This window comes from Heterodontus francisci, chromosome 11 (assembly GCF_036365525.1).
Source record: "Heterodontus francisci isolate sHetFra1 chromosome 11, sHetFra1.hap1, whole genome shotgun sequence".
Classification (NCBI taxonomy): Eukaryota; Metazoa; Chordata; class Chondrichthyes; order Heterodontiformes; family Heterodontidae; genus Heterodontus; species Heterodontus francisci.
In genome coordinates, this window is record NC_090381.1 from 66,556,370 (window position 1) to 66,700,548 (window position 144,179).

General features: G+C 42.6%; 1 protein-coding gene across 1 annotated transcript; it reads left to right on the forward strand.

Annotated features, from left to right (window-relative positions):
* The first annotated feature begins 8,064 nt into the window (after positions 1-8,064).
* On the forward strand, positions 8,065-90,174 carry LOC137375035 (neuroligin-1-like). The gene is made up of 9 exons (XM_068041658.1): positions 8,065-8,175; positions 11,335-11,449; positions 12,087-12,158; positions 12,972-13,060; positions 13,886-14,031; positions 16,217-16,245; positions 74,931-75,143; positions 78,151-78,940; positions 88,081-90,174. The coding sequence occupies exons 1-9, from the start codon at positions 8,065-8,067 to the stop codon at positions 88,904-88,906; spliced, it is 2,391 nt and encodes a 796-aa protein (XP_067897759.1). The 3' UTR covers positions 88,907-90,174.
* Positions 90,175-144,179: the final 54,005 nt, after the last annotated feature.

Below are 144,179 nucleotides of genomic sequence, written 5' to 3' on the forward strand. Positions count from 1 at the left end.
CCTCCCTAGGTCAAAAAGCCCCCGCTGGGTACTTATCTGAAGACAGGTAACTTCCAGTAAGGGTTGCTACCAAACAAAGTCCAAAAGACCTTCTGATGACCCCTTTTTTAAAAAAAAAACAAAGTCCAGCATCTATGGAATCCTTTTAAGTTTTCAAACCCAAGTCCTCAAAAACAAATTAACAAAAAATGGAAGCACTTTTGTAACAATTTGCAGAGAAGATAACCTACAGATCACCAAGATCTGGAATAGGATAGCAATACCATCAATTTAGATGACAGTTTTAACTCTGAGCTGTCCTGTTAGATGTCTATAATTCTGTAAAAAAAATATGCAGGTATAGAAACATAGAAAATAGGAGCAGGAGTAGGCCATTTGGCCCCTCGAGCCCGCTGCACCATTCACTATGATCATGGCTGATCATCCAACTCAGTAACCTGTTCCCGCTTTCCCCCCAATAGAAACAAAGTAAATTACTTTGTTTATGGCTAATATACTTTGCTGTTCCATGAACCAAAGTAATTCATAGGAACTATGCAACTGTACAGAAGTGAAATAACCTTTTGTACATCTTCCAGCCAACATTCTGTTATTCCCTAGTGGAGTTTATATTTTCTTTGAGACCCTTTGTCATATTCAAAGATTATCCACAAATTGGAATGTCTGTATGTCGCACCTGACTGCATATTGAATATTTTATTCAGCTAGAATCCTGCCTTAAACAGTACGGTGGAAATACTGGCAGGCATGAGATAGCTACACTTCAAGGTGAGCACATTTTTAAAAACTGTTTACACATGTTTTGTCTCAAGCAAGAGGGAATTTTCAGTTGCACCACACATACAGGCGCACATTATCACACTAAGCAGATCGCTAGGATAACATCAGAATGGATGCTACGTAGCAGATAGGTTGAAGTAATGTACATTATTACCTCAAGCTGCTTTCCCCATCGTCATTTTTAATAGAATCAATTCAATTAAAAAGACAGTTTTATTTAATCACAACTACATGGTTGATGACATAATAGGCTGCAATGGATCTTTAAACTGAGTAATTGTCTGACATGACTTTCCAGCAAAGTCACAGTGTTCCTTTAACAAATCTCCAGAAGGCTAGACAGCATTTCATCTGAGAATAATGCACTTTTCTTTTCTTCCTGGCATACCCCTACTAAAAGATGAAAGGTTGGATTTTTATATCTTATCAGTGGACACCATTTAGTTTTTTCATCTGTTAAGGATTTAAAAAAAAATCATTTTAACCTTTCACCGTGTATTTTAGTGAAAACATTTAAATTATGGTCTGACCCACAAGTCACATATATTGTAGCTGAAAAACAACTCTATTCAGTTCCGTCAATGTAAACTGTTCTAAATTGACAAAATGCCCTGTAGAACTAGCAGTCAACCAGCACTGAACGAATTAAAACGGTGTCCTGTCCTTCATGCTGGTGGAGGTCTGCAAGGGAGAAAATGGAAAGGACAAATGTATCTTAAAATAATGTCAGGACATTATTTTTATACAAGCATCATATTTTAACTTTAGGGGAACATGATACTAACCGTACGTGCTGTTGGATAAAGAATATTAAAGCCGATTTTTTTGAGCAAGCATTGTCTAAATGAGACCTGTGATATAACCTATCATGGCCTGAGACATTTTAAACAAATGACAAATACTTGGCAAACTTCACTTAAAATGATTAATCTCTAACAAAATGTAGAAGCAGTTGGCAATTTTATTTTTTCCTAATATGTTGGTGGGAAAATATTTCTTATTGAGAGGATCCTCTTGTTCAGAAACATGCAGATTTAAATGCATAAAATGATGAGGAACTTGTGAAAATTCGCCTCAGTGAACAGTTTTTCTCTTGAAACAGATACAGTTTCATGGCCAATTCAACTGCCCCTCCCTAATCTGTGTTTGAAAGTTAAGAGCTAAAGCTTGCAGATCCAAGCATAGAAATTATTTGTCTTCCTTTGTTGAGATTAGTTTGGCAGCTGGTCGCAAAAGACTGTCTCAGCTGTTTAAATTTTCAGTTGGCCTAAATATTTCAAGTTTTAAAGTGATCCTTACTTCTTTGAGGCAAAAGCTGATTTTTTTTTCTGTCCTCGGTGGTTTAAAATCTTTCAAATCAATGAAATAGAAACAATGGATTCAAATGATTTTCAATCTAAATTACAGAAGTTTGCTTTACCACTGGATAAAAGGTCGTAAGCAATGATTTCTCAGAACTCCCTGTATTTTTAGAAAGTTCCCTCCACCTGGGGAATGAAAATACATCATGAAGGATGTACATCTGTCTCCTTTATGTGCACAAAACACTGTTTTGGCATGTTGGTGATGTGGTGAATTACAATTAGCTTAGAGAGCACTATTAAAATGGTTAAGTATCTTCCCCAGTTTACAATTGCATGCTTCCATATCATGAATACAAAACCAGGGAAGAGGATGCGTGGACACTGAAATCTTTTATGATTCTGGGGCCTATGATGCTCACATTCAGACCTTTAGTTGAGTTTTGGATCTGACTGTTGTAAACATTTGTTATATTTGAGTAAAATGGTTGGATGTAAATAACTTAATAGAAAATTCTGTGATTGATTATGAGTACAAATTTATTTTCGTTATACACAAATAGTATTTCTAACATGATTGTGAGGTCTTAGATGAATCAGTCAAAATTAAACAGTATTAATGTTCTCTATTCTCCTTTACAACAGTGCAATGATTTTGCACTGCACTGTCCTTAAAGGGGTGAGACAATATTAACAAATGACGCTCAAAACAAATATTGTACGGTTTCCTGGTTTCAATTCCTTGACAGGTTTAGTGCTATGCCACCATTTACGAAAATAACTTGGTTTATTTTTAATTTTTAATTTTCATTCCATTTGACTCTGTTTTCAGTTCCATGAAACAGTTTTATTCTCAACTTTTCAAATAATTTAAGTTGTGGGACAACCTTAAGAGGTGTAAGTGAAGGTCACTGAAGAAAGTGATGCCATGTCACATGTGACCAAGGAGTTGTGGGTGTATCCTGACAGAATAAGATGTGTGTAGATGTGCTCATGAAGTTCTAGTTTAAGTTATAATAAAAAAACACATATTCTTTGGATATTACTTGTAGTCCTGTGAATCTTACTATAGTTCACACACCGAAGTAACAAGTAATATTACATGATGGCAATGTTGGGGATATATTTTTCTGAAGACCACCAAATGTTACATTGTGGCAATGTTTGATTTTTTTTTCCTGAAGAACACACCAAGAGAGAACAAAGAACCGCAGGTTGCTTACCAGGGGTGCTGATGGCAGGAGACCCCACAACAGTGCAGGGAGCTAGAACTGCAGACAGGTCCCCAGGAGGTGTTGAAACTCTGAATACAGCAAAAAATTGCTAGATCAGAGCTTTCAACTGTTCTGGCAGTGGGTTGAAAATTTTGAAAAGAAGTAGCTGTAGCCATTATTGCATTCATTTCCCTGTTTTTCTTTTTGCTTTGTGGGCAGGGCCTAAGCCAAAAAGAGCAGGAAGAGCTCAACGGTGCCACTGGAGGTCCATCAAAAAGTAAAAGGCTGGCTGTGGCAGTTGCCGGTACTGCTGCAGTACCCTGCAGAGAAAAAAATTGCTCTCAGTTTAAAAAAAACAAATCAGCTGTGTAAACAGAAAGCAGCTGTTGTCTCACTGTTAAAAGGGGCAGGGCTGCAAAAATGAACCTGTCTAAAAAAGAAACAGAAAACCTGTAAAGGAGATAGCCTGTAAAAGAATTGTGCCTGTGACCTCTTGAAAACCTCTTGAAAGTCCTATATCTGTAAAAAAGCAGAATCATCCAGAAAATGGCTTTCAGTTATCCAGTTATGGACATAACATCTGAATTTACACGGTTTTGAGAACAGTTGGAACAGTGTTTCCTAGATCAAGAAGTGAGTGAACTAGAGAAATTAGCTGTAAAAATCAAGATCGCACTGGGCAATGATTATTGATTTAAGGTAAGGGGCAAGAGGTTTAGAGGGGATTTGAGGGAAACAAAATTCACCCAGTGGGTGGTTGGAATCTGGAACACACTGCCTGAAGGGGTGGTAGAGGCAGGAACCCTCACAACATTTAAATAATATCTAGATGAGCACTTGAAACACCATAGCATACAAGGCTACAGGCCAAGTGCTGGAAAATTGGATTAGAATAGATAGGTACTCGATGGCTGGCACAGACATGATGGCCAAAGGGCCTGTTTCTGTGCTGTATAATGCTATGACTCGCTATAACTCTAATGAGGTCCTGCAACAGATCAACACATCAGGATTTTCAGCTGAGGATCAGAAGGACCCTAGCAAGCTATGGACATTCCTGAAGGAGCTACTCAAGGTAAAGGTCAATTTTCGAATACATAGGCTTGAGCTTATGACCTACTGGCAAAGGCAGTCCATTGACCAGTTTGTTGCAAGGTGCTGAGACAACGCTCAAGAATGCGACTTCGCAGATATTCAATTGTCAGAACAGGTTATAGAGCTAGTAATTGTGCCTACCCCACTAGAAGCCTTTCAAAAACAGTTGCTGGTAAAGAGGAAAGCGCACCCCATATATGCACCACTCAGTGAAGGAAGGAACTTTGAAGGCATCATGGCTGGGCGCCACCAGTTACAAGCATAGGGGACAGCTATGATGATTGGTATGGTAAACAAGGCTCAGAAATCTTCTAAGCCTTGTGGCAAATGGGGCCTGACTTCACATTTGTCCAGTGTACCAGGACCAGTGCAAAGCTTGTGGAGGGTTGTTGGATTTCAGAGCCAGGCAGTGCAGAAGATCGAGCTCAGATGCTGCAGACAGGAATGATGGCAGATCACATGCAGAAAGAACATCTGCAAGATAGGATGGCACATGCGACAAAAGCCCAAGCAGGTAAATCAGGTCAGCAGAGAGACAGATTGTCAGGAGGACACGTGTGAAGAATGCACTCATATCAACAGCAAGCAAGCATTCCACATAGTTAATTTGGATCAAAATGTCAATGCTATTATGCAATCTGAGACATTTGTCATGATTAGGATTATATGTCTGCAGAAGAGTGGCAAGTGAAAATTGACACCGAAGCAAGTGCAAATATTCTGCCTATCTGTACACTGAAGGACATGTACTTAAAGAAATGGGAATCTGTGGTATGACCCACCAAGGCTAGGCTGACTGCCTACAATGGTTCTCCAATCAGGTGCATTGGAATGATAACCTTGCAGTGCAGCTATGTGAGCTCTGAATGGCTACCACAAATGTTTTATATTGTAGACACAACTGGAGCAGCTGACGCTGGACTTCCATTATGCAGAAGTCTATGAACTGCCACAACACATGAAGTCAATAATGCACCGAAGATGGTAGGAAATATCCAGGTCGAGTGTATCGGGTCAGTCCACAAAGGCTGGGAGTCTTGACACTGACGGAAATCACACCTGCCAAATGGAAACATATTAATTTTGTCATATGGGACACTGCTTGAAACTTTTTTACTGGACATTGCAAATAACTTGTTTTAAAAAGCAAAACTGACCAGCTGAAAACATGGTTGCGCATTTTCATTCTGAGAAGATTAGGACTAGCTGAGAGACAGTCAAATATAAAGACAATGGGAGAGTTTACTGATTCAATTAGCGAGATGGGTTTCGTCAATAGTGATGATCAAAAGACATCGCCATCGACTTTGTAAGAACCAAAACTCCACCCCCCACTGAGTATGTCTGGAAGGCTCTGAAATCCAACAACCCTCCAAGAAGTTGTTGTTTCAAACAAAGAGATGGTTACATGACCTACCTACTGGTAAGACTGGGGCCGTTTTGAATTGTGCCTCACAGAAAGGAAACAAACTGCAACTGAACTGGCAGAAGAAAAGTCTTTCTCTCCTGCAAAGTCCCAGGGAATCCATGGTGGCAGCTTAAACTTCGAGACGACAGCAAAGCCCCTCTTTGGCCTTCTGGTACCAGAGAAGCATGCCTGGCATTGTGCACCTAGCCCCAGCGAGGACTTCAAGACCTTCACTTCAATCAAGGACATTACTGCAAGGACACTAAGAACTACATCTGTATTCCATTTATTACAAATTCTACCTCAGCTCCCCCAATTCTTTCTTCCCCTCTGTATCTATTTCTGTGTGTGTGCCTCTTGTATGCATGCGAGCATGATTGTGTCACATATTTTAGTAATTTTAACCAGGATATAGTGATAAGGTTAATAAACTTACATCTTTCTTGTTTAAACCTAAGAAAATCTGTCTGATTGGTTCATTTGCAATTGCAATTAGAGTGCAGTGAGCAAGGGCTCATTGAGGTGGTAAGCTAAAATTACTGTTTTAAAAGTAAAACCCCATTATGGCCAAACCAGGAAAGGGGCAAGAGGGGAGCCTAAGACCCCTTCCTCACCCGGTCATAGCAATACGAAGAGACGATATGACTAGGAGCATCTCCTCAGGCTTCAGTTCATTGCAACCAGTACCTGGAGGCCAGAAGGATTGCTGGTGATTGGTGATGTTGCCAGTCATCGTTTTTCTAAGCTTTCCAAACAAGGAAAGATGAAGACATTGTATGACAGGCAAGCAGGACCAGAATTGTGTTGGTTGCGAGTAGGTCAGGGTCATGTGTCGGGAAATTGGTATCCTACAGAGGTTGTTAGAATATGTGACCAGCCCAGATCGTACATGATCCAGCCAATGGAATAGAAGTCAACTCAGAGAGCTGTACGACAACACTACATGTGACAACCCAGTGGCATCACCGACACATTCAAAGATAAAGTCAGAAGATGAATGTACAGAGGCTATGAGCACAGAGGAAGAAAATGCTAACCAGACTTCTGAGTCACCAGAATCCCAGAGGAGTCGTCAAGACGAGCTTAACTCTGGGAAGAGGTTTATGAAAGCAAGATCGGGATGAATAAGCAATCCTCCTCTATGTTTTAGAGAGTGTTAAGCTTGCTTACTTTTAAATAACGTTTTGTTTCAATCATGTATAATTAGGCTGAACTGTAACATCATTGTATATTGTACATATATTTTTTATCTTTGGAAAAAAAGGGGATGTTGTGGGACCTCCTTAAGAAGGGACTACCTTAAGAGGCGTATGTGAAGGCCATCGGAGGAAGTGATGTTGCATCACACATGACCAGGGAGTGTGAGTGTAGCCTGACAGAATAAGATGTGTGTAGATATGCTTGGGTGTATATATAAGTATATATATATATATATATATATATATATATATATATATATATATATATATATATATATATATATATATGTATGTTCTAGTTTAACTTTTAATAAAAACCCACATATTCTTTGGATCTTGTAGTCCTGTGAATCCTACAATAATTCACACACAAAAGGCACATGTAATATTATACTTCACATTGGTCTCCAGTGACATCTTGTAAATAATTTGTAGGATGTAAATATTGTGAAATATTTGGCCCTGATAGCGCTTACGTAAATGAATGGTTAACCCACTACAACACACAAGGTTTGTTCTTGCATCCCAAGCAATGATATTTTTACTTCTCAGGAGATAGGAAATTTAATGTTTGCACTATAAAATGCGTTTGGACAGTTGAACATCAGTTGTAGTGGTATTTTCCCTTCTAGAAAAAATTAAGCTTGCTGATGAGGCTAATGCTCATAAAAACAAAGTTCAAAGTATAATGCAGGTGAAATGGTGCAATTTTAAAGTGGTGCAGGAACAGAGACAGGGGATGTTGGTGCTGTACATACACAAACCTTTGAAGGTGGCAAGACAAGTTGAGAAGGTTGTTAAATTGGATAAGCATCTGAAGAGAAAAAAATTGCAGGGCTATGAGGAAAAGGGCAGGGGAGTGGGGCTAGCTAAATTGCTCTTGTAGAGATCTGGAACAGGCTCAATGGACTGAATGGCCTCCTTCTATGCTGTAACCATTCTATGTTTAAATAAGGAGAAACTGTTTTCAGTGGTAAAAGAGTCCATAATCAAAAGACATCGACTTAATGTAATTGACAAAGGAACCAAAGACAAGATGAAAAGAGGTGTTTTTTATCAAGTGAGTAATGATGATCTGGAATGCACTGCCTGAAAGGGTGGTGACAACAGATTCAATAAAAATTTTAAAAAGAGAATTGGATAAATCATTGAAAGTGAAAAATTTGCAGGGCTATGGGGTAAGTGCAGGGGAGTGGCTCTTTCAAAGAGCTGGCTCAGGCATGATGTGCTGAATGTCTTCCTTATGCGCTGTACCATTCTGTGATTCAATGAATCGGATATGTACCGGGGACACAAAACAGACGCTATCATTTTGGCTGCCCATTATATGCCCTGTCCATTATTCAGTCCCATTAACTTCAATAAAACTGAATATTGGGCATGTCATAAAATGGGTGGCAAAAGCAATTCCACGTGTTTTGCATCCCTGGCAAAATTCAATTTCACCTACATTAATGTTTTAAAAAGGCAGATTAGTGTCCCAGTCAATTATAATAGGAGTTGGAGCATTGGAATCAGATGGACACCTGAAAGCCGAAGCAGCTTGGGCTGTTTTTCTATGATAAAAGTTATTGCTATCCCAAACCACATTCAAAATATTTACTGAACCATATTGTTCAGTCATCCACCAAAACTGTATTAAAAGGCAATCAAAAATTTTGATACCACTAATTTAAATGTTGACCTAAACGATTGTTGAATATTGTTTAATGAATCACATAAGAGAAAGTGACTGCTCAATTTGTCATAGGGCATTGGTCTCTGGACTACAAAATTTGAATTTAAACTCTGTTCATGCTTGGACTTTCTTGCATCTTAGTTGGGCTTGTGCTGGGGCCGTTCCGAAAGGGAAATCTCATATTGTACTTCTCAAAAATGCCCTCCACCAAGAAATGGGATTATGCTGTCCTTGGTAGCGTTCAGGAAGAAATGTGAGTGCTGCGGCTAACCTGGGAGGGAATTGTGAAATGTTTTGAAAATATAGTGTAAACAACAAGTTGCTAAAGAACCCACAAATTATACTTAATTATATTTTTGAATAATTAAGTTTTTTAATAGTTGTAGCAAATATGTGATAAATACAAAAGTAAAATACCGTGGATGCTGGAAATCTGAAATAAAAACAGAACATGCTGGAAATACTCAGTATTTCTGCCATTCTTTCATCCTTCTGCCATTCACACACCCTCTGGACACATCTTTTGTTCCTTTACTTGACCCATTACCACTCCCTTTGGCCTTGCACCACTTTTTGTCTTTTGTCATTTAATCTTTCCTGTCCTCTGCCCTATCAGAGACCTTCCAATTTTGCTCTTTTTCCAACCCTTTCCCCTTCACTTGTTTAAAACCTGTTACTTTTCTAACTTTCCCAGTTCTGATGAAAGGTCATCAACTGGAAACTAACTCTGTTTCTCTCTTCACAGATGCTGCATGACCTGCTGAGTATTTCTAGCATTTTCTGTTTTTATCATGTATGATAAGTAAACGCTTTAGATGCAGTAACTTTAAACATGTAAAACGATTGATGCTCAAAGGCCATAATAATTCCCTTGGTAATACATCAATTGCATTGTGAAGAAAGTACGCTTAGAAACTGATCACAACTGATTTCACAAAGTAGCACCTTCATTAGCACGCACTTAGTAAACAATATATGAACCAGGAAAAATAATTTCTTAATCCTTCCAACTCTACTCACTGCATTTGTTACGTCAACTGCATGGACATGGAATTTAAGGTATAAGAAAAGGTTAAAAAGTTGGAACCATTTTTCGTTGGAAAATGAGAAATACTTTAAGGTGGTCTAATTGACATTTTAAAGACTATGAAGGGAATTGACAATAATGGCTCAGTTGAATTGGTTACTGTGGCCAAGGGCACATATATTTCACCACAGTTACCTTGAGATACAAGTTACAAGCGGGCAGTAAGAAGTGAAGTCAAGTATAGCTTTACCAAAGGGTAAAAGAGTTTTGTAATAAGTTACCAAGGAAGATTATTAAAAGAGACCGTATATATTGCTTTAAAAGATTCCTTTTAAACAGTGGTTGTGCTTACCACCTCTGAGTGTGTTACCTTTTTCCTTTACTGAGATCGCGAAAGAACCGATCAGGCAGGTTTTCTTGAGTTTCAACAAGAAAGAGGTAAGTTTGTTATACTTAACACTCTAACCCAATTTAAAAATACTTAAAAAAATATGCTACACATTCATGCACACGTTCACATGAGAATCACACACACAAACAAGTAGATTACAGCAGGGAAAATAGATTTGGTGGTTGGATTAAAATGCAGAATAAATAGAACTTAAATACAGTATGTGAAGCGGGTTATCAGTAGTCCTCTGCTAAAGCTGTATTCTTGAAGTTCTTGGTTGGTCAAAGTATATATTGCCTGGCTTGCTTTGCTCAGGGTTTTCCTGAAGGCAGAATCTGTAGTTGGCTCTCTTCGCCTGGTTGCTGGCTGTAGTGCTGTGTAGGCTTGGAGGATCCCGCAGTCACAGAAGGTTTTCACTTTATGTTCACTGGGGGGAGAGAGAGAGAGGCAGGGAGCTAGTCTGCTAGTCTTCTGGTCCCTGTGACAAAACCCAGTTTCTTCAGAGATGAACAGACAGCCACACGGTTCTCTCACTCCCCTTTGTTTTTAATGAAGTCCAAAGTCTAAAACCCAAAACTTCTCTTAGGTGGGGGTGGCAGTGTTAACCCGCAGGAGGGATGCCTCCATTTACGAATGCCTCGAGGTGGTTTGGAATGTCCCACTAACGAGGGTAATTTGGCTAATCTACTCAGTTAGCCAAAGCATTGTTCTGGCTGGGCTTCTTGTTAGGCATTTTGTCTCCAGTTCAATCTCCTGGTATTTCACATGTTAATGGCAGTGACCATCTTGGCTGCTAGTTTTTTTAAAAGTTACTGGAGGGTTTTTATTCCATTAAAAGTCTGATGTAAGTTTCCAACCATTGAAATTAATACTTCCCATTTGGCATATAGTGTTTTCCTGACATGTATTTAACATAGAGTAGCTGTTAAATGTTATTTTCATGTATGAAAAGTACATTGTGAAGGTGTGTATGAATTCAGTTATACAGATTGTTCTGATGAATGAAAGGTTCAAAAGAAAGCTACAGCAAATTAATTTCCAGCAATAATCTAGTTTCAGGTTATACTCCCATCTCAGTTTTTTCCCTGGCTTTTCTATTTGCAGTTTTGGTGCATCATATTTTGTATTCTTGCCTAGAAAATGTTCTTAAATAAATCACTGAATTTATTAAGTTAAGGCAGAAATCTGTTTAAGGTTTGAAGCAATAGATCATTTTGATTGCTGTTTCCCTATTACTGCAGATAGCACTGCAGCTACAGCAGAATCATGCGCAGTCCCTATCATTCAACATGGTATTATACATCTTGCGAATGCATCTCCATACCCTGTGCTTTCAAATTACCTCGCCAACAGTAGGTAATAACAGCCTGACCAAAACTTCTGCCCAAAGCATGTCTTGAAAGTGTTATGGTTTTACAACAATCCTAGCACGTTGAAATCTACAAAATCTGTTTACTAGTTATTGTCAATGGAAAGCAAATGAATTTAAAATTCCATTCAGGGACTAAATACTCCTCTCTGAAGTCTGTGCAGAATTAGTAGAGCAACAACATAGTGAATGAATCAAAACTGCTCCAGCTTAGATTTCCATGAAGTGAATGGGAAGTGCAGACTTGAGTATTTAGCATGCTGGTTGTGTAATGATGTCACTATCATACTGGAGTTCTGTTCAGACAGTGAAAGTACTGCCTAATTATGTGGAATATGGAGATTTTTTAGCTAAGAATGTCTCCTACCAAACTGTTTCGCACTAATAATGATTTGAGTTCACATTACAGGACAGAAAATATGTACAATAGTCTGATTCAGTGCACAACTTATTAGTGTGAAATCATTGGAGATTGTTTTGTTACTGAATTAGAGTGGTAGATTTTCCTGAGGGTGCTTCCATTGGGCCGCAGGCAAGCAGATGAGTCCTCTGCCCACCTGATAGAAGCAGTTCGAGGCCTGACCCATTTGTGTGGTTGTGCCTTATTAGTTTTCCATTGGCCAGCTTCTTGGGCTTTTGTAGAAGCTCGCCGATTGGAGGAGGCTGTAAATCTAGTGGCTGCATCCTGGAGCCCAGGTAAGGAAAAAAAGGGGATGATGACAGGTAGGGCATCGTGGCGGGAGTTGATTTTGTGGGGCCAATAGCAGCATTAAAATCAAATACAGTTCTCTTTTTAAAAAAAAAGCCTTCAGCAGTTCCTTTGAGGCTGCTCTTTAGGCCGTTCAAAGCTACGTACCAATGGATAGAACAGCTATGATCATGCTTCATCTCAAAATTGCAGAGACTTATTGAACTCATAGGATCTGATATTGTTTGGGAATATATGAAAGTGACTAGGAAGATTCATTTAAAATCTAGAGAGTTGCAAAATGAGTACAAATTTAATCAAAAAGTGCAACAATAAATAAGGCCTAATGTATGCTCCTAATGCAGAACCTCACCCACTGTGAGCACATTTTAGCAGCAACTTTCCAACTTCATGCTCCCAATAGGGAGTCTTGCCCCCAAGAACACATATTAGAAATTCTAGCGTTTGTTGTTGACCATTTGATAAGAAAATAGTATGCAGAGCATTGACATTTTCAATTCGACATTTTCGATGTGCAATCTCACCAGGTGACGTTGCCCACCAGGACTGAGAAGTGAAAGATATGATTTCCCCAATTAAGGGCTGAATTTTACGAACCACTCGACACTGCGGGTCGCGGCGGGTTGGCCCGTAAAATTCTGCAGGGAGAGGCCCGCCTCGACCTGCGACATCGAGAAGGACCTGCCGTATATTACCAGTGGCGGGGGAGACTTGATGCAGCCTCCCCGCCGCCTGGCGGCGGGCCCTTCATCTGCATATTAAAATGAACCTAAATTATATTTAATGTAACTTACCTGCAGGCGGTGGCTGTCCCATGCTGATTTTACGGCCGCCGTTCGTCCTTTGCGTGCCTTCGGAACTCCGTATGGAGTTTAAAGGCGTGAACCTGGTGGGGGGGTGAAGGGATAACAATTTCAGGGTGGGAGGGGTGGGGGAGTGGGGAAGTCACATTTTATTGGATGTGGAGATGGTGGGAATGGGTCGAAGGACAAAAGTTAGAAGGTTGCGGGGGTAAGTTCGGATAGGGAAAAAGGCAAGCGTTGGTCATTTTGGGCATTGTAATGACCATTGCGGGGAGGGGGTTGGGGAAGGGACTCCACATCTTTACTATTTCTTAATAAAAAAATTCAAAATAATGTACCTTTAAAAATTCAAAGTAATTCTAAGGGCTTAAAGCCCTTTAAAAATGGCGCTGGACGCCGTTGCCGGGGGCGCGGCGGCCACCCCCTGTACAACATCAGGAGCAACCGCTCCGCCTCCTCTATTTAAATCAGTCCCCCCAAACTGCAGCCCACTCATAAAATTCAGCCCCAAGTGTTCCCAGTAAGTGAGGGACCATGTTAGGAATGCATATTTGAAAAATCAGAACTATCTAGAGTTGAAATATTGTTCAAAGTAACATTTTGTTGAATAATTTTAAATCAAAGGTCCATGTCACTGAGTCTCCAATCAAAAGAAAGAATCTTTCCATATTCACTCTATCAAAACTCCTAATAATTTTCAAAACCTCTCTTAAATCTTTTTAGCTATCTCTGCTTCATTGTAAATCACACAGAATTTACAGCACAGAAATAGACCATGTGATCCAACAGATCTATGCTGGTATTTACGCTCCACATCTTACTTCATCTTAATCTATCAGCATAACCTTTTATTCCTTTCTCCTTCATGCACATATGTAGCTTCCCCTTTAATGCATCTATGTTATTTCTAGTCCCAGTATCTCAAGTCTCTCCTCATAACTGTAGTTCCAAATCCTTGTCATCATTTGGTGAATCTACGTTGTACTTTTGCTATGGTTTTAACTGTAGCCTACAAATGTTTTGTATATATTCATCATTACTTCTGTATTCATATTATGTATGCTGCTGCTTGTAAAACACAAAATTTTGTTGGCCTTTTTTATGGATTTATCTATCTGCACTTTCATTTTCAGCAAATAATGCAAAAAACCCCTTGGTCTTTCTTATCATTCATACCTTCAGAGTCTTTCCATTAAATATATACTCCCATTCCTTATTTTTCTTCTTAAGATGTATTACCTCATAATTATCCACATTAAGTTGCATTTGCCACCTGTTTGCGCATTCCACTAACCTATGTCTTCAAGTCTTTTATAGTTCCCCTCACTGCTTGTCAAGTATCCTACTGTTTTTGTCATCAGTAAATGTTGAGATTGTACCCAAGTCCAAATCTAAATACACTAAGAACAAATGTGAATGGATAAGTGGAATGAACCACATCTAACCCTTCTCTAATTTGAGACAGGACAGTTCATAGTGTACTGCCCTACAAAACTAAGTTTTATGTGTACAGTTGTTTATTAAATAAATTATTTTAATTTTAATATTTGTAATGATGATGACTATGAAGTGAATCCCCAGGTATAAGTAGCTCCCATTGAAAATAACCTTACTTAGGAAAGGTAAGGAAAAATATATTCGAAGCCGAAAGCAGCAAGAACAACTTATATTTATATAGTGCCTTTAACATAATAGGACATCCCAAGGCGATTGACAGAAGCAATGTAGAATCATAGAAGATTACGCAATACTCCAGCTGTTGCCTAACCAGCGTTTTATACAGTTCAACATTACATCCCTGCTTTTGTATTCTATACCTCGGCCAATAAAGGAAAGCATTTCATAAGCCTTCTTCACTTTATCTACCTGTCCTGCCACCTTCAGGGACCTGTGGACATGCACTCCACGGTCTCTCACTTCTTCTTCTATCCCTCTTAATATCCTCCCATTTATTGTGTATTCCCTTGTTTTGTTTGCCCTCCCCAAATGCATTACCTCACACTTCTCCGAATTGAATTCCATTTACCATTTTTTGGCCCACTCAACCAAACCATTGATATCATTTTGGAGTCTATGGCTATCCACTTCATTATCAACGACACAGCCAATTTTTGTGTCATCAGCAAATTTCCCAATCATACCTCCCACATTTCAGTCTAAATCATTAATATATACCACAAACAGCAAGGGACCCAACACTGAGCCCTGTGGAATGCCACTGGAAACCACCTTCCATTTGCCGAAAACATCCGCCGGCCATTACCCTTTATTTCCTTTCACTGAGCCAATTTTGGACCCAACCTGCCACATTTCCCTGTATTCCATGGGCTTTTATTTTTCTGACCAGTCTACCATGTGAGACCTTGTCAAATGCCTTACTAAAATCCATGTAGACCACATCCACTGCACTACCCTCATCAATCCTCCTTGTTACTTCCTCAAAAAATGCAATTAAGTTAGTAAGACACCACTTTCCCTTAACAAATCCATGCTGACTATCCCCTGATTAATCCGTGCTTTTCTAAGTGGCAATTTATTTTATCTCTCAAAATTGCGTCTAATAATTTGCTCACTACCGAGGTTAGACTGACTGGCCTATAATTATTTGACCTATCCCTCACACCCTTTTTAAACAATGGTACAACATTCATAGACCTCCAATCCTCTGGTACCTCACCTGTATCTACTGAGGATTTGAAGGTGAACCTCAGAGCATCCGCTATTTCCTCCCTGGCTTCCTTTAACGGCCTGGAATACAATCCATCTGGTCCTGATGATTTATCCACTTTCAAGGATGTCAAACCCTATAGTACTACCTCTCTGATTGTGCTTATCGAACCTAATATTTCATAGTCCTCTTTTACTACAATGTCTGCATCATCCCGTTCCTTTGTGAAAACAGAGACAAAAATCCCATTAAGAACCATTCTGCATCCATGCATAAGTTCCCTTGTACATCTTTGATGGGCCCTACCATTTCCTTAGTTATCCTCTTGCTCTTAATGTACTAATAAAACATCTTTGGGTTTTCCTTGATTTTACCTGCCGATAATTTTTCATGTCCTCTCTCTGCATTCCTAATTTCCTTTTTTACTTCACCCCTGCACTTGCTATACTCCTCAAGGCTTTCTAAAGTATTAAGTTTTTTTGTGACCATCATAAGCTTTCTTTTTCTGCTTAATCTTGCCCTGTATGCTTCCAGATAACAAAGTATGACACCAAGACACAAAAGGAGATATTAGGCCAGATGACCAAAAGCTCGGTCAAAGAGGTAGGTTTTAAGCAGTGTCTTAAAGGAGGAAAATGAGTTGAAGAGGTGGTGAGGTGTAGGGAGGGTAAACCAGAGCTTGAGGTCAAGGCAACTGAAGGTGTGGCCACCAATGGCGGAGCGATTAAAATCAGGGATGCACAAGAGGCCAGAATTAGAGGACCGCAGATATCTTGGAGGGTTGTGGGGCTCATGGAGGAGATTACAGATATAGGGAGGGTCAAGGCCATGGAGAAACTTCATGCAAGGATGAGAATTTTAAAATCAAGATATTGCTTGATGGAGAGCCAGTGTAGGTCAGCGAGCACTGGGAGTGATAGGGGAACAGGACTCGGTGCGAGTTAAGACACAGGCAGCAGAGTTTTGGATGACCTCAAGTTTACAGAGAGTAGAATGTGGGACACCAGCTAGGATTGTGTTGGAATAGTCAAGTTTAAAGGTAACGAAAGCATGAATGAGGGTTTCAGCAGCAGATGAGCTGAGACAGGGGCGAAGTCAGGTGATGTCACGGAGGTGGAAATAGGTGGTCTTAGCAATAGCATGAATATGAAGTCAGAAGCTCATCTCAGAGTCAAATGTGACACTGAGGTTGCAAACAGATTTTGCTTGATCTCAGACTGTTGCCAGGGAGAGGAATGGAGTCGATAGCTATGGAATGGATTTTGGAGCGGGGGCTGCAAACAGTAGCTTCAGGCTTCCCAATATTTAATTGGAGAACATTTCTGCTCATCCAGTACTGGATGTCGGATAAGCAGACTGATAATTTGGCAACAGTGGAGGAGTTGGGAGAAGTGGTTGTGAGGTATACTGACAACACTCAGTTCTACATGTAAAAACTAATGCTGTGCTTTTAGATGATGTCAGCAAGAGGCAGCATGTAGATGAGAAATAGGAGGGGGTCATGGATAGATCCTTCGGGGACACCAGACGTAACAGTGCAGAAGCAGGAAGAGAAGCCATTGCAAGTGATACTCTGGCTACAATTAGATAGATAAGAATGGAACCAAGTGATAGCAGTTCCACCAAGCTGGATGACAGTGGAGAGGTGTTGGAGGAGGATGGTGTGGTTAATCGTATCAAAGGCTGCAGACAGGTCGAGAAGGACAAGGAGGCAAAGTTTACCTTTGTCACAGTTACACAGGATATCATTAGTGACTTTGATAAGAGCTGTTTCGGTACTTTGGCAGGGGCAGAAACCTGAATGGAGGGATTTAAACGGAGTTCTGAGAAAAATGGAAACGGATTTGGAAGGCGACAACGCGTTCAAGGACTTTGGAGAGAAAAAGGAGGTTAAAGGTGGGAGAGTAGTTTGCAAGGACGGTAGGTTGAAGGGTTGGTTTTTTGAGCAGAGGGGTGATGGCAGATTTAAGGGAGAGAGGGACAACACCAGAAGAGAGAGAACCTTTAACAATATTGGCTAACATGGGGCCCAGGAGGAGAAGTTGGGTGATCAGCAGTTTAATGGGAATAGGATTGAGGGACCAGGAGGTGGGTCTCATGGACAAGATAAGCTCAGTGGGCATGAGGGGAGATAGGAGAGAAACTAGAGAAAGATGTGAATTCAGGGCTAAGGCAGGAGGGAAGAATTATAGGAAGTTTGACCAGGTGGGCTAGTGGAAAGGAGGGCCGCGGCAGAGATAGGTGATTGATGGTCTCAGTCCTGGTGACAAAGAGGTCCATGAGCTCCTTGCACTTATTGTTGGAGGTGAGGTGGAGGGGAGAGGGATTTAAGAAGATGGTTTGCAGTAGAGAAAGGAAGCTGTGGGTTATCTTTGCATTTCAAGATGATCCTGGAATAGTGAGCAGATTTAGCAGACGAGAGCAGGACCCAATATTGTTTTAAGTGGCCCAGCCAGATCTGGTGGTGGATGGCTAAACCAATTGTCTGCCATATCCTTTCAAGTCTGTGTTCCTGGTCTTAAGAGAGCAGAGATGAGGGCAGTACCACGGAATGTCCAGGGTGAGAGAGGCTGATCTTTTTACTGGGGACTAGGGCATCAAAGGTGGAGGTGAGGGTGCAGTTGAGCAAATCAGTAGCTGCAGAATGGAGGGCCAAAGGCAGGATAGTTGAGAAGAGGTTTAGTTTTTCCAGGGATGATACAGAATGAGGTAGGATTGGGATGTGGAAGGGGGATGTGGGTAGAGAGTGATACAAGGATGTGATCAGAGATGGCCTCATCTGTAATTGATACAATGGAACAAGACCTCGTGAGATGGAAAAATCATGGGGGTGGCTGTGAATATAGCTTGGGGAGTTTAAATGAAGGGAGAAATTTAGGGAGGATAAGAGGGCAGTAAACTCAGAGGAGAGAGAACATGATGAGTGGGGATGGAGATTGAAATCACTGAGGAGGAGAGGTCATTTGTGGCAGAGCCTGAGGGAGGAAAGCAGTGAAGATATCTCAGTGATAACATTTTTATTGCACTTGGGAGGGCAATAGAGAATAATAATTTTGAAAGCAAGGTGAGATGTTCGAAGGAGGAGGAAGTGCCAGAGGAGTAGGGAGTCAGGGCAAGGTGTGATCTGGTGGTAAATGCCACAACGCTACCGCAACGGTCTTGGTGGGGCAAATGGTGGAAAATATAGCCAGGCAGGGAGCCAGGCAGGGTGTCATCACCTCTCAGCCAGGTTTCTATTAAGACTATGATGTCGATGTAATCATCCACAATTTGTTCATGGATGGCAAGAGCCTTGTTCACAAGTGAACAGACATTCTGGAGAAAGATGCATGGAAGTGTGGTGAGAGCTAATCGCTGACAGAGTCCATAGGGTCAGCAGTAGGAGGGGTGAGTTGGACAGAGAGAAGATTGGCAACATTAGCCCCCAGCGGGCACGCTGGACTGAAAGATCAATGAGAGAGTGGGATGGGGCAATTGAGGTTGCTGCTCATAATGAGCCAGTGCCGAGTGCCTTGATGAGCCCATTGGAGGATGCCAAGAGAAATAAGTTCAATGACATTGCAGTTCATCAAAGAGCTACAGAAGTGGTTAAATTTCTAGTTGTTAGTATTTTTTGACAATGTAAAGTTCATGGATCATCATCTGACTGGTGCTGACACTCCCAAATGATTACGCTGAATAGTCAGCACTCACATCTTGAGATATAGAGCAACAACTAGAGTGACAGCAATGATGCAGGTAAGATTGTCATTCCACAGTCCTTAGCTTTGATTTACAATTTTTCAATATTTGTAAAACAGAGAGTGCTGGGGTATCACAAAGCTAAAATTTAATTAGTTTGATGACTATAAGTAAGCTGCTGTGCAGGAACTGTGCCAACAAGAAAATCACAAACCTATGATTCTGTTTAGTTTACTGAAGCCTATATGCTGATTCTTTACCTGTAGCTCGTAGCACTGCCTACCATTCAGTCCATTTTGAATTGTACCAATCTATCAAGCAGCAAGTATATGACAAGTATATAAGAGTCTGGTTCTCTGGGTAGCTAATCAGAATTCAAATTTGCATCGTTCACTTCGGGGCACAAATCGGGCATATGGCGCGTAGAGGCAAAGCAGGCAGCAAGCCTACATTTGTTGTACCTGCATGATGTGGGAGCTGGTGGACCCCATTGTGGTTCCCAGTGACCACATCTGTAGCAAGTGTTGGCTGCTCGAGGAACTCCGGCTCAGAGTTGATGAGCTGGAGTCTGAGCTTCGGACACTGCGACACATCAGGGAGGGGGAGAGTTACCTGGACATTGTTTCAGGAGACAGTCACACCCCTTAGATTAACTACCTTGAATTCGGCCAGTGGTCAGGGACAGGAGGGTGTGACTATAAGTGAGGCAGGTAGAGGGATCCAGGAAGTAGTGTTGCAGGAGCCTCAGCCCTTGTCCTTGTCCAACAGGTTTGAGATTCTTGCTCCCTGTGTGGACAAGAGCAAGGACTGTAGGGAGGATGAGCAAACTGACCGTAGCACCGTGGTACAGGGAGCCATTCAAGTGGGGGGAGAAGAGAGAAATGCAGTCGTAATCGGGGATAGTATAGTTAGGGGCATAGACACTGTACTCTGTGGCCAGGATTGAGAGTAACGAAGACTGTGTTGCCTACCTGGTGCCAGGGTTCAGGATATCTCATCTGGGCTGCAGAGAAACCTGGAGTGGGAGGGGAAAAATCCAGTTGTCGTGGTCCACGTAAGTACCAACGATATAGGTAGAACGAGGATAGAGGTTCTGCTGAGGGAATATGAGCAGCTAGGGGCTAAATTAAAAAGCAGAACCAAAAAGGTAATATCTCTGGATTACTGCCTGAGCCACGAGCTAATTGGCACAGGGTCAATAAGATTAAAGAAGTTAATGTGTGGCTCAAAGATTGGTGTGGGAGAAATGGGTTTGAATTCATGGGACATTGGCACCAGTACTGGGGAAGGAGAGAGCTGTTCCGATGGGACGGGCTCCACCTGAATCATGCTGGGACCAGAGTCCTGGTGAATCGCATAACAAGGGCTGTGGATAAGGCTTTAAACTAAATAGTGGGGGGGAGGGTTCAGTTGCATGGAAAATTAGGAAGTCAAAGCTAAAGGAGAAGGTAGGAGTGCAGATTAGTGATGAGGCTGATTGTTACCAGAAAATAAAAGGAAGGGACAGAATGTGTGAATGTCATATTGCACCAAGGAATCATACAAGAGTAGGGAAATTTGATAATAGAACAAACTTAAAGGCTTTGTATCTGAATGCACGAAGCATTCAGACTAAAATTAACGAGTTAACAACGCAAATAGAGACGAATGGGTATGATTTAGTGGCGATTACTGAGACATGGTTGCAGGGAAAGCAGGTTTGGGAATTGAATATCCAAGGGTACTTAGTATTTCGGAAGAATAGGCAGGAAGGAAAAGGAGGAAGTGTAGCTTTGTTAGTAAAGGAAGAGATCAGTGCTGTAGTGAGAAATGATATAGGGACTGGCGATCAAGGCGTAGAATCAGTCTGGGTAGAAATAAGAAATAGCAAGGGAAAGAAGTCCCTGGTGGGAGTAAACTATAGGTTCCCAAACAGTAGTTCTACAGTGGGGCACAGTATAAACCAGGAAATACTGGGGCTTGTAAGGAAGGTACTGCAATAATCATGGGTGATTTTAATATGCATATAGACTGGATTAATCAAATTGGCAAGGGTAGCCTCGAGAGAGAGTTCATCGAAGGTATTAGAGATTTTTTTGGAGCAATACATTGTGGAACCAACCAGGGAGCAGGCTATTCTAGATTTGGTATTGTGTAATGAGGTGGGATTAATTAATGATCTCATAGTTAAGGATCCTCTAGGGAAGAGTGATCATAGCATGCTAGAATTTGAAATTCAGTTTGAGGGCGAGAAACTGGAGTCCCACACTAGCGTTCTGGAGTTAAACAAAGGTAATTACATAGGCATGAGGACAGATTTGTCCATAGTGGACTGGGCAGGAAGACTAAAAGGTAGGACAGTTGATGAGCAGTGGCAGATTTTAAGGAGATATTCAATTCTTCCCAACAAAAATATATTCCAGTGAGGAAGAAAGATTGTAAGAGCGGGAAAAAACATCCATGGCTAAGCAAGGAAGTTAAGGATAACATAAAGACAAAAACTGAGGCATACCATATTGCAAAGGCCAGTGGCAGGCTGGAAGATTGGGAAACTTTTAAAGATCGGCAAAGGGTTACTAAAAAAGTAATAAAAAGAGCATGAAAGAAAACTAGCACAAAATATAAAAACAGATAGCAAAAGCTTCTGTAAGTATATAAAAGGTAAGAGAGTAGCTAAAGTGAATGTTGGTCCTTTGGAGTATAAGACTGGGGAGTTAATAAAGGGGAATACAGAAAGCAGTATTTTGCCTCAGTTTTCACGGTGGAGGATACTAGTACCATCCCAATAGTAACAGGAAATGCAGAGGTTATAGAAAGAGCGGAACTTAGAAAAATCATCATCGCCAGGAAAAAAGTACTGAGCAAACTATTGGAATTGAAGGCAGGCAAGTCCCCAGGGCCTGATGGCCTACATCCTCGGGTCTTAAAGGAAGTGGCAACAGAGATAGTGGATCCATTGGTTATAATATTCCAAAATTCCCTGGATGCGGGGAAGATTCCAGTGGATTGGAAAAAAGCTAATATAACGCCCTTATTCAAAAGGTGAGGGAGGCAGAAAGTAGGAAACTACAGACCAGTTAGTTTAACATCTGTCATTGGGAAATTGTTAGAATCCATTATTAAGGAAGTAATAACAGGACATTTAGAAAGTCAAAACGCAATCCATCAGAGTCAACATGGTTTTATGTAGGGTAAATCATGTTTGACTAATTTGCTGGAGTTCTTCAAAGATGTAACAAGCAAAGTGGATAATGGGGATCCTGTAGATGTAGTATATCTGGACTTCCTGAAGGCATTTGATAAGGTGCTGCACAAAAGGTTAATACACAAGGTAAGATCACATGGGGTTAGGGGCAATTTATTAGCTTGGATAGAGGATTGGCTAACCAACAGAAAACAGAGAGTTGGGATAAATGGGTCTTTTTCTGGTTGGCAAGATGTAACTAGTGGGGTGCCACAGGGTTCGGTACTTGGGCCCCAACTATTTACAATATATATTAATGACTTGAATCCAGGGATAGAAGGTACTATAGTCAAATTTGCAGATGACACTAAAATAGGTGGGATAGTAAGTTGCAATAAAGAAATAAGAAATTTGCAAATGGATATGGATAGGTTAGGTGAAAGGGCCAAAATTTGGCAGATGGAGTTTAACGTGGATAAGTGTGAGGTTATCCATTTTGGTCGGAAGCATAGAAAGGCAAATTATTATCTAAATGGAGAGAAACTTCAGAATGCTTTGGTGCAGAGGGATCTGGGTGTCCTCGTGAATGGATCGCAGAAAGCCAGTATGCAGGTGCAGCAGGTAATAAGAAAGGCAAATGGAATTTTGGCATTTTTTGCTAAAGGAATAGAGTATAAAAGTAGGGAAGTGTTGCTGCAACTGTACAAGGCATTAGTGAGACTGCACATGGAGTATTGTGTACAGTTTTGGTCCCCTTACTTGAGGAGGGATGTAGTTGCATTGGAGGCAGTTCAGAGGAAGTTCACTAGATTGATTCCACAGATGAGGGGTTTGTCTTATGAAGAGAGATTGAGCAGTTTAGGCCTTTACACTCAGGATTTTAGAAGAATGAGAGGAGATCTAATTGAGGTAGATAAGATGATTAAGGGGATTGGCAAAGTAGATGTAGAGAGGATATTTCTTCTTGTGGGGCAATCTAGAATGAGAGGACATAGTTTTAGGATAAGGGGTAGCAGATTTAAAACAGAGATGAGGAGAAATTACTTCTCTCAAGGGGTCGTAAGTCTGTGGAATTCACTACCCCAGAGTGTGGTGGATGCCGGGGCATTGAGTAAATTTAAGAAGGAGATAGACAGATTTTTAATTAGTAAAGGGTTGAAGGGTTATGGAGAATGGGAAGGAAAGTGGAGTTGAGGCCGAGATGAGATCAGCCATGATCATATTGAATAGCGGAGCAGGCTCGAGGGGCTGAATTGCCTACTCCTGCTCCTAGTTCTTATGACCTTATTTTGTTTTTGTGTTTAACAGCCTGCCCTCATTTTAATATGATTGAAAGGCTGCCCTCCCAATCATGTCCCGAATTGGGCAGCCCACCCATGGGATGTGAGCAATTTGTGCGCAACTCCTACTTAAAGTGAGGATGTACCTCTTGAAGTGTGTCTGCATCTCCTGCTTACATTTTTGCATGCACAACTCTAGAAGACCTTTTGACAAGATCGATTAGTTAAAGGGCTACCCACACTTTTCAGATGTCTCAGTGGAGATCCTAGTGGAAGAAGTGAGTGCAAGGAGAAGCCACAAATGCATATCCAAGGCCACAATAAATTTGGTCTGGACAGAGGTGGCTGAAAGGGCCAGTACCACCAGTAGCACCTCAGCACCTGGGTTCAATGCAGAAAGAAATTTAATGATCTCACAAGAGCAGCAGATGTGAGTACAGCTTTTCATCTCTTCATCTCTGTCAACAGCATCATTCAACACTCTTTACGCTCCCTTGTGTACTACTCTCAACAATTTCTTCCTATCACACATTTCAGTATACAATCATAATTTCACACTAAATCTTGCTTTTTTCCATCTCCATCTTCTCCATGTTACCATATGCACAAAATGAACAAAAGACACACATCTCCACTTACCTTTTGAACAGCCACTCACTAACTCTTTTTCTGCAAGACAAGGCAGCATGTAATCTGAAGGAATGGAACAAGACTCAAGGAGGAGTCACCAACATCACATTTATCCAAGTAGGACACCCTCAAATCAGTGGCCCAGTCAGACCTCAATGGGGTGTATGTAAATTACTTGCAACTCTTTATCCACCTCAGCAAATATGCAGCAAACTTCACAACTTCAAGCTCTAATCTCAAGACTTTCACCTGCAAATGTCCCACTTCTATCTGTCATCCTAATCCTTGTCTCTTTTGCCTTTCTTCTTGGTTCTTCTGAGCAGCAGGACACTCCAGTACAGCAAGGCATTCAGAGGAGGACTTTCCTCCTGTGAAAGCATTGTCACTCACTTCATCCTTCCTCGGCAAGGGCATTGGCACTCCATGTGGGTTAGATAGTGATCCAGAGTGCTCTCCAAGTACTGAAACTACCAGTACAAGGAGCAGCATCATATACAGGTGGCAGAGACAGTCTAGGAAACTACTCACCAGAGGACAAGGTCCTCTTCCAGCTCTCCTGAGGAGGACTGAGATGAGGACATTGTGGGCCCAGGCATGAAAAGAAAGATGCTGGGCTCACACAAGCAGTTATATGAGGTATTTGAAGGCCTACAAAAAGTTTCAACACTATGGCTCTTTGGCAGATAATATGAAGTCCCCTTCCAGCCTATGAGACATCACCTCACATGGCACCAGTGCTCTGCAGTCTACTTTAGAGATTCTGGTCACCTCCATGGATGCCCTCTCAATAGGAGTCAATGTTGGCACATTTGTCAGTTTTGATGAAAGCTCACATAGCTGCTATGCAAACTCTGGACTCAAATCTCTGCTATATCTCCACATTGGAGAAACTGATTCCGACCTTGGACAAATTTGTGGACTGAATTGATAGGTGCTTCAAAAGTGTCACTCATCTTCTGCAGTTTGCTCCTGCACAAGAGTGGAAGTGGTGAGCCTCAACTCCAAGTGAGTACCAGTGGTGTGATGGTAGCAGTAGACATTGGCCTCTCTCTCTCAGCACCTCCTCAACCAATAGCCACTATGATGCCAGCAAGTCACCTGAGCTAGGTTGGCGCAGAAGTAGCCATGGTGCAGCAGTCTGTGTAAGCTTTGAGGGAAGGGGAATGTGGAAGATAATGGAATCGCTGAACAATTACCTTATCCCTCACATCTCTTGTTGCAAGATGTTGAGGTGGCCTTCTTCCTTCCACTGCTTACTCATTGCCCAGCACTCCTCATCCTTTGAGGACAGCTGCTTTCCCTCTTCCAAATGCAGTCCTCTTTGTAAATCAAAGTTATACAGCACACCACAATGATGCAGGAGGCTCTATCTGGGGCATAATGTAGGGAGTCCCTTGACTGGTCCAGACACCTGACCATCTGCTTCAGCATCCCTCTGGTGTGCTCAGTGATGATTCTGGTGTCTCCTGTGGCTAAGATTAATCAACAAGAAGAACAACTTATATTTATATAGCGCCTTTAATATAATAAAACGTCCCAAAGCACTTCACAGGAGTGTTGTGAACCAAAATATGGCACTGAGCCACATGAGGAGTTATTAGGTCTGATGACCAAAAGCTTAAATCAAAGAGGTAGGTTTTAAGGAGTGTCTTAAAGGAGCAGAGGGAGGTAGAGAGGCAGAGAGGTGTAGGGAGGGAATTCCAGAATTGAAGACACAGCCACCAATGCAGTGATTAAAATCGGGGATGCTCAAGAGTCTGGAATTAGATGCACTCAAATATCTCGGAAGGTTGTGGGGCTGGAAGAAATTGCTCAGATGGGAGGGGTGAGGCTCTGGAGGGATTTGAAAACAAGGATGAGAATTTTAAAAACAAAGCATTGCTTGACTGGGAGCTATTGTAGATCAGTGAGCACAGGGGTGATAAGAGAACGGGACTTGGTGCAAGTAAGGTCATGGAAGCAGAATTTTGGATGACCTCATATTTGCGAAGGATAGAATGTGGGAGACCAGCCAGAAGTGCATTGGAATAGTCACGTCTAGATGTAACATAGGCATAAATGAGGGTTTCGGCAATAGATGAACTGGCGAAGTCAGGCGATGTTATGGAGGTGGAAATAGGTGGCCTTAGTGATGGCATAAATATATGATTGGAAGCCGATCTTGAGGTCAAATATGACAGAAGTTTGCGAACAGTCATGATCTAATTGAACGTCGGAGCAGGTTTGAAGAGCTGAATTTCTGCTCCTATTTCTAATGTTATTATGTTCTATTATTATCTGTGTCTTTGGATGTAATGGGATTGGGCAGCAGTATCATTAACCACTCTGTAACTCATGGCCTCCAACACCCATTCTGATACATATGAATGTCTCAGGATAAAGAACCACGGCAGCTCCTTGGGTACTTTGCACAAACCTATATGATGGTGTTCTGCTAATTAGCCACTGGCTGCACATTGATGGAGTGGTAGCCTTTACTATGGATGAATACTACTATTTACATTTCTAAACCATTATGTGCTAGATCCTTGCAAATATTTCTCAGTATTAGCTACTTTTTTCCTCTCTATCTTCAACAAGTACTACTTCCCTTCACACCCATATATGTTCTGCACTGCTACTTAAAATCACTATTCTTACTTTATCTTTGTACTCCTCTTCATGCCATTCAACTTCCTTTGGATCTCCAGCCCAGTCTTCTTAAAAGTTGAAGCTGCACTAACTTTTTCAGCATGCCAGTGTCTTAGAATATTTGGGGTTTATTACCCCATCAAAAATCTGCTGGTGTTTCACACAACCATATTCACCACCTGGTCAACAACTGGACTTTCCTCAATTGTTATTGAGTGGTTTTGCACAAATTGTGATTTTTGCAGCTGGATTAATGAATGTTTAAATTGGTTTAGTGGTTTGTTAGCTGCTTGTGAAGCACAAGAGAGTTATTATTGCAGATGCCTTGTAGTATTGAAAAACTAGCAGCAAATGAAATCTGTTGTCAGAAATGGCTCATGAATGCCTTTGCGAAATGCATAGACAATAAGGTGCCACATGAAAGGTAATATGCAAGATAAGGGCTCATTGAGTTAGGGGTAATATATTAGCATGGATGGAGGATTGGTTAACAGACAGGAAGCAGGGAATAGGGATAAAGCAGTGTTTTCAAGTTGGCAGGCTGTAACTATTGGAGTGCTGTAAGGATCAGTGCTGGGGCCTCAGCTACTTACAAACTATATTAAGAACTCAGACAAAGAGACCAAGCGTAACGAATCCAAGTTTGCTGATGATACAAAGCTAGGTGGGAATGTAAGCTGTGAGGAGGACATTAAGAGGCTGCAAAGGGATATAAACAGGTTAAGTGAGTGGCAGATAGAGTATCGTGTGGGGGAGTGTGTGGTTATTCATTTTGGTAGTAAGAATAGAATAGCAGATTTTTTTTTTCTAAACATTGTTGTTCAAAGACTTGGGTGTACTCATACAAGGAACACAGAAATTTAACATGCAGCTACAGCAAGCAATTAGGAAGGCAAAATAGCATGTTGGCCTTTATTGTAAGGGGATGGGGAGTACAAGAACAAGGAAGTCTTGCTACAATTACATAAGGCTTTATTGAGACCACAACTGGAGTACACTGTGCAGTTTTGGTCTCCATATCTAAGAAAGGATATACTTGCCTTGAAAGCAGTTCAGTGAAGGTTCATTTGATTAGTTCCAAGGATGAGAAAGTTGTCCTATGATGAGAGGCTGGGTAAATTGGGCCTGTACTCTCAGGAGTTTAGAAGAATGAGAGCTGATCTCATTGAAATATACAAATTCTGAAGCAGCTTGACAGGGTAGACACTGAGAGGTTGTTTCCCCTGGCTGGGGAATATAGAACACAGGATAAAGGGTGGATCATTTAGGATTGAGATGACGAGAGATCGCTTCACTCAGAGGATGGTGGATCTTTGGAATTGTCTACCCCAGAGGGTTGTGGATGCACCATCGTTGAGTATATGTAAGCCTGATATAGACAGATTTTTGGTGTCTCAGAATCATGGTATATGTGGAGCAGGCAGGAAAGTGGAATTGAGGCAGAAGATCAGCTATGCTTGTACTGAATGACATATGTTCTTCTTTTATTTTATTTTTTTATTTAGAGATACAGCACTGAAACAGGCCCTTCGGCCCACCGAGTCTGTGCCGACCAACAACCACCCATTTATACTAACCCTACAGTAATCCCATATTCCCTATCACCTCCCTACACTAGGGGCAATTTACAACGGCCAATTTACCTGTCAACCTGCAAGTCTTCTGGATGTGGGAGGAAACCGGAGCACCCGGCAAAAACCCACGCAGACACAGGGAGAACTTGCAAACTCCGCACAGGCAGTACCCAGATCCGAACCCAGGTCCCTGGAGCTGTGAGGCTGCGGTGCTAACCACTGTGCCACTGTGCCGCCCTTATGTTCAGCTCATTTCTCTGATTATAGCACTTTTTTAATCAGCATGGATATTGAGTATTTCTCCTAATTTCAAAACAAAATAATGTCTAGCCCAAGGTGATAAAAATGAAACTTGAAACCACCTTTTTTTAAAAAACCATTTTTTTTGTTTTTCTTGCTTCTTTGAGACCTTACTTTTATTTTCAATTCCTCTCGTAATAAAGGATAGCATTCCATTAGCCTTCTTTATTACTTGCTGTACCTGCATACTAACTTTTTGTGACTCCTGCACTAGAACACCTAGATCCCTCTGCACTTTGGAATTCTGCAGTCATTCTCTGTTTAAGTAATACTCTGCTTTTTTATTCTTCCTGCCAAAGTGAAGTCCTGCCATCATTCTCTGCAAAATTATTCATCAACCTTTTTATTACCGGAATTTTTTTCTTTTGTGAAAATCACTGATTCCCCCACTTGTACTCTCCAAAGTGACTAGAAAGCATGCTTGAAAAATGCAGAAAGCCCACTAAAATCAACAAAGTCATAATTCATTTAGATTTATCATAGTTATGGAAAAGGATAAAGTTAGAGCAAGAGTAAATGTTCTAAATTGGGGAAAAGGCCAATTTTATTAAGCTGAGATGTGATTTGGCAAAAGTGGACCAGAAATAGCTACTTGAAGGTAAATCAGTGTCAGAGCAGTGGGAGGCATTCAAGGAGGATCTAAAGAGGGTTCAGAACAAGTATGTTCCCATGAAGAAAAAGGGTGGGTCTCACAAATGTAGACCCCCCTAGATATCAAAGAGCATACAGAATAGGATGTCAAAAAAGAAAGTGTATGCCATATTCCAAGAGCTCAATACTGCAAAAAGCCCAAATACAAGATGCACTGCAGCAACTCACCGAGGCTCCTTCGACAGCACCTTCCAAACCCACTACCTCTATCACCTAAAAGGACAAGGGCAGCAGATGCGTGGGAACAGTACCACCTTCACGTTGCACTCCAAGCCAAACACCATCCTGACTTGGAACTATATTGCCATTCCTTCACTGTCGCTGGGTCAAAATCCTGGAATGTTCTTCCTAACAGCACTGTTGGTGCACCTACATCCCAAGGACTGCAACGGTTCAAGAAGGCAGCTCACCACCACCTTCTCAAGGGCAATTCGGGATGGGCAATAAATGCTGGCCTAGCCAGCGACGCCCACATCTCACAAATGGAAAAAAAAGGAATATACATAGTACAGGGGTGAAATTAAAAAGGAAATTAGGAAAGCAAAGAGAGGACATTATAAAATATTGGCAAGTAAAATCAAGGAAAACTCAAAGATGTTTTATAAATACTTAAAAGCAAGAGAATAACTAAGGAAAGAGTAGGGCCAATTAGAGACCAAAAAGTTAACTTGTGTGTGGAGGTGGAAGACATGGGAATGGTTCTTAATCAATAGTTTGTGTCTGTTTTCACAAAAGAGAGGGATGAAGCAGACATTGTAGTTGAAGAGGAGTGTGAAATATTGGGTGGGATAAACATAGTGAAGGAGGAAATGTTAAAGTGTTTAGCAACCTCGAAAGTGAATACATCACCAGGCCTGGATTAAATGTATCCCAGACTGCTAAAGGAAAGGAAGGGAAGAAATAGCAGACTCTGACCATCATTGTCCAATCCTCTCTGGCTACAGGCATGGTGCCAGAGGACTGCTAACATTGTGCCATTGTTTTTAAAAGGGAGGAATGGATGGACCAAATAGTTACAGGCCAGTCAGCCTAAACTCAGTGGTGGGTAAATTATTGGAAAAAATTCTGAGAGACACTATAAATTGTCATTTAGAAAGGATTAATTAAGGACAGTCAGCATGGATTTGGGGGAGGCAGAAAACAGGTAACCATAGGCCAGTTAGCTTGACGTCTGTCATGGGGAAGGTGTTAGAATTGATCATTAAGGAGGTGGTAGCTAGTCACTTAGAAAAACTCAAGGTAATCGGGAATAGTCAGCATGGTTTTGTGAAAGGGAAATCATGTTTAACCAATTTGTTGGAGTTCTTTGAAGGGGTGACATGTGCTGTGGGTAAATGGGAGCCCGTTGATGTACTGTACTTGGATTTCCAAAAGGCATTTGACAAGGTGCCACATAAAAGGTTATTGCGCAAAGGAGGAGCTCTTGGTGTAGGGGGTATCTTATTATCATGGATAAAAGATTAGATGGCTGGCAGAAAACAGAAAGTATGCATAAGTGGGTCCTTTTCTGATTGGCAGGATGTGATGAGTGGAGTCCCGCAGGGGTCTATGCTGGGACCTCAACATTTTACAATTTATATCAATGACTTAGATGAGGGAGGTGATGGCATGGTAGGTAACTTTGCAGATGACACTAAGATAGGTAGGAAAGTATGTTGTGAAGAGGACATATGGAGATTGCAGACTGATATAGATAGATTGAGTGAGTGGGCAAAAATCTGGCAGATGGAGTATAATGTGGGAAAATGTGAAGTTGTTAACTTTGGCAGGAAGAATGAAAAAGCAGAGTATTACTTAAACAGAGAATGACTGCAGAATTCCAAAGTGCAGAGGGATCTAGGTGTTCTAGTGCAGGAGTCACAAAAAGTTAGTATGCAGGTCCAGCAGGTAATAAAGAAGGTTAATGGAACGCTATCCTTTATTATGAGAGGAATTGAAAATAAAATGTTATGCTTCAGTTATAGAGGGCATTGGTGAGACCACATCTCAAATACTCTGTGCAGTTTTGGTCTCCTTTTTTAAGGAAGGATGTAAATGCATTAGAGGCGGTTCAGAGGAGGTTTACTAGATTAATACCTGGAATGAACAGGTTGTCTTATGAGGAAAGGTTGGACAGACTGGGCTTGTTTTCACTGGCATTTAGAAGAGTGAGGGGAGACTTGATTGAAGTTTATAAGATCCTGAACGGTCTAGACAAGGTGGATATGGAGAGGATGTTTCCTCTTGTGAGTGAGTTCAGAACTAGGGGGCACTGTTTTAAAATTAGGGGTCGCCCTTTTAGGATAGAGATGAGGAGAATTTTTTTCCCTGAGGGTTTTGCGACTTTGGTACTCTCTGCGTCAGAAGGTGGTGGAGGCGGGGTCATTGAATATTTTTAAGGCGGAGGTAAATAGATTCTTGTTAGGCAAGGGAATCAAAGGTTATCGGGGGTAGATGGGAGTGTGGAATTCGAAACACAAACATGATATTATTGAATGGCGGAGCCAGGCTCGAGGGGCCCAATGGCCTACTTCTGCTCCTAATTCGTATGTTCGTATGTTCGTATGTTGTGGGAAGGTCATGGGGTAACAAGGAGGGTCGATGAGGGCAGCACATTTAATGTAGTCTACATGGATTTTAGCAAGGTTTTTGACAAGGCCTCACATGGCAGTCTGGCCAGAAAATTAAAAGCTCATGGGATCCAAGGAAAAGTGGCAAGTTGGATCCAAAATTGGCTCAGTAGCAGGAAGCAAAGGGTTATGGTTGACCCATGTTTTTATGACTGAAGGGCTGTTTCCAGTGGGGTTCCGTAGGACTCAGTACTGGGTTCCTGCTGTTTGTGGTATATATCAATGATTTAAACTCACATGTAGGGGCATGATTAAGAAGTTTGCAGATGAAAGGAAAATTGGTTGCCTGGTTGATGGTCAGAAAGAAAACTGTAGACTGCAGGTTGAGATCAGTGGACTGGTAAGGTGGGCATAAAAGTGGCAAATGGAGTTTTGTCTAGAGAAGTGTGAGGTAATTTGGGGAGGGCAAACAAGGCAAGGGGATATGCAATAAATGGTAGGATTCTGAGAAGTGTGCAGAGTAGTGACAGATCCAAGGAAAATAACAAAAACACAACTTTTCTTAATTTTCAATGTTTTTTTTATTCCACACACCAAGATTTGTTTCTTCTTGTTTGACGTCCTTGTGTTTCCAAAAAACCTCTACTTATCCAAACTTAATACTGTTCTTAAATGAGCCTGCACAGGCAGCTCTCACATTTTGCTCAAGCACAAATGCCTGATTACTTGCCAACCTGGCAGCAACTCGAAGGTAAGTCTCTGGAGAAAGAGGTTGGAACAGGCAACTGGTAAAGGGGCAATCACAAAGACTGTGGAGTCAAGGGAGCAGTCCTGCTCCCCGCAGCTCTACAGCAGCTTTAAAACAAACTAAAATCTTTACTTTTAGTTGGTGGTTGCTGCAACCACTTAAGAATCCCAAGCGAGGAAGGCATTGCAATTGAATTTTTGGGCACCTATCCAGAACTGTTGCTAGGCCACTTATTTAGATATTTAAGGGATTTTCCACCCGTTTTAGACTGCCACCAGGTACACCTGAAAAATGACCTGACACAAAGGCCGGAACTTTATGCCCCCTGCCCCCAAAGAGTGCGAAGGTGGCCAGGGGGGTTCGTAAAATGGAGCGGGAGGCTCGGAGAGCCCTTTCCGACCCGCTCCCACCTCTGCCGCCACTTTATGCAGGATGGTGGCGGTGAAAAACGGCCCTCCCCAGGCCAATCATGGCTACTTAATGGCCACTTGAGTGCCTCCGCCCACTGCCACAGGGATTTTTCCTGTGGCCGGTCGGGCTGCCCAGGCCCGAGAGAAGCCGCCTGACAAAAGCAGGCAGCTTTCTGATGGCTTGGGGGGGTGCCCTCATGATCAGGCACCCTGTGCCCAACGGAGGGCCATCCCTGATGCCCCCTACCACCCCCAAAACCCAACACGGCCCCGTCCCCTCAATCGACCACCTTTGCCTCGCTGCGGCCTGACTGATCACCCCCAGTGAGGCACCAAAAACTTACCTTCCTTCCAGGCTCCCCGACATCTTCTTTGCGATGGTTGGGTTACAGTGCCAACAGTGGCTGCCACTCCCGGTGGCGCTGCTGGAACAGAGCGCTGCCGTCCTTCTGATTAGCTGGCAGCTCCATTAGGTGGGACTTCCTGCCTCAAGCGATTGGAAGTCCCATCTCAGAACAATTAAAGGCGGGGAACTGAAAAATGCGGATCAGATCCCCAGGCCAAGCGAAGGTAGGTTCACCACGTGCTATTTCAAGTTCTGTTTCCATTTTTTCCACAAAGTCGAGCCAACACAGATTAGACCGTATAGACAGTGGGTGGGAAAAATTGACATTCCTGTACAATGTTATTGCATTATTTGTAAATGGTGTCTGAATGGTGTCATGTAGGCCCCCACCTGCCAAGAATGAGACACATTAATTTTGCCACTTGAATATTTATTTTTAAACTGTTACTGGAGTAAAGAAAGAACTTGTTTAAAAAAAAAATCATACCCTTGACTGGAAAGACATTTGCATTGTAACAGACAATACCAGGAAAGGACAAAGGGGCCACTCCCTGCTCCAATTTAATCCACAATGGACTTTTGATGAGCAGACGTTGAAGGTGGAGAGGCTAGCATTTCAGGTGAACTGCTAAGATGGCTGAATACACAAACCGACGTGGTCAGGCGGTTTAGTCACATGACTAACTGGCTGTTGGTGTTTTTTGAATTTGAACTTGCCACAGAGTTTTAAAACTCAGAAAGCTGTTTACTCCAGGACTGAAAAGACGTCTCTCCTGTCTGCTCTCCTCTCGCTCTCACCAGCTTTGGAAACTATTGAAGACACATGAACCCCAAGAGAGAAAAGTCTCCTACAGTGAACAAGGTTTAAGAAGAATACTGGCCCCAACGAAAAGCAAGTCGACCTACAATCAAGGACTCTACAGCGAGCTCAAAGCACAGTAAAAAAAAATCTTCAAGGATTGCCTCAAACCTCTCCACTATTTTTCTTCTCTTTTCTGTCTCTATTTGCATGTGCAAATCCTGTTTGCATGCTAGCGTGGGGCGCAGCGTGTATCCATAGGTGTTAACCGAATTACAGTTTAAGTTTAAATGTTAATAAATTTCACTTTTCTTCTTTAAACCTAAGAAGGCCTGTTTGTGCTATTTTCCTTGCTTTATAATTGGAAAGTGGTGATCAAGGGTTCACCAAGGGAGAGCTAAAACCACGGTGTGTTTAAAATTAAAACCCTGTTACTGTAAGACCAGGTGAAGGCCCCTACACACCTTTCTTACCTGGTTGTAACAATGGGCTTCAGTATTGTGACATCACATCCACAGTAATTACATGCACACTTGGGGCTGGATTATAATGGCCCCCCAGAGATGGGCTAGGAGGCAGGGGTGGCCCCATAAATTTGCGACTGGAGGTGGGGGCACAAAGAGCCCATCACTTTTCCATCGCACAGCAATAAAGTCATGAATGGGATAGGCCAACAATGGCCTCCCCACCCAGAGCCAGTTGACGCCCTTAAGAGACCTATCATCAGCCACTTAAGGGCCACTTCCCACTGTCGCTGGAATTAAGCCAGCGGTGATGGTGAGGAGGGGCCTCCGCCATACGGCGATGTCACCCAGTAAAATGAGGCGACCTCCCTGCGGGCTTGCGGGGGGATGGGGGGAGGCTTCCTCCGTGGGCAATCTGTGGCCCACGGAGGGCCCCTGGTGGAAAACAACCCACCTCCCTGAACCCCCTCCCCCTGGCACTCAACGCCCACCCTCCTTTCCCCCATGGCCAGTGCCTGCCCGACTGGCCCCAGGAACCCTGCCTCAATTACCTTGGGTGCAGGTCTCCAATGCTGGGCCTGGTTCCAAGATATCCTGTAGTACCAGCAGTGGCCATCGCTCCTGGTGGCACTGCTAATACTACTGAGCTGCCAGCCCTATGATTGGTCGAAAGCTCTTGGAGGCGGGATCCCATCTTTAATGCGACAGAGATCCTGGTGCCGGGCTATTAATTGGCCTGGCACCATACAATCGCGCCGGGGTGGCTTTGCATGGCCAATGTCGGAAGCCATGCCGGCTCCTCTAAATCTAGCCCTAGTTTTGAATTTGTAGCATACCTGTTCAATTGTTAAAATATGGACTGCGAACAATTTTTGCCTCACTACGCTGCACAACCTACATTTTCTGTCCTGGCTACATTGCTGTGCTCCCAGCCTGTGTATACCCAGATTCAACTTAGAAAATATCATCACCCTACCATTTTATGTGCTTAAAATGACTGCAATAAGGTTCAATACCAACCCCCACCCCCAATTATATCCATTATTCTGAGTGGAAGGGTAGGTGTCCTTTCTTTCTGTTGGATAAAATGACAATTTTTTTCACTCTAATCTGGATTAAATGGCTCAACCGAAGGCGATACCAACTACCATGTCTAGTGTGTTGCTCAGCATCAAGACATAGCTATAAGACGTTAAGATTTTCCAGTGTTTAAAAAAAACATAGTAATTAGTTAAAACTTAGTTTACGGACCTTCCTCCTTCCCCATCGCATATGGTGACACAGCCTTTTAGACTTCTTTGTTCAATAGAGGACATTTTTCTGCAAAATATGTAATTAGATCACAGTCTCATTACTATAATTAACTATAAAAAGGCATAGTCCTCATCAGAAAAAGGATTTCATATTTAATTGGGCTTTTTATAGTAATTGATAGAATCTAAATTCCATTTAATTGATTTAATGCATATTTTGAAACAAACATCTGAGAGAAGACTGTGTTTTATATTATTGTTTTATATGATATAGCTCATGAATTTAGTCTGGTGCTCCTGATGTATCTGGTGGATCCTGAATTTCAAATTCTGACTTCACATGTATCTAATGTATTCTACAGCCCTAAGGCAACATATTGGAAAAAGCTCATTTCTCAAAACGAAGAATTCATTAAAATGCAGTGGCCATTCGAACAGAACAAAAAGGTGACAATAAAAAAAATTGATGTTCCAAAACGTAACAAATGAGGGAATAAGAAAGCCATAACTCGGGAAATTGCAGGCCTGTTCTCTGGGGTCATTTTGGTCAGCTCTCTTATGCTTAATGTAACAGTAGTTCTATTCCAGCCTCCTTAATTTATTAGCTTGTGGGATAGACCAATTTGCAAACTAGTGCGTTAAGCGCCACTGGGATTTTGCAAATGAAGAATGAATCGAATGTGAGACAGAACTGGGTGATCGCCATATTGTAGTTAGTTCAATTTTTAATGTCTTTTTTGCAGTGTTATTACCCAATAACTTCATTATTATTCAGTTCTTACAAATTGACAATGATAAAATGACATGCAAAGAGATCCTTATGTTGCAGGCATTCTCTGTTAATGAAATAAGTAATCATTATGAAATGAATACTTACAGAACTTAAGCACCAAATATGAATCCTCTCTGATCCACCAAAAATATTTATTATGCCAGTATTCAATGCAAGAGATTTGGTGATAAAACAATCTTCAAGGGCAAATCAACATGGATCAAAAGGCAAAAGAGTCAAAAGAATATGTTTTCCTTTTGAATCACCATGTGTTCTGGTGCTAATTTTTCTGTCTGTTTTTGAAGCACTTCCTATTTTCATTTCAAATTTAGTAGTTTTTTTCAGAATTAGATTTTGTTTAATCTTTTTGCAGTTTTAGATCATCTGCAATGCAAATGTTATTGCATGTTAACCTAATATTTTAAGATGTACTTAATAGCCCTAAAGAGACAGGAGTCAAATGTGTTCCAGGATTTTCAGTCCAATTTCTAGTAAACGTGAATCCACTGAAGCAATTACTTGGGTATTGCCATTTCTTTACTGTTCCTTACTTCCAGATCAGGTCACTAACTAAATTAGTAATTACCTCTCTTTGTAATACTTGTGTGGGATTAGAAATCTGGGGGGGAGAAAAGACTTCCACATTTGTGACACCAGATTACAAACCAGAGTTAAAATGATGTCCCTTATATTTTCCTTCCCGAAGCTTCTTTAATTCCCTGTATCTTCAATCCCCTCTAGTTTTTATGAATTTACACTCCTAGTTCAGAGTTTTGAGTGACAGCCGTAAATATTAGGAATCTAAATATGGAGGTCAGTGTGCCCAGCACAATTTTCCATCCGCTAAGATTAAAATTAATGGATGGAAAATCATAGGTAACATGCCGACCTCTGTGCCCAAATTCCCAATATGCATACGTATTGTATGTAACTCTGTGGCAAGAATGCTAATTTGTAAAATTTAGCCCTCACCACTTACTTCCACAACTCCATCTTAATTGTTCTCAACAAGTCTTTCCAACAGCCTGAGGTGATTTAATCAAGCAGTAGATTAAGTAGCTACAATGCTAATGTTTTCAATGGTTCGAAGCATTGTCACACTTTCAATGAGCTGAGACAGATGGATGAATATTTAAATCCAAAATGTGAATTTTCCAGGTTAAAGTGCCACCTAAACTTTGATCTGAACTTGGAACTTAAACAGTGAGGCAAAATATCTTAACTTTATCAGAGTGTTGCACAGTGTTAACATTAAGCATACTCTGAAAATAGCTGCTGTTCTTGAATATTTTCATGGTCAACGTGGTTGTAATGCTTCCTTGTTTGCTGAACTATTAGTTTAAAAATACACAACAAAATGTTGCTTAAAATTAACAAATATGGGAAGGAATGTGAACAATCTTTTCTATATTCAACTCATTACCTTCTCAGTTTTATTTCATATAATCTGTAATTTATTTAAAATTGGCTAACTACTAATGTTTTCTTATGATGTGAAATACTGTCAAATGATGCAATTTCACTAAAATAATTTCCATGCTTATCATATAAGACCAATGGAGGGTGAATATACTTGTACAGCAGAAATGTTACTTTACAATGTATCAACACTGAATGGTAGGTTATCAATGTAAAAAAAAAATCAATTTACTCAAGCAATTGACTTTGAGGTGTGAAGTAAGAATTTATTAATGCAAAAACATTGGGCCAGATTTGCTGCAGCAGGGCACCTAGCACTGTCTGCTGTTAGTCAGAGTTGCCTTTGCAGATTTCAGCTCAAAAAATGTTTGCCCACGAAGTTACTGAAAATGTAAGCTGGTAATAGAGCAGCAAGCAAAATGGCATCTGACACCTGAGTTAACAGGGCAAACAACTACGTATCTCCCTAAACAATGAGATTGATGGGTTGAGAAATCTTTTTTGGCCTCCTTGTCTCAAGAGACAATGGTAAAGCGCCTAGAGGTGGTCAGTGATTTGCGAAGCAGCGTCTGGAATGGCTATAAAGGCCAATTCTAGAGTGACAGACTCTTCCACAGGCGCTGCAGATAAAATTGGTTGTCGGGGCTGTTACACAGTTGGCTCTCTCCTTGCGCTTCTGTCCTTTTTCCTGCCAACAACTAAGTCTCTTCGACTCGCCACTCTTTAGCCCTGCCTTTATGGCTGTCTGCCAGCTCTGGCAATCACTGGCAACTGACTCCCACAACTTGTGATCAATGTCACAGGATTTCATGTCACATTTGCAGACGTCTTTAAAGCGGAGACATGGACGGCCGGTGGGTCTGATACCAGTGACGAGTTCGCTGTACAATCCGTCCTTGGGGATCCTGCCATCTTCCATGCGGCTCACATGGCCAAGCCATCTCAAGCGCCGCTGGCTCAGTAGGGTGTATATGCTGGGGATATTGGCTGCCTTGAGGATTTCTGCGTTGGAGATACGGTCCTGCCACCTGATGCCAAGGATTCTCCGGAGGCAGCGAAGATGGAATGAATTGAGACATCGCTCTTGGCTGACGTACGTTGTCCAGGCCTCGCTGCCGTCGCGCAAGGTACTGAGGACACAGGCTTGATACACTCGGACTTTTGTGTTCCATGTCAGTGCACCATTTTCCCACACTCTCTTGGCCAGTCTGGACATAGCAGCGGATGCCGTTCCCATACACTTGTTGATTTCTGCATCGAGAGACAGGTTACTGGTGATAGTTGAGCCTCGGTAGGTGAACTCTTGAACCACTTCCAGAGCGTGGTCGCCGATATTGATGGATGGATCATGATGTCCCATGATGTTCGTTTTCTTGAGGCTGATGATTAGGCCAAGTTCATTGCAGGCAGCCGCAATCCTGTCGATGAGTCTCTGCAGACACTCTTCTGTGTTGGATGTTAATGCAGCATCGTCAGCAAAGAGGAGTTCCCTGATGAGGACTTTCCGTACTTTGGTCTTTGCTCTAAGGCGGGCAAGATTAAACAACGTGCCATCTGATCTTGTGCGGAGGAAAATTCCTTCTTCTGAAGACTTGAACGCATGTGAGAGCAGCAGGGAGAAGAAGATCCCAAACAGTGTATGTACGAAAACACAGCCCTGTTTCACGCCACTCAGGATAGGAAATGGGTCTGATGAGGCACCGCTATGCTGAATTGTGCCTTTCATATTGTCATGGAATGAGGTGATGATACTTAGTAACTTTGGTGGACATCCAATCTTTGCTAGTAGTCTGAAAAAACCACGTCTGCTGACAAGGTCAAAGGCTTTGGTGAGATCTATGAAAGCAATGTAGAGGGGCATCTGTTGTTTGCAGCATTTCCCCTGTAGCTGGCGAAGGGAGAACAGCATGTCAATGGTGGATCTCTCTGCTCGGAAGCCACACTGTGCCTCAGGATAGACACGCTCAGCCAGCTTCTGGAGTCTGTTTAAAACGACTCGAGCGAAGACTTTCTCCACTATGCTGAGCAGGGAGATTCCACGGTAGTTGTTGCAGTCACCCCAGTCACCCTTGTTCTTTTAGAGGGTGATGATTTGGGATTGCGCATGTCCCATGGAACTGCTCCCTCATCCCAGCACAGACAAAGCAGTTCATGGAGTGCTGAGAGTATAACAGGCTTGGCACTCTTGATTATTTCAGGGGTAATGCCGTCCTTCCCAGCGGCTTTTCCACTGGCTAGAAAATCAATGGCATCACTGAGTTCCGATTTTGTTGGTTGTTCGCCGGCTCATCCATGACTGGCAGAGACTGGGCTGCATTGAGGGCGGCCTTAGTGGCAACATTTTCCCTGGAAATGAACAATGGAAAGACTGAGACAGGATGAATTAGAGGGGAAGAATTCAATTTCAAATCAGATACCGAAAGAAAAATGAAGAGAGGGAACGATTAGATTAAGAGGGAGCGAGAAAAGTGACAAAAAAGTGAAGAAAACTGTTTTAATTCAAAGACTTAACATTTTTAAAATCTCCTCAAGAAATACCAACCCTGAAGGCATGAGACTGCACGTGCATAAGAGTTAATAGTCAGTGCCAGAGGGGTTGATTGGCAGTAATTAACAATTATCACATTGTTAAAAAGGTACTTCAGCTACTGATTACTAGCCCTAAATAACTGCAATGGGTTTAGTTCATATCTACCACAAATAGAGCAACTTCTTGACATTCAAGGCATGTCAGTGGTGAGGTTACAATGAGATGCTGTTTTCGCAGAGCTAATGGTGGAGCAATGCAATTCAGAGAGCAACTTTTGGATATTCGTGTTTAACTGCAAATCTACCCCTTGCTTGAAGTTGCTGTACCATTTGCACCAAAATAAGGTGGGTGACGTTAGCCTCACCATTATTTTGGCAGCAAATTATGTTTTACAGTAAGTGTGCAATTTTTTATTTTATGTACAGCTAGTTATGTTTTTGCCGGTTTGCTTGATATGTTATATATCTGATTTATCTCAGAGCAATGCAGCTATCACACTTGTCTTAAATCACCAACAGGTTTATTTACAGTTTTCTAAAATAACTTGGCACTTACAAGATTTCAGGACAATGTTTTTCTCAGAACAGTCTCTGTTTCTGGAACAATTCAGCCTGTCTCTTTTAGTTTCAGTTTCAAACTAGGCTTAAACAATCAAACACAGTGAACACTGATCAGTGGACGGACTAATACGATCAAACCCAGATCGATCAAACACTATGCTGGTGTTGGATTTTTAGATGACAAGCCAGTGAGGCTCTGAAGTAGTGTTGCATAATTTTCAATATTTCACTCTTGGATCTTCTGTGGTGATCACCACATTTTAATGCTATGCAGGAGAGATGCAGTTTGAGTAAAATCGGCACTGTTTTAGTCTTTCATATAATCTCTCAAATTTTTGGAAACAATGTTTCCAAATTCAGAATGTTATTACGTAGAATCATATCCTAAAACTGTTTCCAATAGCTGAAAGGTTGGTAATGAGAGGGCACAGATTTAAGGTAATTGGCAAAAGGACTGGGGTGACATATGAATAAACATTTTTTACACAGTGAGTGGTTAGGATTTGGATTGCGCTGGTGGAGTGATGGATGCAGATTCAATAGTAACCTTCAAAAGGGAATTGGATAAATTCTTGAAGGAGAAAAAAATTGCAAGGATATTGTTATGACCAGGTGAGAAAGGGGTCTAGAGTTCCCTCTCAGACCTCACCTGGTCATACCGTAATAGGGTTTAATTTTAAATGCATAGTTTTCTGAGCTCCCCCTTAGTAAATTCCTTGTTCACTAACTTGCAATTATAAGACAAAGAAACTAGCCAAACAGGTTTTCTTAGGTTTAAAGAAAAAAGGTTGAACTTTATTAAACTTAAACTCTAATTCAGTTAATGCCTACGGATCACACATGCAGATAGAGACAGAAAAGAGCAGAAGAAATAAGTGGAAAAGTTTGAGGCAATATCAGTTTTGGTTACTATTCTTTGAGCTCACTGTAAAGTCCTTGTTTGTAGGTAGGTCTTGCTTTTCGTTAGGGACCAGTATTCTTCTTAAACCTTGTTCGTTGTAGGAGACTTTTCTCTGTTGAAATTCATGTGTCCTCAGTGGGTCTAGAGGCTTGTGAGAAAGAGATGGGAGCAGGCAGGAGAGGTCTTCTCACTCCAAGAGTAAACAATCTATTTTCTGAGTTCAAAAACCCTCTGGCCAGTTCAAAAAACCATAGACCAGCCAGTTAATCATGTGACCAACTGGTTTAACCAGTCCTGGCTTTTGTGGATTGTATCACCTTAGCAGTCTCTGGAATGCTCTTTCTTACACCTTCAATGTCTGGTGATCACAATCTATTATGGGTTGAATGTGTCAGGGAATGGTCATTTTGTCTCCACAAGCACTGTCTGTTAGAATGCAAATGTTTTTCAGCTTAGTGTCTGGCAGCCCTTGTAACAGGCCTTCACTTCTTCCCAGCAAGTTTAAAATCAATGTTCACATGACAAAATTAATATGCCTCATTCTTGGCAGGTGGGGGCCTGCATGACACTATGTAGAAAGAGCAGAGTTGGCTTGGTAGTGCAGAACTTGAGTATTGCTGAATAAAAGAGACATGCTGTCAAAACTTTTCGACTTGCAGTCATCAGGACCGATGCAAGAATGCCAAATTTCCAAGGGAGCAACAGTTTATACTGCATGAGAAAAGGGTGCTGATTGGTTGCAAGTTGACTCTGGTTGAGGCATTACCATGCACCAGGGAACTATTGCCCCCACATTTTTGTTGAATTCAAAAAAAGGCCCATCGCCTGGACATGTTCCTTTTGCCTGCAGAGGATAAGTCCCTGCATATGAATATATATAGCTTCTAGCAAGCCTAAGTGAGCCACATTGCAAACCCGACTGATAATCTTAAACTGGTTGTGAGTATAATTCTTAGCACACTTGGGATTGTTCAGTAAGTGCTGTCCAATCATGGAATCACATCTAATGGTAGACATTGCGTTCTGAGTTTTGCAAGTATGGGCTGGTTGAGTGTGTTCAGTACTCTGCGTATTGGGCACAGAAGGGTTGTGCTGTTTGATACGAGTCACCAGTCATTAGGTATATGGCCTACGTACCTGACATCACACTGGCACTGAAATTCAAACACCACATTGATCATTTGTGTGGTAGGCAGAGCGTCTTTTTGGCTTGACGGCAGCATCCTGTTAGTGGAAAATACCACTCGTGTTGCTACTGCATAGTAGTAATGTGAAATGGCTAGCTTCACCTGTTGCTCAAATTTTTGAGATACCTTACCCTTCCAGTGTAATGTAAGGTAGACTGGGCACTTTTTAGGTTCGAAAGTGGTGGCTTTAGGGCCATTCGTGAGTATGCACTATACACATCCAGCAATGATCTGATCGGGATAGCCATTATCCCGCAGGATAATTTGTGCAACAGGTGAAGCTAACCATGGAAAAGGCCGCCCCTGCACCAACGTCCACCCCACCCGCCCTCAACAACCACTGCCACCCCCCCCAACCTCCTGCCTGCCTGGCCCTGGCAAACCTGCCTCACTTAACTGCATTCCAGGGCTCCAGCGCTACTCCTGATCCTGGGCCTACTGCGGTCCCAGAAGTGGCCACCAGGGCTGATGACACTGTTGGGACTGCTGAGCTGCAGGCCCTCTGATTGGCTGGCAGCTCTTGGAGATGGACTCCCTGTCCTTAATAGGGTGGAACCATGTGCCAGGCAGTTAACTGCCTGAGCACTGTAAAATGCACCTAGGGGTCCCCCAGAACTGCCAAGGCAGGGTTCCTCTTGCCTTTCTGGCCCAACGTCAGGTCCCCCGCCCCCTGTATAAAATTCAGCCTATTATTGCCATTATAGTATTTTGGAGCAGTTTATTTTCAATTACAGAAATGAACTTGTGGGGATTTCAATAAAAGCAATGACCTTGAGCAATGAGCAGTATGTGACTTTCATCCTCCAAAACACAATTACTAATTATTATGTATTAGTGCAGCTTAGCATAAATGTGACATTTTTCATGGTTTTTCTTCAATTTGTGGCTTAGATGAATCTTCAGGGTTTCTGTCTGAAGACATGAGTAATGGAATCTGATGGTTGTTTCAGCTATCAGTAGACCACTCCTCAATCCCTAGTAATTGAGTACCATTGATACAATCTTGTCCAAGAAAAATGGCTTTGCCTGAACCGTAACTTGTTTTTTCTTGACCTTTCATACCATGTCTTGGTTGTGATTTGCTTTCTTCACAACAGTGGAAATAAAATTTTATTTCAGGTGTTACTTATCAGAATTCATCAGCACAGCCCCATGACTGGAATGTAGTTTTGCTAACATGTTGCAAAGAGTTTGATGCCAGTGATGTAAACTGGCTGGGATTTTGAACAGATTAGATTAATATGAACACAAAATGGGAACAGCAACATTAATCAGTTACTGTCTGATGCAGCTGTTGTGCATTTCTGTCCTAATTCTGTACAGAATTAGGTTGGATTTCTGCCACTGTTTGCTTATATTAGGCACAAACCTGCCTATTCACATTGAAATTGCTAAATATTGTTGTATACTTATTGGCATTATTACCTTGATTATTATATCAGTGATATAATTATGATATTATGAGATCTAGTGCAATATGCAATATGTTAAAACAACTCTCATACCTTAACTCAAACTGTCCTTGACCTTAGGTTACAGCATTTACCATTAAAAAATTAATATGCAGATCAAATCCACTATAATTTGGCACCTGTTCATGCATCTGGATTAGTTTTTTCAATATGTAAATTCCTGGATTGGAACATTGATTATGATCGAACTGAAATATTGCTGGCGAGAGTGAAAACATTGTCTGATATAGTTTATACACAATTTCTAGTGTGGGAAAAATATAAGCCACACATATTCATGGAGTGATATTTTGCAAATGGTACAAATCCAAGAAATTAATTTTGAACCTGTCTAATACAGATATGTAATATGCTCATTCATGTGAAAGTTGTTTTGCTCCAAGTATGAAATGATTGAGATTGCCCTGAAAAGATTTTCAATAATTGTGCTTTATTGTTGAAAAGATTATAATGTCTGGAACTCCTGATATTTTATGAAAATTTACTAACAGTTGAGAAGTTTCATGTCTGATCTGCTATTTATCTGAGCCCATTGGTTTCATTTTAACTGTCGGTGTTAAATTCAAGCTAAATTAAGAGAGCAGATTAGAAATTAAATATGCTCCAGTCACTCAATGTAATCTGTATAGCACCACACCAGCATATAGCTAAAGGAAGAATTAGAAATGAGACTAATTTAACAGGATCACTCAGACAGGAGAGCTCTACAGGATTTACACTCAAGCCAATAACGTTGGTTCTAAAATCCTACGGAGTAATACAGGCTATTTGTATGAGATTCTCGTGTAGGAATTTGTCACGGGAGGTGGTGCAAAATTGGTGGTAATTGGATCGTCCGCCCGTTATACGCAGCACCTGATATTCAGTTCTGTTGACTGCATTACTCCCCCGAACCCCCCCGCCCCCACCATTTTGCGCCACCACCTGAGATAAACTTTTACCCCACTATATCCAGATAAGGGCCAAGCATTCATTCATAAAATGAACACATACTACATCCTGTTGTGTATGAAGATTTAGAACAAAATCATTTGAAAAGACCATGTATTTGGTAAAATCTGAAAGCAAGAAACTGCACTGGGAATGAGAAATAGATCAAGATGACTGTTAGATGGTGTAACCAAGGTCCAGAAAGTGCTTGTGTTATATTGAAATGTCTAATTGTTTCTATTAAGTTTCCTTTCCATCCTTGCTACAGGAAATGAATAATTCCTATAGCTAGAGGCAGTATTTACAAATAAGTTCTGCGGTATTAATTACTTGTTTTTAAAAAAAAACTGCTCTGGTCCCCAAAGTGTTGTATAATCTTGCTCCTGGAGCACTACAATGCTTAAGTATTAGGATCTTTCTTTTTAACAGATAATTCTATAATATAGTTGCCCACGTGGAATGAATGTGTATAGGGAACGAGAATTATCAGTCAAGGATCCCTCTGGGTCAAACACAGCTAAGGGAAATCCAATTACACCAGCAGGAAGTCTGCTCAATCACTTAATCGGCACTGCAGTATCACAGACAAGTTTTTAAAATTGTTTAATTGCTAAAAATCAGCCATAGGAAAATTACTGTAATAATACCTCATTATTGCTATTTGTGACAATTTTCACATGTAAAGAATTGAAAAGTAGATGCAGATGTCAGATGTTTGTCAGTGTAAATGTTAGACAGCATTCTGGTAAATCAGTTGAAGTGAATGTTTCTAGCAATTTTAAAATGTGCTGTGTTATCAAACTGTGAGATGAATACAAAGTACCTCAGAAGACAGAAACGTGAGTTTGGATTATAAACCCTACTTTTAACTTGGGGCAGGGACAACCTTTCCTGATCTCGGTAGCATGAAGCCCAGATATTTTTGAGCTCCTGGGATTCAGCTGTATGCTCCCCTTATTGGTTGACTGTCTGAAACTGACAGGAAGCAGCAGTTGGCCTATTGGGCTCGAGTGGGGAGCAGCCCTCCACCAGGGTCCGAAGAAACGAACCATGCAGTCAGGTTGTGGAGAGGTTGTTTTGGCAGTGGCTTGCAATCAGGAAGGGGAAGTGGCAGACCCCAGCCAAGGGAGGCCTATACTTTCCTCGTTGTGCTCAAAGGAGCACTCCTGCTCTTCCTCACTCCACAAAGAAAGCAAAAAATAAGTTTAAAAGACTTACCACTTTGGGCTGCTGTGATACCATCTCCTCTTCTTGCTAGGTTAGCTTGGTGGGAATGACACAACCTCTTCCCTGCTCAGGCCATTGGTTAAGATTGCAGTTGAACCCCGATGATAACATTGGGGCCCACTTTAAATATTTAAGAAATGACCCCACCCAATGAGTGTCCTTCCTGCCTGCTCAGAAGAACAAGTTACATTGTAAAACTGTGAGAAGGGAGCAGGATATCAGTGTGTAGGGTTAAAATTACCCCTGTTGTTTCAATGGTTTGTTTTTAATCAGGTAAACACATAGCTGACTACAATTTTACGCAACTGGTTGTTCTTGTGGATTATTTATCATGAAATACATATTGAATTCCATATGCCTAAATACGATGTTGAAATAATTTTAGATAGGAACCAAATTAGCTCTAGCATGCACTAATTAATGGTCCTAAATATGCAATCTATTCCACCTACATCTGTTTAGTGCATATGCAACCTCAACATAAAAAGCATGCTGACTACTGTTTCTTACTAATTAACTGTAGATTTATGCATGACTAAAGCCAACAATATAAAATAATAATTGAAGTGAGGATATTATGCTTGTATTTGAGTCATTACCTTCTCCCCTCTCCACCCACACCCCAACAGCCTTACCTTCATGGATTAGACTGCGTCTGATCAGGCTCTGGAGTTTTATTAATAGCTGTTAAAGCTTTTTTAAATTGGTTCACTGGTTTAAGTTTAATACAGAGACTTTTCATGAGTAGATTTGCAGTGGGGAACAATACTTGGACGAAAGTAAAATGACTCATAATGTTTGTCATTTTAAATTCATGACTGCTGTTTTAAATCACAAACATATCTTTTGTTGTATTAACATATGTTAGAAATATGCTTTTGTTTTTGTTAAATATATTTTTTGAGGAATTCATAGTCAAACTGAAGAAATGTCGGACCAGTTTTTTCCAAGAGGGTCGTTAAGAGGTCACTGAAAGAACTTGTTTGACAACAACATTTATTGGTTGTCACATGACTCGAGTTAAAAATAGAACAGAAACCCCAGTAACTGGGGAAGACGTGTGCAGAGAAGTGACAGATCAGTAAGTGGACTTTTTGTTTCTGGTTGCACTTTAGAATTGTTTGGAGTTGGGAATGAACTGTTTAAAAGGGGTTGGAGTTTAAAAAAATAAAACTGAAGGACAGAACCCCAGCTCAGTCTAGCCTGTTCCATCTCTTTAAAAAGCCTGCAGAAGAAGGAGAGAACTTCCAAGGAGAGAAGAGAATTCCCAAGGAAGGAGAGAAGACCACAACCCAGCTCAGCTTTCCAACACCTCTCTAAAAGACCTTGAGAAGTCCACTGTGTCAATCCATCTCATCCCCTGTCTTTGAAGAAAAGTCTGCTAAATTAAATTCTCAACACTTCCTGAAAAGAACTGTTCTAAAAGATCCCAATGATCCATCTACATGTACTCGGAGGCCAGATTGTATGCCAGTTTTGGAACACAACATATCTCATCTGCCTTTTCTTCAAGAATGAGCAAGAATTCAGCCCAAGTGGTTTTTTTTGTCTGTAACAGAGCTCGAAACAAAAATCCCTTTTATTTTTCCGGTTAGTGTGTGTGTAAGGTAAAAAGGGAACTTTAATATTTCAATCTGCGTGTTTATGCTTTACTTCATTACTGGTTTTATAATAAACTGATGTTTATTAAAGAAACCTGGTTAGTGTGTTGTATTCTGGGAAAAATAGAGCATATGATTGTATCGGTAAGTGGGAAAATTTAAATATATGTTGTGACCTGTGGAGAAGTGGGATTAGAATGAACAGTGCACTCCTCCTGCCTTGGTCAGAACACATGATACAAGTTTATTCAATATCTCCATTTAGAAAAGAGTTATTAATTGTGCCAAACATGTTTCACAGTGAGAAGGAAAGGAATTAAAATGCAAGCAGGATCCTCCTCCCTCTGATAAACCTACCATAATTAACCTTGCCCTGATCAGTCAGCTGTGTTATCGACTCAGCCCTCATGATCATACACCCTCATGGCTGATTCAGTACTTTGAAAAAATGTCTAATTCATATATATAATATGCTTATATATACACCTTTAGTTTTTTATTCAATATATGTTTAGGAATTTGTTCTGTGAAGGAAACATTCTTTGAGCTTTGAGTTTGCCTGCTTCAATTCTGAAGTTTCAGCTATTGTAATCTGTTACCATGGTAAATGAATACTTAGCAATCTGCCAGGGAATACTGCAATTGAGATTGGCCACAAAATTCAGCTTCATAGTGCTGCTGGAGGTGGCACAACGGAAGCCAGAGAAGTTGAAAATGGTGGCTGAAAGACTTCCAGCCATCTCTGGCATGGCGTGCTCTGGCTGGCTCAGAGGGCACGAGGATGGGTGTGCTGTATGTGCACTGGAGGCAGGCAGAGTGGGCAGATCGTGATGTCAGCCAGCCTCTTCGGCTGATTTGATTCATGTTCTGCCAATTTGGTCTGCGCGTATCCAGATAACACCCTCTCCTATTCACTCACAGCTGAACGAGAGACCTCCCCCCTCTAAACTGTTGTTAAAGGGCTTGCCATGCAACTTGTAGGTGAGGTACTTTTGACTTATTTTTGCTGTTGCAAAGTTGGTGTAAGTACTGTGGTGTGTTCTTGGAGGAGGTTTGGTGACTTGTTAAATTTTGAAGGCAGTGTTGCTGCATCCTGGTTTCCAGCACTTTTGTTTTTGTTTCAGATTTCCAGCATCTTCAGTATTTTGCTTTTATTTGGGAATTTTCTACCCTATCAAAAGAAAACCTGCTGGAGTTATGGGGGCTATAGTTGCAGTCCCACTTGGGCTGCAATATGACAGGGACATGGAGCACAGGTAGCAGAGAGGGGAAGATGTGTTTTTTAAAATTTGTTTATGGGGATGAGGGCATCGCTGGCCAGGCCAGTATTTATTGCCCATCCCTATTTTCCCATGAGAAGGTGGTAGTAAGATGCCTTTTTGAACCACTGCAGTCCATGTGGTGTAGGTACACCCACAGTGCTGTTAGGAAGGAAGTTCCAGGATTCTAACCCAGCAACAGTGAAGGAACAGAGGGAGAAGGAAGACAGCTCTCAAAAGAAGGCCCTACCCACCAAGGGTATTCAGGGAGCGCTTCACCTCAGCCAGGAGCAATGTGTGAGGCTTGATAGGGTGGATGTAGATAGGATATTTCCTCTAGCTGGTGAGTCTAGAACGAGGGGGCATAGTCTCAAATAAGGGTAAGCCATTTAATGTTTACCCAGTTACCAATGCGGTCAATGTAATGCTCTACTCTTTATCTCAGAATAAACAACAAAATCAGTTTATTATAAAACAAGACTTATCCAGTAATGAAACAAAACATTAACACACAGATTGAAATATGAAAGTTCCCTTTTAAAATCCCCACACACTAAACTCACACATGCGTTGAAAAATATAAAGAAATTCTCTTTGCAGAGCTCTGTTATAAAAGAAGACAAGCAAAAGAATATTTTGTCCAAATACTTGCTAATTTTTGAAGAAAAAAAGATGGTATGGAAGGATGAGATGAGGAGTTTCTTCACTCAGCGGGCGATGAATCTTTGGAATTCTCTACCCCAGAGGGCTGTGGGAGCTCAATTATTGAGTATGTTCAAGACAGAAATCAATAGATATCTGGGGACTAATAACATCAAGGGATATGGGGTAGTGCGGGGAAGTGGTATTGAGGTAGATAATCAGCCATGATCTAATTGAATGGCAGAGTAGGCTCGACAGGCTGAATGGCCTATTCGTGTTCCTATGTTCCGAGGTGATGACAGCTGAATAGTGGCATCCCCAGAGATATGTACTGGGGCCTCAGCTTTTCACTATATTTATAAATAAATTGGATGAAGGAATAGAGAGCATATATCCATGTTTGCTGATGACAACACTTCAGGTGGCACAGTAAATAGTGTGGATGGGAGCAGAAAGTTACAAAGGGACATTGATAGATTAAATGAGTGGGTGAAACTGTAGCAGATTGAGTTCAATATGGGGCAATGCGAGGTCATCCACTTTGGACCTAAGAAAGATAAATCTGAGTATTTTCTAAATGGCGAGATGCTAGGAATGGTATCAGAACAGTGAGATTTAAGGGTCGAAGTACAGAAATCACTAAAAGCTAGTGGACAGGTACAAAAATTAATTTAAAGGCTAATGGAATGCTGGCCTTTATCTCCTGTTATGACTGCGGTGGGAGGAGTGCACTGTATTTTCAAGTTCCACTTTTCCACAGGTCACAACATGTATTTAAATGTTTACCCAGTTACTGATGCAGTCAATCATATGTTTTACTCTTCATCCCAGAATAAAATATACCAACCAGGTTTCTTAATTTTGTTGTTTATTAATCAGTTTTTTATAAAAACAAGACTTATCCAGTAACGAAGCAAAGCATTAACACAGATGAAATATGAAAGTTCCCTTTTAAAATCCCCACACACAAACCCACACGCACACTGAAAAATATAAAAAAATTCTCTCTGCAGAGCTCTGTTACAAAAAAAGAACACTTTGCCCAAATACTTGTTAATTCTTGAAGAAAAAAGAGAAGATATGGAAGGATGTCAGTTGTCCCTTTTGGTCTGGCATCCGGGTCACTGGGATCTTTTCAGAAGCAGGTCATTCTGGAGCTGTCAAGAAATAGTCTAGTCGGCTTTCCAGGAGAAATGTGGCATCAGGGGCTTCTCCTATCACACTCTGGTTTCGCATGTTTTTTTTCAAAGACAAGAGGAAAGAGCAGCTGACACACAGGACCTCCCAGGGTCTCTTAGAGAGGTGCAGGAAAGATGAGCTTGGGGGTTAGTCCTTGGCAGGTTGATCTTCAACTGCTTTTCAAACACAGTCCACACCCCAACTGAACCAAAACAATATCTCAAGCGAAACCAAACAGCCAGTCAGAACCTCCTGACCCTCATAAATCTTGACATGTCACTTCTGTGTAAACATCTTCCCCAGGTCACCAAGGTTTCTGTTGTTTATTGAGCCTAAGGCAGGTGATTTCCAGTAAAGGTTGTTTTGAAACAGGACCTCAAATGTCCTTCTGGCGACCACTTTTTAAAAAAACAAAGGCTAACATCTATGGAATTACTTCAGTTCTTCAATGAATCTATCTCCACATTTAAATATGAGTTCTCAAAAAATATTTAACAAAAATATAGAAGCACCTTCAGAACACTCAAGGGAGCTGGAGTACAAAAGGTGAACATTTTTGTACAGCTATATAAAATTCTGTCTAGAACTGTTTTAAAGTATTGTGTCCAGTTCTGGACACCACACCTCAGGAAGGATATCTTGGCCTTGGAGGGAGTGCAGCATAGATTCACTGGAATAATACCAGAGTTAAAAGGATTCAATTATGAGGGAGGTTTGCATAGACCAAGCTGTACTCCATTGAATAGAGAAGATTAAGTGGTGATCTAATGGAGACATTTAAGATGATTAAAGAGCTTAGTCGTTTGGTAGTACAGAACTTGAGTATTGCTGAAAATAGAGAAATGTTGTCAAAGCTTTTCGTCTTGCACTCATCAGGACGATCTGTAAGAATACCAACGTAAGGGAACACACCAACTTTATACTGTATGAGAAGAGAGTACTGATTGGTTGGCAAGTGAACTCTGGTAGAGGTGTTGCCATGGAGAATGCACCAGTTTACAGTGACTGACCATTAACTGCTAAGCTTTGTTTGAAATTTAAACCAGACAACTTGACTCTGATTGGTCAAGGCATTGCCCTGAGGAATGAACCAGCAAATGGCTGCCACTTATTTTGTTTAGCTGAAACAGGTACAATGTTTGTACATGTTCTTTCTGTCTGCAAAGAAAAGGGCCCTGTGTATTGATATATGTAGCTTGCAGTATGCACAAATGCACCACACTGCGAGCCCTACTGACAATCTAAATTGGTTGTCAGCGTAATTCTTAGCATGCTGAGGATTTTTTAGCAAATGTTGTTCAATTGCTATATCCATCTCCACATTTAAATGAGTCTTCAAAAAATACTTAACAAATATATAAATACTTAAAATATAAAAATATTTTTAAAATACTTAACAAAAAACATAAAATATTGCCAATCCAATATTAAAGGATTTGATAGGGTAGATAGAGAGAAACTATTTCCTCTGGTGGGGGAGTCCAGAATAAGTGAGAGTAACCTTAAAATTAGAGCTAGGCCTTTCAGGAATGATTTCAGGAAGCAGTTCTGCGCACAAAATTTATTGGAGTTCTTTGAAGAAGTAACATGTGCTGTGGATAAAGGGGAACCGGTGGATGTAATGTACTTAGATTTCCCGAAGGCATTTGATAAGGTGCCACATCAAAAGTTATTGTGGAAAATAAATGCTCATGGTGTAGGGGGTAACATATTGGCATGGATAGAAGATTGACTACCTAACAGGAAACAGAGAGTAGATATAAATAGGTCATTTTCTGGTTGGCAAAATGTAACAAGTGGTGTGCCACAGGATTCAGTGCTGAGACCTCAACCTTTCACAAGTTATATAAATGACTTGGATGAAGGAACTGAAGGTATGGTTGCTAAATTTGCTGATGACACACAGATAGGTAGGAAAGTAACTTGTGAAGAGGACATAAGGAGGCTACAAAGGGATATAGATAGGTTAAGAGAGTGGAAAAAGGTCTATTAAATGGAGTATAATGTGAGAAAATGTGAAATTGTCCATTTTGGCAGGAAGAATAAAAAAAGTATTTTATCTAAATGGTGAGAGATTGCAGAGCTCTGAGATGCAGAGGGATATAGGTTTTCGAGTGCATGAATTGCAAAAGGTTAGTATGCAGGTTCAGCAAGTAATTTGGAAAGCTAATAGAATGCTCTAAGCTTCGTGTTTTGTAATACTTGTCCCACAAGTAGCAAATAGCAAAGCATTAAGAATCCTTCTACTAATACAATGGTCGAAGTTAGTATCATTAACATGGGCTGGGATTTTATGCCCCTCCAAAGAATGGGATGGTGGTTGGGGGGGGGGGGGGGGCATAAAATGGAGCGGGAGACTCCGTGGGGGTGGGGGGGCCCTTCCTGACCGGGTCCTGCCTCCGCTGTCACTTTGCGCAGGGTGGCGGCGGCAAAAACGCCTGCCTGTCCCAGGCCAATCAAGGCCCTTAAGTGACCAGTTAACAGCCACTTAAGGGCCTCCATCCACCGCCATGGGGATTTTACCCTTGGCTGGCAGATGACCCAGGCCAGAGAAAAGCCCCCTGTTAAATGTAGGCGGCTTTCCAATGGCCTGGAGGGGGAGGGTGCCTAACGGAGGGCTGCCCCTGATGCCCCATCCATCCCCAACGCCCAATACACACTCGCCCCCATCCCCAAAATCAACCATCCTTGCCCTGCCGGGGCTTGACTAATTGCCCCCAGCGAGGCCCCAAAAACTTACCCATTCTCTGGGGCTGCCCGACATCTTCCAACTTCAGCTGGGTCCCAGTGGCGCTGCTGGGACATAGCTCCATTAGGCGAGACTTCCTGCCTCAATGAGGTAGAAGTCCCGCCTCAGAACAATCAAAGGCCTGGGGACCGCAAAATGCGGTCTGGATCCCCAGGCCATGCGGAGGAGAGTTCGCCACCAACTTTTCAGTCAGTGGATGGCTCCCGTCCGCCGAGGGTATAATTCTGTCCATGGACAGAGTCCGAAGCCATGGTTGTTGGATTACATTATATACAGTTTCCCATCATTGGTGGTCGCCTAGCCATTGCATTTCTTGCATTCTATGGTCATTGTTTTTTTTTAGATTAGAGATACAGCACTGAAACAGGCCCTTCGGCCCACCGAGTCTGTGCCGAACATCAACCACCCATTTATACTAATCCTACACTAATCCCACATTCCTACCAAACATCCCCACCTGTCCCTATATTTCCCTACCACCTACCTATACTAGTGACAATTTATAATGGCCAATTTACCTATCAACCTGCAAGTCTTTTGGCTGTGGGAGGAAACCGGAGCACCCGGAGAAAACCCACGCAGACACAGGGAGAACTTGCAAACTCCACACAGGCAGTACCCGGAATCGAACCCGGGTCCCTGGAGCTGTGAGGCTGCGGTGCTAACCACTGCGCCACTGTGCCGCCCCACTGTTCTGCACCATTCTTACTTAGTGTTTCTGTGAGGTGGTGGTCCTTTCTTTCCAAGCTGCAGTTCTGGCTCCTGTACCGATACCCAACAATTCCCCTTCCTTGATTCTAACCCTCATATGCCTAGGCATAATTAAGGACAAAGATTAGGGGAAATTCCTGTACACAGAAGGTATTTGGAGCATGGAATATTTTGTCACAGGTTAAGGCAGAGACCAATGCATCTGTTAAGGTAAAATTAGATTAATACTTGAAACGGTAGATGATAAAGGGCCAGCACAGATATGATGGGTCAAATGGCCTTCTCTGTCCTAAAACTTCTATAGTTCTATAAGTAGAAGTATGCCGTCTTTTTGGATGGAATTTTCCCAGGCTGGTTGGGGAGTGAGGGGTGTAGGGTGTGGAGGTGGGGGGGTAGAAGAATTGCAGAAAATTATGTCAGGTCATGATCCCAACATGCTCCTGCCCCTTTCTGGCTTTCCTAGGGACGGTTTGGGAGTGCTATCACTGTTTGACAAGTGAATGCCAACTACTTGGAAGGCACTTACCCTGTCTAGCACTTCACCCACCTTCAGATGCACAGCCCTGCTGCCAGCCTTCAGAACAGCAAGGGAGCAGCTTATGCAGGTCTACCGTCCATCTCTGCTGAAGGTCAATGTCACCACCCCCAACTGCTCCAAAAGCAGCCGGGGCTAATACCACCAGCAGCACCAGCTGCCTTTTCCTCAGCCACATGCCCCTCCACATGTCAGAGGGGATGGACACCGAGCTCCAACTGGAAGGAAGTGAGACCCCCAACTCGGGGTCTAGGGCAGAGGACCAGCTCTTGTGTCATATCTGAGCACTAGTGCCTCAGGAAGCTCAGAGTCTCATGGCAGGTTGCTGCTGATGTCTGCATCTTCATGGAACAAGACCACCTTCCCAGTGGACCAGGTAGCCATGTATTGCCAGTGGCCAACAAGGTACCTGCCACTGGCAATACGATCCAGTTAGGCAGATATTTCTGTGAAATGAAGATGAAAGTGAGCAGCTGCCATGAACTGCTGTAGTCTGCATGATGTTGGTACACCCACAGTGCTGTTACGTAGTGAATTCCAGGGTTTTGCCCTAGCGACAGCGTAGGAACGGCAATATATTTCCAAGTCAGGATGGCGTGTGACTTGGAGGGAAACTTGCAGCTGGTGGTGTTCCAAGGAACTTGTTGTTCCTGTTCTTCTAGGCAGTAGAGTTTGCGGGTTTGTAAGGTGTTGTGAATGAAGCCTTAATGAATTACTGCAGTGTATCTTGTAGATGGTACACGCTGCAACCACACTGTGCCGGTGGTAGAGGGAGTGAATGTTTAAGGTGGTGGATGGGGTGCCAATCAAGTGGGCTTCTTTGTTCCTGGATGGTGTCAAGTTTCTTGAGTGTTTATTTATTTATTTTATTTATTTTATTTATTTATTTAGAGATACAGCACTGAAACAGGCCCTTTGGCCCACTGAGTCTGTGCCGACCATCAACCACCCATTTATACTAATCCTACATTAATCCCATATTCCTACCACATCCCCAATTCCCCTACCACCAACCTATACTAGGGGCAATTTATAATGGCCAATTTACTTATCAACCTGCAAGTCTTTGGCTGTGGGAGGAAACTGGAGCACCCGGCGAAAACCCACGCGGTCAGAGGGAGAACTTGCAAACTCCGCACAGGCAGTACCCAGAATCGAACCCGGGTCCCTGGAGCTGTGAGGCTGCGGTGCTAACCACTGCGCCACTGTGCCACCCTGTTGTTAGAGCTGCGCTCATCCAGTCAAATGGGGAGTAGTCACATTATTTTTCATCTGGTCCATTTCATATGAAGTTACAAACATATGAATTAGAAGCAGGAGTAGGTCATTCGGCCCCCACGGCTGATTTGATTGTTGCCTAAACTCTACTTTCCTGTCTACCCCTTATAACCTTTGACTCCCTCGTCAATCAAGAATTTATCTAGCTCAGCCCTAAAAATATTCAATGATCCTACTTCCACTGCTCTCAGGGGAAGAGAATTCAATAGACTAACAATCCTCTGAGAGAAAAAATGTCTCATCACTGTCTTAAATGGGAGCCCCCTTATTTTGAAACTGTACCTCCTAATTCTAGATCCCCCACAAGGGGAAACATCCTCTCAGTACGTAACCTGTCAAGCCCCCTCAGAATCTTTAAATGTTTCAATAAGATCACCTCTCATTCTTCTAAACTCCAATGGATACAGGCCTACCCTGTCCAACCTTTCCTCATAAGATAAGCCTCTCATCAGGAATCAGTTGAGTAAACCTTCTCTGAACTGCTTCTAATGCAGTTATATCCTTCCATAAGTAAGGAGACCAAAACTGTACACCGTACTCCAGATGTGGTCTAAAATACACCCTGTACAACTGTAGCAAAACGTCTCTACTTTTGTATTCCATTCTCCTTGCAATAAACGACTATATTCTATTTGCCTTTCTAATCACTTGCTGTACATGCATACTAACTTTTTTGTGATTCATGCACCAGGACCCCAGATCCCTCTGTACTGCAGAGTTCTGCAATCTCTCTCCATTTAAATAATATACAGCTTTTCTATTCTTCCTATCAAAGTGGACAAGTTCACATTTTTCCCACATTATACTCCATTTGCTATATTTTTTCCCAATCACTTAACCTATCTATATATCCCTTTGCAGATACGTAATGTCCTCTTCACAACTTATTCACCTATCTTTGTGTCATCAGCAAATTTAGCAACCATTCCCTTCATCCCATGCATTGATATACATTGTAAATAGTTGAGACCCCATCACTGATCCCTGTGGCACGCCACTAGCTATATCTTGCCAACCCGAAAATAACCCATTTGTCTTTACTCTGTCTTTCCTGTTAGCTAACCAATCATCCATCCATGCTAATATGTTACCCCCAAACCATGAGCTCTTATTTTGTGTTGTTACTGTTGATGTGGCACCTTATTAAATGCCTTTTGGAAATCCAAGTATACCACAACTACAGGTTCCCCTTTGTCCACATTGCTTGTTACTTCCTCAAAGAACACTAATAGTTTCAGTTTCTGGTCAATTGTGACCCCGCCCCCACCCCCCACCACAGGATGTCGATGGTGGAGGATTCAGCGATGGTAATGCAATTGAATGTCGAGGGAGAGGGTTAGACTCTCTTTTTTGTTGGAAATGGTCATTGTCTAGCACAAATGTTACTTGCCACTTATTAGCCCAAGCTTGAATGTTGTCCAGATCTTGATGCATGTGGGCATGAATTGCTTCAGGAATTGCGAATGGAACTGCACACTGTGCAGTCATCAACGAACATCCACAATTTTGATCTTATGATGGAGGGAAGGTGATGAAGCAGCTGAAGATAGTTGGACCTAGGACATTGCCCTGAGGAACTCATGCAGCAATGTCCTGGGGCTGAGATGATTGGCCTCCAACAACCACAACCATCTTCCTTTGAGTTCAGTATGACACCAGCCAGTGGTTAATTTTCCCTCTGAAACCATTGACTTCAATTTTACTAGGAGTCCTTAATACCACATTCAGTCAAATACTGCCTTAGACAGTGGTCACACTCATGTACCTCTGGAATTCAACTCTTTTGCCCATGTTTGGACCAAGGCTGTGATCTGGAGCCAAGTGGTCCTGGCAGATCCCAAACTGAGCACCAGTGAACAGTTATATAAAAGCAAAATACTGCGGATGCTGGAAATCTGAAATAAAAACAAGAAATGCTGGAATCACTCAGCAGGTCTGGCAGCATCTGTGGAAAGAGAAGCAGAGTTAACGTTTTGGGTCAGTGACCCTTCTTCGGATTCCGAAGAAGGGTCACTGACCCGAAACGTTAACTCTGCTTCTCTTTCCACAGATGCTGCCGCACCAGTGAACAGTTATTGTGCTGCCTGCTATGACTCTATGACTCTATGATTGAGAATAGACTGATGGAGCGGTAATTGGCCGGATTGGATTTGTCCTGTTTTTTGTGCACATGACATGCCTAGGCAATTTTCACATTGTCAGGTAGATGTTATTGTTGTAGCAGTACTGGAACAGCTTGGCTATGGGCACAGCTACTGGAGCACAAGTCTTCAGCACTACAGCTGGTGTGTTTTTGGGGACCTTCACCTTTGTTGTATACAGTACGCCTGGCTATTTCTTGATATCATGTGGAGTGAATTAAATTGGCTAAAAACTGGCATCTGTGCAGGTGGGGACCTCAGGACGAGACAAGTTGGATCATCCACTTGGCACTTCTGGTTGAAGATGGTTGCAAACTCTTTCATCTTGTCTTTCGCACTCATGCTGGGCTTCACCATCGTTGAGAATGGGGATGTTCAGGGAGCTTCCTCCTCCTGTTAGTTGTTCAATTGTCAGTCACTATTCACAACTGAATGTGGAAAAAACAGCAGAGCTTTGATCTGATCAGTTGATTGTCAGCTTGCTTAGCTCTGTCTATTGTATACTGTATACTGTTTAGCATGCATGCAGTTCTGTGGTTCTACCTTCACCAGGTTGGCACCTCATTTTTAGGTATGTCTGGTGCTGTTCCTGGCAGAATCTCCTACACTTCTCATTGAACCAGGGTTGGTCCCCAGCTTGGTGGCAATGGTAGAGTGAGGGATGTGCTGGGCCATGGGAATACAGTTTGTGGTAAAATACAATTCGGTGATGGCCCACAGCACCTCATGGATGCTCAATTTTAAGCTGCTAGATCTGATCTGAATCTATCCCATCTAGAACAGCAATAGTGCCACACAACACGATGGAGGTTGTCCTCAGTGTGAAAACAAAACTTTGTCTCCAGGGTTTTATGTATCTGTGACAGACGGATTGGTGAGGATGAAGTCAAATCAGTTTTTCCTTCATGGTGGTTCTCTCATCACCAGCCAGAGGCAGGATATGGTGATTGAACACCTTGAAAGCTTTCAGTTGATCAGGGAGCCAGGAAGGATTTGTAAATGATAGGGCAGGCCTGACAAACCATATTATATTTTTTGATTAAAGTAGTGGACAGGGGAATGTCTATGAATGTTATTTATATGGACTTCCAGAAGATATTTGATAAAGTCCCTCAGAAGAGACTGTTAGCTAAAGTTGAAGCTTATGGAATTGTAGGTAAGTTATTAGCCTGCTTGGGAAATTGGGTGAGGCAGAGTGTACGGATAATGGGTAGGTACTCTAATTGGCAATGTGTGACTAGTGGGGCTGAATTTTACTAGCACCTCGACGTGGCGGGGGTGGGGGTGCGGTAAGATTCAGTGGGGAGAGGCCCACCTTGACCCACGACATCGTGAAAGACCCACCACATTATTACAAGCATTGGGGCCCCACCCCAACGCCTGGCGGCAGGCCCTTCATCTTAATATTCAAATTAACAATAAAGAGATGCAAATGAACTTACTTGCAGGCTGCAGCCGTCTCTCGCTGATTTTACGGCTGCTATTCATACTCCGCGCACCCTCGGAACTCCATATGGAGGTCCGAGGCGAGAACCGGGTGGGGATGGGGGAGGAAAAAAATTTTCAGGGTGGGAAGGATGAAGGAGCGGGGAAAACATTTTTTATTGGCTGTGGGGATGGTGGGAAGGGGATGAAGAGCAAAGAATGCAGAGTTTGGGGCTTAAAGGTTGGGACTGTCAAGAATGGTTTTTCAGGGGGAAGAGGGAAATACATTTATTGTGTATTACATTGGGGGGGGCGGTGGAAGTAGCACTTTTATGTTAAATGTAATGTTTTTATTGAAAGTTAAAGTGCTGGTCCCTTTAAAATTTAAACCTCTGCTAAGGGCTTAAAGCCCTTTAAAAATGGCACCGGCACCTGCGCAGTTGCGCCGGACACCGTTGCCGGAGTGTGCCTGCCGCCCCCTCCACGTCATCGGGGGCGGGCGCTCCGCACCCTCTATTTAAATGAGCCCCAGCGTGTCGGAAGGCCACCGAGTTCAAAGTGGCTGCCGGGTAGCGTGGGGCACGATTAAAATTCAGTCCATGGTGTTCTGCAAGGAACTGTACTGGGGCCTCAACTATTCACCATTTTTATTAATGACTAAGATGATGTGATAGAAACTCAACATATCCAGATTTACCAATGACTCAAAGAAAGGCAACATTGAAAGCAGTGTAGATGGAGGCATAAAATTACAAATAGATATTGACCGATTAGCTGAATGGGAAAAACCTTGGTAAATGGATTTCAATGTAGGCAAATTTGAGGTCATCCACTTTAGATCTAAAAAGGATAGAATAAGGTACCTTCTAAATAGTGAAAAGTTTGAAACAGTGAAAGTACTGAGAGACTTGCGGGTCCAAGTATATGGATCATTAAAATGTCATGAATAGGTACAGAAAATAATCAAAAAGGCTAATGACATGCTGGCCTTTATATCTAGAGGAATAGATTACAAGGGGGTAGAATTCATGCTTCTGCTTTACAAAGCCCTGCTTAGACCACATCTGGAGTACTATGAGCAATTCTGGGCACCACATCTTAGGAAGGATATATTGACCTTGGAGAGAGTGCAACATAGATTTACCAGATACTTGGAATCCAAGGGTTAAATTACAGGAAGAGATTACACAAACTAGGGTTGTATTTCCTGGAAATTAGAAGATTAATGGGTGATTGCGTTTTCAAGGTATTAAGGGGAACAGATAGGGTAAACTATTTCCACCAGTTGTGAAGTCCAGGGGTCGGACTTTAAAGGCCCTTTGGTGCAGGACCGGGTGTGTGCGCGATTTGAAGATTGCGTTCTCGGAGGTCGGCAGTGGGTCCCACCACCTCTCGAACATGAAGTCACTTTTAAAGGGATGCTGGGAGGGAGGGAACGGCAACCCCACACACCTCCATTTAAGTGCTTGTTGAGTTCATTAAGCAGGCTTGTCAGCAGCAGTTTTGAATATTCAATGGGAGAGCACGTGGAAAATGCCATGTCTGGAACATGGCAGGGTTTAGAAGACGTGAACAATGTGGGAGGCTATGGACGAGCTGATAAACAAAAGAGACTTAAAATAAAGCTCCGCAGCTTTAAAAGTGCCAGAGAGTAGCCATTGCTGGAGCTGTCAGACTTGCTTTTCTCAGCACAATGGAGGACAGCAAAGGGAGGAAGGTGCTACCCAAGATATCGGGTGCACAGCCCAAGAGTCAACTACCTGCAAATGACAGCGCTAGTGCCGTAAGAGGCTGTGCCTATCCAGGCAGATGGTCTCGGACCTATGTGCTCTGATCCACAATGACCTGAGGCCTCATGGGCCCCAAAGCAGTCGTCCAGGTTACCGTCGCCCTGAATTTCAATGCAACCCGGTCGTTCCATGGATCAGCTGTGGACCTAGGTGGCATCTTATCATGCCATCAGGCAGCTCATGGATGCCATATTCTGGAGAGTAGGGGACCACATCTACTTTGACACAGATGGCGCTGTACAGGCACAGAGAGCTTTGGGATCCAAGACGCCCCCCTCTCCCCAAACGACCACCCTAGCCTCACCAGGGCACGACCGATTCCCCTGGTGAGGCAACCCAAACTTACCTTCACTCCTGGCTCCTTGGTATCCTCCTCGGTTGGCTGGGCTCCAGTCCCAGCAGTGGCCACCACTCCCAGTGGCGCTGCTGAGACTAAGAGCTGCTGGCCCGCTGATTGGCTGGCAGCTCACGGAGGCGGGACCTCCTCCTTTAAGTGGGTTGAAGTCCCGCCTTGGGCCAATTAAAGCCTGGGGACCCGTAAAATACAGGATGGATTGCCAGGCTGGGCGGAAGCGGGTTCGCCACCAGCATTTACGTCGGAGTCCGGCTCCATTCGGCCCACTGTAAAATTCCGGCCAATACTCCAGTTGAAGCCACACCAGTGCTTTATAAAGGTTCACCACAACTTCCTTGCTTTTATACGCTATGCCTCTATTTATAACGCTCAGAATCCCATATGCTTTATTATATGATTTCTCAACCTGCCCTGCCACCTCCAAAGATTTGTGCACATACACTCCAAAATCCCTCTGCTCCAGCATCCCCTTTAGAATTATATCTTTTATTTTATATTGCCTTGTTCTTGCTACCAAAATATATCACTTCTCTGCATTAAATTTCATCTACTGTGTGTCTGCCCATTCCACTAGTTTGTTATGCCCTCTTGAAGTCTATCACTATCCTCCTCATAGTTCACAATCCTTTTCAAGTTTTCCAAGTTTTATATCACCTGCAAATACCTCCAAGTTTTAAGATTAAAAAATAGCCATGGAAGGACTGGAACTCTGCGCATGCATCTGAACATGGATGGAAATAGGTAGCAGGAAGATTGTAATTCACAGCCAGTCTCAATTTTCAAAAGATTGTACGTCTTGCTAGCTGCATTTCTGACCCTGTCCTTCCAGGTCTCAGACTGTTTGTGTGATATAACTGCAATTGTAGAGCCCTGCCATGTACATTGGTTTAAGCAAGATAAAGTTAACATACAACCAGAAATTGCATTTAAGATCCTGATGTTGTGGCCATTTCAGAGACATGGGTAGAGCAGGGGCAGGAATGGATGTTGCAGGTTCCGGGATTTAGATGTTTCAGTAAGAACAGAGAAGAGGGTAAAAGAGGGGGGGGGGGGTGTGGCATTGTTAATCAAGGAAAGTATTACAGCGGCAGAAAGGACGTTTGAGGACTCGTCTACTGAGGTAGTATGGGCCGAGGTTAGAAACAGGAGAGGAGAGGTCACCCTGTTGGGAGTTTTCTATAGACCTCCGAATAGTTCCAGAGATGTAGAGGAAAGGATAGCAAAGATGATTCTCGACAGGAGCGAGAGTAACAGGGTAGTGGTTATGGGGGACTTTAACTTTCCAAATATTGACTGGAAATACTATAGTTCGAGTACTTTAGATGGGTCTGTTTTTGTCCAGTGTGTGCAGGAGGGTTTTCTGACACAGTATGTGGACAGGCCAACCAGGGGCGATGCCACATTGGATTTGGTACTGGGTAATGAACCCGGCCAGGTGTTAGATTTAGATGTAGGTGAGCACTTTGGCGATAGTGATCACAATTCGGTTAGGTTTACCTTAGCGATGGGCAGGGACAGGTATATACCGCAGGGCAAGAATTATAGCTGGGGGAAAGGAAATTATGACGCGATTAGGCAAGATTTAGGATGTGTAGGATGGGGAAGGAAACTGCAGGGGATGGGCACAAACGAAATGTGGAGCTTATTCAAGGAGCAGCTAATGCGTGTCCTTGATAAGTATGTACCTGTCAGGCAGGGAGGAAGTTGTCGAGCGAGGGAGCCGTGGTTTACTCAAGAAGTTGAAGCGCTTGTCAAGAGGAAGAGGGCGGCTTATGTTAGGATGAGACGTGAAGGCTCAGTTAGGGCGCTTGAGAGTTACAAGCTAGCCAGGAAGGATCTAAAGGGAGGGCTAAGAAGAGCAAGGAGAGGACATGAGAAGTCATTGGCGGATAGGATCAAAGAAAACCCTAAGGCTTTCTATAGGTATATCAGGAATAAACAAATGATAAGAGTTAGAACAGGGCCAATCAAGGATAGTAGTGGGAAGTTGTGTGCGGAATCAGAGGAGATAGGGGAAGCGTTAAATGAATATTTTTCGTCAGTATTTACAGTAGAAAAAGAAAATGTTGCCGAGGAGATTACTGAGATACAGCCTACTAGGCTAGATGGGATTGAGATTCACAAGGAGGAGGTGTTAGCAATTTTGGAAAGAGTGAAAATAGATAAGTCCCCTGGGCCAGATGGGATTTATCCTAGGATTCTCTGGGAAGCCAGGGAGGAGATTGCAGAGCCGTTGTTGTTGATCTTTATGTCGTCATTGTCGACAGGAGTAGTGCCGGAGGACTGGAGGATAGCAGATGTTGTCCCCTTGTTCAAGAAGGGGAGTAGAGACAGCCCTGGTAATTATAGACCTGTGAGCCTTACTTCGGTTGTGGGTAAAATGTTGGAAAAGGTTATAAGAGACAGGATTTATAATCATCTTGAAAAGAATAAGTTCATTTGCGATAGTCAGCACGGTTTTGTGAAAGGTAGGTCGTGCCTCACAAACCTTATTGAGTTTTTCGAGAAGGTGACCAAACAGGTGGATGAGGGTAAAGCCGTGGATGTGGTGTATATGGATTTCAGTAAGGCGTTTGATAAGGTTCCCCACGGTAGGCTATTGCAGAAAATACGGAAGTATGGGGTTGAAGGTAATTTAGAGCTTTGGATCAGAAATTGGCTAGCTGAAAGAAGACAGAGGGTGGTGGTTGATGGCAAATGTTCATCCTGGAGTTTAGTTACTAGTGGTGTACCGCAAGGTTCTGTTTTGAGGCCACTGCTGTTTGTCATTTTTATAAACGACCTGGATGAGGGTGTAGAAGGGTGGGTTAGTAAATTTGCGGATGACACGAAGGTCGGTGGAGTTGTGGATAGTGTCGAAGGGTGTTGTAGGGTACAGAGGGACATAGATAGGCTGCAGAGCTGGGCTGAGAGATGGCAAATGGAGTTTAATGCGGAGAAGTGTGAGGTGATTCACTTTGGAAGGAGTAACAGCAATGCAGAGTACTGGGCTAATGGGAAGATTCTTGGTAGTGTAGATGAGCAGAGAGATCTTGGTATCCAGGTACATAAATCCCTGAAAGTTGCTACCCAGGTTAATAGGGCTGTTAAGAAGGCATATGGTGTGTTAGCTTTTATTAGTAGGGGGATCGAGTTTCGGAGCCACGAGGTCATGATGCAGCTGTACAAAACTCTGGTGAGGCCGCACCTTGAGTATTGCGTGCAGTTCTGGTCACCGCATTATAGGAAGGATGTGGAAGCTTTGGAAAGGGTGCAGAGGAGATTTACTAGGATGTTGCCTGGTATGGAAGGAAGGTCTTACGAGGAAAGGCTGAGGGACTTGGGGTTGTTTTCGTTAGAGAGAAGGAGGAGGAGAGGTGACTTAATAGAGACATACAAGATAATCAGAGGGTTAGATAGGGTGGATAGTGAGAGTCTTTTTCCTCGGATGAGGATGGCAAACACAAGGGGACATAGCTTTAAGTTGAGGGGTGAAAGATATAGGACAGATGTCAGAGGTAGTTTCTTTACGCAGAGAGTAGTAGGGGCGTGGAACGCCCTGCCTGCAACAGTAGTAGACTCACCAACTTTAAGGGCATTTAAGTGGTCATTGGATAGACATATGGATGAAAATGGAATAGTGTAGGTCAGATGATCGGCGCAACATCGAGGGCCGAAGGGCCTGTACTGCGCTGTAATATTCTAATTCTAATTCTAAAAAAAAAATATTAAATTACGGCAAATAAATTAGGACATGGGAAAACTTGCATCTGATTATATCAGAGCTGAACATAAGGGAAGGTAAAATGGCCAACTACCTGTATTGCAAAGCAATATTTTGTATATAAAAGCAATATTGTGCTTGTAGTCAAAGGAGTATTTGATGTTTGAATCTGTAAAAATAGTAATAAAATCCACTATTATTTCAGTGGCACAAAAACACCAATGCGTCACTATTTAGAAACAAATGTAATTTAAAACAGCTGAGCAGACTGCCTCATTCCGCATGCCCTTCCCTATCTCCAACCTCCTTCAGCTCTACTACCCTCTGAAACCTCTGTGTTCCTGCACCTCCTGGCCTCTAATGCATCCCCACTTCCTTCGCCCCACCATTGGTGGCTGTATCTTCAGCCACCTAGGCCCCCAGCTCCAGAATTCCTTCCCTAAATCTCTCCACCTCTCCATTTCTCCTTTAAGATGGTCCTTAAAACCTTTGATGAAGCTTTTGGCCACCTGTCCTAGTGCCATCTTCTTTGACTTGATATCAGTTTTTTGTTTGATTATGCACCTGTGAAGCTTGTTGGGACATTTTACAACATTAAAGGCACGATATAAATGCAATTTGTTGTTGTTGTTTAAAGCATTGCAGGTTGTATTAGCATCCCTGAGCAGTGTTTGCTGCACACGAAATCAGGCAAGAAAAGGAGACCACCATTAAAGAAATCAGCCTTTTGCTCCAGAAGCCCATTATAATTTAAACAGTAATTCTTCACAGTTGGCACCTAATCTATAAATATAAATTACTTCACAGGCCATTTATTCCTTAATTGAAGTACACCAATATGGAATTACAGAAGATGTAGACAAACACTTCTATCGTCAGTTAATTTGAGGAATATATAATATTGCTTGACTTTCTTTAGGAATAAGATATTATGAGTTTACATTTTATATAGGTTTCTAATACATATTTTTTAATGTTTCTAGCATGCAGATAAGTGTACTCCAGAGAATTATTGGTATGTTTTAGAGCACCTGTTTGAATCAGGATCCTTATTTTCAGGCAGATGACAAATGCCTGAAATAGATGTTCAGACTAACGCATTGGGCTGAATTTGCCTAGCCCTGTGGAGGTGGCTTTGGAGGCAGGGGGTGGTGGGGAAAATTGGAGTGCCACGCATCAGGTCGGCTCCATGACCTCTTCCTGCTTCCGAGCACTATTCCTGGAGATAGGCTCCTCGCGGCAGCAGTTACCTGCACAGCAGTGGCGGGTAGCCAAGTAAGGCTTAAAAGGGCAATTAAGCCTTTGGCCGGAGTTTTACGCCCCCAAAGAGCGGGATGGTGGTGGGGGTGGGGGGTGTACATAAAATGGAGTGGGAGGCTTGGGGGACCCATCCCGACCACGCAGGGCGGCGGCAGTGAAAAACGGCCTGCCCACCCCAGGCCAATCAAGGCCCTTAGGTGGCCAGTTAGTGGCCACGTAAGGGCCTCCGTCCGCTGCCACGGGGATTTCACCCTTGGCTGGCAGGCGGCCCTGGCCCGAGAAAAGCTGCCTGTTAAAAGTAGGCGGCTTTCTAACGGCCTGTGGGGGTCTCTCCTGATCAGGCACCTTGTGCCTGACAGAGGGCTACCCCCGATGCCCCAACGGGAGCCATCCACTGAGGGTAAGATTCTAGCCTTGTTTTTCAAAAGCCTGCAGATTTTGCAAGTGGCACATGGGCTCCCCGCTGTGCCTGCTCCCTGGTAGTTGAGAGGAGGCGGTTTCACAGCTGGAGGTCAGAGCCTTGGAAATTCTAAAGCTGATGATGAGGTCAGTAGCTGCAAATGACAAGGCTGTTCTCTGCCCATATCACAGCCTTGTCATTGAGTTCTTAAATAGTGGAGACAGATGTCTCTGTTGACCAGATACATGTTACTTTCCAGTCACTCCGCGGACGCTAATGGCATGTGCAGTGTCTCCTGGCTGCTCCATCAGTCTGTGTCAGCAGTGCTCCCACTGGTCTCATGGTGGGGGCTGCTGGCCTGCATTGTAAAGGGCCATGATGTCTTTGCACTCCACTTCGGGAACCTGCCCGCCATCACTAATTGGACGACGAACGCAAAAGTGGCCTATATTAATTGGCCATCTTCTATCGTCATAAAATGAGGCCATCGGATGCACATTCAAAACGCGTGGTGTTGGTACCCAGAAATGATTCAACGCTGGGTTCCTGACGCCAACAGGAAAATTCAGCCCATTGAGTCTCAACTTTCCTGACTCATTACACTGATTTTATTTTTACTTTTTCATCTGTTCATGGTACAGACACTCATTTTATATTAAATTAACGTTAAACATAATTGGAATATGATAAACTATTTTGTTGGCAGGCAGCACATTTATGAATGCACACAATTAAAATGTTTCAATTAAATGGATTTGTGGCAGTACGTTTTTTTTTATATTGAGTCATGGCAATTTAAAACACTTTAGAGCAAATAGCGTTAATCCTTGTTCGTATAGTTATATATGGGCTGAGGAAGTGGCATTTTCAAAGATTATTCTTTCTTTTGAATGTTGAGATTCTCTGCCCTTTATAAAAGAGAATGGATACAAAATTTGTTTGCAGAAATCCAAAGAAATTATTCTAGAAAAATATGTGTCTCTCACATCTATCACAAGGAATATCTGACTTGATTGTTTCTAGGTCTGCAATACTATCTGTCTCACCATCAGAATATCCATGTCTGTAGGCCTTTTATGCTGAGATCATTATTTTAGATAAAATGTAGGTTTCTCACATTGGTACATTTTTGTTCCTGACTGTGACATAAACTAGATTTGTTCAAGTGATTTATTTCAAAGATGCAGTTGCAGGCCTTTTGAGTATTGTTGTATTCGAGTACCATTGCTGCTTTTTTGGCATAAATACAAGCTTGAAAGAAGGAATGATGCGCTGAATAACCTGCAGAAGAGAAGAGAAATGGATTCTGCTATAAATGTTATAGTGCAACAACCTTAAATGTGCTGTTGCATATTTCTGTATGAATTAAATCAAGTAGATTTATATATTCCATTTCAGTTCAGTCCCAATGTGGTATTTCCCCATTACATGTATTGTATTCAGTTATTTTTCACAAATAAAGCCAATATTCTGGACTATGGGAGTATTCTGTGAAAATGTCCCAGGACTGTTAGTATTGATTTTGATTTTAGATACTTAACTTTTGGAATGCCATCAGATTCCAATTTGCGATCCTGAACTGACTTAAATGTATCTCCTGTATACAATTTTTAAGAAACCAATTGTTTCTCCTCCTGCTTATTGTTGGATTTCCTGCAATTTTTATGTGATTATTATTTCTCTACACAGTATATTCAAAAAACCACAATTCCTGGTTATTGATTTGGAAGATATTTTATAGATCAAAACCGCATTATCTTTAACCACTTCATTGGTGGTAATAGTTTGGTGTTTGTACCTTTTATATTTTTAAGAGATTATTACTCTTCTTGGAGAATGATTTTTTTTTTTGTTTCATGGAATGTGGGTGTCACATTTGTTGCCCATCCCTAATTGCCCTTGGTGGTGAACTGCAGGCCATGTAATGCAGGTACACCCACAGTGCCGTTAAGGAGGTAGTTCCAGAATTTTGATCCAGCGACAGTGAAGGAATGGCAATATATCTCCAAGTCAGGATGGTGTGGGCTTGGATTGGAATTTGCAGGTGGTGGTGTCCCCATGCATCTGCTGCCCTTGTCCTTCTAGGTGGTAGAGGTCACAGGTTTGGATGGTGCTGTGGAAGGAGAAATAGTAAGTTGCTGCAGTCCATCTTATATATGGTACATACTGCTGCCACTATGCGTCGGTGGTGGAGAGTGTGAATGTTTAAGGTGGTGGATAAGGTGCTGATCAAGCGGGCTGCTTTGTCCTGGATGGTGTCATACTTCCTAAGTGTTGTTGAAGCTGCACTCATCCAAGCAAGTGGAGAGTATTCCATCACACTCCTGACATGTGCCTTGTGGATGGTGGACAGGCTTTGGGGGGTCAGGAGGTGAGTTACTCTCCACAGGATTCCTAGCCTCTGACCTGCTCTTGTAGTCACAGAATTATCTGGCTGCACCAGTTCAATTTCTGGTCAATGGTAACTCCCCCAAGGATGTTGATAGTGGGGGATTCTGCAATGGTATTGCTGTTGAATGTCAAGGGGAGATGGTTAGATTCTTTCTTATTTGAGATTATCATTGGATGGCACTTGTGTGATGTGAATGTTACTTGCTACTTATCAGCCCAAGCCTGAATGTTGTCCAGGTCTTGCTGCATATGGACACGGACTGCTTCAGTATCTGAGGAGTTGCGAATGGTGCTGAACATCGTACAATCATCAGCAAACATCCCCACTTCTAACCTTATGATTGTATTCAGCATTAGTAGATAAATTGCTCTTACATGTGTTATGATCAGATGAATGGGACTAATGGTTCCCCTCTTTTCCCTTTCCTTGTATGATCACAACAGGTTTACTTTTTTGAAAAGGATATACTTGCCAATTCAGTGAGTGTTTAACTGTTTACCTGCTGTGATCATAAAAGATCCAATCAGACAGGTTTCCTTGAGTTTAACAAAGAAAGAGGTTAACTTTATTATACTTAAACCAATCTAAGAAAAACATTAAAATTTGACTTTCTCACACACACACTCGAAGTTCGCACACACACTCGAAGTTCACACACACACAGAGTGGGGAAGGATAGATTGATTAAATTAGAGTCCAGAAAAATAAAAGGGGTATACAGTCTGTGGAGGTTATGACTCGGCTGGCTTCAGGCTGAATTCAGTGGTCGTGCAACTTTCCCTCGGTCCTGAATCTTCCAATTTGAAGATGTGGATGGCTGATTTGGCTGTTCTGCTGGAGACAGTAGTGCGGGCTGATTTCCTTTAAGAAGTCTCTGTTTGGAGCAGCGGCATCCCTGGGTGATCACGGTCAGTAAACAGGGTTCAAAGCTTGCAAGGTGGGTTGGAGACAGAGGGAGGAAGGAAGGACCCCACTTTGGTCTTTCCTTGTCAGCATCTAGCTGCTTGTCTCTTTACTGCAGAGAAAACAGATGCTTTAACACACAAAGTTTGCGCCTATCACATGACCATTGCCCAATAATTCAAGCATGGTCGTTACTAGTGTATTCCCCCTTGCAACTTAATTAGCCGAGGTCTAGGAATCCCCTTCTCACAGTTAGGGTTCCATTGTTCAAGTAATTAGGTTGAGTAGTTTGTCTCCACCAGTTGAGTACTTCAGGTGATTGCCTTAATGCCTTGCTAATGGGGACAGGATATGTGATTCACTCAAATTCCCCAGGACATTGTCCTTGATGGGTCTTTGAAGATATGGGGCTGGATTTAATGTTCCCGCCACTGGGAGTGGCGATGGATGAAAAAAATGGCATGCTGCTATGCCACCGCGATCTAGCGCACGGCAGTTCAAGATAATACGCCGGTCAGGCTGCCCCCTCAAATCAGGTGGTGGGGGCAGGCTCTGTGTCACTGGCAGCAGTGTCAGCTGCCTGTGTGCAGGTGCTGGTACCATTTTTAAAGGGCAGCCAGACCTGCCACTAAATTTAAATATTTAAACCTGTACCCCTTCAGTACACCACAAAACAATTTGCCCTTATCCTCCCCCGCCAATAAGACTTACAGATAATAGTTGCCCTCTTCCACCCCCCCACCCCCCGCCCTGCCCACAAAATACCTACATGGAAGATTTGACCTTCCCCCACTCCCCAACTGTCCAAAGTGCAGAGGTCACCCCTTCCCCCACCCCCCTCCCCTACACTATACATGCTGATTTTACCCCGTTATCCCCCACCCCCACCCCACACTGCACTAAAAATCCTAAGTTCCCCCCTTCCCTACCTCAGTGGTGCCAGCTTTCCCTGGACGAGAAAGTGAAGGCGCATGACTGCTGGCCGCCGCACGGGAGATCCCGGGCAGCCGGTAAGATTGCTGTCACGTTTATTTAAATGTATTCATTTACTTTATTTAAAAATTCAAATTCGGATCCCGTTGCCCAGCAGTGGAGGGCCGCCATGGAGCCTCGCCATCGCTGGGAAGATTGGGCCCCAAAAAGGATCCCGATAGAGGGACCTCAACAAAATTCAGCCCATGGCGTTTCCATTTCAATGTAGTGGAATGCGGAAGGTACAGTGATTAAAATTGGGGTCGCCATCTTGAGCAGCAAACATCAAGTGCTGTCCAGTCACTGTTTTTTAAAAATTCAATTCGGGTTTCCAGCTGGTGGATTAAAAATCGTCTTTCAACATAAAGCACGTTTTTGTGACACATAATATATACATATTCTTTGAAAACATGATATTGCCTCTTGCCTTTGCCCGTAACATTTGTTGTACTTAACATTACCTTTCTTTTTATGATTTATATTGAACTAGATTCATTGTAAACAGGCTGGTTCTGAGGACATTTTAAAACATTTTTACTTGATTTCATAATTTCGATTGAGAATGTGGAGCCAAAAGTAACTTTCGTCCTTATCAAATTTATACTTTTAATCTGGTGTGAATATAGGGAAGTTTCTCCCCAAATAAATTCACTGATGAAAATAGTAAAATACAAATGCTTTCTGGCCCTATTCCACCTGTTTTCCGGTGGACTGAACTAGAAATATGCTCAGCTATATCATTTTTCCAACTCCTTTTCTGGAGCACTGCCCCAATATCTCAAAATTCGTTCTCCCATCCTCGCATGCATATAACATGAAAATGAGGGAACCATGGCCTTTGCTGCCATTTGCCCAGTTTGGACACTGGACGCAGGAGTCATCTGTTAGGCTCCAGTTCCCAGCATTCAGTGGTCGATGGAGGGGGCCTCAGAGGTTTAGCTGAAGAGGAGCTCATTCAAATGCTCTTAGATCATGGCCACATACAGGCTCAACCACCAGGAGGAAAAACCTTGCACAAAAGAAGTATTTTCTTCAGCCAGAAAGAAACAAAGACATGCATTTATAGAACACCTTTCATGACCTAAGCCAGCTCAGTGGGCTGCCTTTGTCCTCCTGCTGCAGGATCCCAAGACCTGCCACGGCAACTCTAGCTTCATTCTGCTACAGCTGCTGTGACAGAAGCTGCGATGCCCGCTTGCTTCATATTCAAATACCTCCAAGAGCAAAGGTTGTGGAGGCATCTTTCTGGTGGATGGAAGACCTGCCCTGCCATGTAGTCTTGCAGTAATGCACAGCGTACAAGTAGTCCTGATATCTTTGCTTTGGGAGAACCCATAGGGTTTTGCATAAATAATAGAGGAATACCAGGATTGTAAGGGATGAAACTGGTTTACGCCAGTTGCACTAAGTGGGCTCATAACGAACTGACAGCTTGTTTTACATTGTGCCGATTTTCTTTGTGCATTGAAGCTAATATAAAAGAACTGTTGGTGTGGTATAAGATGGGCTGATGATTCACTACGAGACCATTCCGCGCTACTGTTGTAAATCAATTTCAACCTCAAAATATTGATCCAATAAAATAATAGTTTTTGTTGGCCTGATAGTTTGTTTCTGAAACTTTCAAAACATGAAATTCAAAAACCTGCTATATTTAATCATAATTAAAGCACACACATTTTGTTTTAGATTGAAAGTAGAGATGACAGTGCTATATAGGGCTTCAGGCATTGCCTTTTTGACAGTAGCTACAGATTTTGTTCCAGTGAAAATGGGTGAAGTGTCTCATGATGTATGATAAAAATCCAAAATGGAATTGCATATATAGCTAACAATAATCATTTTGTGCAAATAACAGCAAAAATAGGAAATAAAGGGTACCAGATGATCATTTGGATCAATTAAGAATGAGCACAAACATCAGACTGTGGGTCCTTGCCCATAATTTCCCATCTATGTATCTTGGTATGAGCTGAGCTATTTGGTGATTGGTGAGAGTCCTTAATAGAGGGTAAGGTTCATCACTTCAGGGAGAAAGATTATCTATGCTGTGGAAACAAATAATTAAAGCCATTTTTAAAATGGCTCCGGTTTAAAACTCTGGGAGAAATTCATTCATGTAGCAGTGCTTATGTCGATTCCTAGGAGCAGGCAGCGCTGGGGGGGGGCCCTACCTGGCAACCTGTGCAGCTTCCTTCAATGATATCAATATGGAATGCTGTGTAGGTGTCAGCCCGCGGCAGTGTCTGCACCCGCCCGGGGTCGGTGTAGTCTGTGTAGGAACAAATTTCTCCACCTCTGACTTTAATTGGAATTATTATTGTAATTTACTGATTTATGGCATTTTTGAAAAAAATCAAAGTTTCACGTGACACCATGAAAACCGGTTTCATCATGTTGCTAGTATGATAGAAACAATTAAAGTACAGCTGAGAATATTCAGTGTGTTTACTTCTTTTAACCTATTTGTTTAATTAACCTAATTTTTTTTTTTCCCTTATTCTTCATTGTCACAGGATTTTTAAGCACCGGTGACCAAGCTGCTAAAGGAAATTATGGACTTCTTGATCAAATACAAGCATTACGTTGGATTAGTGAGAATATAGCTTTCTTCAGTGGCGATCCATTACGAATAACTGTTTTTGGATCAGGCGCTGGTGCCTCTTGCGTCAATTTATTGACTTTATCCCATTATTCTGAAGGTAACCGTTGGAGCAATTCAACCAAAGGTATTAAGCAGGTTGAAAATTTTGACAATTTTGGTGTCTGCATGTCACCGCCATTAGTATCATGTGATGCTCCGTATATATTTCTATATAATTGTCGACTGAACCTCAGAAAAGAGCAACCTCTTTGGCTGTATTAGTTTTTTTTTATTCTGAGTCCACTCTTATGTGCATGCTCACATTTTGAGTGACACACTTTATCCTGTTGATCTTTATAAACAACAGCAAAACAAAATTCTAGTGGACTTCTGAACAGCACATCAACACGTCAAAGTAACTGACGTTTTTGGTTCTTTCCCTTTCTTATAAAAGTGGTTGTCTGTCAAAATGAACCCACTTCTTGAAATATATGCTGCCAAATTATATTACTAATGACGGGCAGACATATTAAAGTTCTTTTGTCATGCCACTGCACTTTCTACTTTCATTCTGGCATCAGTGATGTTGTTGGATTTGTAGAATTTCAAATAAAGTGAGGAAAAAATTTTGTGCCTTGTTCAGAAATCTTTTGTTTGAGAATGCATGAGCCGCTTGCTGTCATCTGAAAAACGTTTGAATGTTTTGCATGCATGATCCAAAATTGTCAAAGCATCGAGGTCACAAGCAGATGTTTATGTGCGTGAGTATCTGTTTATCCCACATGCCTATCACTAGTTGGGTAGATTAGATCTTATGTAAAAGGCAAACTTTGTTGTCCATTAGGCCATTAAATTTATTTTCTGCATCTTGCACCAGCCATACATCATTCACCCTTCTGCATGACCATTGCCTGCCTATCAGTTATGTTCTGTTTGTCCATTGTCATTACTGTTGTGTGATTTCTTTACTTTTTTCTTTTTGAAAAACAACCTGAATCAGGAGAACATCTCCTGAAAGAGTACTGCAAGTGAAAATTTGTGCCTTTTGCCAATGACTGGCAAAATTGCACCAATATTTTCTTCCTATTTTCTGATTTATGGAAGGTGCTATCTCAAAAGAAGAAAGACATAAGCCTATTATTCTGGGTTTACAAAGAATATGTTACTTGTCTAAACATACTTAAGAGAAAACTTGAAATACTAGCAGATAATTTTGTCTGTTTCAATAATCCTAAATATATTTTACGCCTGCACAGTGCTGAAAATGCTGCAAAAATAACAAGATATGGCATGATCACTTTTTTCTGTATTGATGATTTATTTGAAGCTGATTAATGAATTGAACTCCAACTTGGAGCATTTTAAAGGGATTCCATTGATACACGAATCAATTTGTGCACTTTAAGTTTTGAATATTTCATCTTCCTTCAATTATCATCTCATGCTGATGCATAGAACCATTCTCACATGGTGCAATAATGTGATTAAAGATTTGAAGTTGCCTTGTCACTTTTTTCCCTGAAATGTAGATTGCTGTTTAGTATTTTAATATTTTTCTGAAATGAAACTATTTTTGATATTCTATATTTGAACTTGAATTCAAAGTATTATGCAAATAAACTAGCAAATGTAAATAAATTATTTTGAGATTTAAAGTCAAACATATAAAGCAGGAAATTTCTGAAATGTTCTCTTCTTTCATGTGTTTAAACTTGGTGGTGGCTCCCAGGGCACAAAATGATTCTCTCAGTTTTCTATGTTTTCTAACATATCCTTTATGGAAGGAAATGTAATGTTCTTTAAAGTGTAAGGGGTTTTCCTCATTTTTTTTTAACTTTTAACTCAATACGTAAATATTATGTTCTGACACTTGAAATACATTTTGTGTTAAATAGAATTTCAATGAGTTTATTGGAAATCGATTAAGTTACTGTTTAGGTATCCCTGTAGATTTGGGTTGCCCAGTTGTCCTCCTATGAAGACTTGTTTTAGCCAAAATGTAAACTTTAAAGAGCTGTTCTCTTGCAAAATATACACCACCAAACCAACTTTAAGACCAGTTGCCTTAGCCCAGAGTTTTAATAAGATACTGTTGTCGCCAACACAGAGACTAACATAAAATATTATTTATTTTTACCATTGCATCAAAGTATAATACAATATATTTCATAGTAGATTTCTCCTAAATGTTATTCACATGACATGCCAATTTTGTAGCTCTAGCTCCTTTAGTAGTGTTGGAACTGTTGAATGAACAGGTATATTGAGTCATACCTTCTCTTTTCAGTATTCTATTACTGTTCATAACTTAAATTTGTACATAAACTTATATCAGGTACTAAACAAAATAGTTAATATACTCAAGTAACCATACAGAACATTCCCTGTGACTGTTTGCTACAACACACTAGGTTTTGAGCTTGATACCTAATGTAGTAAGTGATGATCCTTACCAGTTCTTAATAAAGTGATACCTAAGAATCCTACTTAAACCTGAAATAGAAACAAAATGCTGAAAATATATCAGCAACTGTGAAGAGAAAAGACAGGTTTATGTTTTGTGTGCAGACACTTCATCAGAACTGTTAGAACAGAAATGTTATATATCTTGAAATAAATTATGTTATAACTGGAAGCTGTGTTCACTCTTGGAACAAAATGTTTAACAAACCATAAGTAATGATGTTAAAATTCTATTCTTAAAAATTTAATTAGTGCATATATTTAAATAGTGTAGAATCTAGGAGTTTCTGCTGGCCAGTTCCTGGAGTGAGCAGCATTGCCATTGCAACTGTTGTGAATGTTGGCTGCAAAGTTGATAGTAATCATCAAATATAAAATGAATGCATTAAATAATCCAAAAAGTGGATTAGAAATGAAGGGTAGAGCATTGCAAAATATATGGACGATGAAAAGGAATTTTTTTTTGATGTGCCTGAGTTTTAGTTACTTCTAGAACTATTTCCAGTTAATTTGGACAGTGTAGAATTCTGAACCCCTTTTTTAAGAATTTTACTGAGAATTATTTATACATAATTTTGAACCACTTTGATGACCAAGTGCCACCACTAGTTTTCATTAATTTCTAATAATTACATGTTTTAATAAGCTTTGATGACTGTCTTAGTACCCTTTATGATATCTGTCCACAGGACTTTTTCAGAGAGCAATAGCACAAAGTGGTACTGCTTTGTCCAGCTGGGCAGTCAGCTATCAACCAGCAAAGTTCGCAAGGCAGTTGGCCACTAAAGTTGGCTGCAACGTGATAGATACTATTGACTTGATAGAATGCTTACGTTCCAAACAGTACAAGGAACTTATTGAACAAGACATCCAGCCTGCAAGATACCATATTGCCTTTGGACCAGTCATTGATGGAGACGTTATACCTGATGATCCTCAAATTCTGATGGAACAGGGTGAATTCCTTAACTATGATATCATGCTGGGAGTGAATCAAGGTGAGGGATATAAATTTGTTGAAAGCATAGTGGACAATGAGGATGGAGTTTCAGCCAGTGATTTCGACTTTGCTGTGTCTAATTTTGTGGATAACTTGTATGGTTATCCTGAAGGCAAGGATGTCCTGAGGGAGACCATCAAATTCATGTACACAGATTGGGCGGATCGACATAATCCAGAAACACGGAGGAAAACGTTGTTGGCTTTGTTTACTGACCATCAGTGGGTGGCACCAGCAGTAGCTACAGCTGACCTTCACTCAGGCTTTGGTTCACCCACTTTCTTCTATGCCTTTTATCATCACTGCCAGAGTGACATGATGCCAGCTTGGGCTGACGCTTCTCATGGAGATGAAATCCCTTATGTGTTTGGGGTCCCAATGATTGGTGCTACTGAACTGTTCCCTTGTAATTTCTCCAAAAATGATGTCATGCTAAGCGCCGTTGTGATGACATACTGGACTAACTTTGCAAAGACAGGGTAAGTAAAGCGTAGGAGCTGTGATGGTAGTTGAGATTCTACAAAAAAGATTGCTCATTCACAAACGTTGATACTAGACTGGAATTATTTCTAATCTAGACTGTTGTCTGCTTACAACCTCTCTGCCTAATTAGCACATTTTTAAGCTAGAGAACAATGCAATCACAATTTGATTTCATTTATATGACATTAAATATTTCTGATCTAATTTACTGGCTATTACTGAAATTACCTATTCCACTAAAAGTAACTTGCTAACAGTAAGTTAAAGCTGCATTCCCTGTAAGTACTTCTTAAATACTGCCCGTAAATATTTTTTTTAACTTTTCAGCAAATCCTTGTTCATTTTCTCTCCAACTGAAGTTCCCAATGCAGCCGTTGAATACGTCAATCAGTAATTCCAGAAGAAATCTGTAATATAATATGAGAAACAATAAAGATATTGGGCTGAAATTTACGCCGCCCCAGTGGGTCGGATAGTGGCGTGGGGGCGATGTAAAATTGAGCGGGAAGCTCTGGGAGGCCTATCTAACCCGCTCCCACCTCCAATCAACTTTGGCCTCGGGCGGGTGGGCCGTTTTCCTCCCCCTCCGCCCGACCACCGTAATCAAGGCCCTTAAGTGGCCACTTAACGGCCACTTAAGGGCCCTTGCCCACCTCCACGGGTATTTTACCCATGGAAAGTGGGCATTCTGGGGACGTGAAAGATAGAGGGCCGCCCCCGCCTCCCAACCCACTCCCGGGACCCAAGATGCCCCCTCCCCGCAAACAACCACTCCAGCCTCACCAGGGAAGGACCGATCATTACTCATGGCTCCATCTGGTCAACTGGGCTGCAGTCCCAGCAGTGGCCACCGCTCCCGGTGGCACTGCTGGGACTAAGAGCTGCTGACCTACTGATTGGCCGGCAGCTCAATGAGGCGGGACTTCCTCCCTCAAGCGGGTGGAAGTCCCACCATGGGACAATTAAAGCCTGGGGACCCGTAAATTACAGAACGAATCCCCGGGCTAGGCAGAAGCGGGTTCGCCACTGACTTTTACGTCGGTGGTGAATTCCCGTCCGCCTCAGGTAAAATCCAGCCCATTAGCTCTGATTGAGATGTACAGCATATTGAAATTGTGACTGGCAAATTGTAGTATACGTGGAACAGAAATAATTTAAAATATGCAAATATTTTATGTGAATGTATCAAAACAGATTGAAGTTGAATGGGAATTTTTACCAGACCTTATTAGATTAGATTAGAGATACAGCACTGAAACAGGCCCTTCGGCCCACCGAGTCTGTGCCGAACATCAACCACCCATTTATACTAATCCTACACTAATCCCATATTCCTACCAAACATCCCCACCTGTCCCTATATTTCCCTACCACCTACCTATACTAGTGACAATTTATAATGGCCAATTTACCTATCAACCTGCAAGTCTTTTGGCTTGTGGGAGGAAACCGGAGCACCCGGAGAAAACCCACGCAGACACAGGGAGAACTTGCAAACTCCACACAGGCAGTACCCGGAATCGAACCCGGGTCCCTGGAGCTGTGAGGCTGCGGTGCTAACCACTAAATCATAGAATCATAGAATGATACAACACAGAAGGAGGATATTTGGCATCTTGTGCCTGTGCCTGTTCTTTGGTAATGCTATCCAATTAGTCCCACTCCCCTGCTCTTCCTCCATAGCCCTGTATTTTTTTCCCTTCAAGTTCTTTTTTGAATGTTATTATTGAATCTGCTTCCACACCCTTTCAGGCAGTGCATTCCAAACCACAACTCACTGTGTGAGAAAAAGTTTCTTCATGTTTCTTCATGTTGCCTCTGAATTCTTTTCCCAATCAACTTAAGTCTTTGTCCTCTGGTTATCGACCCTTCTGCCAGTGGAAATAGTTTCTACTTATTTACTCTTAAAACATTCATGATCTCCATCAAATCACCTTCTAACCTTCTGTGCTCCAAGGAGAACAATGCCAGCGTCTCCAGTCTCTCTACATAACTGAAGTTCTTCATCCTTGATACCATTCCAGTAAATCCTTGACATCCTTCTTAAGTATGGTGCCAGAATTGAGCACAGTACTCCATCTAAGGCCTAACCAGTGATTTCTAAAGAACGTAAGAACATAAGAACATTAGAACTAGGAGCAGGAGTAGGCAATTCAGCCCCTTGAGCCTGCTTCGCCATTCAATACCATCATGGCTGATCTCATCTCGGCCTCAACTCCACTTTCCTGCCCATTCTGCATAACCCTTCAACACTTTTACTAATTAGAAATCTGTCTATCTCCTCCTTAAATTTACTCAATGTCCTGGCATCCACCGCACTCTGGGGTAGTGAATTCCACAGACTCACAACCCTTTGAGAGAAGTAATTTCTCCTCATCTCTGTTTTAAATCTGCTACCCCTTATCCTAAAACTATGACCTCTCATTCTAGATTGTCCCACAGGAGGAAACATTCTCTCTACATCTACTTTGTCAATCCCTTAATCATCTTATATACCTCAACTAGATCTCCTCTCATTCTTCTAAACTCTAGAGAGTAAAGACCTAAACTGCTCAATCCCTCTTCATAAGACAAACCCCTCATCTCTGGAATCAATCTAGTGAACCTCCTCTGAACTGCCTCCAATGTAACTACATCCCCCCTCAAATAGGGGGACCAAAACTGTATACAATACTCCAGGTGCGGTCTCACTAATGCCTTGTACAGTTGCAGCAACACTTCCCTACTTTTATACTCTATTTCTTTAGTAATAAATGCTAAAATTCCATTTGCCTTCCTTATTACCTGCTGCACCTGCATACTAGTTTTCTACGATTCATGCACAAGGACACCCAGATCCCTCTGCACCGAAGCATTCTGGGGTTTCTCTCCATTTAGATAGCAATTTGCCTTTCTATTCTTTTGACCACGTTAAACTCCATCTACCAAATTTTGGCCCATTCACCTAACCTATCCATATCCATTTGTAAATTTCTTATTTCTCTAATGCAACTTACTATCCCACCTATTTTAGTGTCATCTGCAAATTTGGCTATAGTACTTTCTATCCCTGCATCCAAGTCATTAATATATATTGTAAATAGTTGGGGCCTGAGGACCGAACCCTGTGGCACCCCACTAATTACATCTTGCCAGCCAGAAAACGACCCATTTATCCCGATTTTCTGTTGGTTAGCCAATCCCCTATCCAAGCTAATAAATTGCCCCTAACCCATGTGATCTTACCTTGTGTATTAATCTTTTGTGCGGCACCTTATCAAATGCCTTCAGCAAGTCCAGATATACTACCTCTACAGGATCCCCATTATCCACTTTACTTGATACATCTTCGAAGAACTCTAGCAAATTAGTCAAACACGATTTACCTTCATAATACCATGCTGACTCTGATGGATTGCGTTTTGACTTTCTAAACGTCCTGTTATTACTTCCGTAATAATGGATTCTAACAATTTCCCAACAACAGATGTTAAACTAACTGATCTATAGTTTCCTACTTTCTGCCTCCCTCCTTTTTTGACTAAGGGCGTTATATTAGCATTTTTCAAATCCACTGGAACCTTCCCCGCATCCAGGGAATTTTGGAATATTATAACCAATGGATCCACTATCTCCACTGCTACTTCCTTTAAGACCCGAGGATGTAGGCCATCAGGCCCTGGGGACTTGTCTGCCTTCAATCCCAATAATTTGCTCAGACTTTTTCCCTAGTGATGTTGTTTGTTCTAAGTTCCTCCCTTTCTATAACCTCTGCATTACTTGTTACTATTGGGATAGTACTAGTGTCCTCCATCGTGAAAACTGAGGCAAAATACTGATTTAGTGTCTCTGCTATTTCTGTGTTCCCCACCATTAACTCCCCAGTCTCATCCTCCAAGGGACCAACATTTACTTTAGCTACTCTCTTCCCTTTTATATACTTACAGAAGCTTTTGCTATCTGTTTTTATATTTTGTGCTAGTTTTCTTTCATAATTTACCTTTGCTCTTTTTATTACTTGCTTGGTAACTCTTTGTTGATTTTTAAAAGTTTCCCAATCTTCCAGCCTGTCACTGGCCTTTGCAATATGGTATGCCTTAGTTTTTGTCTTTAATTTATTAAGAGATGTTGCTTAGCCATGGATGTTTTTTTCCCGAAGTTCCGAAGAAGGGTCACTGACCCGAAACGTTAACTCTGCTTCTCTTTCCACAGATGCTGCCAGACCTGCTGAGTGATTCCAGCATTTCTTGTTTTTGTTTGTGATGTTTTTTTTCCCCTCTTACAATCTTTCTTCCTCTCTGGAATATATTTTAGTTGGGAGAATTTGACTATCTCCTTAAACATCTGCCACTGCTCATCAACTGTTCTACCTTTTAGTCTTCCTGTCCACTAGGGCAAAATCTGTCCTCATGCCTATGTAATTACCTTTGTTTAACTCCAGAATGCTAGTGTGGGACTCCAGTTTCTCGCCCTCAAACTGAATTTCAAATTCTAGCATGCTATGATCACTCTTTCCTAGAGGATCCTTAACTATGAGATCATTAATTAATCCCACCTCATTACACAATACCAAATCTAGAATAGCCCGCTCCCTGGTTGGTTCCGCAACATATTGCTCCAAAAAACAATCTCTAATACATTCAATGAGCTCTCCCTCAAGGCTCCCATTGCCAATATGATTAATCCAATCCAAATGCATATTAAAATCACCCATGATTATTGCCGTACCTTTCTTACAAGCACCCAGTATTTCCTGGTTTGTACTGTGCCCCACTGTGGAACTACTGTTTGGGTTCCTATAGATTACTCCCACCATGGTCTTCTTTCCCTTGCTATTTCTTATTTCTACCCAGACTGATTCTATGTCTTGATCTCCAGTGCCTATATCATTTCTCACTGCAGCACTGATCTCTTCCTTTACTAACAAAGCTACACCTCCTGCTTTTCCTTCCTGCCTATCCTTCCGAAATACTGAGTACCCTTGGATATTCAATTCCTAAACCTGGTTTCCCTGCAACCATGTCTCAGTAATCGCCACTAAATCAGACCCATTCGTCTCTATTTGCACTGTTAACTCGTTAATTTTATTCCGAATGCTTCATGCATTCAGATACAAAGCCTTTAAGTTTGTTCTATTATCAAATTTCCCTACTCTTGTACGATTTCTTGGTGCAATATGATGTTCACACGTTCTGTCCCTACCGTTTATATTCTGGTAACAATCAGCCTTATCACTAACCTGCACTCCTACCTTCTCCTTTAGCTTTGACTTCCTAATTTTCCATGCAACTGAACATTTCCCCCCCCACTCCCACTATTTAGTTTGAAGCCCTATCTACAGCCCTTGTTATGCGATTTGCCAGGACTCTGGTCCCAGCGTGATTCAGGTGAAGCCTGCCCCATCGGAACAGCTCCCTCCTTCCCCAGTACTGGTGCCAATGTCCCACGGATTTGAACCCATTCCTCCCACACCAATCTTTGAGCTACGCATTTACCTCTTTAATCTTATTGACCCTGTGCCAATTAGCTTGTGGTTTAAAGGTTTAGCATAACTTTCTTTCTTTTGTAATAAAAACAGAAAATGCTGGAAACACTCAGCAGGTCTGACAGCATCCTTGCTTTTATACTGCCTCTATTAATAAAGCCAAGTATCCCATATGCTTTTTTAACAACATTCTCAAATTGTCCAGCCATCTTCAAAGATTTGTGTACAGATGCCCTGGTATCACTGTTTCTGCACCCCCTTTTAAAATTATACCATTTAGTTCATATTACTCAACCTATTCTTCCTATTTGAACGCATCACTTCACTTTTCTTTGCATTAAATTTCATCCATCACATGTCTACCCATTTTCCCAGTCTATCTATGTCCTCCTGAAGTCTATAACTATCCTCCTCATTGTTTACTATAGTTCTGAGCTTCATGTCATCTGCAACTTTTGAAATTATGCCCTATACAGCCAAGTCCAGGCCGTTGACATCAAAGAGAACAGTGATCCTAACACTAACCCCTGGAGAGCACCACTGTATACTTCCTTTCAGTCTGAAAAACAGCCATTTTGTTCACCTTTAATCTCTGCTTTCTGTCCTTTTTAACCATTTTTACATCCAGCAGCCACTGTCCCTTTAATTCCATGGGTTTTAATTTTCAGATGCCTTTTGAAAACCCATATACACCACATCAACCACATTATCCTCATCATCAACCCTTTCTATTATTTCATCAAAGACTTACCTTTAACAAATCTCTGCTGACTTTAATTTGTTAGCCCATACTTTTCCAAATACCAATTAACCTTGTCCCGGATTATTGTCTCAAAGTTTCCCCGGCACTGACATTAAACTAACTGGCCTGCAATTGCAGGGTATATTGTTTTCCACCTTTTTGAACAGGGTTGTAACATTTACAATCCTCCAGTCCTCTGACATCACCCCATTCCTAAAATTATGGTGAGAACCTCTGCAATTTCCACCCTTACTTTGCTGAGTAACCTAGGATGCATCACATCTGGACTGGGTGACTTTTCTTCTTTGAGGACTACCAACCTTTTTAAGTACATCTATTTTTATCCTATCCAATATCATTGCCATCTCCTCCTTTACCACTACATTGGCAGCATCCTTTTCTGTAGTGAAGACAGATGCAAAGTACTCATTTAGTACCTCATGCCCTCTGCCTTCAAAAGAAGATCTACTTTTTTGTCCCTAATTGGCCCCACCCTTCCTTTGACTACCCATTTATTATTTATTTGATTATACAAGACTATTTATTTCCCCTTAATGTTAACTGGTAATCTAATTTCATACTCTCTCCCTACCTCTTTATTCACTCTTTTAGATCTTTGTACTTCCTATATTCAGTTTGCTTGTCTATTGTGTTATGAACCTTACAATTGTCATTAGCCTTCTTCATTTGTTTCATTTTAAACTTTAGTCATTCAGGGAGCTCCAACTGTGGATGCTGTTCCTTCTCCATTCATAGGAATGTGTTTAGTCCGTACATGAACCACTTTCTCTTTGAAGCCCTCCCATTGTTCAATTACTGTTTTGCCTACCAATTTTTGATTCCAATCCACCTGCACTAGATCCCTTTTTAATTCACAGAAGTTAGCCCTCTTCCAGTTATGTATTTTTATGTTTGATTGTACTTGTTCTTATTCATAAATATTCTAAACATGATGATATGATTACGGTTCCCAAAATGCTCTCACATGAAACATGTTCCATTTCCCCCACTTCATTCCCCAAAATGCGATCTAGCACCGCTTCCACCCTCATTGGGCTGGAAACACACATTTCAGTAATTCTTCCCCCTCTTTGCCCATTACATTATTACTATCCCAATCTATATTAGGATAATTGGAATCCCCATTATCACTACTCTGTGGTTTTTGCATCTTTCTGTAATTTGCCAGTAAATTTTCTCCTCTATCTCCTAACTATTTGGTGGCCAAAAGTATACAACCAATAGTATAATAGCTCCTCTATTGTTTCTTAGTCCTAACCAAATAGACTCTGTTCTTGGCTGCTTAACTACATCATCCCTCTCCAGTGCTATAATAGTATCTTTGATCAATATCGCCACCACCCCCTTTCACCCACTCCACTGCTTTATTCCTTCTGTATCTCCGTATGTTTCCTGAATAGCTTGTGGCCAGGAATATTAAGTTCCTATTCATATTCACATGTGGCAAACTATGCCTACAGCTCACCAATCTTATTTGCCACACTTTGTGTGGCATACATGCACTCCAAACCCACCTTAGACTGTTTTGCATTTGCCCCCCTGTCTGATCCCTTCTAAAAATAAAAAATTGGGAATTCTAACTTTGAGTATTGAACAAAGTTTTACCATCTAGAAGGACAAGGGCAACAGATGCATGGGAACACCACCACCTGCAAGGTCCCCTTTAAGCTGCACACCATCCTGCTTTGGAACTAGATCACCGTTCCTTCACTGTCAAAATCCTGGAACTCCCTTCCTAACAGCACTTTAAGTGTACCTACACCCCAAGGACTGCAGCAGTTCAAGAAGACAGCTCACCACCACCTTCTCAAGGGCAATTGGGAATGGGCAATAAATGCTGGCCTAGGCAGCAACGCCCAAATACCATGAACGAATAAAAAAAATGTGAATTGAATAAAAGTAAGCCAAAAAATTTCCAAGCAAAGGTGACATTTGTGACATATTTAAGATACACCTTAAAAGTAATTAAGGTTTGTACTGCATAGTTAAATTCATATTGGCTGGAATTTTACACCGCCACAGAGGGTCGGATGGTGGCGCAGGGGCGGCGTAAAATTGAGCGGCAGGCTCCGGCAGGCCTACCCACCCCGATTCTGCCTCCGGATAAGTTTACGGAGGTCAGGTGGGGTGGGGGGGGGTGCGGGGAGGTGGGAAACGGCCCACCCGTCCGAGGCCAATCAAGACCCTTATGTGGCCATTAAGTGGCCACTTAAGGGCCCTCACCTGCCTCCACGGATATTTTACCCATGCCAAGCGGGTATGCTGGGGAGGTGAAAGGGCGCCCAGCGATAGCTGCCGGCCTTTCCGCGCCCCGGGGGGGGCATGGCAGTCGGGCACAGGGTGCCCGATTGAGGGCCCCCTGCCTCCCAACCCACCCCCGGGATCCAAGACGCCCCCCCTCCCCCCAAATGACCAACCTAGTCTCACCAGGGCACAACCGATTCCCCCTGATGAGGCAACTCAAACTTACCCACTCTCTCGGGTCCATGGCATCGGCTGGGCTGCAGTCCCAGCAGTGACCACGGCTCCCGGTGGCGCTGCTGAGACTAAGAGCTGCCGGCCCGTTGATTGACCGGCAGCTCACTGAGGCGGGACCTCCTCCCTCAAGTGGGTGGAAGTCCCGCCTCGGGCCAATTAAAGCCTGTGGATCCGTAAAATACGGGACGGATCCCCAGGCTGGGCGGGAGTGGGTTCATCACCGACATTTACGTCGGAGTCCGGCTCCCGTCCGCCCACTGTAAAATTCCAGCCATATTAGTTTTACTGTATATGGAATAAGAAATAATTGCTTTAAAGCATAGACAACAGTATTTATTGGCATATAATGGAATGGCTGGGGAAAAGTTGTTATTTTTTAAAATTTATGCAATTCCTTCATGATTCATTAAATCTGAATTTATTCCTTACAGTGACCCAAATCAACCTGTTCCTCAGGATACTAAATTTATCCACACCAAGCCAAACCGTTTTGAAGAGGTTGCTTGGTCAAGATATTCTCAGAAAGACCAGCTCTATCTTCATATTGGACTGAAACCACGTGTTAAAGAGCATTATAGAGCTAATAAAGTCAATTTATGGTTGGAGTTGGTTCCTCACTTACATAGTCTGAATGACATTTCACAGTATACTTCTACAACAACAAAAGTCCCTTCTGAAATTACACACAGACCATCAAAGAAGTGGTCTGTTACCACCAAACGTCCTGTGACATCAGTCTTTCCTACAGTCAAACAGGATGACCAGAAACATTCAGCAGGTCCTTTCTTGGTTGATCAAAGAGACTACTCAACAGAGTTAAGTGTTACTATTGCTGTTGGAGCCTCCTTATTGTTTTTGAACATCCTCGCCTTTGCAGCATTGTATTATAAGAAGGATAAGAGGAGGCATGATGTGCATAGAAGATGTAGCCCTCAACGTAATACCACCAATGACCTGACTCATGCACAGGAAGAAGAGATTATGTCCCTACAGATGAAGCACACTGATCTCGATCATGAATGTGATTCCATCCATCCACATGAGGTTGTTCTGCGGACAGCCTGTCCTCCGGATTATACATTAGCAATGAGGCGATCTCCAGATGACATACCTTTAATGACCCCCAATACCATTACAATGATTCCAAATACCATACCTGGAATGCAGCCTCTCCACACATTCAACACATTTACTGGAGGACAAAACAACACTCTTCCACATCCTCATCCCCATTCACATTCAACAACCAGGGTATAGCCAGGCAAGGATTTTAAGAAAACAAGTGTCTAAAGAAGTGTGAGATTGCTAGTGAAGATCATATTTAAATTGGTGTTCATGGTGCATGACCATTACTAAATAATAAGAGAAAATAATCTGTTGGTAATTGTATCTAATACTGTTGGGTATATTCCTGAGAGGCAAGTAAGTTTGGACCCATCTGATCAATTTTAAAAATTCTCATAGATGGCAATCTTTCGCAATTCAGCTGGAAATGGAAAAGTATTTTTCTTTGAAGACTTGGAACTGTGTTCTGACTTGGTGCCAAAAGCAATGTTGTACCATTAGGCATGTGTGACACAAATGAAGAAGGATTTAACAAACAAACATTGAAGACAACACAGAGGCTCAAGGAGCAGATTCATAAGATGACACAAATTCTGTTTATTTTATTTTTGGAACAATGCCATTGTACAAATTTACATAAGAAATGTACATGAAGTACATGCTATTAAGTTCTGGGTAGAGTATTCATGCACAAGGATATGACTGCTCTCTTTCAGTAAGACAGAAGAATAAACCAGTTACTGCCATGAACAGCTTTTTGCAAAGTGCTATCAACACAATTTTGGCAAACACGGGAACAGGACATTTTTAGCACGATACGCATGATTATTTATCTGCTTGGTGACTGTGCTGCTCAATAAGCTGTAATAAAAACATACTTTGCATCCCCATTCAAATTCTTATTTTAAAAAATACTTCATCGAATGGCACAAACTAAGGAAGAGTTTGATGCAAATCCAATACAATAAGTTCTTGGTAGTTTCAATGAAAAAGGTCAAAGAAAGTAGTTTTGTATAAATGTGTGCTAGAATAATTGTTAAAGTGAACACTCACAGTCATAAATTCTAGAAAAGGGAATTTTCAGTGTTGTAATTTTCTTCATCAAATTCCTTCCCTTTTCTAGCTTTATTTAGTGCCAATTAATCAAACAGACCATGAAGTAAGGGAAGTCTTGTTTGCTGTAATTTATCTATAGATATTCTTGAAGTGGTTGACAGGAGTATGTTTGCCCTATAAGTTTGTGCAGAGGCTGATGAGGAACCAGACCCTATGCCAAAATAAGTGAAAATTCCAGTAAATGGTGATTCAGAATTAGTTTTATTATGGACAATTTCATAGGATTTTATAAAACTGTATGCAGTGAGAAGGATATTACTCTTTCTAATAATTCTGAGCTATGAAGGTGAGGTCAGTCATGATGTACTAATATTGGCACATGATTTATGGCAAAAAGGCAGAAAATTATTACTGTTAATCATTCTTGTTTCTATTAGTTATGTGAATTGAAAGTTTACAACTTGCTCAATATAATGTTACCATGTAGCATTGATTAGATGTAACACCACTGCCATTTTTTAAAAGGATATTAATGTTGCCAGAAGTACTTTTGCCAAATTATTTTTTTGTTTTCTGTGGTCAGAATGGTTTACAACATTTGTTTGATTTGTTGTGCATGCCTAAAAGCTCTTTAATTTAACTGAAAGCATGTTACAGCAAAATTCATATTTTGCCCCTTTTCAAATATTAATTGCTGGTATCTTTGTCTTACAGTCATTTAAGTACTTCTTCTGAACATCTGCTTCACACTTACAATCAGTATGTAATAGGTTTCTATGTGGTTCACTATAAATCACATAAACGTAAGAGATCAATTAAAATAAATAATTTAGTGCTGCATACATATTTGCTGTTCGTTTAAAGTATTTTCTAGTAACTGCAAGAATCTGGATGAAATGTTTTTCTGACAAAAAATTCTCATGAATAGTCTGAAAAAAGAAGTCATTGGAAGAAAATCCACCAAACAGGCTTGGAATTTATGAGAGAATTTGTAACGGGAAGGGATAACACTCACTAATTACTTGATTCAATGTTAAAAAAAAAAACAGTTTTTGAGTTTTATGGTTTCTCTGGACTCTTAACACGGTTAATTAACTCTCATATAGTAGGTTGTGATATGAAAAAAAATTGTTTAATTGTTATCACCCATTGTAAAAAAAAAAGGTGACTTTGGACATTTTTTTGCAGAAGTTTCCTTTTGATAACAACATGCAAGGTGATTGGAAATTCATTTAAAATTAGGAGACAGAAATGTCTCTCTTCTGTAATATTGCGTTTCTGTAAATTGGATACCTTGGAACTGCTGTAATTTTATAGCATATGGCTTTTATTGTGTTAAACATCAAAATGGTGGAATACAAAAACTATTTGATAGCTAGCATCATAGAAACTGTAATCACCCAGTAGCAAACAACAGGTTTTTTAAATATTTTGATCACAAAAAAGCTTGCCCTGAGGTTCCTTGAGAGGAAATAGAACTGTGTGAAAAAACTAAATATTTTGTAAATATTAGAAGATGAACCCTCTGCTCTGACAGCTATCAGTGATGGCATCTATAAAATGTATGTAGAAGGTTTAAAGATAGCACCAGTTAAAATTCCCTTCACATTTGGTGTGAACATGCTATTTATGAAATCATACAATGATAGAAGAGTTCTTGGGAGAAAGTTAGGCGTTTGAATGAATATTTACACCTTAATGAAACCCTTTTCCTGCAATATTATTCACCGTTCATGTTGATTTGGCAATTTTTGCATTTGAATTATGAAATGTTATCATAAACTCAGACTGAACTTATGACATATTGCAGCTTTAATTGCTGTAAGAAGACAGTTACTGAAATTTGTTGCGTGTATTTCACATGAATATTGTGACACAACTAGGGAAATTAAAATAATAAGGCTGTCAAATGTGCCCTGACACTTTTGTCGCTTGTAAATTGTTTCTCCTGTGCTGTTTGTTTGAGGCAATTTGGCCTTTTCATTTTCCAGTGATAAATTGTATTTGAATATTGCTACTTAATGTAAGCGTCATTAGATAATTTGACTGGTTCTTCTTGTCGAACATTCGCCAAAAATATTTGATTGTTAAAGTGCATAAAAATAATTTGTTAAGGCTCTTTTCACAGCCACAGTTCACTGTATAATGCACAGCCTGTACCTTTTTGGCATAACACATTCAATGATTTGTCATTTGTATTTATCAAACATTTCCCTGCCATTTGGCACGAGCAGGTGCAACCATTTCATTTTATTTGTAAAGGATTGATAGCCTCAAGTGACTATACAATTTATGTTTGAACATTCATGACTTTCAAGATTTTTTTAATATCATTAATAAATATTATCATATTTTTTAACTTGTCCTGTTCCTCATTGTTCAATTAATCACCTGCCACTTTGTGACTGGAGCCTATGTTTTACCATGGGCACTTAATATACACTAAAATCTTTTCCAGACGTTGAAGGAAGGAATGTTTTGACATTAAATTGTCTTTATTTTCTACTTGGGGTGTAATATATTTGTCCAATATTTTCCCTGCCTCTCACAAAGATGGTGACTTATGCTGGAGTATTGTTCAACAGATGCCCACAGCCTTCGGGTGTTTTGGCCAGTGGCAGTTTTCATGTGCAAGTCCAGGCAGCAAATCTCAGCAGGGTATTTAACTATGGGCTACATCACACCTCAGCCTAATTCTGTTCTCATCCCCATGTACACACTCACATTTGCCAGCAGCAGTCACTGGATAGCTATCAAGAACAGGACCCTGGTTAATTTTGCAACACTCTCACTGGCAGCCCAGCATAGACCATGGATCAAATCTACACCCTTCTTGGACTGAATGGTTCACCACCATACAATGTACCAGTTATCCATTATAGGAGCCTGAGATATAACAGATGGCTGTCACCTTAGAGTTGTTATTTTACAGGAACTGTGTACATTGGGCAGTTAGAACACTGCTCAAATCCCTCCACAGCCTAGATTTGAATACTTCCCAGACTGGCATGCTCAAAATCTCTCTCTCTCTCTCTCCTGCTTATTAAAGTGAAATTAGTTTAGGCATTCTCAACTTATTTGCTTTTGAGCACTGGCCTATAAAACTGACTGCCAATATTACTCAGAGAGTCCATTAAGAATCAATATTGGAGAAAAGGAAAAAATTACACAGGTGCAGTAGGAGAATGGTCTTCTGAAGTGGGGTTAAAATACATTGTTGGAACAATGTAGCAGAAATATCTAACTTCCAATTTCGGCAGGGGCGTAAAACACACAGTATCAGATTGGTCACCCATTCTACACCTGGTCCAAATTTCCTTTGCATTGAAGTCGATTGAAGTTCTGCCATTGTATTTCTGACCTGGAGTGTTTACTGACACTGGATCCAAACAGTGGATAAGAAATGAAAAAATTCCCAATCCCAGAAGCAACATCTCTCTTAAAGAGCACATTATAAACCTAAACATTTTTTACAATAAAATGTTATTGTGTAGCCAGTGGTCCTACATGTTGATGTCTTTGCTGATGCTGCCAAGCCTGATGACCAGTGCAGTTTAAAACTCTGTACCGTGTTATACTGTCAGTTTACAGTGTTTATATCTGTATATAGTTTTATTATTGTACAAATAAAATTTCTAAAAACAATAATTTGAAGCTTCTCTCTTTGGTTGATAGTTATGCTCCAATAAAGGAATCTTGTTAGATGTTAACCATAGTACTTCATGGCAAACCTTTGCATTACTGGTTACTTTATTTAAACTGGATGCCAACTTGTGCTACAGTTGGGATAAAGGATATGATGCCAGATTCAGTTTTCATTTGGTCTTAATTCCTCAGCACAGTGGAGATGAGTTCTGTAGTTGCTATTCAATATCAATTCTTTGGGCTGAATTTTACCAGCCCCTCGATGTCAGGGGTCATGGCAGGGGAGCCCATAAAATATTTGCAGTAGCGGCCTGACATGACCCCCAATGCCGAGAGGCCACACCGCATTTTGCCAGCGGCAGTGAGGCCTCGGTGTGGCCCCCCCCACCACCCCCACCACCACTCGGTGACAGGGCCTTCATTTAAATTGTAAAATCAATACAAATAAGTTTACATATACTTATCCTGTCCTGGCAGCCATCCCACACTGATATTATGACCGCCGGCCGCAACTTGCGTGCCTTCGAAACTCCGTGCGGAGTTCCAAGGTGAGACACTGGTGGGGAGGGGGAGGAGTGAAATTACCAGGGCGGGGGGGGGGTTGCGGGGAAGCCGGAAATGGCCTGTTCCTGTGCTGTACTGTTCTTTGTTCTTTGTATTGGTTATGGGGATGATGGGAAGGGGTTGAGGGGCAAAGTTGATGATTAGGAAGGAGAGGTTTTCTGGTGTGTAAATAACATGAAATGGCCATTGTGGGGGTGGGAGAGGTGCCTCGATCTGTTAATAATGTTTTCTGTTTTACTTTGCCAACAGTGCAACTTTAAGGATTTAATTTGTTAAAAATGGCACCGGCGCCTGCATGGTGGTGCTGGACGCCGTTGCCGGGGATGGAGCTGCCGCCCCCTCTACATTATCAGGGGCAGCCGCTCCATCCCCTACATTTAAATGAGATCCCGCGCGAAATATCTAGAGGACTCAGTGGTGGCGTTTCCACGTCGGAAGGCCACCGAGTTCAAAATGCGCCGCTGCGATGTGCGGTGCACAAATAAAATTCAGCCATTTATTTATGGAATGTTTAACATATTAAAAAATTTCAATATGCTTCACAGAGTTGTAAAGAAACATAGAATGCTGAGCCAATGAAGAAAAGATTTGGATAGTTAACCAAAATCTGATCAGAAAGGTGGGTTTTGAGGAGGATTTTAAGGTAGGAGAGAGAGGTGGAAAGATTGAGAGGTTTAGAGATGTAACCCCAGAGCATGGAGTCTGAGCAGCTGAAAACATAGCTGCCAGTACTGAGGCGAAGAGAAGTGGGGCAACAGGGTGGAATGCAGAGGAAGCTGAAGTCCGAAGAATAGAGAGTTCAGAGGGGTGGGGGGCGCTGCAGAGCTGGAGTAGATTACAGAGATGGGACGTTATGCAGACATGGACAGATTTAAATGTAACACAAGAATGTTGAGATCTTGAGCTGACCTAAGTCTAGAAGGACAGGAGTGATGGGGGATTGAATTTGGTATGGAATAGGATAAGGACAGGGTTGGCAGAAGTTTACAAAGGTTGAAGGGTGGGATTTTAACCGGAAGAACATTGAAGCAATTGTGTCTGGAGGTGACAACGATATGGCTGAGGATTTCAGTGCTGGATAGGCTGAAGTTGAAATGCAGGTAATAATACTAAGGGAACAACACATGGGGGGACTTTTATGCTGGTGGCAAGAGTCTCGATGCCAGGAGAAACTGAGGCCGAGGTCCCTGCATCGCCTGTTCTACAGAAGGCCCACTGAATTTAGTGCCAGACACCGAAGAGCGGTGCTGGAACCAGGCTTAAGATAGGTCAGGCTGGGAGGGGGTCTCACAGGGGTGGGTCCTAGGGGAAGGGGTGGTTGGCAGCAAGGGCAGGGGGGTGGTGTTCAGCAGTCACCCCTTCTTTCCCAATGCCATGTCCCTCGTTCAGGCACTACGTGCCTTTTAATGAGGGCCCCCCACCTGCCCTCCCACCCCGAGAACCAGGAAGCAGCCCACACGGTTTTTCATGCCGTGCTTCCCATGCGGCAAAGGGGCCACCCGCCGCACAGTTAATTGCGGCTGTGGCAGGAAGAGGCCCTTAATAGGGCGCTAATTACCCACTTAAGGGCCTCAATTGTAGGCGGGGCGGAAAGGCCGTTCACAGGCCTTCCCACCCCGAACTAAATTTCAGCGGAGGCAGGATGGTGGCGGGGTCCCACCTGTTTTTATGCTCTCCCTGCCTCCAAACCCGCAGCTGGGAAGAACATAAAATTCTACCCAAGAGGAAGATGATATTCCCCAATATCAGGTCCAGTACGGCCCCATCCCTAATTGGCCTATCTACGTATTGTTTCAAGAAGCCCTCCTGGATGCTCCTTACAAATTCTGCCCCATCCAAGCCCCTAGCATTAAGTGAGTCCCAGTCAATATAGGGGAAGTTAAAATCACCCACCATTACAACCCTGTTACCTTTACATCTTTCCAAAATCTGTCTACATATCTGCTCCTCTACCTCCCGCTGGCTGTTGGGAGGTCTGTAGTAAACCCCCAACATCGTGACTGCACCCTTCCTATTCCTGTGCTCCACCCATATTGCCTCGCTGCATGACCCCTCCGAGGTGTCCTCCCGCAGTACAGCTGTGATATTCTCCTTAACCAGTAATGCAACTCCCCCACCCCTTTTACATCCCCCTCTATCCCGCCTGAAGCTTCTAAATCCTGGAACATTTAGGTGCAATCCTGTCCTTCCCTCAACCAAGTCTCTGGAATAGCAACAACATCATAGTTCCAAGTACTAATCCAAGTGCTAAGTTCATCTTCCTTACCTGTTATACTTCTTGCACTGAAACAAATGCACTTCAGACCACCAGTCCCGCTGTTCTCCGCAATATCTCCCTGCCTGCTCTTCCTCTTAGTCTTACTGGCCTTATTTACTAGTTCCCCCTCAGTTATTTCACCTGCTGTCCTACTGCTCTGGTTCCCACCCCCCTGCCATACTAGTTTAAACCCTTCGAGTGACGCTAGCAAACCTCGCAGCCAGGATATTTGTGCCCCTCCAGTTTTGATGCAACCCGTCCTTCTTGTACAGGTCCCATCTGTCCCTGAAGAGATCCCAATGGTCCAGATATCTGAAACCCTCCCTTCTACACCAGCTGTTCAGCCACGTGTTTAGCTGCACTATCTTCCTATTTCTAGCCTCACTGGCATGTGGCACAGGGAGTAATCCGGAGATTACAACCCTAGAGGTCCTGTTTTTTAACTTTCTACCTAACTCCCTAAACTCCCCCTGCAGGACCTCATCACTCTTCCTGCCTATGTCGTTGGTACCGATGTGTACCACAACCTCTGGCTGTTCACCCTCCCCCTTCAGAATGCTCCCTGTCCGTTCAGAGACATCCTTGACCCTGGCAGCTCTTTCTGTCTTTTTTTTTCTATAACTGATCTGAGGGTTTCCTCAAATACAGGAAAAAGATGACCACTCCACCTACTGAGGGTGAAGGCACATGCGATACTGAGGATTCTGAGAATACCCCTGTGAACAACAATTGCCAGGAGCCAGACTTCATGTCATGGTCTGATTAACAGGTCTTTCAGATAACAGCACTTTAGTTGAAACCTCTTCACCATTCCCTTGAAGTATGCTCACTTGACACAATAATTAACAAGTATTCTACAGTTGACAATAGACCATTCATCTCAGAACAGATTACATTCTCCAGTGCCATTACAAGAATTTCTTCTGTACACAATACAAGTGAAGGGCCACCAAATTTTATTGCCCTACCTGTTCTGCTATTAATATTTGCCACTCAGATAGGTGTCCTTGGTGCCTAGCGGCAGTTCTTTGCTCCCTACTCTCTGTCAAAGACAAGCACTATTGCTGCAGATGATCTACAAGTGTTCACACACTCTTTGGTGGACTGCTTCTCCAGTGTTCTTTTCCAGTGGCTGGAGTATGGTAGATCGCTTACTGCTATGCCTAAGACAATGATGGTGATTGTCACCCTCTATATGTACACGCTAGTTCAGCTCAACTCCAGGCTGCACCACTTTGGTCTGCATATTTTCTGGCCTCTGCAAAGGAATTGGCTAACAGGGATGCAAGGAAACAGGAATGTTTAAATCACACCTTTCACATCCTCAGGATATCGCAATCACTCCACAAAAAATTACCCTTGAAGTGTAATATAGGCACACACAACAGCCAATTCGTGCACAACATGGTCCAATGAACAGCAATGGGATAAATGACCCAATAAGTGAGCTTTACGAACAGAGTTGGATGAATCTCTTAAATAGAATAGCTTGGTGAACAAAGTGACAATGGAAGATTGGTGAGAATCGAAATTCACTGGTAAATAATTGTGCATAAATAGTGCAGATAGTGTACTTAGCAACGGTCTCAACTTCATCCCCTTATGCTCCCACCTCAATAAATTTCAAGCTTGGCACGACACTGAACTCTTTTTCCATCACCTTTGCCTCCATTCCCACTTCTTTGATGAGGGTCTTCTCCCTGCTCAGCAGACCTTTTTAACTGTTTCCAGTATTCTTTCTCCACCTGGAACTCTTCCTCTGGCCCCTTCCCTCGCTGGATCTTTTCATCGAGAACTACCGATGTGACATTGGCCCTCTCAATTTCTCTGCTCCCCTCACTCAGTCTAACCTATCTCCGTTTGAACTTGCATCACTCTGTTCTCTCAGGTCTAACCCGAATATCATCATCAAACCTGCTGAAAAGGATGGTGCTGTTGTTTCTGTCATACAAACCTGTACCTAGCAGAAGCTGAACGTCAACTCTCTGACAACTCCTCCTACCTCCCACAGACCATGACCCCACCACTGAACATTAAGCCATTGTTTCCAAAACTGTCACTGACTTCATCTCCTCTGGAGATCTTCCCTCCACAGCCTCCAACCTCATAGACCCCAACCCCAAATAGCCTGCTTCTACCTCCTATCCAAAAAGCACAAACAGAACTGTTTTGACAAACCCATTGTTACAGGCTACTCCAGCCCCACTGAGCTGATTTCTTTTTTCCTTCTTTGCCCAGTCTACTTCCACCTATATCCATGACGCTTCCGATGCCCTCTGTCTCTTTAACAGTTTCCAGTTTCCTGACCCTAACCGTCACATGGTCCATCTCTGATTCTTCTCTTCCCTTCCTTGGTTTCTCTGTCTCCATCTCTGGGAACAGACTATCAACCAGACACAACATTGCTGCAGGGGGGGCAATTGCTGCTGGGGGTCCCCCTCCCTCAGTCATGGAGTGCTCATCAAGGAGGGCCCCCCAGGAACCCACTAGGAGACCGCCAGTGTTTCCCTGGGAGTGGCCCCATGTGGCAGCAGGCCCTCCCAGCATGGGCATAATGTTTGCAGGGAGAAGAAGTGGCCCTTAAGTGGCTGGCCGAGTTTCCTGTAAGGACTCCATTCGTTTCTCCCAGTTTCTCCATCTCCTTTGCATCTGTTTGGACAATGGAACCTTCCATTCTATCACTTCCGATATGACTTCCTTTTTCCTCAGCTGAGGATTCTGCACCACATCCCCAGTATGGTTGACAAGGCCCTTGACTATGTCCATTCTATTTCAAACACTTCTGCTCTAACCCTTCCCCTCCCTCCCAGAACTACAATAGGATTCCCCTTGTCCTCACCTTCCGCCCCACCAGCCTCCGTATTCAAAGGATCATCCTCCACCATTTCCACCATCTCCAGCATGATGCCACCACCAAACACATCTTCCCCTCCCTTTCCCTTTCAGCATTTCAAAGGGATTGTGCCCTCTGTGACACCTTGGTCCACTCCTTAATCACCCCCAACATCCCCTCCCCATCCCACAGCACCTTTCCATGCAAGCATAGAAAATACAACACCTGCCCTTTTAACTCCTCCCTTCTCACAGTCCAAGAGCCCAAGTGAAATAATGATTTACTAGTACTTCTTTCAATTTAGTATACTGTATTCACTGCTCACAATACAGTCTCCTCTACATTGGGGAGACTAAACACAGACTGGGTGACCATTTTGTGGAACACCTCCATTCAGTGTGCAAGCATGACCCTAATTTGCCAGTCGCCTGTCATGTTAATTCTTGACCTTGCTCCCTCTCTGGCCTTTCTGAACTTGGTCTGCTGCTGTGTTCCAATGAAGCTCAACACAAGCTTGAGGAACAACTACGCATCTTTCGACTGGACATTTTAAAGCCTTCTGAGTTCAACATTGAGTTCAATAATTTTAGATCATAACCTCTGCCCCATTTTGTTTTGTGTTTCTTTGCTGGTTTGCTGTTTTCTCTCGTTTCTCTCTTATTTCCTTTACTTTGCATTTGGATGGCAGCTATCCTGTCATTCACACCTCCTCTTGAAACATCTTTTATTTCTTTATTTGACTCATTACCACTTCCTTTGGCCTTGCACCATGAAATCTTCCGTCATTTAATCTCTCCTTCCCTCTACCCTATCACAGACCTTCCCTCTTATTCTTCTTCACACCCCCCGCCCCCGCCTTTCACTTGCTCAAAACCGATAACATTTCTAACTTTTCACCGTTGTGATGTAAGGACTTGAAATATTGGGCTGAATTTCTTGGGAGAGGCTGAAGTCCCGCTGCCAGGGCCAGAACCAGGAACCAACCTCACTCTGGCAGGCAACGGGATGCTGGGGAAGCATTTTGCCAGTTGCAGCCAATTAACAGGCCGCCACCAGGGCTGTCATCCAATTGAAGGTGGTGGCCTGCCCCCTAAAGCTATCGACCCAATCAGAGGGGCCGCAGCTCAACAGCCCTGGCAGCACCACCGCTAGTGATGGGCAATGCTGAAGCTGCAGCTCCAGAATGACGGCACTTCAATGGTGAGGCACCCTCAAAGAGCAGGTAGATTTTTGTGGCTAAGCCAGGCAATCGGAGTGTAGGAGGGTCGTGGTGCACTGGCGGCACCGTTGCTGCAGGGGTGGCAATTGCTACCAGGGGCCCCCTCCCTGGATGACAAAGAATATTGAGATTAAATTGAGACAAAATAAGGAGGGTGTTGCAATCAGGTGAGGAGGGGTCGAAAGGCTCCCCTCTTGTCCCTTTCCTTGTTTGACCACAATAGGGTTTATTTCTTTTAAAACAGAGCATCTGCTTACCAATCCAGTGAGTGTTTTACCCTTTTATGTGTTATGATTATAAGAGAACCAATCGGACAGGTATTCTTGAGTTTAAGCAGGAAAGAGGTTAATTTATTGTACTTAGAATCAAAACCCAATCTAAGTAAAATAATAAACTATGTTCCAACCTTTACACACACATACGAATAAGTTACAGTGTGAAGAAGAATAGATTGGTTGGCTTACAGACAAGAACAAGTAAAATATTATACAGTCTGTGGAGTCTGGTAATTCAGTTGTCTTCTGGCTGAACTTGTGGTCCTGAAGTTTCTGGCTGGTAGAGGTGGTCATCTGGTTCAGAGTATTCTTGGAGACAGTGATGTAGATGGTTTTCTCCCTGGGGTCTCTGTCTGCAGCAATGATAGACTTGGATGTTTTGGAGCAATCAGGCAGGGTTCAAACATATAGCCTTGTGTGGAGAGAGTAAGAGACTAAAAGACCTCCACTTGGGTCCTACACCGGGTCAGACTCAGGTGCTTGTCTGCTGTAGCAAAAAGAAACTGCAAGTTTTCACACACACGATTGTCCAGTGTATTCTCTCTTTTGTATTTAATTAGTTCAAGTCTAAGAATTCCAACTCTTCTTCTGGGTCCCATTGTTTCAGTGTTTACCCGTTGAGGTTCATCTCCACCAGTGTTCATGTTCCAAGATGGCTTTGAATGTCTTGTTAATTGAGGTGAGGCAGGTAGCTCATTCAAAATTCGCAAGTCATTGTTCTGGTGGAAGATTTACCAGATATTCGTCTTCACCTCGATACCTTGGTATGCAAGATATTTCAATGCAAATTGTGGTGGCCATTTTAGCTGCTTTCTTTTTTTAAGTTTAATTCAAGTTCTTTATCACCTTCTTTCTTTTTAAAGTTTAATTCAGGTTTCCAACAGATGGATTAAAATAAATCATGCGGCATAGCGTGTGTTCATGACAAGAGTTATGACAAATGTAAGGTTCCTAATGCGGTAGAGAACTAAGCTGAATATGGAAAGTACAGAGGAAATCTAAAAAATGTAATAAGAGGAACAAGAGGGAGTGTATGAGTAGATTAGTGGCTAATATTAAAAGGAAACCCATAGTCCTTTATAAACATATAAATCGTAAGTGAGTAGTTGAAGGAAGGCTAGGGCTGATTAGGAACCAAAAAGGAGAGCTTCTTGTAGAGGCAAAGGCTATGGCTGAGGCATTAACTGAGTATTTTGCATCTGTCTTCACTAGAGAAGAGGGTGCTGCCAATATAGCAGTAAAGGAAGAGGTAGTGGCAACATTAGATAGGATAAAAATAGATGCAGAAAATGTAATTAAATGTTTAGCAGTCCTCAAAATAGAAAAGTCATCTACTTCAGTTGGGATGCATCCCAGGTCATTGAGGGAAGCATGGTTAGCAATTGGGGAGCCTCTGGCCACAATTTTCCAATCTTCCTTAGATATGGGTTTGTGCCAGAGGACTGGACAATTGCAAATGTTTCATCCTTGTTTTAAAAGAGGAAAGGGATAAACCACAACATGGTGAGAAAGAGGTCTAGGGGCCCCTTTCAGCCTTCACCTGGTCTTACTGTAGCAGGGTTTTATTTTTAACACACTGTTTTTAGCTCCCCTCGGTGAATCTTTGTTCACTGCTTTCAAATTATAAGGTAAAGAAACAAGCACAAACAGGCTTTCTTAGGTTTAAAGGTGAAATTTTATTAAACTTAAACTCTAATTTGGTTGATGTCTATGGATACACGATGCGCCCAAGCTAGCATGCATACGCGATAAACACATGCAAATAGAGACAAAAAAGAGCAGAAAAAAGATAAAGTGGAAAGGTTTGAGGCAATATTCGAAGTGTTTGTTACGGTTCTTCGGGCTCACTGTAGAGTCCTTTTGTAGGTTGATCTTGATTTTCGTTGGGGCCCAGTATTCTTCTTAAACCTTGTTCACTGTTGGAGACTTTTCTCTCTTGGGGTTTAGGTGTCTTCAGTGGGTTTCAGTTTCATGAGAAAGAGATGGGAGCAGACAGGCAGGCAGGAGGTTTTCTTAAGTCTGGGAGCATTCTGCTTTCTGCCAGTTGAAACACTGTCTCTACAATTTAAAACTCCCCAAGTTGGCCAGCAGGGTAGTCACATGACTGGTATAACCACTTCTGACTTTGTGTATTGGGTGGATCAGGGAATGGTCCTTTGTCTACAAATACTGTCTGTTACTATGCAAAAATGTCTTTCCAGCCAGGGGCTTGGCAACCCCTTGTATCAGGCCTTCTTCCTGGCAACAATTTGTAATTTAATGTCCATGTGACGAAATTAATATGCCTCATTTTTGGCATGTGGGGGCCTGCAAGACACCATCAATTATAGGTCAGTCAGCCGAACATCGGCAGTGGGGAAATTTAGTTAGGGAGAAATTCAATTGCGTAGCTCCGCCTCCTGCAGTGCTATGCAGACTTATGTTGATTCCCTGGGGCAGGCAGCACCACGGGCTGTTACTTGCACAATCCGCACAACATTCCTCAATGATATCAATTATAGAAGCATCGTTAGGAAAACAAATTTCTCTCCCTTTGAGACAATGATCAGGTACAAAATTAATTAGCACATGGAAAAGTATAGAATAATAAATTAAAGTCAGCACAGATTTGTTAAAGGCAAATCAAGGTTGACTAACCTGATTGAGAGAGGGTTGATGAGGATAGTTTGGTTGATGTTGTGTATATGGACTTTCAAAAGGTGTTTGACCAAGTACTACAAAATAAACTTAAGCATAATTATAGCGCATGGGATTAAATTAAATGTGGCAGCACAGATATGAAATTGACTAAGGCACAGAAAGCAGAGAGTAGGGGTGAACGGTTCTTTTTCAGACTGGAAGGAAATATAAAGTGATCTTCCCCAGGGGTCAGTGTTAGGACAACTGCTCTTTAATATATATTAATGTCCTGGACTTGGCTACACAAGACATAATTTCAAAGTTTGCAGATGATACAAAATTCAGATATGTAGTAAACAAAGAGGAAAATAGTAACTGGCTTCAGGAGGACATAGACAGATGAAATGAGCAGACACATGGAAGATAAAAACAAATGCAGAGAAGTGTGAAGTGATATATTTTGGTTTGGTAAGAAGAAAGGCAATATAAACTAAATGATACAACTTTAAAGGGGGTGCAGGATCAAAGAAACCTGGTGTGTATGTACACAATTCTTTGAGGTGGCAGGACAGGTTGAGAAGGCTGTTATGGATCTTTATTAATAGAGGCATACAGTACAAAAGCAAGGAAGTTATGCTAAACATGTACAAAATGCTGTTTAGGCCTCAAGTGGAGTATTATACTCAATTTTGGGCACCACCCATTAGCACGATGCCAAGACCTTAGAGAGAGTACAGAGAGATTTATTAGAATAATACCAGGGATGAGGAACTTCAGTTATGTGAAGAGACCAGAGAAGCTGGGGTTGTTCTTCTTGGAGCAGAGAGGGTTAAGAGGAGATTTAATAGATGTGTTCAAAATCATAAAGGCGACATGAGGAAACTTATGTATATGCAGCAAATATTTGTGACCTGGAATGCACTGTCTGAAAGGGTGGTGGAAGCAGATTCAATAGAAACTTTTAAAAGGGAATTGAATAAATACTTGGAGGAGGAAAATAAATTCAGGACTATGTAGAAAGAGCAGGGCAATGGGATGAATTGATAGCTCTACCAAGGAGCTGGCACAGGCATAATGGATCGAATGTCTTCCTTCAGTTCAATGTCATTCTATGATTCTATGGTGTTGGTTGAGGGATAATCATTGCCCAGAATAGTAGGAAGAACCACCTGCTCTTCTTTGAGAAAAATTCATTGGGATCTTTTTTTTTAGATTAGAGATACAGCACTGAAACAGGCCCTTCGGCCCACCGAGTCTGTGCCGATCATCAACCACCCATTTATACTAATCCTACACTAATCCCATATTCCTACCAAACATCCCCACCTGTCCCTATATTTCCCTACCACCTACCTATACTAGTGACAATTTATAATGGCCAATTTACCTATCAACCTGCAAGTCTTTTGGCTTGTGGGAGGAAACCGGAGCACCCGGAGAAAACCCACGCAGACACAGGGAGAACTTGCAAACTCCACACAGACAGTACCCGGAATCGAACCCGGGTCTCTGGAGCTGTGAAGCTGCGGTGCTAACCACTGCGCCACTGTGCCGCCCTTTTACATCCACATGAACAGGCAGTTGGGCCTTGGTTTATGGTTTCATTTGAAAGTTGGGGCTGAATTTTCAAAACAGGATCAGGAACCCAATGCCTGGATAATTTCCGGGTTCCAGCTCCATGTCCTGCCTGCGTTGCTCATGCAGTGCTACTTTTATACGTTAATACCCAAATAATGGTGCCGTGCATCTCCAGGAGACGGGAGCTGCCTGCAAAGTGTGAGCGGCAAATGAAGATGGCAGCCATGATGGGGCCCATCGCTGCCTTGCCACAAGAGCAGGCAAATCCTTAGAGGGCTAGCATCATAAAAGAGAAAGACACTGTTGAAAGTTCCAAATCTAAGGTAAAGGCCATAATCCGTCACAAGATCGCCGATGAGCCCATAATTATTTTAAATTATAAAAAAAGTTTCCCTTTGCCCTGGTGTGAACCCAACAGCAGTGCACTTATTTGTACCGGTCGAAATGAAAGGTGATATGAAGCAGAACAGGCAGTTTTTCCACTCGCAATGGCAAAATTATGAAATTGCGACAGATTTAAATAACAAACCAGAGCAGCTGCGAGTAGCTACACTTTTATCACTGTTGGGGAGAGACTGTTACAAAATGTATTCCACCCTAAATCTCTCTGAAGAACAAGAAAATGGACAGCAGAAATTTTGAAAGCCTTGAAGGCACGCTTTGAACCCCAAGTGAAGGCAACTTGTGAACAGTATGTGTTCAGTATTCGGGCCGAAGGTAAAATAGAGGCCATTGATCAATATATGGCTGCATTAATACAGCTTGCAGAATCTTGTGAATTTGTACAACTAAAACATGATCTAATGAAAAACAGGATTATATTAGGCATAAGAGATCCCATAGTGAGAGCATGTCTACTGAGAGAGGAGAAACTTACTCTCAGGAAAGCGATCGACAAGTGTAGAAGTGCTGAGGTTTCAAATCAGCAGCTGGAGCATATTCATGGCAGAACAGACCAGGCCTTGCATTATGCTCATAAACATTCCAGGCCAAAAGGGCAGAAAGATCACGGACAAAGGGCAGGACCCAAATACTGAGGAGGACATCACACAAAGTAAAAGAAGGCATGTCCAGCATGCGGAAAGCAGTGTTCTCACTGCAAGAAGCTGAATCATTTTGCACACAAGTGTTTGGCTAGAAGGAAGCACAACAAGCAGGTACAGATGGCCACTGGAGAGATATCAGTCAAAGATTCTGACGAATCATTATACAACATACAACAGATTGGTTCAGTCAGGTCGATCGGTGATAAATGATTTGTGACTGTTGGAATGATGACTGCAGAAGGAGAACATCAAGCCAACATAAAGTGTCAGATAGACACCAGTGCGTCATGCAACATCATGACCTCCACAGACCTATGCGGAGTGGCTCAACATGGTGATCCAAAAATGAAGCCCTCAAAAGTAAGACCGAGGCTATATGATGGCATCACACTAGTGCCAAGAGGACAAATTACTTTGACAATGGCAAGAATGAAGATCTGGAGTTCCAGATCATAGATGGCAAGCAAATGCCACTCATCTTAGCCGGAGCAAGTCTAAAGCTTGGACTGGTAATCTTCAACGTGCAAAAAGAGATTTGCAATGTGTTGCAGCACACTAAACCATTGACCGCAGAACTGATCCTAGAGGAGTACAACCTTGTATTTATAGGTTTAGGATGTATTCCTGGAGAACATCATCTCGAAGTAGATGAGAGGGTAATTCAGCATCTGCTGAGGAAAGTTCCAGCTGCCCTCAAGGCCAGCTGAAATACAAGCTAGAAGAGCTGGAGAAGACGGGAGTAATCAAGAAAGTGACAACCCCTAGAGAATGGATTAGCACCTAGATAGCAGTGAAACAACCTGGAAAGCTAAGCGTATGCATCAACCCAAAGGATCTAAATAAAGCTCTGAAGAGATCTCACTACCCCATGCCAACCGTCAAAGGAATTTTGCCACAACTTGCAAAGGCAAACATCTTCACTACTCTAAATGTGAAGGATAGTCACTGGCAAATGAAGCTGGATGGAACCAGCAGCTTTCTAATTACATTCTGGATGCCGTTCGGGAGATACAGATGGTTGTGCATGCCGTTTGGCATTTGTACGGCTCCAGGGGAGTATCAACACAGACAGCATGAGATAGTTAGTGATCTTCCCAGAGTGGAAGCTATAGTGGATGATCTGCTAGTTTATGGATGCAGAGACACAATGGAAGAAGCCATTGCTGACACGATCAAAATCTAGTGCGACTGCTAGACATAGCTTACCAGATGAACCTGAAAGTGAACAAGAAAAAATTGCAATTAAAGATGCCAAAGTCAAGTACATAGTTTATATACTGACAGCAAAAGTTCTTCACCTGGATTCCGAAAAGGTGAGAGCAGTAGCAGTGATGCGGCGACCATCAGAAGTAAAAGCAGTGCAATAATTTGTTGGATTTGTCAACTATTTAGAAGGATTCTTGCCCATTTTGTCATTGGAGTGTGAACCATTATGCCAACTCATTGCGAAGGACGTGCAGTGGCATTGGGGCACAGAAAAAGAAGCAGCGTTTACTAAAATCAGGAAACTAGTGACGGCAACACCAGTGCTGAAATACGATGACGTGAATGATAAAGTCACCCTGCAGTGTGACGCCAGCAAGACAGGACTTGGAACAACCCTAATGCAATAAGAACAACCAGTTGCATTTGCATCCAGGGTGCTAAGGCAAACGGAATGACGCTATGCTCAGATCAAGAAAGAATGTCTGGCCATTGTCTTTCCTTGTGAACATTTTCATCAATACCTACTTGGAAGAGACAAAGTGACAGTCAAGTCTAACCACAAGCCATTTCAAAGCATTTTTCTCAAGCTGCTACTATCTGCTCCAAAGCGTCTGCAAAGAATGTTACTCCAGTTACAGAGATATCATCTGAACGCAACATACAAGAAAGGGAAACAGATGTACATCACTGACATGCTGTCGACAGCAGCACTCCCTATGAAGAAAATAGAGGATGCTATGACAGAGTGTGAAATCTTCCAGATCCACCATGAAGCTACAGCTCAACATGCTCTGGAAGTCATCAACCCAGCAAAGACATTGAATCTGACTGACAAGCACCTTGCTCAAATCAAGCGAACTACCCAATAAGATACAACTCTCCAGGTGTTGCAAGAAGTAGTGATGAAAAGATGGCCTGAAAGCATCAAGGACACTCTTGTGGTCACAAAAGCGTATTGGGCTTACAAAGATGAATTGACAGCCCAAGATGGGATGTGTACAAAGGCAAAAGTCATTATCCCCAAAGAGTTGAGAGGAGAGATGCTAAATGCATCCATGCAAGCCACCAAGGAATTAAGTTGAGTCTGAGGAAGGCAAGAGCAGTGCTCTACAGGCCAAACATGAGCAATGAAATCAAGGACCACATCAACCAGTGCAGTGCATGTGATGAGTACTAAGCTAAGCAAGCTAAAGAGCCACTGATGACACATGGCATCCCAGACAGACCATAGATGAAGCTGGGAGTAGACCTCTTCACTCTCACAGGAACTGATTATCTTGTCACTATAGACTACTATTCTGACTACTGGGAGATACGGGCGGCACAGTGGCGCAGTGGTTAGCACCGCAGTCTCACAGCTCCAGCGACCCGGGTTCAATTCTGGGTACTGCCTGTGTGGAGTTTGCAAGTTCTCCCTGTGTCTGCATGGTTTTTCGCCGGGTACTCCGGTTTCCTCCCACCACCAAAAGACTTGCAGGTTGATAGGGAAATTGGCCATTATAAATTGCCCCTAATATAGGTAGGTGGCAGGGGAATATAGGGACAGGTGGGGATGTGGTAGGAATATGGGATTAGTGTAGGATTAGTATAAATGGGAGGTTGATGGTCAGCACAGACTCGGTGGGCCGAAGGGCCTGTTTCAGTGCTGTATCTCTAAATAAATAAATAAAATAAATAGACCAGCTGACCTCAATGACTACCAGTGAGATTGTAGAATGCCTGAAAGCACACTTCGGTCGTTACGGCATTCCAGACAGTGTGATGAGTGACAATGGCCCTCAGTTCATGAGTGAAGAATTCATCTGCTTCATAAAGGCTTGGGAAATTCAACACCTTGCATCATCTGCACGCTACTCCCAGTCAAATGGAAAGGCTGAGGCGGCAATAAAAATCGCCAAAGGAATCATAAAGAAATCAAGCAAATCCAGCACAGATGTATACAAGGCAACCCTCAAGTGGAGAAACATACCTACAAAAGGCATGGAAAGTAGTCCAGTACAAAGACTAATGTCACACCATACCCAAACTACTTTCCAACAGCAGAAAAGCTACTGAAGCCAGAAATAGTAACAGGCGTGAGCAGAAAGCCAAATTTCATTTTGACAAAACTGCCAAACCATTGCCAGAATTGAGTATTGGAGAGCCAGTCAGAGTACAAACCATCGACGCTCTCAACAAGAGTCACCCAAGTGGCAAATTGGGACCTGCGTAGAGAAGTTGTCACCTCAATTGTACGCGGTGGAAGTGAACGACCAGATATAATGTCGTAACCGCAGGCACATATGCACAACTGGAGAAGCTATTCCTTCACTGAGGCGGTCGATCTGGAAGATTTGCACTCACCATCTGCATAGACCACAGATCAACCATCAGTCCCAGAGGTCCAAAGCACCCCAACAACAGAAAGGGCACAAGTGACCAGGAAACGACACTCCCCGGAGAAGGAAAATCACCCAGATGAACAACCAACGACAACGTGCACGCGCACCATTAAGAGACCGGCACAATTTAAAGACTATGTGTGCAATGCATGTGCAGTGGCTGACAAAAATAATGAACTGCCAATGCACTAGAACAGTTGTGTGCATAGTGGGTAACTTGGGCAACTCAGTGTCAATGATAATACATGCCATTTTTTTTTGGTTTTTTTGTATGAAAAGGGGGATGTTTGGGATAGAAATGCAATACTGTACCAATGTGCCTCCTGGCTTGCTGTGCTCATGTGACCTCTACCATGAGGCACTCACTGCGGGCATCCATGAGAAGGCAGTTCAAAAAAGACACAGTACAAGCAAGACTGTTGTCCTGTGAGCTCGTAACAGTGGTCTTGACTTGAAATAATAGTAGAAGGGATAAATAATGGTCATTGGAAAAAAAGTTTTCATCCCTTGACATGAATCGGCCTACGGCCCATAGTATGTATGGTGACAGGAACATAATTCAAGCTATTACAGTGGATAGAAATAGTTATCGAGTGAGCAGTATTTCAGGGTGTGAAGAAGAGGACAAGGAATATGAAATGAAGTCTTCCTTGCTCAACCAGGGTGTAGGTCATGTTCTTTACAGTTAAAACAATGAGAGATCCAAATAGGGTTTCCTACCTTGGTACACCTGATATGATCATTTAATTTCTTGGACCACTGTAGTCAGGTCCTTGAATAAATTTTGCTGACATTGGCATGGGTGGCAACCTCCTGTCAGGCCTCTGCCTAATTCGCTATTGAACACATGGTCTCCCATCCCATGGAGTAGAATATCCCTCTTTAGCCAAACTTGCTCAAAAAAGACTTGGACTGCTCCATCAGTAAAGCAAGGTAACCCACCACTCCCTTGACTACTGGTGGCATGTTAGGTTAACTCCAGCAAGTTCTTTTCTTCCATGGCTCGATAAATCAGACGGTCCCTTTAAGTTGTTGCAGACCTTTAAGACCTGCAACAGCACATGATTGCCTGCCCACAGGTAAGCAATCTGCTCACCCCAAGTGTTGCTCAGACCTCTTGCTTGCTTGTATAATGTAAATTATGCTGAATACAGAAACTCAGCTGGTGTTGTCCTGGGCAAGTATGAATCCTACCTAGCACTCCTCCTACCACATTAAAGCTTGTACAGTAAAATAAGCATTCATAAGTCTATTGAAGACATTACAATCATCAATTTATGAAATAGACTGCTACTGACTGCAGTCAACACTGTTTAGGTTGATGTGTTCAAAAAGGGATGCATTCCTGCATTAGTGGGTTAGACCAAATTTTAAAGAATTGTTCTTCTTATTCAAATGTGCTTCTGATGCCTTTTTTTCACCTTCCCACCTTGCAGCTGGAACAACACTGCATTGCTGACTGGAGAATGCTGCAGAAGACAACTGGTTTGGAACCATCATCAAACCGAGTTTGAAAGAATAGCATTCAACTGATCAGAATGCTGCATTTTCTTAAGCACTGTGATCAATCCTGTGACCACCACTCACCTGAAACCTTTACATTGTTACAATAAAAATCAACTGGAAAAAGACAATAAAATCAGATAATATTTGAAATTGTGGAAATGTTTTACCCTGATAGAGTGTGTGGGTTTCTATACAGGGGCGGGTTAAAACAGCTGAAGCTGTTGATGTGTCAGGAAGCTGTCAAGAACCCGCCAAGTTCCACCTTAACCTGAGTGCGTGGGACAGGCTCGTCTGCCATTTAAATATGGAAAATACCCATAGCTGCTCTTTTAACCCAGAATTCTATATTTAAGTGTGTACACATGGGTTTCCCAGGCTTCCTGGAGCTCATCAGAGAAAACAAGGTGAGCGGACAGTGGGGACTGACAGGGCTGAGTAATTGACAGGTAAGAAAGGGTGACCAAGGATGGTAACTGTCCATCCAAGGGTATTCAATATTTAGGAAGGACAGGCAAAAAGGGAAAGGAGGTGGAGTAGCATTGTTAGTAAAATGGAAATCAATACAATAGTGAGGAAGGATATTAGCTCAGAGAATCCTGATGTGGAATCTGTATGGGTGGAGCTAAGAAACCCCAAGGGGCAGAAAACATTGGTGGGGGTTGTACATAGACCCCCCCAAACAGCAGTGGTGATGTAGAAGATGGCATTAAACAGGAAATTAGAGACAAATGCAATAAGGGTACAACTGTAATTATGGGTGATTTTAATCTACATATAGATTGGGCAAACCAAATTAGCAATAATACTGTAGAGGAGGAATTCCTGGAGTGCAAACGTGATGGTTTTTTGGACCTATACATTGAGGAACCAACTAGAGAACAGGCCATCCTAGACTGGGTATTGAGTAATGAGAAAGGATTAGGTAACAATCTTGTTGTGCAGGGTCCCTTGGGGAAGAGTGACCATAACATGATAGAATTCTTCATTAAGATGGAGAGTGACAGATTTGATTCCGACTAGTGTCCTGAATCTAAATAAAGGAAACTATGAAGGTATGAGGCGCGAGTTGGCTATGATAGATTGAGGAATGTTACTTAAAGGATTGACAGTGGATAGGCAATGGCTAGCATTTAAAGAGCGCATGGATGAATTACAACAATTGTTCATTCCTGTCTGGCGCAAAAATAAAACAGGAAGGGTGGCTCAACAAAGAAGTTAGGGATAGTATTAGATCCAAGGAGGACAAATATAAAATGGCCAGAACAAGCAGCAAACCTGAGGATTGGGAGCAGTTTAGAATTCAGCAAAGGAGGACAAAGGGATTGATTAAGAAGGGGAAAATAGAGTATGAGAGTAAGCTTGCAGAGAACATAAAAACTGACTGTAAAAGCTTCTATAGATATGTGAAGAGAAAAAGATTAGTGAAGACAAATGTGGGTCCCTTACAGTCAGAAATGGGAGGATTTATAATGGGGAACAAAGAAATGGAAGACCAATTAAATACATACTTTGGTTCTGTCTTCACAAAGGAGGACACAAATTACCTCCCAGAAATGTTGGGGAACATAAGGTCAAGTGAGAAGGAGGAACTGTATGAAATCAGTAACAGTAGGGAAATTGTGTTAGGGAAATTGATGGGATTGAAGGCCGATAAATTCTCAGGGCCTGATAATCTACATCCCAGAGTACTTAAGGAAGTGGCCCTAGAAATAGTAGATGCATTGCTGGTCATTTTTCAAAATTCTATAGACTCTGGAACAGTTTCAACGGATTTGAGGGTAGCTAATGTAATCCCACTATTTAAAAAAGGGAGGTAGAGAGAAAACAGGGAATTAAAGACCAGTTAGCCTGACATCAGTAGTGGGGAAAATGCTAGAGTCCATTATAAAAGATGTAATAGCAGAGCACTTGGAAAACAATGACAGGATAGGACAAAGTCAACATGGATTTACGGAAGGGAAATCATGCTTGACAAATCTACTGGAGTTTTTGAGGATGTAACTCATAGAATAGATAAAGGAGAACCAGTGGATGTGGTGTATTTGGACTTTCAGAAGGCTTTTGATAAGGTCCCACATAAGAGTTTAGCATGCAAAATTAAAGCTCATGGGATTGGGGTAAGGTACTGACATGGATAGAGAACTGGTTGGCAGACAGGAAACAAAGAGTAGGAGTAAGCAGGTCTTTTTCCAAATGGCAGGCAGTGACTAGTAGGGTACCGCAGGGATCAGTGCTAGGACCCCAGCTATTCACAATATATATTAATGGTAAAGATGAGCTAATTAAATGTAATATATCCAAGTTTACAGGTGACACAAAGCTGGGTGGGAGTGGGAGCTGTGAGGAGGATGCAGAAAAACTCCAGTGTGATTTGGACAGGTTGAGTGAGTGGGCAAATACATGGCAGATGCTGTATAATGTGGATAAATGTGAGATTATCCACTTTGGTGGCAAAAACAGAAAGGCAGATTATTATCTGAATGGCAATAGATTGGGAAAGGGGGAGGTGCACCAGTTGCTGAAAGTAAGCATGCAGGTGCAACAGGCAGTTAAGAAGGCAAATGGTATGTTGGCCTTCATAGCGAGAGGATTCGAGTACAGGAGCAAGGATGTCTTGCTGCAATGATATGAGGCCTTGGTGAGACCACATGTGGAGTATTGTGTGCAGTTTTGGTCTCCTTATCTGAGGAACGCTGTTCTTGCTATGGAAGGAGTGCAGTGAAGGTTCACCAGACTGATTCCTGGGATGGCAGGACTGACATATGAAGAGATTCGGTCAATTAGGCTTGTATTCGCTAGAGTTTAGAAGAATGAGAGGGGATCTCATAGAAACCTACAAAATTCTAACAGGACTGGACAGACTAGATGCAGGAAGGATGTTCCCGATGGCGGGGGAGTCCAGGACCAGGGGTCACAGTCTAAGGATAAGGGGCAAGCCATTTAGGACTGAGATGAGGAAGGATTTCTTCACCCAGAGAGTGGTGATCTGTGGAATTCTCTACCACAGAAAGCAGTTGAGGCCAAATCATTAAATATATTCAAGAAAGAGTTAGATATAGTTCTTAGGGCTAAAGGGATCAAGGGATACAAGGAGAAAGCGGGAACAGGGTACTGAGTTTGGATGATCAGCCATGATCGTATTGAATGGCAGTGCAGGCTCGAAGGGCCGAATGGCCTACTCCTACTCCTATTTTTTCTATGTTTCTAAATACTGTGATCTAACACCTACTTTCTTGTCTGGGTCAGGGGTCAGCAACCTTAATAACAAGAAGAGCCATTTTTAAAAAATTTAGTCAACAATGCAATACCTTAAGAGCTGCAATGCTGTTACTCAAATGCCAATAATAATGAAAAACAAGACAGAAACACATTTCAACAACATTTTAAAAGTTTTTACAAAAAGTTATTAATTGAATGATACTTTCTCACAAGTGCAATGTTAATAAAAGTTTAAAAAAATGAAACAAGCCATTTAATTATCATCAAAATGGGTTCAATTGATCAAGAATGGGAGCTGCACATGAATCTTTAATGAGCCTCATGTGGCTCCAGAGCCACAGGTTGTAGACGCCTGGCCTAGGTGAAAGGCTTTTGCTCACAGGACCTGTTCTGTGAGTGTGCTTTCACTGATTCGGAGGTGATTTACAACACTTTGGAGGTCATTCCTACTATCTCAGAATTTTTAGTCTTTGATCTGCACTTCCCTGTTGTCAATCTTCAGATAAGTATGGGAGACGCTTATGCAGCACTACCATGGACCTTAGATGAGGAAGAAAATGAGCAACAGTTGCAGGAGCAGCATTAGCAACAGCAGCCTTCTCCTCAATCATCTGCCATTGCACAGGACAGGAGCACTGAGCTCCAACCCACAGGAGGCAATATCCCCCAACACAGTGTATACCGGCAGGGGAAAAGCTTTCTGGACATGATGGAGCAGTAGTGCCTCAGGAGGCTCAGAGTTTCTCATCAGGTGGTCCCTTACATTTGCAGCCTCCTGGAAGAAGACCGCCTTCCAAGTGTACCATGTGGGCATGCATTGCCAGTGGTCGCCAAAGTCAACACAGCAATTAATTTCTTCACATCTGGATTCTTCCAGGGACCTGCTGATGATATCTGTCAAATCTCCCAATCTGGACCCCTGAAATGCATCTCCCAAGGCCGTCACTTAAAAGCACTTTGCTACTGAAGAGGTCAGTCAGAATAAGCGGGCCCTCCGATTTGCTGCTCTGGCTGGATTCCCACAGTTCCTGGGAGTCATAGATTGCACACATGTGGCAGTCAAGGTGCCTCCAGATCACGCAAGAGTCTTCATCAACTGAAAAGGATTTCACTCCATCAATGTCCAGCTGATCTGCAACCACTGAATGTCTGTGCAAAATTCCCAGGGAGCTGCCATGATGCGATCCTCCTGCACCAGTCAAGTCTCCCACAGATATTCACACCTCAAAGCAGAGTCAGCAGATGGCTCTTTGAAGACAAGGACTATTCTCCAAAGACCTGGCTGGTGATACCAGGTAAGCTACAACAGAAGCTACATGAGCATCAGAGTTGTAATAGAGCAAGCAATTGGGATGCTGAAGATGCGATTCCAGTGTGTGAACAGATCTGGTGGGGGGTGGGGTCCTTTCAGTATGTACCAGGCACTGTTTCCAGAATGGTAATGGTGTGCTGCATCTTGCACAACATTGTGCAGCAGCGAGGACTGGAGCTGTAGGAGGAGGAAGGTGATGAGCACTCTGCATTGTCGGATGAGTAGAAGGAGGATGAAGACCGTGATGTGGTGAGGACGCCAGCAGCTGCACACATACCTGCCAGAGATGCCCAGATGACCTGATTCAGGCATGTTTCAGTTAAACTGAGGCAATGCAGACATGTGGCACATGAAATCTGAACCCGCTGTGTATCCCCCCAAGCCCCTGTCACAAAGCATTCCCACAGTCAACAATTCATCCGTCTCACAGATACCCATTGCTTGTCTTTAACTTTTGTCCTACCAGTCTTCACAAGGCAAAGGGCACTTGGCAGATGGCAAGCAAAAATGGACAAGATAGGACAATGGAGCAGTGAAATAAATTTACTGGTGCTCAAACATGAATCAGAAATGTGACAATGTAACCCTGTATTAAACACTCAAGCAAATACTCTTATGCAACTATAAATAGTTTATCTTCTTTTTTCTATTACTCCTACATAGTGCTACCCACATGGCTTCAGCAGTGCTAGAGGCAGGCTGCTCATATCTCTGCTCTGAGTGCTCAGATGCTCATGGCCAACATGCTCTGGGTTGGGCGGCCAGGAAGGCCCTGTCAAAGACTGCCCCACCTGCACCTGTGCAGGGGCAGACTCGGCCATTAGGAGAAGCATGGTGCTGCCTTGCCACGTTGAGCTTCCATTTCTGCCAGTTTTGGCTCTGTCTGCACATCTGTACAATCCTTCAACTCTGATCCTCTCAGGGTCCCTTTAAACAGTCATCACACCCACCCAGTTGCAATGGCTGGGTTAAAAAGCCGCTGACACACGTGCTGTTGAAACACCTGGGTTCTCGGTGTGCTGCCAGCCTCCCACAGTGCAAGTGGGACTGAAAGTTAAATTACAGCCATAAAGTAAGCTCTGGGACAAAGGTATAATCTGAATGAGGCAATTAAATTGACCAAAAGGGAAAATACAAGGTCTTTCTGTGGATTAAAAATGAATGCATTTGGAATTTGTGTGAAATTTATAGTTTTGATCATTTTATCTGATATGTTTATCTATTATATTTTGTAAGGAAATCTTTTTTTAGCCAACATTGTGTAGAAAAATCCTAATAAAACTACAGACTGCGCCGAGTAATGGAATCACTGGACAATTACTCAGAATGCAAAGTTGCAAGTTAGATTTCTTAACCACAGCAACATGGGGTTCAGCACACCAGGCAGAAGATTGCATTAGTGATTCAAGTTTATCAAAATGTATTCTCTTTGAATATATTGTTTTAATGGAATTCTTCAGGATATCTTGCACTGTTTCATTTGATGAATTTTAAAATGTTGGTGCACCTTAATGCCTGTTCTGTTAATTTCCCCAATTTTTACTAAATCCTGCTCAATCTCCTCTTTTCCCTCTTTTAAAATATACAGGGATATTTGCCCACATGAAGATGCTATAAAAATGCATTTTATTGTTGTTCTGCTTTGACATACATAAGATTGCTTTATAGGAGAAAGTAAGGGATGACTCCACACAGCAACTGCAGGCAGAGAAATATTCCTTGCTGAAAGCAGGCTGCAGATTGCTCACATCCAGTTTCAGGGTGTTCTAATCTAACTGTCCTCATGCATATTCCTAACTAAAAGTATTGTGCATGCAAAAAATGTGTGCTCCCAGCATGGAACTTCATCCACCAGGAGTGTATATTGTGAAATTGCAGACATGCGCCTTTATAATTTTCCATCGCCAATGAGTAGAAATGTGTGGGAAGCAAGCCTACAGTTTCCTGATTTACATGCCCAGTGGGCAGAACTATATACCAGGAGGGCGGATTTATAAAATCAGCCCAATGAATGTAAAGTATTACTCTTATTTTTAGTTTTAGTTTTAATTTTAGAGATACAGCACTGAAACAGGCCCTTCGGCCCACCGAGTCTGCGCCGACCATCAACCACCCATTTATACTAATCCTGCACTAATTCCATATTCCTACCACTTTATATCATAACTGAATTCAAATTGAAGAAGAATTCCTATATTACTTTAGAAAATTCTACCTTCTTCTCAGTTATGATTACCGTAACATAAGTCAAGTAAAAAGATGAAAGGACACAGCACACAGAGCACTCTAGTTGTTCAAGAGATGAATGTTGGAATTCCAGCAGAATGTAAATGATCCTGAATCTTGGGACTATTTATCAGCTACTTGCCTGTTTCATTTTGCTGAGCTTCAGCCATTCTGAGTTTTGTGGTTAGAGGAGAAAATTATAAATTCATAAAACAGCTATAAACAAAAACAAGATTTCAGATTTTCGCAAGGGTGAAGTATGTGATTTATAAAAGTCATAAGACTTGTGAAAATGTTTGAGTGATTCAGCCTGAAACACAAATAAATCAGTGTCATATGCTTATAGTAACTTTAATTGTCACACTAGAATATATACATTTTTGCCAATGTATAATATGAACTTCTGTAAGTGTGCAGTTCTAACAAAATTAAGAGAAAAAAGGATTATAGTACATGGACAATTATAGCATTTTAAAGTGCCCATTGAGGATATTTCAAAGAGAAAGATAAAACATGGAATTAATAAATGTTTTTTTTTCTACCTGTCTCTATCCTTGCTCTCTATTTTGTCTCTTGGTTTGTGTCTTAAAATGCTGCCTCTTTTATTTCTCTCCTGACTGTCTGTATTCTGGTTCTTTGATCTCTTTCTCAGCTGTGTCTCATCCTATCTTGATCCTCCCATCTTTTTTACTAGTGGTTTTATTCCATACCATCTCTCTGATTTATGTCCTGACTGTATCTTGCTCCATCCTGGCCATTGTCTCTTCCACCCTTCTGATTTCTAATGCAGGTTTGTCTGAGCTCTGATCTTGCTGCTGGTACAAGCTGTCAATCAGCAGCAGTAGTGAAAGGCTCATCACCAGCTGTCCAGAAGATTAGAGAAGGAATGAAATAAGTTGACATGTAAAAGAGTGGAAGAGACAAAGGAAGATGACTTTTTTATGACAGTAAGACAAGCAAACCCCATCAAGCAACATCAGGATCATTCAATCACCACCAATTCGTTGGAATAACTATAGTGTGAAGTTGTGCATTTGCCTCCAGGACTATTAATAGTATTTCCAACATTTCATTTGCTTGGGCTTTCCTGTCCTAGTGAAATTCAAACTAGAATGGCTGGAAATTAGGGCAAAGTTGGCCAGAAGTGCTGATTACACACAATTCTCCATGATTGTCTCTCGAGATAAGGAGGCCCAAAAGAGAAAGAGAAAGAGAGTTCATTAACATAATTATTCATAGCTCCATGTGCAGCTATGGCCTTGTGCTGGAACATACAGCAGGGTGCATTGAAAAATTGCAATTTAGGTAGAGGTATTTGGACACCTAAAGGTAAATAGCAGCATGAGGGTAAAACTTTTCTGTGTTATTAAAGGCACAAAAGGTATTTCAACCCATCAGCAGCCTTTGCCAACATAAAGGGCAGAAGGGGAAAATGACAGACAAAAATGAAGAGCATTGAATCTAATGTGGAAGCACAAAGCAGAGCACTAATGGAGAAGCCCAGCACTCAAGCCCCTGTTTGATGGCAAGGTGGCTTGTTTGCCGCTCCACAGTATCATTTCCATAAGTCAGTATTTCAGCATTCCTGGAAGAGGTGGAGGCTGATTTGAGGCTGCTGTTGGTGTTACTGGGTGTGCCAGGCTTATGGTAGATGCTAGCTCCAGATGAAGGAACGGCGATATATTTCAAGTCAGGATGGTGAGTGATTTGGTGGAAAACTTGCAGGTGGTGGTGTTCCCCTGCATCTGCTGCCCTTGTCATTCTATGTGGTAGAGGTCATGGGTTTGGAAGGTGCTGTCGAAGGAGCCTTGGCAAATTGCTGCAGTGCATCTTGTAGATGGTACACACTGCTGCCACTGTGCGTCGGTGGTGGAGGGAATGAATGTTGAAGGTGGTGGATGGGGTGCTAGACAAGAGGGCTACTTTGTCTTGGATGGTATCAAGCTTCTTGAGTGTTATTGGAGCTGCACCCATCCAAGCAAGTGGAGAGTATTCCATCACACTCCTGACTTGTGCCTTGTAGATGGTAGACAGGCTTTGGGGAATCAGGATGTGAGCTACTCACTGCAGAATTCCCAACCTCTGACTTGCTCTTGTAGCCACAGTATTTATATGGCTGGTCCAGTTAAGTTTCTGGTCAATGGTAACTCCAAGGATGTTGATGGTCGGGGAATTCAGCGATGGAAATGCTGTTGAATGTCAAGCGGAGATGGCTAGATTCTTTCTTGTTGGAGATTGTCATTGCCTGGCACTTGTATGGCAGGAATGTTACTTGCTACTTATCAGCTCCAGCCTGAAAGTTGTCAAGGTCTTGTTGCATGCGGACATGGACTGGTTCAGTATCTGTAGAGTTGCAAATGGTAGTGAACACTGTGCAATCATCAGCAAACACCTATACTTCTGACCTTAGTTGGAGAGAAGGTCATTGATGAAGCAACTGAAGATGGTTGGGCCTAGGACACTACGCTGAGGAACTCCTACAGCTATGTGCTGGGGCTGAGTTGATTGGCCTCCAACAAACACAATCATCTTCCTTTGTGCTAGGTATGACTCCAACCAGTGGAGAATTTTCCCCTGATTCCCATTGACTTCAATTTTGCTAGAACTCCTTGATGCTGCAGTCAGTCAAAGGCTGCCTTGATGTCAATGGCAATCACTCTCACCTCACTACTGAATGCAATTCTTTTGTCCGTGTTTGCACCAAGGCTGCAAATGAGGTCTGGAACTGTGTGGCCCTGGTGGTGCTCTGGCCACCTAGATCGAGTACCACTCAAAATAAAATAAATGGACTTCCAGCAGTTGATGGTTCAATTTCTTAAGCAATTTTACTCCTGCTGGCTGGCATTGAGACAAAAATCACACCTATTGTTCTGGGTTAATCAACTTTTAACTTCTGTTTCAATAAATTCAATGCAATGCCAAGTCCTCCTTATTGTTTTTGTTTTACATTACGCATATAATTAAGCACATTTCATTTTCATCTACCAACAGAATGTAAACCAGCTGTTCAGTCAATTTAATTTGTGCTGCCAGGTGCTTGAGAATGGAGGATTTAATACTTTTTGTAAAAATTTTCAAGACACACTGCTTTGGGGAATGTAAGCCTCCAGCTTCAATATTTCCAGTTAATTTTTGTAGCTATGTTAGACTCCAATATTCTAGTCCACATATTACTCACTGTTCTATTTATTATCTTCTGATGGGGAGTACTTGTAGACAGCACAGGAAGGTCATGGTACAAGAGAGGACTTTCAGCAATATGACACAGTAAAATAATTGATTTAGACGATGCCCACCACGTTTCCTGAGCTAACTGTGGTCTTCAAAGTCATCAACATCTCCATGAAAGTCATCAATATCTCCAAAAAGTTGTTAATACTTTATAATTGTTTTAAAAAATATATACGTTTTACCTACCTGAGGAGCGGAGGCAGTCGGGAGCCGGGAGTGACTTAAATACAGGCCAGGGATCGGAGTGCAGCCTTTCCTACCTGAGCAGCAGAGGTAGTAGGGAGCCGGAAGCGACTTAAATATAGGCCGGGGATCGCAGCACAGCCTTTCCTACCTGAGGAGCAGAGGCAGTTGGGAGCTGGGAGTGACTTAAATATAGGCCGGGAATCAGAAGGCAGCCTTTCCTACCTGAAGAGCAAAAAAAGTTTCTCTCTCTCTCTCTCTCAGTCTCTGCGTCCCCACGCGCTGGGTTTGAAAAGTGCAAAAAAACTGCCAGTGACATCACAGGAAATCTGTAAGCTGATCAGTTGGTAAAAAACAGCTGTTATTATCTGTAAATAACTTTAAAAGATCAGAGGAAAACAAAGTTATTATTTTTAAAACCCTCAAATAGCTAGCTTGTAAGTTTTTTTTTAATTCATTCATGGGATGTGGGCGTCACTGGCCAGGCCAGCATTTATTGCCTATCCCTAATTGCCCTTGAGAAGGTCGTGGTGAGCTGCCTTCTTGAACTGCTGCAGTCCATTTGGGGTTGGTATACCCACAGTGCTGTTAGGAAGGGAGTTCCAGGATTTTGACCCAGCGACAGTGAAGGAATGGCAATATAGATCCAAGTCAGGATGGTGTGTGACTTGAAGGGGAACTTGCAGGTGGTGGTGTTCCCATGTATTTTTTGCCCTTGTCCTTCTAGTTGGTAGAGGTCGCAGGTTTGGAAGGTGCTGTCTAAGGAGCCTTGGTGCATTGCTGCAGTACATCTTGCAGATGGTACACACTGCTGCCACTGTGCGTCGGTGGTGGAGGGAGTGAATGTTTGTAGATGGTGTGCCAATCAAGCGGGCTGCTTTATCCTGGGTGGTGTCGAGCTTCTTGAGTGTTGTTGGAGCTGCACCCATCCAGGCAAGTGGAGAGTATTCCATCATACTCCTGACTTGTGCCTTGCAGATGGTGGACAGGCTTTGGAGTGTGATGGGAAGGTTAGTACTACTAAGGTTTTTTTTTAATTAGTGTAATTTATTAATAATTGCTAATTAGAAAAGCACCGTTCGGACAGAGTCAGGCTGTGAATTGATAAAGAGGAAGTATTAGATAAGCTGGCCATATGTAAAATTGATTAGGACTGGATGAGATGCAGCCAAGGATACTGAAGGAAGTAAAGGTGAAAATTATAGAGGCACTGGCCATAATGTTCCAATCCTCCTTAGATACAAGGGTGGTGTCAGAGGATTGGAGAATTGCAAATGTTATACTCTTGTTCAAAAAAGGGTATAAAAATAAGCCGAGCAACCACAGGCCAGTCAGTTTAACTTCCATGGTGGGAAAGCTTTTGGAAACGATAATTCAGGACAAAATTAACAGTTACTTGGACAAATGTGGATTAATTAAAGAAAGCCAGCATGGATTTGTTAAGGGAAAATTGTGTTCAACTAACTTGCTTGAATTTTTTGATGAGGTAGCAGCGAGGGTTGATGAGGGTAATGCAGTTGATGTGGTGTACACAGACTTCCAAAAGGCATTTGAAAATGCCACATAACAGGCTTGTCAGCAAAGTTACAGCCCATGGAATAAAAGGGACAGTAGCAGCATGGATACAAAATTGGCTGAGTAACAGGAAACAGAGAGTGGTGGTGAATGGTTGTTTTTCAGACTGGAGGAAGGTGTATAGTGTGATTCCCCAGGGGTTGGTATGAGGACCACTGTTTTTCTTGATATATACTAATGACATTGACTTGGGTGTACACAGCACAATTTCAAAATTTGCAGATCACACATAACTTGAAAGTATTGTGAACTGTGAGGAGGAGGGTGATAAACTTCAAGAGGACATAGGCTGTTGGAATGGACGGACAAGTGGCAGATGAAATTTAATGGAAAGAACTGTGAAGTGATGCATTTTGGTAGGAAGAACGAGAGAGGCAATATAAAAAAAAGGATCCAATTCTAAAGGGGGTACAGGAACAGAGGGATCTGGGGGCATATGAGCACAAATCTGCAAAGGTGGCAGGGCATGTTGAGAAAATTGTTAATAAGGCATGCAGGAACCTGGGCTTTATAAATAGGGGCATACAGTACAAGAACAAGGAAGTTATGATAAATCTGTATGAAATACTGGCTTGGCTTAACTGGAGTATTGTGTCCAGTTCTGGGCACCACATTTCAGGAAAAACATGGAAGCATTAGAGGGTATGTTAATCTGTTAATTGTGTGTCAATGGTTTGATTATATGGAAGTGAAGGGTGTTAATTGGAGTCTTAGTTGAGCACTTATAAGCAGACACATACTGAAACTGGTGGAGGGTTTGAATGAGGAGATTTATGTTTGTAATCCATTTACTCTGCACAATAAATGTGAAACTGAGTAAATATAGGCTCCAGCATTATCCTTCCATAACAAGCTTTCTGGAATTTAACAGGGATACAGAAAAGATCCATGTGAATGGTTCCAGGGGTGAGGAACTTCAGTTATGGATAGATTGGAGAAGCTGGGGCTGTTCTCCTTGGAGAAGATTAAGAGTAGATATGATGGAGGTGTTCAAAATCATGAGGGGTCTGGACAGAGTGGATGGAGAGAAACTGTTCCCATTGGCGGAAGGATGGAGAAGCAGAGGACTCTGATTTAAAATTTTTCTCAAAAGGAGCAACAGTGATGACAGGGAGAATGCGGGGTTAATAGGGTTACTAAGGTTCACACAGCTGAAGTTGTTTTTCTCTTGCTGTACCTTTCCATCATGACGCCTTAGTCTGCTTATCCACTATAAGAGATAAAATGTGTTTGTACAATGGAAGCAATGGGGAGGGAGAAATTGCAAAGAAGAACTGGTATTGTAAAGTGTTGAAAAAGAAATGCATAAGCAAATGTAAGATAACCAAATATGGATACATGAGTAACCAGCTGTATCAAGGCTTCTGTATGGAACTGTTGTATAAATAATTCTGCTGTAACTAAAGATTTTCTGAGAGACTTTGATCCACTGAAGGCTCTCCCCTGCACGCTTGTAATAAAGATTTCCTGACCTCAGTTCACTCCTGACTCTGAGTGATTTTGTCCCACAACAAGTGACATGAGGAAAAACGTTTTTATGCAGCAAGTGGATAGGATCTAGAATGCACTGCCTGAGAGTTTGATTGAGGCGGATTCAATGGTGGCTTTCAAAAGGCAATTGGGTAATTATCTGAAGAGAAAGAAATTGCAGGACTATGGGGAAGAGGTGGGGAAGTGGGAATAGGTGAGTTGCTCTTGCAGAGAGCTGGCACGTACATGAGGGTGAAATGGTCTTCTTCTGTACTGTAACCATTCTTTGATTCTATGATTCTACCTACATCCCACTCTCTGGAATTCTCTTCCTAAGCATCTCTGCCTGTTCACTTGCCTTCTTTAAGACTGTCCAAAAATCCACTTTTTGGACAAGACCTTCGATCACCCCAACTAACCTGTCCTTAGCTTGACATCCATCTTCCTCAAAGCTTTGTGAAGTGCCTTGGGACCATTCTTAATGTTAAAGGCACTATATAAATGCAAGTTGTTGTACTGTGATCAGCTCACTAATCTCCCATTCATGTAATGTCATTAAAAGTAGCTTGCATGCCTTTCCAAAGACACAGTCTTCATGCTCAACTTCAGTGCAGCTATTATTTAAAAAGAAAAAACATTGGTCCCAACATTTTGTTGGGATAGCCCTGTTGTAACCTCATCTGACCACATTGTGCCATGATGCTTATACTGCGCACTGGCTGTCGGGCCACTGATCTATGGGAAAGCAGAGCTAATCGTACTATGAAGTTCAGTAAAGCCCAGTGTCATGATTGTTTGCAACTGATTGTCTGGCATGTCCAATTCAAAAGCAACAGCCCTCTGCAATGTGTCACCCATGGTCTCAATAGAAATAGTCTGAGCAGCCATGGAGGAAGCATAGACTGCCCATAGAACCTATCATGGAAATCTCCATTGGACATGTTCCTGGATGCCACACACCCTGTGGTGCTTTATAACGCTGTCAAATTGTCCTCCAATGTACTGTGCAAGTTGTTGGTGAACTCCTCTACTTAAGCTGTCAATTTGCAACATAGGCTGATTCAAAAACTGCCACTTTAACTGACAGCACGAGTGCTTATGGAAAAATAAAATAAACTGCATTCTGCATTAATAGTATGTGCAGCCAAAATGTAAAATGGGTACATGATATCATCATGCTAAGCAACCACATGGATCTTGTTATCAATTGGAATTGGACCAGCATGTTAATAATTTAAGTGACTACATTTTATTTAGGCTTGAAGCACCTTAGTGTCATTAGTTTTCATTACAGCAAATATAAAAGAAAAAAATTGGCATTTATATAGTACTTTACAGCCAGTGGATGTCCCAAAGTACTTTGCAGCTAATGAAGTACTTTTGTAATGTAGGAACATGGCAGCCAATTTGTGCACAGAACTCTCCACAAACAGCAATGTGATAATGAACAGAAAATCTACTTTGTGATGTTGCTTGAGGGATAAATATTGGCCAGGACACTGGGGATAACTCCTTGGCTCTTCTTTCAAATAGTGCCATGGAATCTTTTGCATCTACCTGAGAGGGTAGACAGGATTTAAAGTCTCAGCCAAACAGCAGCACATCTAACAATACCCCCTGGAGTGCCAACCTTGATTTTTGGTCTCAAGTCCTGGAGTGATACTTGAACCCAAAATCTTGTAACTCAGAGACAAGAGTGCTATCAACTGAGCCACAGCTAATAAATGCTATGCTCTGTTTATATTATGTATGATAATCTATGGGATATGACTCATGGTAGTTAAAGGAATTTGCAGTGATTTATTAGGAATTTATTAGGAACCTAGCATTTAAGATCTAATTTTTTTGCTGCTGAATTGACACCACAGTACAAAACTCTGTGTTGATCAATTCATGAGTAAGTTTACATTTTTATGCTTTTATTTAGAAATCATATGGTATTCACAATTAATATTTAATTACAGTAGGATTAGATTACATGTATATGGGATTGGAGAGGGAGGACAGATATTAAAAACAAAAAGATTTTTTCAAGTGAAGGTATTGATTCATGATATTCCCAAACCTCCTGGGAAACCAGACATGTTTGTTATGCATTACTGTTGTACATTCTGCATGCTCAGTATATTCTATGAAATTTATTGTTGTTCATATTTCATTACAATGAGTCACTTACAATGTTTTTACAAAATAGGAGTTAGGAATAAGTGCTCACAAAATTAACTCTGAAATATTCCTTTGCTGGTTTCATGCATTTTCCAACAGCTCCCCCTGAATAATGCAACCTGCCACCCAAGGTATCTCTTTTTACCAACACAAACATAATGGGCTGGATTTTAAGAGCCCGTCGTCACTCTTGGTGGCGAGCTCAAAAGATGGTGGCCCGCATGTGCAGGCCGCATGCCTTCCAGCTGCTGCGATCTCCCGTGCAGCGGCTCATTTAAATGGCTGGAGGAGCTGGGCTGTCTGACTCCAGCAGTGACATCAGCTGCCTGTGCGCAGGTGTGGCGTCATTTTTAAATGGCAGCCAGCCCTGCCGACATATTTAAATTTTTAAAAATACACCCCCCCAAAATTTATCAAATAAAATTTTCACGGCCCTTTCCACCTCCCCCCCCCCATAACAATTACATTAACTATTTGCCCTTTCCCCCAAAACACTTACCCTTTAAATCTGACCTTCGCCAGCACCCCATACCCTCCCCCCCCCACAGACTGCGCAAAGTTTAAAGTTCACCCCTTCCCACCATCCCCTAAGCTCATTATGTTTATTTGACCCCATGCTCCCGTCCCTGCACTGAGAAATCGTAACTCCTCCCCCCCTCCTCACCAGTGTCACACCGGCTTTCCCCAGTTGGGGAATTGAAGATATGGGAGTGCCGGCCGCTGCACTGAGGAGTGCGGCAGGCCCGGAAGATTCAAGGTAAGTTCATTTAAATGTATTCATCACATAAATTTAAATATTGAAATTGGGGTCCAGTCGCCCAGCAGTGGGGGGTACTGACATGGAGCCTCACCGGCACCAGAGGAATCGGGCCAGGCCCTCCCGGTGTCGAGCTCCATGGTGGGCCTCTGCCGCAACCACCTTCCAGCGCCGCCGTTCCCCCCCTCCCCCCACCACACAGCCTGACGTTGTTGGCTTGGTAAAATCCAACCCAATATCTCTCACCCAAAACTAAAGAAGAAAAAGACAGAGAAAGAAGCAAAACAAAGAGCTCGGGAGAGTTAAATGGAAGAGAAAGAAAGCAACAGAACCAGTTAATCTAGTTTCTTAAAATAACTAGAAAACAGTTGATATTTGTTCATTTCTAATGCCTTACAATAAAGGTGGTATTTAAATGCTGCTTAAATTCTTTGCTGGTTTGCTTTCTATGAACTGTTTCGTCAATTCATATTGTTTTCACTTGCTTCAACCACTAAAGACTATGATAATTTTAGCCATATAAAATCTACATTTATTGGTAACAGTACATGAGCTTCTGTTAGGGTTTGTTACGATCATGTGGTGTGGTATGGGTGGTTCCCTCTGTTCAGGCACAGTGGCGCAGTGGTTAGCACCGCAGCCTCACAACTCCAGCGACCCGGGTTCAATTCCGGGTACTGCCTGCGTGGAGTTTGCAAGTTCTCCCTGTGTCTGTGTGGGTTTCCTCTGGGTGCTCTGGTTTCCTCCCACAGCCAAAAGACATGCAAGTTGATAGGTGAATTAGCCATTAGCAATTGCCCCTAGTATAGGTAGGTGGTAGGGAAAACATAGGGACAGGTGGGGATGTGGTAGGAAGATGGAATTAGTGTAGGATTAGTATAAATGGATGGTTGATGGTCGGCACAGACTCGGTGGGCTGAAGGGCCTGTTTTAGTGCTGTATCTCTAAACTAACTCCCCACCTGACCACAACAAGCGTATTTGTATTAGAGTTTTGCCCCTTGGTACTTTAATTTTCAAATAAACAGACAGTGACAGGTTTTCTTGTAGGTTTTAAAAAAGAAAGTCAATTGTTTATTGATCAATATGCCTTATCCTGAAATTGTCGCAACCGCATCCACTCAGACACACAAGAAGAGAGATAGAGAAGGGAATAAGAAAGGTAACTTTTAGTTTTGCAGGGGGAGGTTACGATAAACCTGTTGAATTCTCTTGGAAAACAAGTTCTCAATGGATGCAGGCCTGAGATGGTAGATTTCTCTCTTGATTGAAGGTTACGTTGAAGACGGTGGGTTACTTCCAGTTTTCACTGCTGTATAATGTAGATTTAGGATTCTGCAGTGGGGCTGGTGTGCTTTCTGGCTTGTTCAGAACACAAGCTGTTAGGATGTTGCTTTTTCCTCTGTCTCTCTCTCTAGCTGTCTTTTTTTAAGGTAGAGCTGTTATCTCTCACCTCCTGTTTGGAGCTGCTCTGGTCTCTTTCCCATGCTGATCACACAATGGCCTAGGACATGGCTACTTCACACCTCCTCTGTTTCAGAAGAAGACATGCAATTCTGGAATGTTTTAGGATAGGTGTAGGATGGGTTTAATTGACACCTCTTAGTTTTGAAGATTTGTCCTTTGTCTTTATCAGACAATTTGAATACACAATAGGCCAATCCCTTTTTCTTCGGTGGCCATTTTGGACCATTGTTGACTTTTTAAAATTAAAGGTTCATTTTTTAAAGACAAAAAGCGTTTTTCACAACTCTTACGAGTTATCCCTTGATTGTTGTATCATTACACTTCCAGTGTGCATGACAGATTATAGAACTTATGATACTAGCCTTTAAGGAAAACTGCTATTTGCATGTAATGGCAAAACTCTTATTAAACTGTTACCTTCATTGTACCTTAATCTTCCTCTTTGTGCATGCACTGTAGGGCTGAAGACTATCCTGGAAGACACCTATTGAGGACATGATTTAGATTTTATGAAATGTCTTTGTGGTGCAGTCTGTTATCTTGTTCAAACAGTTTGGACTAGTAGGGCCTAGGGCCTGTTTACATATTGCAAGTATGTGTGTCTATCGTTTTCCTAATTTGAATTATACTTTATACAAATGTAAGCTGAATTTTGGAAGAATACAAAACCTAAGTGGCGAATTATAGAGGAAAGAGACGATGTAAGTGGGGAAGGATCGTAAGAACATAAGAAATAAGAGCAAGAGTAGGCCATTTGGCCCCTCGAGGGTGGGGCAGCTCTTACCTCAAACCACTTACCCTAGGGGAAGTGATTTTGAGTGAGGAAAAGTGGATGGAATGTTAAGGGTGAAGAGTTCAAAAGAGGAGAGTTTGGAGATACAGTGCAAATAGCATGTCGGCCTTTATTCCAAGGGGATTGGAGTACAGGAATAAGGAAGTATTACTATAATTGTACAGGGTTTTGGTGAAACCACATATGGAGCACTGTGTGCAGTTTTGGTCTCCACATTTAAGAAAGGATATACTTGCATTGGAGGCGGTACAGTGAAGGTTCACTAGATTGATCCCTGGGATGAAGGGTGTGTCCTATGATGAGAGGCTAAGTAAATTGGGCCTGTATTCTCTGGAGTTTAGAAGAAGGAGAGGTGATCTCATTGAAATGCATAAGATTCTAAAGGGGCTGAATAGGGTAAACACAGAGATTGGGCTGCATTTTATGAGTGCGCCGCCGTTCAGTACAGTGTTCCAGTACAGCTAGAACACTGGCATCTACCCTGCAATGTGGAAAATTGTCCAGGTATGTCCCGTACACAAAAAGCAGGACAAGTCCAACCCGGCCAATTACCACCCCATCAGTCTACTCTCAATCATCAGTAAAGTGATGGAAGGTGTTATCAACAGTTGCCATCAAGCAGCACTTGCTTAGCAATAACCAGCTCAGTGACACTCAGTTTGCGTTCCGCCAGGGCCACTCAGCTCCTGACCTCATTACAGCCTTGGTTCAAACATGGACAAAAGAGCTGAACTCAAGAGGTGAGGTGAGAGTGTCTGCCTTTGACATCAAGGCAGCATTTGACCGAGTATGGCATCAAGGAGCCCTAGCAAAACTGAGGTCAATGGGAATCAGGGGGAAAACCCTCCTCTGGTTGGAGTCATACCTAGCGCAAACAAAGATGGCTGTGGTTGTTGGAGGTCAATCATCTGAGCTCCAGGACATCACTTCAGGAGTTCCTCAGGGTAGTGTCCTAGGCCCAACCATCTTCCGATGCTTCATCAATGACCTTCCTTCAACCATAAGGTCAGAAGTGGGGATGTTCACTGATGATTGCACAATGTTCAGCACCATTCGTGACTCCTCAGATACTGAAGCAGTCCGTATAGAAATGCAGAAAGACCTGGACAATATCCAGGCTTGGGCCGATAAGTAGCGAGTAACATTCGCGCCACACAAGTGCCAGGCAATGACCATCTCCAACAAGAGAGAATCTAACCATCTCCCCTTGACATTCAATGGCTTTACCATTGCTGAAGCCCCACTATCAACATCCTTGGGGCTACCATGGACCAGAAACTGAACTGGAGTAGCCATATAAATACCGTGGCTACAAGAGCAGGTCAGAGGCGAGGAATCCTGCAGCGAGTAACTCACCTCCTGACTCCCCAAAGCCTGTCCACCATCTACAAGGCACAAGTTAGGAGTGTGATGGAATACTCTCCACTTGCCTGGATGGGTGCAGCTCCAACAACAGGCAAGAAGCTCGACACCATCCAGGACAAAGCAGCCCACTTGATTGACACCCCATCTACAAACATTCACTCCCTCCACCACCGACGCACAGTGGCAGCAGTGTGTATCATCTACAAGATGCACTGCAGCAACACACCAAAGCTCCTTAGACAGCACCTTCCAAACCCACGACCTCTACCAACTAGAAGGACAAGGGCAGCAAATACATGGGAACACCACCACCTGCAAGTTCCCCTCCAAGTCACACCCCATTCGGACTTGGATCTATATCACTGTTCTTTCACTGTCGCTGGGTCAAAATCCTGGAACTCCCTTCCTAACAGCACTGTGGGTCTACCTATCCCAAATGGACTGCAGCGGTTCAAGAAAGCAGCTCACCACCACCTTCTCAAGGGCAATTAGGGATGGGCAACAAATGCTGGCCTGGCCAGCGACGCCCACACCCCATGAATGAATAAAACAAAAGTCTGTTGAAAAAGTGCAAGATTGCTCTGTGTCCCCGGCACACCTGTTGAAAATGAAGTGGAACAATATACTAATGTTGTCTGTTTGGCAACTTGATGTGATACTGTGATTTACTGAGAAAGTGGCATGGAATTGTTTGTCATCATATGCTATTGTTACTGTGTGTTTGAATAGAATGGGGAAAATTGGATAAATTTGAGAGAAACCTGAACTGAGGGCAGACCTCCAACTCCCTGCTTCCTCAACAGTTATTCTGCTCCGGACCGGCGATGCCATTTCCTTAAATGAAGTAAGAACATGAAGGCTGGAAAGATTTTTTTCCCATGTGACTTTTTTCCCACTTGTTATGCACAATATGGTACTGTAAAAACAAGAAGAGGGATTGCCTAATTGAGTTTGCCTAAAGGACATGCATGGAAACCCATCTATCAGCACACTGCCCACAGGGAGTTTGATGACAGGATCATGCATCATCCAAGTACAGTACACAGAAGGAATTGACAGGAGAACAGCAAGGGAGAATGTTAAGAAAGGTGCTACTAGTGAGAAGAAGAACTGTTGCAAAATGTGCTCAGGTATGAAATGGACAATCATGAGAAGGTATCAAAATATTGTTAGACTATGTGAATTGGTGGTAACTACTCATGGCATGCATTTTAATACAGTCCATTAATGCAAGGTTACAGTGAGGTCTCTTAGCATATCTGACGAAGTCAGTAACTTCCTGCAACACTCTAACCAGGACCACTGCACAGTACTATTTGCATTGAAAAGTGTCCCGACCTCATGTCAGACATTGTGACCCACTCTTCTGACCATCTGGGAGAAATAACAGCTCCCTTCTGTGCTGCATTTCATCAAACAAAGTTTCTAACTGAAAATATCTGAAAAACGGGACATTTTCCTGCTCTCCTGACTGCTGGTTAATGTGGCTAAAAGTTCACAATTGCACTTGATTTCCCTATGGCCCATTTGTAGAGAAAGAAATTAGATTTTATGCGGTATGAATATCGGCAAACCATTGTTAGACCAGCATCCACATATGTTACTGCAGCATAATTCAAAGGGCAGAAGTCTTCTCATTACTTGATCAGAGTTAAAGAGGGGTTGTAAAATGTAGAGCCACCAAGTAGCAGAAACCTTTACTGATTCGTAAATGTGTATTAACAGGATTCTCGTAGCTCTCCAAGAAGAACTAAAATTAGTCAGGGGAAGAAACAAGATGTTAAAGTGTTTATTTTTTGACCATTTTTGATCTTTCTCTGTGTATGAATTGAAGGTGCAGCTTATTATATTTGCATAACAGATGGTTCAAGCATATTTAACATTTTTCATTAGATTTAGAATTCTCTATTGAGTAGCTGTGGATTGATAGCTACTTTAAACAACAATGGAAGGATAGATGTTCTTTGAATATGTTTTGGACCTCTCAGTATAAGAGTATTTTGCTTAAATAATCCATGTAATTTACTGGCTTTTTCCTGCTGCTATATGTTTCCACATTTTGCTAACATCCCTCTTATGTAAAATTATTTTTTTTTAACCCCACTGCAAAAACATGTAATTGGTACCTCCAGACTCTGATATTCATCACATATGTAGTTAGATTTTAGCAACAGGAATATTTGGCTTTGTATTGAATGGAGGCCTATCTATTAGAGGCTGTCAGATTCTGAATTAAAAGTATCAGGTAAACCATTTAATCTGACTTCTCCAGCTCTGGCAGTTTAATTACCATTTAGGTGTTATCTATCTTCTGGCAAACATATGAAGTCTTGGGAATATCTGTACTCTGAGTATACAAGATTGTGTGTCTCCTTGTCAACTTATCAATGTCCACGAATATCAAAGGAATATCACAGGTACATAGGGTACATGTGACATCTTTATGTTTATTAGGTGATATTGTGGGTTGGTGCAGTGACAAACTGACATTCCCTTCACAGTACAGAATGTTTTGTGTATATACATAAGTATTGTCTTGTTGTTTAATTGACTGAGAAACCTTTTGGCTTAGTTTGTTAGTTCAGAAGTTTTATAGTACAGATTCTTTTCTGGAGGCTCAGCATTTAGTTGTGGAATGGAGGATGTACTATATATAGACTGTGAGTTTCAAAACAGATCTACAAAGCCAACCATCTGGGAAGAGAATGTACCAGCTGATAAGAAAATAGGCAAGAATGTTCAATTCTTTAATTAAATAGAAGGCTTATGTCACCTCATTAATTTTACCCTGTGCAGAATCATTTATTCTTAACTTACTTCTGATGTAATGATTAGGCTGACAAATGTGCCCAAGGTCATGTAGGCTGTAGTTTCAGGCATTAAACAGAGGGACTGTTGGCAGCCTAGTTGAGTTTGTGCCCCTGGGAGAAGAATGCTGTCAGCTACATTTACAGTGGAACATCTTCCAGTGCCTCTCAGATTTGGTAACGATCAATCTATCCAGTTTGCAAATACATCTTGCTAGATGAAGAATGTCTTATTATATATATTTTGTACTGAGTAAATAATAATTCCTGTATAACCTCTTGCATAGTAAATGATTTGTTACTTGTTTTACCATATGAATTTTATTGCTGCAGAATGTTAATTTTAAATAAAGCCTGGTTTTAGGTGGAACTCGTGTGTCGTGTTTTGCCGTTCTTAAGAGCTCCAAGCCAAAATATAAGTAGACTTTTGAATTAATCTAACAATTCACATGGGAACCCTATAACTTCCCGTGCCTCCCCTCTGAAAAGGTCCAGCTGCTTGAGAGGGTGCCAGCATACAAACTTCCCACTGACCTGAATAATAAGAATGATGGATCCCAATTGGAAAACCACTGGGGCATTGCTCCATTGTATTCATCGATAGTCTTGCTTGAAATGCTGTGTAAATCCTTCACCAACAAGTCTGAGTGCAGAGCAATTAAAAGATTGTAATGAGTATAACCTTTCTATCACTTGCCCTTCGGTAGAAACTGCAAGTATTTAATCTCTGCTCTATGCTTCAATCAGTGAGATTTGGAAGCAGCTCTTCTCAAAGCACTAATAGTTCCTTGATAGCACAATTCTAGAATGCTTTCAAAATGACTAAGCTTAAGAAACTACAGTTGTTACAACTAAAAGTGATATGCAGGTATCTATTAGTGAATGTCCCAGGCATTGTTCACTGTAAATTGGAGGCTACATTGTTTTTGTAACAATAAGGGTGTTATACCATATAATGCATAATATAGCACCTGCATACTTGCAGTTTTTGGGTGCACAGGAATGAGAAATGTGGCTTGAAACTGTAATTTCTTTCTGTATAAATGAGCCATAGAAGTATTGGCTGGCACTGAATTTGCCTGCCTTTATGTGGGGAGCCATGGTAAAATAAAATGATGATGATAGGGATATGACATCTGATGTATTTTCCATCACTAATACTTGAATGACACTAGACATCATTAATACCATTGCATTCACAGCAATAAGTGTATTTTAAGGCAGTGAAAGGGAAATTTGAAAATGATAGGGCTGAATTGCCTCGTGCAGACATTTGTTCTGTGATCAATTGCACTAGGTAAAACAAGAAATGTTTAAATAATTAAGCATTTTCCTTAAGGCAGCATCCCCTTCCATATTATACTGAGACACCGAACACAATGATTTCCCTCCTTCTCCTCAGCTGGTGACCTGGCAAGAATAAGCCATAAAAATTAAAATGGAGCCTGACCCCAGCATATCCACTGAGATGGGCAAGCCCAAAGACTACATCACCGCTGATCCAGTAGAATTCCTGCTGGATTGGAAAATCTAGGAAAATGTATCACCAGTGTCACTGACTGAATAAGTTAAATTTGTTTGTTACAAGGTACTATTCTGGAATTGTTATCTGCAACTCTGTCCATTTTTGCCTGAAACCATGAATGAAGTCTTGATTATGATTATATGTTTCCTTCATTTTCAGCTTTTTTTAAACTCAAGACATATTGGAAGATTTTGGTCAATATTACAACAGATTGCAGGTAAAAATAAGTAGTTTAAAAGTAAAGGAATTTTGAGGTTTTCAATCAATTGTGTGGGTTGTTGGGCTTTGATAGCAATGGGAGTAGTTTTGGGTCTGCAATACTGTGAAGAGGGAACTTTCAGTTTGTTACCACTGTGGGGAGGAGGATTCTGTGATGTGGCACACTTTTGAAGTCCTAGGGACTAGTGCACTGGGAGTACAGGAAAGGGAATTTTACAATCTGCAAGCATTGGGCAAGTAGTTTGGGAATCTGGAAAAACTGGGATTGGAGTACTTGAGCACAAGAACATTGGGTCCCGTGGTCAAACAGCATTCAGAACAATCAGAGTCTAGAAATGAGGGGGATGGAGTTTGACTGTATTGAGAGAGATGCCAGTATCAAAGAGCATCAGGAAGGGTGGGGCACAAGGATGCCAGAATGTGGGAGCATTGAGTGAGTGGCTAAGGTCAGAAACCCAGGCCAGGAAAAGGATGCCAGAACAATCAAGGCTGACATAGCTTTTGGTCCCATTTTGACCCATTAGGCAAACCTGGCTGTGTTTGTACGCTTCGGAAGTGCAAGATGTGCTTAATATTCCAGTTGCTGAATCTGCACTTATTCTATAACTAGGACAGTTACAATTAATTAAGATGTTTACAATTGGATAACACAAATGGTGTAATTAGCTTCTCAAAGTCAAAGGGTAAAAGTAAACAAGCATGAGTAAAGCAATAATCTTCTCAATCACAGGTTAAAATACAAGCAATGTAATTAAGCTTTTGTACTTAACTGGAACATTTCCAAACTCAATTTTTTTGTATTTTAAGAGAAAAACATTATAAATAAATTTACTGAGATGTGCAGGCGCTGGCACCATTTTTAAAGGGCAGCCAACACTGCCGCCCAATTTAAATTTTTAAAGTCCTACCCCCCAAAATTAAATGAATACATTTCTAGTGCCCCTTTCCCACCCCACACAATAACAATTACAATAGCTATTTGCCCTTCCCCCCACCAAACACTTACCTTTTACATCTGACCTTACCCCACCCCACAAACTGCACCAAATTTAAGGTCCAACCCTTCCCACCATCCCCTACACCATTACATATATTTGACCCCATCCCCCCACCCCCTGCTTTGACAAACTTGCCTCCTCCCCCCCTCCCCACTAGTGTGGTGCCGCGTTTCCCCGGACGTGGATCTGAAGGCGCGGGAATGCTGGCTGCCCCGCCGTAGATCACGGCAGGTCCTCAAGATTGCAGGTATGGCTATTTAAATTTAATAATTTTATTCATTTGAATATTTAAATTGTGGTCCCATCGCCCAGTGGCAGGGGGGGTGCTGCCGCCACAGAGCCTCTCCGTCTCGAGGAGGATCGGGCCGAACCCTCACAGCGTCGAGGTCTGTGGTGGGCCTCATCCAGAGCCATCTTCAGCCGCCCTCCTCCAAGGAACCCAATGCCTGGGAAAGAACAAAATCCAGCCCATTGGATCGGAACCCCGATGTCTTCCCGGCGCTGGGCAAATTTCCCAGAGATAGTCGGGCAGCGGGATCGCAATTGCGTCCAACAGTGGTAGTCAGGCAATTGATACTACTAAGCAGACAATTGCCATGAATTTTGAGATGAATTTTAGATCTTGCCTGAGGTGCACGGGTTCCACGGAGTGTCAGCGGCTCGCCTGCTAAAAGGAGGTGAGAGCTCAGCGGTCGGTGAGTGGTGGCTGGAGGTGGTAGCCATTGAGTACAGCTGCTATGTCAGACATGAAGGCTGAGACTCATTCAAGCAAGGCAGTGAAAAGTCGGAGCAGTGCACAGTGAGAACCCATCTCGGAGGGCTCTTATTAGAAGGGAGGTCATCTCATCTGGTACAAGCAGCACTAGGGGATTGAGAGGCTTTAACCTTGAGGGGAGAGATTCTCAGAGTTTGACTCCTCCAGTGAGGATGAGAGTGGGAGTGAGAGACAGGTTCAGTCACATGGAGCGGGGCTGCAACTGCCAGAGGAGCAGCAGCCTCATGAGGGTGCAAGGAGCCACCTCGGTCATTGGGCCTTCATGAAGCATTCGTGTCACAATCAAAGGAGCTGACGGGCTGCCGCTCAATGCAAGGAGGCTTCAGGCAATCACTCCTTCATCCTCTCAAGGCCCACCTGCCCTTCCCTGCTTGCCTGGAGTGGCTGAATACCTGGCATCAGGTTCAGGCGTCATGGGGCCATCTTGCCTGCTCATTGCTCAACAGAGATTACGGATGGGGCCATATGTGGAGGTCAGCAATTATCTCCTGCATCCACTGAGTGGCATGCTGCATGTTGCTCTCCATGAGGGTCTCCACTCTCTTAATGGAGAAAGCCAGGCACTCATAAGCTAAAGACATGGCATCATTCATGGCATGGATGGACTCCTCCATCATATGTGCTCTGGAAATTCTGACAAATGACTACATACACTGCTGCTCTAGCAACTGACACTTTGATGATGACTGCCAAGGCTTGACATCTGTGGGAAGCTGAACAACGCTGGGCCCTTCCTCAGTCCTCCGATGCTGAGTGGCCACAGCTGTCACTGCATCCATTACCTGCTCACTGCTGGTGCCACCCTTTCTAACCATGCATCAATCCCACGTGAGCATGCCTGTGCTAGTGGAGGGTGCACAGGACTAGTGTGACGCTGTGTCCTCAGATGGCAGTTCCTTCTTTGAGGTCTCATATGGTGCCAGAACCATACTCGGCCTCTCATCAACTACTGGACCTGTAGGAGAGATAAGAGTGATGTGAACCAGTTGCACTTTCAATCACCTACTGCTGCCTGTCCTTGATCTGGAGCTTCCTATGATCATCAAGGCCCACAGGGGCACCATGGTTAGTACTCATCAGATAGATAATGCCTGCATCCATCACTTTACTCACTCTCCATGGACTCCACACCCACCTCACGCTCCGCAACAGGCTGCCCTGCTGCAACCCATCCTATTTCCGTTGCCTCCTCCTCCATTGGGGTCACTACAGCTATGAATGGCACACCACCTCCAGTTCTTCTCCACTCCCTGGCATTGTTAGCATGTTTCTCCTGCACCCACATATATACACAGTGTCACTTGACTCTCATATGCCTGCAGCATTTGTCAGCCTATGCCAGCTGCCATATCCAGCATCATGCCTCTGGGTGGCCTTCTGCAAGTGGCCATTCAGTCTTGGCAATGCAGAGATCATCTCTGACTGACTATGGGCTTCCTGTGTGAGGCTACTCTGTGCCTTACTCGCTGGTACCTGGTCATGCTTGATGCATGAGTTTGCCACATGGATTCACATCCCATGGGCACCATTTATGACCTGCAGGGATGCGTGCTTGTTATTATGAATGCCAATCACCTTGCCAGACCGTACCAGGTCACTGAAACACTTGCAGCACGGCACTCATGATCATGCGACCACACTGTGGCTGCTGACTTCTTCAGCAACCTCTAGCCTTGCCTTCTTGGTAAGGCTTGCTGACCTTCTCTTCCTCCCATCCACTGGGAAGAGCACCTGTCACTGTTTTCTCACCGCCAGCAGGATCACCTCCAGGGAGATGGCACTAAACCTTGCTGCAACCCTTCCTCTATCATTCCTGCACAGCCTCCCTTGTTCAGCACATCTTCCAGCGCCGTCATTCTGTGCAGCCTGTAGGAAGACTGCTGTGTTCCCTTTAAATATGGCACCGGCCTTTGACCTGCCGGAACCTCCTCCTGCCTGCCAGACATTAATTGGCTGCTGACTGCAAAATCCCCAAAGATATCCCACCACCCGCCCGTGCAGCCGTACGATCTATATTCAACCCTGAAGTCAGAACTTCCTCTCTTTTGGTAAAATTCAGCCCTAAGACTCTGGAAGGTTGGGAGTGTTTATCACAAGTTGTTTCGCATCCTTTCATTTTAATAAACAGAAAATCCGGGGCAGCTTATTCCCAAATTTGTGACAATCATTACCTGCCACTAACTTCTTAGGCCAGGTGCTGAAGAGAAAAGTCTGCATTATACTTCGCTCAAGTTTACAAAATATTAATTTGATATTCGTTTGAATGTGAACTATTGGCTGGGATTTTGTGTGGCCCCCTGAGGTGGGGTCAGGGGCGGGGGAGGGGCCATGGCTTATCACAACGGGTGGCAGGGGTCAGGGGGTGGGTGGGGGGGGGGGTGGTGGAGGGCCCATCACCTCGTTCTCACCAAGCGATCTTCTGGGGGGTGGGTTAGGCCGACAACAGCCTTCCCACCCAGAGGCCAATTGAAGCCCTTAAATGGCTTGTTAATAGCCAATTAAGGGCCTCTTCCCACCGCGCTGGGATCTTGTAAAATGAGGCGCTCTCCCTGCAGACTTGGGGGGGTTCTCTCCTCCGTGGGCCATCTGTGGCCCATGGAGAACACCTGCCGGGAACCACTTTACCCCCTCCCCCACCACCCGGGAACACTTTCCCACTGGACTACACAATTATCCCCCACCCCACTTGCCGGGGCCTTGTGGACTGGCCCCGGCAACCCCACCTCACTCACCTCTGGTCCAGGGTTCCAGCGCTGGGCCTGGGTCCAAGGCCTGTGCAGTATCGACAGTGGCCACCACTCCCAGGGGCGCTGTTGATACCGCTGAGCTGCCAGCTCTCTAATTGGCAGGCAGCTCTTGGAGGTGGAATCCCCATTTTTAAAGGGATTGGGATTCCAGCTCCTGAAACTCTGATTTAAAAATACCGGAATATCACTCTGGGGTGGGCACGAGAAGGCAGAGACAGGGTTTCCCCTGCCTTTTTGGCCTGGTGCCGGGAGCCCTGCCTCCAACACAAAATCCAGCGCATTATCTAAATATGGGGCTGGATTTTACAGTGGCCGGGGGGGGAGCCATCCACTGGCCGAAAAGATAGTGGCGATCCCGCCTCTGCCGGGCTTGGGGATCCAGAGCAAATTTAATGGTCCCCAGGCCATTAACAGGTCTTGGGCGGACTTCCACCTCATTGAGGCAGGTGGGGCCCGATCAGGAGGGCTTTCCCCAGGCTGCCAGAAGGCCGCCTAGTTTTATCAGGCGGCTTTTCTGAGCCCTTAGTTGCCCGCTAGTCAACCGTAAAATCCCCGTGGCGGCGGGCAGAGGCCCTTAAGTGGCTGTTAATTGGCTACTTAAGGGCCTTAATTGGCCTGGGGCGGGGGTGGGGGGGGGGGTGGCGTTTCTCGACTTCCTGTGTAAAGTGACAGCGGAGGAAAGAGCAGATCAGGAAGGCCCCCTCCAGCCTCCCACACCATTTTACCCCATCCCCCGCCACCAGCCCACTCTTTTGAGGGGCGTAAAATTCTAGCCATGGTATTTAAGAATTTTCATAGCGATTTTCTAATCATTTTCAAATATAAGGCAACACAGAAGTGGTACTATAGAATAATGGGGAATACTTGTACTCACAAAATGCAGAGAGAAAAACATTGATTATGCACGGAATTTTTGCAAACTATACATGCTCACCTTATACAAATATGGTCCCTTCAATTGTTCTGATGGAATGATATCCAGTTGAAACTCTGCCTTTTGAGATAGACATCAGCCTTGAAATAAAAACTTTAGTGCTGGCATTAAAGGACACAAAAGACAATTCTATGGGTAGTTCACAGTTTACTCTCACATATAATTTTTCTGCATAAAAAGCATTATGGTGACTCATTTAGCTATTTTGTGACTGGATTAAGGAATGGAAAAAGGAATGAAACTGGACGGACCACCCGGCATCAACCTAGGCACCGGAAATGACAACGGCAAACCTGTCGACCCTGCAAAGTCCTCCTTACTAACATCTGGGGCTTGTGCCAAAGTTGGGAGAGCTGTCCCACAGACTAGTCAAGCAACAGCCTGACATAGTCATACTCACGGAATCATACCTTACTGACAATGTCCCAGACACTGCCATCACCATCCCCGGGTATGTCCTGTCCCTCCAGCAGGACAGACCCAGCAAAGGTGGTGGCACAGTGGGATACAGTAGGGAGGGAGTTGCCCTGGGAGTCCTCAACATTGACTCCGGATCCCATGAAGTCTCATGGCATCAGGTCAAACATGGGCAAGGTAACCTCATACTGATTACCACCTACTGCCCTCCCTCAGCTGATGACTCAGTACTCCACCATGTTGAACACCACTTGGAGGAAGCACTGAGGGTGGCAAGGGCACAAAATGTACTCTGGGTGGGGGACTTCAATGTCCATCACCAAAAGTGGCTCGGTAGAACCACTACTGACCGAGCTGGCAGAGTCCTAAAGGACATAGCTGCTAGACTGGGTCTGCGGCAGATGGTGGGGGAACCAACATGAGGGAAAAACATACTTGACCTCGTCCTCACCAATCTGCCTGCCGCAGATGCTTCTGTCCATGACAGTATTCATAGGAGTGACCACCACACAGTACTTGCGGAGACTAAGTCCCGCCTTCACATTGAGGATACCGTCCATCGTGTTGTGTGGCACTATCACCGTGCTAAATGGGATAGATTTTGAACAGATCTAGCAATGCAAAACTGGGCATCCATGAGGCACTGTGGGCCATCAGCAGCAGCTGAATTGTATTCATCCACAATCTGTAACCTCATTGCCCGGCATATCCCCCACTCTACCATTACCATCAAGCCAGGAGACCAACCCTGGTTCAATGAAGAGTGCAGGAGGGCATGCCAGAAGCAGCACCAGGCATACCTCACAATGAGGTGTCAACCTGGTGAAGCTACAACCCAGGACTACTTGCATGCCAAACTGCGTAAGCAGCATGCGATAGACAGAGCTAAGCAATCCCATAACCAACGGATCAGATCTAAGCTCTGCAGTCCTGCCACATCCAGCCGTGAATGGTGGTGGACAATTAAACAACTAACTGGAGGAGGTGGCTCCACAAATATCCCCATCCTCAATGATGGGGGAGCCCAGCACATCAGTGCGAAAGACAAGGCTGAAGCATTTGCAAAAATCTTCAGCCAGAAGTGCCGAGTTGATGATCCATCTCGGCCTCCTCCTGAAGTCACAGATGCCAGACTTCAGCCAATTCGATTCACTCCGCGTGATATCAAGAAACGACTGAAGGCACTGGATACTGCAAAGGCTATGGGTCCAGACAACATTCCGGCAATAGTACTGAAGACCTGTGCTCCAGAACGTGCCGCGCCCCTAGCCAAGCTGTTCCAGTACAGCTACAACACTGGCATCTAACCTGCAATGTGGAAAATTGCCCAGGTATGTCCTGTACACAAAAAGCAGGACAAGTCCAACCTGGCCAATTACCGCCCCATCAGTCTACTCTCAATCATCAGTAAAGTGATGGAAGGTGTCATCAACAGTGCCATCAAGCGGCACTTGCTCAGCAATAACCTGCTCAGTGACAGTCAGTTTGGGTTCCGCCAGGGCCACACATCTCCTGACCTCATCACAGCCTTGGTTCAAACATGGACAAAAGAGCTGAATTCAAGAGGTGAGGTGAGAGTGACTGCCGTTGACATCAAGGCAGCATTTGACTGAGTATGGCATCAAGGAGCCCTAGCAAAACTGAAGTCAATGGGAATCAGGGGGAAAATCCTCCGCTGGCTGGAGTCATACCTAGCGCAAAGGAAGATGGTTGTGGTTGTTGGAGGTCAATCATCTGAGCTCCAGGACATCACTGCAAGAGTTCCTCAGGGTATTCTCCTAGGCCCAACCATCTTCAGCTGCTTCATCAATGACCTTCCTTCAATCATAAGGTCAGAAGTGGGGATGTTCACTGATGATTGCACAATGTTCAGCACCATTCGTGACTCCTCAGATACTGAAGCAGTCCGTGTAGAAATGCAGCAAGACCTGGACAATAGCCAGGCTTGGGCTGATAAGTGGCAAGTAACATTCGCGCCACACAAATGCCAGGCAATGACCATCTCCAACAAGAGAGAATCTAACCATATCCCCTTGACATTCAACGGCATTACCATTGCTGAATCCCTCACTATCAACATCCTCGGGGCTACCATTGACCAGAAACTGAACTGGAGTAGCCATATAAATACCGTGGCTGCAAGAGCAGGTCAGAGGCTAGGAGTCCTGAGGCGTGTAACTCACCTCCTGACTCCCCAAAGCCTGTCCACCATCTACAAGGCACAAGTCAGGAGTGTGATGGAATACTCTCCACTTGCCTGGATGGGTGCAGCTCCAACAACACTCAAGAAGCTCGACACCATCCAGGACAAAGCAGCCACTTGATTGGCACCCCATCTACAAACATTCACTCCCTCCACCACCGATGCACAGTGGCAGCAGTGTGTACCATCTACAAGATGCACTGCAGCAATGCACCAAGGCTCCTTAGACAGCACCTTCCAAACCCGCGACCTCTACCAACTAGAAGGACAAGGACAGCAAATACATGGGAACACCACCACCTGCAAGTTCCCCTCCAAGTCACACACCATCCTGACTTGGAACTATATTGCTGTTCCTTCACTGTCGCTGGGTCAATATCCTGGAACTCCCTTCCTAACAGCACTGTGGGTCTACCTATCGCAAATGGACTGCAGCGGTTCAAGAAAGCAGCTCACCACCACCTTCTCAAGGGCAATTAGGGATGGGCAATAAATGCTGGCATAGCCAGTGATGCCCACATCCCATGAATGAATAAAAAAATAATTAACAGCTGCAAAGGTGAGAGTGTGAATCATTACCTACACATTCATTAGGATTGCATTTTATTATACAGTTTTGAGAACAAACTTCTAAAGAAATAAACATGAGGAAGATACTGGCTTTTTTAAGTATTTCTATACATCATAAACTTAAGTTCAGAAGACTGTCTTATGAATCAGTGCAAAAGTATGATTGAACAACATAGAGATTGAGAAAGGTTATCAAAATCCAGCTGCCCCAGGGCTTGCACTAACCTCATTCTGCCAACCTTTAGGCTTGTAGGAATGACATTTCATATATGATTACATTTGAGATCTCTCTGTAGCCATGTGCTAATAGGAAAACATTTCA

Bases quoted from the DNA above. Each gene is read 5' to 3' on its own strand.
- LOC137375035 (XM_068041658.1), top strand. From the start codon at position 8,065: ATGATGATCTGGAATGCACTGCCTGAAAGGGTGGTGACAACAGATTCA. The intron at 14,032-16,216 runs GTATGCTGCTGC...AGGAGATATTAG, and splicing joins TACTTCTGTATTCATATTAT to GCCAGATGACCAAAAGCTCG. The intron at 16,246-74,930 runs GTAGGTTTTAAG...TCATTGTCACAG, and splicing joins CCAAAAGCTCGGTCAAAGAG to GATTTTTAAGCACCGGTGAC.